Source organism: Urocitellus parryii, chromosome 1 (assembly GCF_045843805.1).
Source record: "Urocitellus parryii isolate mUroPar1 chromosome 1, mUroPar1.hap1, whole genome shotgun sequence".
NCBI classification, from domain to species: Eukaryota; Metazoa; Chordata; class Mammalia; order Rodentia; family Sciuridae; genus Urocitellus; species Urocitellus parryii.
This window is the reverse complement of record NC_135531.1, coordinates 121,259,869-121,404,047: the sequence shown is the minus strand read 5'-3', so window position 1 is coordinate 121,404,047 and position 144,179 is coordinate 121,259,869. Positions and strand designations below refer to the sequence as shown.

General features: G+C 37.2%; 1 protein-coding gene and 1 pseudogene across 1 annotated transcript; both read left to right on the top strand.

Moving 5' to 3' along the window:
- Positions 1–29,390: 29,390 nt before the first annotated feature.
- On the top strand, positions 29,391–122,015 carry Lvrn (laeverin). Its single transcript, XM_077796884.1, has 20 exons — positions 29,391–30,088; positions 64,503–64,645; positions 65,834–65,973; positions 69,055–69,181; positions 75,986–76,140; positions 77,745–77,858; positions 83,856–83,999; positions 84,517–84,582; positions 84,675–84,740; positions 85,466–85,638; positions 87,257–87,333; positions 87,653–87,792; positions 90,074–90,129; positions 92,142–92,295; positions 94,068–94,162; positions 96,480–96,587; positions 97,499–97,666; positions 97,872–98,009; positions 116,209–116,284; positions 121,245–122,015. The coding sequence occupies exons 1-20, from the start codon at positions 29,391–29,393 to the stop codon at positions 121,383–121,385; spliced, it is 2,979 nt and encodes a 992-aa protein (XP_077653010.1). The 3' UTR covers positions 121,386–122,015.
- On the top strand, positions 35,250–37,029 carry LOC144255724 (transforming growth factor-beta receptor-associated protein 1 pseudogene; annotated as a pseudogene).
- Positions 122,016–144,179: the final 22,164 nt, after the last annotated feature.

Here is a 144,179-nt window from a genome sequence, read left to right as displayed (position 1 = left end):
CTGACTTCTCCTATTTCAATAGTCCATACCTTAACATGCCCTGCAATTTGAGCCCATTTAAAAGTAAACCTTTGGCAGTGCTTGAAAGAATCCCATGCACTGCATGTCCCAGAAGATTAGTTGCATGATTTCTAGTGTCAAAATGCCTGGTTTCTAAACCAACCTTGGTCCCTTATTTAACCTAGTAATCCCCTGAAGCCTTAGTTTTCTCATCTGTAAATTGGAACACCAATGGTACTTACTTTCTAGAATGACTGTGACAGTTGTATGAATTAATCCATGTAAAGTGCTTAGTACAGTACCAAACAGGTCAGCAGCATTTAGTAAATGATGGGGGTTTTGTTCTTCATTTGTTTTGTTTTTAACTTATGTGCCTTTGCTCTATACAAGTATAGAGGAATTCCATACACATATAGAAGGAGCCTGACTGGTTAATAAAAAATGTTTTTCACTTTCACGGGTTTGTTCTGCTTGGAACTTTACCTTCTGGAACCTTTCCAGACACATTCCTAAACTGTTCAAGTTCCTGCATTTTGGTTGGTTAAGACCTCACCTCACCAGTACTCCAGCCTCCCCCAGGGCTGGGGAGGGGCTGCATATTAAAACACAGAAATTTAGATCACAGCATTTTCCACAGTAAAGCTATTTTAGTTTCAGGAGGCAAGAATTCTAATTATTATGTTTAAAACTCTTTGTAGTCTATCTCCCACTTCCTGGAGTTTATTTTTATTGGTGCTTTCATGTTCCTGTGAAAGGAGAAGAGACTAGGACTCAAACCTCAAAGTCATTGACTGTAGAACTATTAATGATACATGTAAGATTTTCCCCCAAGGACCCCCAAATTTGGAAGCTAAAATAGATTATTTTCATATTCTGTCTTTTGACACTCACCACCACCACTCTGTGCCCAATGTGTACCACACCAACCCCCAACCCCAGAGGGCTGGCTCTGTAATAAGAACCCTGGGCCTGTCTTAGTTGTCCCATATTGGCTTTAATTAGATGTCATTTCCTAAACATATGGTGTATTTCATCCCAGTTATTTGTAGAAGCCAGTTACTGATTATTCCTTTTACCCTTAAGCTGCTTTCTAGCACCCAAAAATGGAACATATAGAATTAGAGACACTGGTAAAATTGTTTTTAGAGTGAAAAGAGTTTTTAAATGGCTTTATGATGTAGATGTTATTATCTTTACAGTTTTCAATGGGCCTGTTCAAAGTCTATTCCAATGTACTTTTCATACAATTGCAGTAAAATCAAACCTCAAATAGCAGATTTTTAGATGGTAGAGATTAGCAGTTTTGCAGTTTTTGGAAGCTTGAAACAATTTGCAGATGTGCTTGTTTAGTTCTCTAACAGTGACAGTCTAAAACAGGCCATGGTATACCAAGATCTCATGCACACATCCCCATTCACTGCTTTCAGATTCATTAGTTAACGCCTTTAAATGCAGCTAATTACAAGCCCAACTCACAGGAGCTCGTGATGATTTCTATTAGGTAGGAGAGGTACTGGAGGACAGGAGACACAGAGACGGGTTTCACAAGATACTGAACTGTCACTGGGCACAGCTGACTCAGGAGAAAATGTATCTGGAGCAGGATTTCTCATCCTTGGTGCTGTTGACATTTTGGACTGGATAATTTGTTCCTGTGGGGGACTGTGCTATGCTTTATAGCATACCTGCTTCTACCTTCTAGATATGTGTAGCAGCCTCCTTCCCACCTGTGACAGCAAAAATGTCTCCAAACACTGTGTACCCTTCTTAGAATCTACTCTCTTCCCTGAATGCCAACATTGTTCAAGATGCTGCTTAGGGGAATATGAAGTCAATTTAATGACTACAAATCTGCATTTTTTGAAGAAATAACAAGAATATAATAAAATAATAAAGAAAATATCAGTGTGTTTCCATGGAATAAATACTGATTTGCCAACTTTTGTTCTCTGTTTTGGGTGTACAGCTGTATGCTTGCTCATATTAGCTATTGATATAAAATGTATTTCTTACCAAGAGTTTCAGTCAACAACGTTTTAGAATCTATGTTCTATTTTAACATATCCCGAACATACACATTTCTCCTAATGCCTGATGTATTCATTTCCTATTGCTGTAACAAATTACTACAATCTCAGTTACTTGGAACAACACAAGTTTATTTTCTTGCAGGAGGTGAGAAACCCAACATTAGCTTCAGTACACTAAACCCAAAGCGTCCAAAGGGCTGGTTCTTTCTGGGAGCTTAAGGGGAAACTCTTATCTGGCTTTTAGAGCTCCTTCCTCCATCTCAAAACCAGCAGTGAAGCATCTTTAGATCTTTCCCTGCTTCTTTTCATCTTGCTACTTTCTCTCTTATCTTTGCCTCACTCTTCTAGGGACACTTGTGATGACATAGATAATATCTGGATAACAGGGTAACCATCTACCTGAGGATCATTAATCACATCTGCAGAGACCTTTTTGGCATATAAAATAATGTACAGTTCCAAGAATTAAGACATAGGTGTCTTGGGAGACACTCTTCATCCCTACCACACTTGAACTTTGGTCTGCTGCTTCCTCCATCATAAGATGCCCATTCTCCTCTGTAGCTACTCATATCTACCCCTACATGAAGGCTTTCACCTCACATCCCAGTGTTGGAGATATAGAGTGAGAAAGGATCTCATGTTTCTTGTTTGTAAGATGAAAACTTTAGGCTAAATCTATGGTGTTCAAGCCTATTTTCTGACATTCTTGAAAACTTTGTTCACACACAATTTTACCTGGTGTTACAATATGTGATTAAGATGAAAGCTGCACTGTCCTCCCCACTTCAGTAACTTGCTCAATTTGGTGTCACCAAACTGAGTTTTGGAGTCCCTCCCCCGACTTGTATCAACATCTAATAGATACAGGGATGCCTGAGAAGCTTCCACATAGCTCCTACTTTAACAAGGAATGTAAGGTCTGAAGATATAACTGCTACGGGCTCTCGGGCTCTCCCAGTGATCACTGAAGTCATTGTCATCGAAAGGGTAGACTGGAAGCTAACAGATAGGCTTTAAATGTCAGCCCCTTGATGGCATATAATAAATCCTCCTTAGTAATTCATAGTTGGTACCATTACATATATTCTCTGGGCCTCAATTTTGTTAGCAAAAGAAGCATTGGAGGAAGCCTTCACAAATGCTTCCTGAGAAGCTTTTAAATTGTAGAAAGGAATAGGGCATTATGGTAGACAGAACATTTAAGATAACCCCTAAAGACCCCTGCTTCCTGTTATATAAATCCTGAATACTCCCTTTTCTTGATGTGTCAGGACATGGGAAGATGATGAGATTTCACTTCTGTGAAAAGGTGGCAAACATGAAAGGATTTTGTAGATATGATTAAGTCAGTGGACTTTGAATTAATCCAGAGGGATATTATCCTAGATGAATCTAACTTAATCAGGCAATTTCTTTAAAAGATGGTCCAGGCATTTGCTGAAGGGAGGGATTCAAAGCAAGACAGGCACACTTCTGCTCACCCTGAAGTAGACTACATTATAGAAAACCACAACCCTGAGGGAGCTGAAGAGATGAGAGAGACCCTTAGCTGACAGCCAGTATGAGGACCTAAATCCTAAGGCTGCAAGAAAATGAATTCTGTCAAGAAGCAGGGAGCTTAGAAGAGGATTGTGAGCCTCAGAAGAGACTAACCCTGTCCCACATGTTGACTGCAACTGTGCCTGAACAGAAAATGGACTCCAGACCCATGGAAACCATGAGGTTATAAGTGAATATTATTCTAAGCCCTTACATTTGTTGTGATTTGTTATGTGACAGAACAAAACTTATTTCAGGCATTGAAGGGAATCACCAAAGCAGAATCTGAACTATGCTGATGTAAGACATGAATATTAATATAAACTTAACATTAAACATAAGTGATTTTATGCAACATTCCAGAAAAAAAGTTGAATGCATTATTGTTAAATAAGCAAGACATAAAAGGCTAAATATTGTATGTTTTCATTTATATGACATTCTGGAGGAGAGAAAGTTATAAGGATGAAGAACAAAACAGTGATACCCTGGGGTGGGGGAAGGGAAGGGATTTACTTCAAAGGGCAAAAAGAGAAAATCTGGGTGAGTGAACTGTTCTGTTATGATTATAGTGGCAGGCACACATTTCTAGACATTTTTCAAAATCCATAGAACTGTACATCACAGAGAAAATTTTACCCTATACAAATTTAAACTTAAATGATGTTAAAAGACAAATTACTCAGTTGGATTTTTGGAGGTCTAGAGAGAGTGGTTTTATAATCTTGTCCTCTAAACTCTTCTGTCACTTTTATGAAGTCAGAATACACTCAGGGAAACAGTACCCACAGTAGGTATTTTAACAGTGCTATAATCGGATCTCCTCAAAGGCCCATGTACTAAAGACTTAGTCCCCAGCTTGTGGTGCTTTTGGGAAGTGGTCAAACCTTTAGGAGATGGGGCCTAGAGAAAGGAAGTGAGGTCACTGAAGGTGTGTCCTTGAGGGAGATTATTGTGACCCCAACCCCTCTTCTGTCCCTGCCCCCTTTGTTCTTCTTGGCCATCATGAAGTGAGCAGTTTTGCTCCACCACACACTCCCTATCATGATGTTCTAGCTCACAACAAGCCCAAAAGTAATGGAGCTAATAATCATCCATGGACTGAAAAGTCTCTGAAACTGTGTGCCAAAATAAACCTTTCCTCCTTTAAGTTGATTTATTTCAGGTGTCTTGTCACAGCAACAAATCTGACTAACAGAGAAGATGAGATTTTGATTCAGACAATGGATTGATTATACAGGTAGAAAACTAACGCAGCAAAAAGCAATGCTAGAGTAATTCAGAAATAATTGTAGAAATGAGACCTAAGAGGCTAGAGGGAGAGCCCTGAGGAGCAGATGCTGACTGGCTTCTGGCAGCATCCCTGTGGGGACTGGCCCTTTCTGAAAGAACCAAAAGAAGTTGGTAGACATCAGCAGTTGAAACCAACTGTCACACAACTACTTGGGTGACTGTCAAAAAAACAAAAAACACAAAAACAGAAAAAAGCAATAAGTTCTTTTTCTCACCTTCTGGTCTCCGTATTGACAGAACTTAATTGGGAACCAGCTGCCAAAGGCTCATTCAAAATATAGTTTGCAGAGTCCTAGCTCCAGTATTAAAAAAAACTGTGTGTAGAACAGAGAATTTGGAACCCAGACTCCATTCATAATTTTATCCAGATTAGAAACCTGATGTGCTGGCCAGTGAATGAGCAGCATCCAAGCTGCAGATGGAGATTGGGAACATGAACATGGTGTGCAAGTTCAGCTGTTCTGCTGATGGCCAAGGAGTCACTGGCATCACACCAGTTATCCAGTGTTATCCTTAAAGTTAAGCAAAGTAAAATGATCTAAGAGAACATATAAACAGGGGAAATTGCTTTAGTCATTCCTAAGTATTCAGTCACTGTGATCATGACTGGTGATTCTTTAGAAATATGATGAGAAAAATGTGGCAGAAATCCGTGAGCCAAGAAGATTCAGTTTATTCAGTGCTGAGACATGGCCTATAAATCAACAGTCCTTATTTATCAACAGTAAATACCGTGTCTTTTGACCTAGGACTTATATGCCTGCTCTTACCCACACCTAAAAACAAAAATCCCAAAGAATTTCATCTTCTGTTAAAATTAAATTATTCTGCAACCCTTAAAATGTTTTCCTGAAGCTTGCCTGTTAATAGATCCCATCATTACTTTTCATTAGCACTAAATAAAGCAGAATGAAGTTCTTCATATGAAACTTCAGAGTTTATTCCATGATAATTCAAGTGCCCACTATTAATACATTTCTTTTTTATTCAATAAACTTATGACTTACATAAAAAGGATTCATTGCTCAATCAAAATTGGCATTACCAAATAAAAGTGAGTTGAATTATCATATTCTGTGGGCTGCTTCTATGAAGATGAAAGTATCCATAATAGAAGATTTCTAATTTATAAAGAATGTCACCTATCCATGAAGGTGTCCTATAGACTAACAGCCTGGAAATTTTTTTAAAAATTCAAGAATTCAATTTCCATGTTCAAAGTAAGGAGTATGCTGGCCTACTGATCAATGGTAATCATCAGAGTTTCCAACCCAGGAATTGAAATTTGCAGTGAAACAATTTGTTGATAAATTGTTTTACAATAGCTCCCCCCCCCTTTGTTTAACCCACTTCTGGGAAGTGAAATTTATAAAATAATTAAGAAGCAAAATCATCTATTTTATGGCTGCTCATATATTAGATCATCTGGCAGATGAGCAAGAGAACAGGTGCAGAAATGAACTGTTCTATTAAAGAGAGGAAAGATTTGGCCTTCAGGAGTGTGAAGTTGCAAGAGAGGTGTAATATTTGAATGGTGGTGTAATATTTGAAAACTAAACCAGAACTTGAAAACTAGGCTAAGAAGGTCTGATGTTATTCCCGGAAGCTTTTAAGTGCATTGACAATGTCTTGTGTTGAGTATTTGATAAATGCACATTTATCAGAGTTTGAATTATCTGGTTCTGCCAATTTGGTAAATGGTTAGGGAAAGAAACACTTAAGAAATCTTCAAGTGTTCCAGTTAAACATAACTGAATAAAGCATTTTTTTACTCCAATATTCTCAAAACTCATTGAAAAATCTAACAATAATGGAACAGTAAGAAAAAGACCCCACCCAAAATATAACCAAATGACTATTCCATCTTCAATAAAATAAAGAAATGTTTGCAAGTTCAATAAAATAAAGAAATGTTTGCCACAAACTCTGAAACATACTTGAAAGTATTGTGAAATCGAAGTGAAGGAGAAAAGTGAAAGTTGAACCTATGTTCTAAGATCTTTAATTGGAAACATTTCCCTGAAAGGAAATTTTACATTGTGGAAAAGTCTGTCTAAGGAAAAAAAATCTTAGTGTGGTCAACCGAAGAATGTAGATGACCCAGGAGAGAAGTAGGGGATGTCTCTAGAGACAGTCCTTAACCACAGAACAGCAGGGAAATGGGGCTGAAGAAGGACTCTGTCCATGTGTCACTCCCATGCATTTCAGACCTCCTACTCTAGGAACACCACATGTGTTCAGAGCCCCTCTACTTTATATACCAGTACAGAAAGCCTTTGACTGAAAGCCTTGGCTGCCATATTGCCTCTTGAATGCCAGCAAACTAGATAAACTTCCAGAACAAAGGAAATAAAAGAGATGTGATCACTGACATCATTAATCTGAAACACAGCCAAGGGCTTTGTTCACTCCACCCCTCTTCTCCCATTTTTTTGACCCCATTTGACAGTAAGTAATGACTATTAAGAAATAACATGTTACATAAGTCCATAGATATTACTACAAAAGTGGGTGGGAGAGGAAGAAAGGAAAATGCACTGAAAGACCAGCAGAAATTAATCAAAGAACTCAGAGTTATGTATGGTTTCAAAGAAATGTCACATGGGATAATTTCTTTAAAAAGAGAAGATAAAAAGTATAGACAGTAGCATGTGAGTATACTTCACAAGAAAAAGAAAGGAAGGGAGGAAGGGAAGGAAGGAGGAAAGAAGAAGAGAGAAAGATGAATGAAAATCTCCATAAGGCACTGGGGGCGACTCAATATATGACCTGATGAAGTCACTCAATTTCCAAAATAAGCAACATGGTTGGAAAAGTCACTTGTGTAGTAGAGGGAAAATCTAGTTGGCTGTATTCTTATCCACAGTTGCAATTTCTACAAAATATGTGATAATGGATTCAAATTGGAGACTTTGTGATTCCATGTTTATCTTAATAGAGTACAGCTGGATAAATGTAGAAATATTTATAAATATGTGCATATATACCAATACACACACATATATTTCTTTACTCCATTGGCTAAAATGGTCCAAAGGAAGGAAAAGGAAAGAAGTACCATACCCAAAGGCAATGAGGACACCTACTCAAATCTTGGATTCTAAATATCAATAACCAATAAAGCGGAACAGGGCTTCTTGGAGAAATGGTCTGGGGCAGGGATATGCAAGATGCGCCTGGAGCAACTTGTAGTGACAGGAAGTACTGCTTAAGAGCCAACTGAAGGATCTCCCAGTGGCAGAAACTAAAATAATTTTAGTAACAAAATAAATAACATAGGATTGCATCATAAACCAAAGTACAAAATAATATCCTGGAGTCCATACTGATGCAAATAAATGATTGAGTAAATAAATTCATAAATAAGAACAGGCGAATCTGTACAAAAGAATTCCAAATGTATGTAGATGTCCCCACTCCGAGTAGATAAAACATAATTCCCTACCTTTCAAGTACAGGCTGCACACAGTGACTTTCATCCAAAGAGTATATATGGAAATGGACCCAAAAGAGTGGAGAAACCTGAAAAACTGAATTAACTGTGTGGTTGTTTGAGTCAGCTTTTGTCTCACTGTGACCAAAAGATCTGACAAGAACAACTAAAAGAGGAAAAGTTTATTTTGGCTAATGATTTCAGAGGCCTCAGTTCTTAGATAGGCAACGTCATTGCTCTGGGATAGGGGTGAGGAGGAACATCACGGCAGAAGGGTGTGGCAAAGGAAAGTGCTCAGGACATGGAAGTAGAAAGAGAAAGCTCTGCTCATCAGGGACAAAATACAAATTCCAAAGCCACCCCACCCCCAGCCCAGTGATCTACCTCCTCCAGCCACACCTTACCTGCCTACAGATACTGCCCAGTTAATCCATATCAATAGATCATACCTCTCATCATCATTTCACTTCTGAACATTCTTGCATTGTCTCACATATGAGCTTTTGGAGGATACCTCATATCTAAAACATAATAGTGATCAAGATAACAGCATCACTGATAAGTCATGTTGGTAGTATGTGCCCTTGATACAATGTGATAAGAATGATACCTTTTCTCTGTGCTCTGTTGTCCAAGAACCCCAAACCCTAATTTCATCGTGAGAAATACATCAGGCAAATTAAATTGAGGCCCATCTACAAAGCACCCTGAGCTATATTCCTCAAAATTGCCAAGGCCGTTCAAAACTTCTGGTACAGCCAAAGGAGCCTAAAGAGACATGATGGTTTAATGTGATATGATGTCCTGGATGGGATTCTGGATCAGAAGAAAAAAATCAGATTAAAAACTAAAGGAATTCAAGTAAAGTATAAACTTTGGTTAATAATAACTCATCAATAGTGGTTCATTAGTTTAGACCAATATATTGACAATAAGGGAAACTGGGTATTGGGCATCTTTTTAACTTTTCTGTAAGTCTAAAACTATCTTAAAATTTAAAAATCATAAAAAGCATTTTCATAATACATTTATTTCACAAAATAATTTAAGGCAGTGTTCCTTGAAATATGCTCCCCATATGTTTTAAAATTATGATTCAACTTATAAAACTTGAATGCATACCAACTTTTTGGAATTCATTTAAATTTAGCAAATACACATTCCTGAAACAACTTCTGTATATGAGGCTCTGTGCTAGGCACCTCTGGAATTGCAGAAATGAACCACAGCTCTTCTGGAAAGTAATGTATGACCTTGCAGAAAACAATTCATCCTGTAAATTGACACTTTCTGCAAACATGCACAGCAGTTCTCAGAAATCATCAGAGTTCAGCAATAAGCAACAAAAGCTCTCACTCCCACTCTTCCTGGTGCCTTCATCTTCCTCCAATCTCTGCTTTACTCATGTACCAGTAGGCAAGCCCACAAATATCCAGGTAAAGCAAGTCAAGGGTTTATATAAACAAATTTTCAAGAAAATAAAACACCCAAATGAATAAACCAGATGGAAGAAAATATTCATATTTTTCTAAGTCCTTTACCTATTCAATTGGCTTCATTTTTAAACTTTTTATTATGCAGTAGCCTTGATATTTTAATTAGCCAGATAATTGTCTTATAGCTTTAATCACACATTTGGGGATTGAATAAAACCCTACTGTTTGTCTTTTTGAAAGGAATATATTGAGATTTTACCAGCAAGGGGAAAGAATATGAAAAAGTCATCTAAGAATCATTCAGCACAGTTTTGAAGGCTCCACCCTGCTAAAAGGTGTTTGCCTGTAGACAATCACAGACTGCCTAATTTCTTGGATAATTTGTAAAGTCAAATAGGCCAACTCCAGAACAAGGAATAAAATGAAAAGGAAACACAATTTAATCCTTAATTTATAGAAGCAAAGAAGCAGTGTGGAAGTGAGGGCAATTATTTGTAAAGGTCTGATAGTTGGAGTAGAGTGATCAAAGTGTTACTTAAAGCACATCAGTGGTAGCCCTGACACATTTATGGTAGTGAAAGGATCCACGCAGATCCAATAGGAGTTTCATAGAAATGAAGTTCAAGTGTATATAAAACACAAAAATCTGTTTTTTAATGGTACAGTGTTCAAAATTTATTCCTGATTCTCTTCCCTGCATCCCCAAACTGCGGCTTCCAATCATAGAACCTGCAGTGGCAGCATTCTTCACTTGGCGTGTGTGTCCAAGTTCAAAATTTGGAGTAGTTGGAAAGATAATCTGACTAGAAGAAAAACAAAACTCACTAACAAAAATGACTTATGAAAGGAGGAGAAAAGTCAAGGTGAATTTAGATTTCTAAAGATGCTATGATCTGGCCAGGGGAAGCAACACATTTTGCCAGTTGGCCTCATGCTATCTCAGATTAGGCCCAGACACACATGGAACAGATGTTGGAGCTTCTTCCTGGAATTGTATGGCCATGCTTCTGTGTTCCTTAGGATTCCCCAGCTTAATCATCTAAAAGTTCGGAACTTGTCCCTGGCCTCTCAGTTCATGCATGTTTCATCAGAATCCACAGTGCTGAGACGCTGCTCTCCTCCTAACAGGGCTGAAAAGTGCATCATGTTCCTGGCAGTCCTTGTGTCCTGATCTGTCCCTTGGCAAATTCTGCCACTTCTGGGAAGACCTATTGCTGCTTATGTTTCAGGCTTGCCCTTTCCCTCCCTCTTCCTTTCAGTCAGACATTCTTTCCTCAGCATGCAGAGAATTCCCCTTGGATTTTGCTAGAAAGGGTCAGTACCCAGCTAACATTTATGGGCTGGTCCATATCCACATGCCCTAGACAAACTAGAAATCTCAATAGGCTTGCAGGGAGTTAATGCAACATGCTGATCATCCTGACATTTCACAACCATGAAGGACTTTTCTGTAGAAAGTAAATGGAAAAGAATTCAAGTGTCAAAAGATTAGAACTTAAAAAATAAAAAGTCAGAGCAACATTGGCAGCATATGAATAAAAGCACAGGGGAGTTTCCTGATTCTTTTAGGAAGAGTCAGCTTATGCCTAAGAGAGATGCTCACATCCCAAAGTTTTCAGCAACTTACACACTGGGCAGGGTGGAAGTGGAGGAGCAAAAGGAGATGCAAACTGTCAGCCACAGTATTTCATGGCCATTCATCTGACAGCAGAACTGCTGAAATGATAGGCATCTTTCATTTAAGTTCAGTTGTCTGGGCTGGTACTTAAAGAATAATGATAATAATAATGATAATTTATATGAAATATATTGTAGCTAAGTTTCCACTGCTTTATGTAAGGTTGTTATGGTTTAGGTATGAGATCCCCTAAAAGCTTATGTGTGAGACAATGCAAGAACTTTCAGAGATGAAATGATTGGATTATGAGAGCCTAAACTTAATCAGTGCATTAATCTATTGATAGAGATTAACAGTAGGCAAGTAGGGTGTGGCTGGAGAAGATCAGTCACTGGGGGTGTGACTTTGGGGTATATATTTTGTCTCTAGTGAGCAGAAATGCTCTCTGCTTCCTAAGTGTCACATCCTGCGCTGCTTTCCTCTACCACATACTTCCACCATGATGTTCTACCACACCTTGGACTGAGACCTCTGAAACTGTGAGCCCCAAATAATCTTTCCCTCCTCTATATTGTTCTTCTCAGGTTTTTTGGTCCTAATGATGAAAAAACTGACTAAAACAGGGGCTGGGGTCATAGCTCAGTTGTGGAGTGCTTACCTGACACACGTGAGGCACTGGGTTCTATCCTTAGCACCATATTTAAAAAATAAATAAATGAAACAAAGGTATTGTGTTCCTCTACAACTAAAATTTTTTTTTAAAAAAGACTAAAACAAAGCTTTTCTTTCTAGTGACTCAATATTGTCTCAAAACTAAATTATAAATTGGGGTGATCAGACATAGTCTTAGACTTCCATTTCTAGGCCAGCTAAAAAATTGCATGATATAAAATGGTGTTAGAGTTTCTTAGAAAACTACAAGAATCCCAAATAGAAATCTTCACATCCAATGCCTTATTAAAATAAGCAGTCGGTCCTTTAATTCTCTGGAAGATATGTATTCTCTTTCTCTTTGTTTGTACTTCTCTGAAAGTGAGAGGCTATGAAAGTCTTTCATCTTCCAGACTTGCCAGCCACCTTGTATGTAGTGGTACAGCTAAAACAACTGGTAAACTACTGAAAATGCATTTTTTTTTTTTTTTTTGGTACATAGGCACTGCTCTAAGTTTCTAATTGTCCTCTTCTGCCACCTTGGCTCCATTCTTGAGATTCCCAGTCTGCCTCATCTGCGTTAGGTGCTGAGGTTGCTATACAAAGTACAATAAAATGAGTTGCTTAAATGACAGACAAATATAGAGTACACACAGCTGTGTGCAGTGGGAACATGAGGTTAACGGAACAATTCTATAAACTGGGCCCACTGTACTAACCCCCATATACTATTTTTGGTAATGAGGAGTGAATTCAGGGACACTTAACCACTGAGCCACATCCCCAGTCCTTTTTTGTGTTTTATTTAGAGACAGGGTCTCATGATTTGCTTAGAACCTTGCTGTTGCTGAGGCTGGCTTTGAACTCACTATCCTCCTGCCTGCCTCAGCCTCCTAAGCTTCTGGGATTACAGGTGTGCACCACTGTACCTGGCCCTAGCCCTTTTTATATTTTATTTGGAGACAGGGTCTCTCTGAGTTGCTTAGGGCCTCACTAAGTTGCTAAGGCTAGCTTTGAACTCACAATCCTCCTGCCTCAGCCTCTAGAGCCATTTTAAAAATAAAAAAAAGAGCAGCTTACCTTTAGTTCTGCTTGGCTTAAATTAATAGGATATGTTATATTCCTAGTAAATAATCTGTTATCTGCAGGAAAAAAGAAGGTCCCAAATGTCCATAAGAAGAATAAGTTACCCTAAAGGGGCATAAAAGTTTTATGACCCTTACACAGACCAGATCCCAGAACCTAGGAGACAAGAATAATTTCCCCAATCATAAAATCTCTAAGAACAGGTTCCAATTAGAGCTGGTCAGCATGGGCCAAAGTGACCTAGCATTGTTATGTGTAGTAGGGAAAGTCTGATGTCATCTGCTGTCATTGATAAAAGTCAAAAGGTGGGTCTGGGCGGGATTTTCAGGAAACTTCCCTGGGACCCAGCCCAATAAAACCAGAGGACAGGAAGGGCATGTCATCCTTTTCCTCTTTAAGCAGACCCATTCTCTCCCTTAAGAGTGTTCCCTTTTCCTGTCTCTTCTAATAAACTCATGCCTGCTACTGTGATCTGAAATCTTTCCAGCATGATTGAAAGAACCAGTAAAGAGGGGCCCTCCTTGGCTGCCTCAGCTTCTCAACAATTGGGAGTCCTGTAACAGGGCCCATTGCAGATGTGGTATTAGTGACCCAGGCTAAGTATGCAGACAAAGACCATCCCTTGGAGGGATGACACCATGGAAGAGAGCTGCCTTCCCATGTGGATCCTCCACTTACCTTTGGTCTGTTAAATAAAATCCTGTCTTACATGAACCACTGAGGGGGTCTTTTTATTATAGCAGCCTAGCTTAAACCTTAGTTACTACATCAAAACTCATTTGGCAATCTGTTTCATGCAGATATGTATGAGACATTCTTCTGCAATCCTTAATAACCTGTCTAAATAAACAGGTGACCAAACAAAATATTTTATTGAAAATCAAGTTTTTTAAATTTGGTTTTATCTAATTAAATAGATGGCTAAAAAATAAATGAGCACATATTTTAATATATGTATTTAGTATTATTACCTAGGATGGCTTGCTTCTTCATGTGTTTTTCTTGCTCTCTGTTTTCTATGAGTGTTTTTCATATTTGTGGTTCAAATACCAGATTGTACACAAGATACTACAGAGAACACAACACAATTTTAGTCATCTCTTCTGTATGGTTTGATCTTAATTGCCAAAGTCAGGTTGTATGTTTCCTATTTTAGGAAAGTTTGTCAATTTACTCAGAGTTGATCTTCCTTTTGAACACATTAATTTGGTAATAGTGACTAAAATATTATATGCAATGTGACAGAGTAGGAGAAAAAAATTCTTGGGAACTAATCATTTGAATTCTATTATTCATTCCATAAACAATTATTGGATTTGTTACGCTGTGAGGGTGCTGTGCTCAATGCTCCACTGACACTCAGGCCATGGTTTCTGTGCCCATTGCCTTTAATGCATAGAAGAGAGGAAAATCTTATATAAAAGTATAAGTACTGGGGTAGAGGCATCAGTAAGACAGCATTTCTTAAGAGTTTCCACTGTAAGCTCTCCTCCCAATTTATCACTATAATATCTAATCAGCTTAGAAAAGAATAAAAATGTCACCACCAAAAATTAGGAGTAAGAACCAACTGTTAATAAAATTTGAAGGTGAATCCATACAGTCAGAATTATGGAAAACTCTGCCCATCTAGAAATAAGTATGAATTGTCCCACTTTTGTCCCAACTCATCACTCCCTAGATCAGTTATAGAATTGTTCTGAGGAGAGACTGATAGGTGTACCAAGTGTCTCCTTCTCACAATATAACTATATAAAGGAGGAAATCTGTTCAGTGCTGGCACTTGGGCAAAGACATCATCCGGTCTTTGAACTGAGAAAGACGTTTGAGAAAGTAGGTAGAAAGTGGAACCAGGACGGTAAGACTGTGTCTAATACAACTCTTCCGTTATCTACTGCAGCCCTGACGCTGAAATCTTCTCCCCTGTCCTCGATGCTGCCAGCACGGTTGTCATGTTCTCTGACACTGAACAGATGGAATATAAGGAAGACTATAATGCATAAAGGTTTTTCTGATTCCTGTCTCTGCCCCCCTCCCGGACAAATGCTTTATATGTTTAGATGCAGCATGTCACTCCCTGGATACCTTTCCTCTATTTCCTAGAATTACAACCATTTATAGGGTAAGAAAAGAAAGCAGAGAGAATAGAGAAAAAAAGGATTGGGAAGCAGTAGCACTATGGCTGTACCCAAAAGCTGTGCTGGGAAAGCAGGTGACACTCTCCATGAACAAAACAGAAAGAACTTCAGATAAAAATAAAGAGAGAGTACAATATGTAAAGAAGACTAATGATAGGAATCCAACCTAAGAATTGAGGATGTTTCTGATGAAGAAACAAGAACAATTGAAAGATAAGCAATAATTAGTAACATAAGCCTAAAAAGCTTTTAAAAAATGAAAAAATAACCACAATTACAAATGTTGGAAGAACTCTAATTTTAAAAAAATAATTGAAAAAGGCTTACTCTCTTAAACATGTCCTTGCAACAAATTCTGAATTTTATAATTTATTTATATAAAGAAAAAAATATTTATGTATCCAGACAAAAGTATAATCAAATTTTAAATGTGACAGTTTCTATATATAGCATGGAGTCAAAAAAGCTGACTCCAAAAGGGATTCAACATGCAAAAGATTTTTTTGGGGAAACAACTGTGAGGGTGAAAGGGCAGGGAAGCCAATAAAGCTTTTACACCATGATGAAATTCAGACTGTTATAGAGACAGAAGGAAGAGAGAAGACTCTGGCCCAGTGTTAAGAAGGTCCCTGGCAAGACAATGGGAAGTTTTTCAGCCAGTGTTGCCTGTCATTTAAGTCCTACAAGTCCTTCAAATCCATTGCAGGATCTTCATTAACATTCCTGCCACACTCACATTCATTGTCTCCCAGCACCAGATGGGAAACCCTCAGTGTGGACAAGGTGGGAAGCGTGTTCTCAGTGTGAACATGGTGGTCACTCAGAGCAGCACCAAGGGTCAGTCAACTCCTTTCCCGGTAGCAGGAGGTCAGAATGACAAATTTTCACTATTGCATGAGGTCAGCCAAAACCTTGAACCTGGGGAAGCTAAGTATCAACACACTGTAAAAGTTTATAAGCACTTGGAAGCAAGACTTAGTAATGGACAACAAAAGCTACCCCAACCAAGCTTTGGAAGAGAACATCAGCATTTAGAATTTCAAAAGAGAATATTCAAAACGAAATTCTCCTCTTCCTGAAAAATGTTATTCTCTCTTTAGTTGTCCCTATCCTGCTTTAATATCAGAAAAGGTATTTGCAACATATATAATCAACAAAGACTCATAGGTGCAATTTATACTAGTCAAAAAGAAAGACATAAAGCTAGTAGAAAGATATGTAAAACACTTCAATACTCAATTCACAAATGAAGAAATCCCAAAAATCTTATGATCACATAAAAAAGTGATTGACTTCATTGTAAATCAAGGAAACAGAAATGAAAATCAGAATGAAATACCACCAGACATGTACCAAAATAGCTAAACTTTAAAAGACTGGCAATATCAAGTACTGGCAAAGTTAGAGAACAGTGGGAAATTTACGTGCCTCCCGTGGGAATATAAATTGATACAGCCAATAGCGTTGCATCATCTACTTAAGGAGAAGGTATATACGTATCCTATAATTGAATATATATCCTATGTATATATTCATCAGAAATGTATACCAGAAGACATGTACAACAGTGTTTATAGCAGCAATTTTCGTAAGAGTCACCCATTAAAAATGACTCAGATATTTAAGAACAGTAGAACAGATAAATGCATTGTGAAATATGAATTCAGCAGAATATATACATTGGTAAGAATAAATCTAAAGTTAAATGCAACATTGTGCATGAATCTTACAGCTGTAACATTGAGCTAAGGAAGCCAGACATCATAGAATATACATTAAGTTGCTTTCTCTTATAAAGTTCAAAAGTAGAAAAACTTAACTTATAAGGATTATAGATGCACATGTAAGCAAGTGAATGTCATCAAACTAAAGGATAGGAATTTTATGGGAGAGGATTTATAATTGGCAAGGGGATCATACAGGGTTTCTTGGAGAGCTGGTAATGGTTTTTTATATATTTTAATTTCTTCTAGTCTTTTATTCCAACATAATATTCACTTTTCAAAATAATTCATATTTTTCCCTTAGTAGTTTAATTATTAAATTTCCAAAGCCACAAATACAACAGATATTCTTGGGACAAAACATAGCATGACATAACTTTTAAGATAATGTGTCTACATATTTCCAGGTTTTAATAAGTAATAGTTTTGATCGCTATGAATACCCAAATATTACTATAATTCTTGTGTTTATTTTTGGTTGTGGGAAGGTATGTATCACAATCTTTATAATTTTAATTATTTGTAAATATATAATTCAATGACATTAAATACATTCACAATGTTTTTCATTACAATCTATACCTAAAACTGTATCATTATTTCCAACAAAAACCTTGTATCTATGAAACAATAGCTCTTCCCGGGGAACCTCTATTCTCCCTTGATTAATTTGCTGCTTCTAGGTATCTCACATACACTCACACCATCATACAACATTGTTTTTTCTGTATCTGGCCTATTTCACTAGGTCTATTTTCAAAGTTCATTGAAACTGTAACATATGTCAAAATTTTATTCCTATTTATGGCTGTATATTGTGTGCACATACCACATTTTGTTTATACACTTTCATCTGTTAATGGACATTAGATTGTTTCCACATTTTAACTGTTGTGAATAATTTGCTATGAATATTGGTATGTAAACATTTTTGATTTACTGTTTTCAAATCTCTTGGTAATATACTTATGAGTGAAATTGTTGGGGCCATATGGGCAGTTCTGTATTTAACACTTTGAGAAACCACCAAACTTTTCCACAGTGGCTATATCATTTTACATTCTCACCAGCAATGCATGAGGATTTTGATTTCTCTACATCCTTACCATCATAGTTATTTTCTATTTTAAAAAAAATATAACCATCCTAGTAAGTGTGAAATGGCATATGTGTGGTTTTCTTTTGCATTTCATTGATGACTAATAATGTTGAACATCTTTTCATGTGCTTATTGGCCATTTATATATCTTTGGAAAAATATCTACTCAAGTCCTTTGGTCAATTTTGAATTAAGTTGTTTACCTATTTGTTGTGGGGTTGTAGAAATTCCTCATATATTCTGCATATTAATACCTTATCAGATATATGATATGCAAATATTTTCTCCCATTTTGCAGACTGCTTTTTTTATTTTCTTGGTATTTCTTACATAAATATTCTAAATTTTGATAAGGTCTAATTTATTTTTTCATTGTTGCCTGTACTTTTGGTGTGCTATCAACAATATTGTCACCAAATACAATGTCATAAATATTTTCTTCTAAGAATCCTATAGTTTTAGATTTCATATCTAGGCCTTTGATTCACATTGAATCATATTGTGATGACCTTTGATTCACATTTTGAATGTAGTATAAGGTCCCAATTTCATTATTTTGCACATGAATATCCAGTTTTCCCAGCATCATTTGTTGAAAAGACAATAATTTTTATTGAGTGGTTTTGGCACTCTTGTCAAAAATTAATTGACCATATGGAAGGGTTAATTTCTGAGCTCTCTATTCTATTGATCATGAAGCAGGCCAGAGACCCCCACCCAGATGACCCCTGCCATAACTAATCTTCTCCAGAGACCCTAAAAAATTCTGTTTAGCATAATTGTTCTCAGACTATCAACAAGAATTTCTACAACAGAGTGTTCAGATGCACAGAGTGTGACAAGGGACTCAAGGACTCCAGCCTGGGTCTGGAGCCTACACAGAGGCAGTTGCATCTCAAAGGACTATAGTCAGGTCCCATCAAGCCAGCTGGTGGGAAAAGGGGAGGGGAACTCTCCTTTTTCCAGACACTGATTTTCACAGAGTTTCCTGGGCTTGAATTGGGTGCCCAGAACAGTGAAAAGGCTGCTTTTACATGAACTTCTACAGATTGTGAGCCTCTGAGCCCCTCCAATTACACACTAGGTATAAAGTTATAAGACTTTCTGAACTTGATTCAGAGGGGTGATTTGATAGAGGCAAAAGGCCTCCTTTTGAGCCTGGCTGTAGCCAATAAACCTGCTTCCTGCTATTCCTTGGTGTCCAGACTCATCTGCCCTACTTCTGTCCAACATATGTCTTTATGATAGTACCTCACTATCTTAATTACTATTGCATTGTATAAATCAAGTGTACCTTGACCAAAAGTACTTTATATTTTAGGTTTTTTGGATTTTGAAATACATATATCCATATTATGAGCTATCTTGGGTACAGGATCCAAGTCTAAATACAAAATTCACTTATGTTTCTTACAACTTATACATATGAAGAGGATTTTATAAAATGTTTTTAATAATTTCGCGCATGAAGCAAAGGTTGTGTATCATAGCAGAAGGAACTAGCAGGGTCTTTTTTTCCCTTGAGGACAGCATAACAGTGCTCACAATGTTTTGGACTTTGGAGCATTTCAGATTTCAGATTTTCTTATAAGGAAGGATCAAGACCTACAGTGTTTCAGAGTTGGGAAGTATGAAACTATCATCTTTTTTATTTATTTTTCAAAATTGTTTTGGCTTTTGGGGGCTGCTTGCAATTCCATATGAATTTGAGGACTGGCTTTTCCACGTCAAAAGGCTTGGAATTTCTAGAGATTACATTGAATCTACAGAATGGTTTGGGGTTGTATCAATGTTGTAATGTTGTCTGCCTATTCTTGAACATGGGATTTCTTTCTATTTATTAAGGCCTTCTTTAATTTCTTTCATGTCGCGACCCCTCGCCGGCAAGGGAAAAAACGACACAGGATTCTTCCTTCAGCAGTTTACTCATAATGAAAAGACAGGAACAAGAGAAGAAAGCGCGCGCGCCCCGAGCGGTCGGTCTGCCCTAGCTTAAGTACCCAGCCTTGCCAATGAACCAGCACCACGTGGAAGAGTCTAATAGGTGCAGCGCAGCGGAAGCAGGCCAGAGCCCAGCCCACAGCCCAACAAGGAGTTGTTTAACAACTCTAACCGCTGAGTCATCAGAAGCAGGAAGCCAGCGCCATTTTCAGGGTGCGGTCGCCGGCTCCCAACACTTTCAGCTATATTTTGTAGTGTAAAACATCAAAGCCTTTCACTGTCTTGATTAGATTTATCATATAGTATTTAACTCTTTCAAGTGCTATTGTAAATGGAATTACTTTCTTAATTTCTTTGTCAGATTGTTCATTGCAGCTGTATAGAAACATAACTGATTTTCTTGAGTCAATCTTGTATCCAGCAAGTTTGCTCAATGTGTTAGCTCTAGTAGCTTTCTTATGCACTCTTTGGGATTTTTCTATATATAGGATCATGCCATCTGCAAATAAAGATAGCTTTACCTCTTCCTTTCCAATTTGGATGATTTTTGCTTCTTTTCTCTAACATTCCAATATAATACTGAATAGTAGCCGTGTAAGTAGGCATCCTTGCTTTATTCCATCTTTCACCATTGATGATAATGTTAGCTGTGGGTTTTTCAGCAGTATCCTTATGATGTTGATGAATATCCCCTCTACTCCTAGTTTTCTGCAAGTTTTTAATCATATAAAGGTTAGCATCTGTTAAGAATCCTCTCTGCATTGGCTCAAATGATCTCATTTTTTTTTACTTTTTTCTTTAATGTTATGTGTTACATTGATTGCTTTTTATATGTTGAATCATCTCTGCCTTCTTGAGATCAATCTCACTGGGATTATGATAAAAAATCCTTTTAATATGCTATTGTATTTGATTTACTAATATTTTATGGAGGATTTTTACATCTATATTCATGAGTTATATTGACCTATAATTTTCTTTTCTTGTGATATCTCTATCTGGCATTGTTATCATAGTAAACCTGGCCTCATAAAATGAATTACCAAATGTTCTCTCTTTAATTTTTTTGGAATAGTTTTTAAAAGATTTTTTTAAAATTTTTTTAAGCAAGAGCAACTTTTTAAAAAATATTTTTTTTAGTTATACATGGTCACAATACCTTTATTTTGTTTATTTATTTTTATGTGGTGCTGAGGATCAAAACCAGTGCCTCACATATATGAGGCAAGCACTCTGTCACTGAGTCACAACCCCAGGCCTGTTGTTTTTAATTCTTTAAAGGCTTGGTAGAATTCACAGCTAAAGCAAACTGATCCAGGGCTTTTTTTAAATAAAGGTTTTTGTTTACTTATTTAATCTCTTTACTTATTATAGGTCTAGTGAGATTTCCTTTTTCTATTTCTTCTTAAGTCAGTTCATAATTTGTGTATTGCAAGGAATCTGTCCATTTTAACTAATTTGTTGGCATATAATAATTCATTGTGTTCATATTGTTATAGTCATTTTTTTCCTGCTGTGGTCAAAAGACATAACTAGAACAATTAGAGAAAGAAAAGTTTATTCAAGGGCTTATGGTTTCATAGGGCTCAGTTCATAGATGGCCAGCTCCATTCCTTAGAGTTTGAGGTGAAGCAGAACATCATGGTAGAAGGGTGTGGCAGAGGAAAAAGGCTCAGAGCACCACATTGGGAAGCAGAGAAAGAGAGAATCCACTCACCAAGGATAAAATATATACCCTAAAGGCATGCCCCTAAAAACTGACCTCTTCCAGCCATACCCTACATGCCTATAGTCACCACTCATTTAATCCCTATCAGGGAATTAATTCACTGATGAGGTTAAGGATTTCATAATCCATTTGTTTCACCTCTAAACCTTCTTGCATTGTGTCACACATGAGCATTTGGGGGCTACCTTACATTAGATATATCTAAACCATAACACCAATAGAATAATTTTATCTCTGTAAGGTCAGTAGTAATGTCCCTGCTTTGATCTATGACTTTATTTATTTGTACCTTCTCTCTTTATTTTCTTTGTCAGTCTAGCTAAAGAGTTGTCAAACTTGTTTATTGTTTCCAAGAACTGACTTTTGGTTTCTTTGCTTTTCTCTATTGTTTTTCTCTTCTCTTTTTTGTTTATCTCCACTCAACTTTATTATTTCCCTCTTTCTCTTAGCTTTGAGTTTAGTTTATTCTTCTTTTCCTAATATCTGAAGATGTAAAATTGTTATGGACTTGAGATTTTTCTTTCTTTTCGATGTAGGCATTTACAGCTATAAATTTCCCCAAGCCCTGCTTTTCACTGTTTTGGCAGGTATGTTATGTTTTGGCAGTCATTTTGTGTTTTTTGTTTTCATTCAACTCTAAGAATTTTCTAATTTCCTTTCTGCTTAAGAGTGTGTTGTTTAATTTTTAGATATTTATGATTATTTTAGTTTTCCTTCATTATTGGTTTCTAACTATATCCCATTGTTATTGGAGAAGATTCTTCATATGATGTTTATTTTTTAAAAAAAAAATCTATTGAATCTTCTTCTTTGGGTCTAATATGTGGTTTACCCATGGAGATATCTCACATGTATGTGAAAAATGCATATTCTGCTATGTTTGGGTGTGTTGTGCACATGTCCAGTAGGTCTCATAGGCTTGTTGTGTTGTTGAACTCCTCTTTTTCCTTACTTCTCATATGTCATTGACCTAGCCATTATCAAAAGTAGGGTATTGAAGCCTTTAAATATTATTCTAGAACTGTCTATTTCTCCCTTCAATTCTGTGCATTTTGCTAATATATTGTGAGAATATAATATATAGGTATATATATTCATAATTATTATGTCTTATTGCTATATTGAACCTTTTATTAATATATGATATTCTTGTCTCATATAACATTTTTGGATTAATTGTCAATTTTGTTTGATATTAGTTAACCCATTCAAGATCTTTTTTGGTTACTATTTGTGTGGAATATCTTTTCCCCGTCTTTTACTTTACCTCTGTGTTTGAATCTAAAATAAGTCTCTTGTAGATAGGACTAGAACATTTTTTAAAAAACGCTATTCATCCAGTATTTTTCTTTCAAATGGAAAATTAAATACATTTACATTTAAAGTAATTCATTATAAGTAGGGACTTATTTCAGCCATTTTGTTATTTGTTTTCTATATATGTTATGAGTATTTTGTTCTTCCTCAAAAGAACATTATTACCTTGTTTTGTCTTTAACTGATTTTTTTATTTTGGTTTCCTTCTCATTTCTTCATGTGCATATTCTGTAGATATATTCTTTGTGGTTTTCATTGTGCTTACATTTAAAATTTTAAAAGTCATAATAATCTAATTTAAATTTATGCCAATTTAACTTCAAAGCAACTGCCCTTCCCTTTCATTATTAATATCATAGATTACATCTTTATACTTTGGGTATTAAATAACATAATAATTTTTTTTATTAATTTGTCTTTTAAATCACAGAAACTCAAAGTTGAACTTATAAACCACGTTTTTTTCAAGAGGAGAGACATTTAATACAAATTATATGAATACTAGCTTTTATAATTATGCCCACTTATCTTTCCTGGAGAGCTTTTTATCTTCATCTAACTTTGAATTACTATCTAGTGTCCTTTTGTTTTAACCTGAAAGATTCTCTTTAACATTTCTTTTTTTTTCTCTCTTTTTTTTTATTATCTACACATGACATTACAATGATCTTGGCAATTCATACATTTGTATCATTGGAGTATAATTTCTCATTTTTCTAATTGTACAGATTGCAGAATCACACTGGTCATAGAGTCACCTATATACATACATCAATCATAATCTTTAACATTTCTTATAGGGTAGTTCTAAATAAAGGGTTGTTAAATTTAAAGGACAGTTTTGGTAGATTTTTTTTTTTTTTTTTTTTTTTTGGTATCCGGGATTGGACTCATGGGCACTTTACCACTGAGCCACATCCCCAGCACTATTTTGTATTTTTTTGTTTTGTTTTGTTTAGATACAGGGTCTCACTGAGTTGCTCAGTGCCTCGTCATTGCTGAGGCTGGCTTTGAATTTGTGATCCTCCTGTCTCAGCCTCCTAAGCCACTAGGCTTACAGGCATGCACCACCATGCCTGCAAGTTTTGGGGGATTTTTATTTTAGCACTTTGAATATATTTGAATATATTTAGACCCCAAGGTTTCTGATAAGAAATCAGCTGATAGTTTTATTGGGTGGGGTCACTTGTATGTGATGGATCACTATTTTCTTGCTACTTTGAAGATTCTTTGTCTTTGTCTCCAGAGTTTGAGTTTATTTCTCTTAAGAGTTTGTTGAGCTTCTTAGATTTGTAGATTTATATCTTGCACCAAATATGGGGAATTTTGGGCTATTGTTTAGTTGAATAAGCTTTCTGTTCTCTTTTCACTTTCTTATCCTGGAAATTTCTACAATGCATATTTCATTCTCCTTGATGATATCTCACCAAGTTTCTTTGACTCTGTTTATTTTTCCGCATTCTTTTTTTTCTTTCTGTTCCATATACTGAAAATCTCAATCAAACTATCTTCAAATTCATGGATGATTTTTTTTTGTGATAAAAACTGTTATTGAGGATACAACCAGAGAACTGAAAATTTCTGCTCCATTTGTGTACAATGAATCAAAAAGCATTCTGCTGTCATGTATAACTGATTAGAATAAATAAATAAATAAGAAAAAACTGTTATTGAGCTGGTTAGCGGTTTTTTTTTCAATTCTAGAGTTTCTATTGGTTCTTTTCTTTTCTTTTTTTTTTTTTTTTTGGTGGAGGTCCTGGCAATTGAACACAGGGGGCCTTGTACATGCTAGGCAAGCCCTCTACCAACTGAGCTATATCTATATCCCCAGCTTCTCTATTAGTTCTTTGAAAATGCAATTTCTATTTGCTTGTTGATATTTTTAATTAGATGTTATTCTCATTTTTTCTTTCAGTTTTTTAGATATAGCATTTTAATTGGTTTTTTAAATTGTTAATTTAAACTTTGCCTCCTTTTGGTCTAATGCCTGAATTTCTCAGGGACATTTTCTATTGACTGCTTTCTTTTCTTAGGGGTGGATATACTTTCTTGTTTCTTTGCATATGACCTAATTTTGTTATTGGAAACATCATTGAAAAATGTACAACTCTGAAAATCAGATTTTCTTCCCTTTCCAGGGTTTATTGCTATCATCTTTTTCTTTCCCCTCTGAAGTAATTCAGTAAATTCTGATCCTTGCTCAGTTAGCTTAGTGGTCAACTAATGACCAGACAGAGATTTCCTCAAATGCTTAGTACGTATAAGCCTACCAGTTTTTAAGAAAGGTGTGTGTGTGTGTGTGTGTGTGTGTGTGTGTTGAGGAATCCTCCCAAAGCTCAGCCAGGCAGTTGACAACTCTGCCTTAGCCATCACATTTAGCTTAAGTATTGCCTCAAGACTGGCTAAAAGTGAGAGCTTAGATCCTTCTCAGGTCTTCTTTGAGCATGTTTTATAGTTTTTTGTGTGTGTCTTTTTAGATTTTTAGAAATGAATTGGAGCTTTTCAAAGCTCCTTATGGATATTTTTCCTGAGCTTTTCCTTTTAAGTCTTTTGATGAGCTTATTATTTGCCTCAATTGTTTGCCCACCTCCAGCAGCAATATTAAAAAATTGCCTCTGGTTGTTTTCAACCAAAGACCCTGGGGAAATACCGTTCACTGGGTGAACTCTAATCAGGTCAAATAAAGTCAGTCTAGCAAGTGTATCTTCCATTTGTTATGACAATTCTCTGAGAATGAGGCTTTAAAGGGGCTGCAGCACCTTTCTGTTCTTTCCAGGGGCTGCCAGCTGCTGTTTGTCACCATGCTTGTAAGTTATTAAATTTCAGTTTCTAAGGGCCTGGAAAGAGAGAGAAAATAGCTCACTTCTTTTTTACTGAAATTTGACAGTTTTCTTGAATAAACATTTCTAGAATTGTTGCAAGCCTTCAGTTAAGTTCCAGAGTTCTGCAATAATGAATTTTGACACTTTTCCAATGTTCACATGAATTCTAGTGCGGGGGAGAATTTTCAGTTGTCCTTACTATGTTTTCATTCTGGAATATGGCTTTTGACTCTTGGCCAATTTATGATATAGTGATTAAATTTCTCTGAATTTCTGAATTTCTCCCTGGAGACTCCTAGGGTTGGTTTCTTTACTAATGTTTTGCAACTGAACTTACATGTTTTACAAATGAGGCTTGATTATTTAAAGGGCCTAAGAGTTTCTTCTTTGAGATCCCTGTAGACAAGATTTCTCTTACAGAATTTGGTGGTTCATGCTGGTAATATGGAATGGTTTATTTGTGCAAATAAGGGCCCTAGGGAGTTTGCACAATGGATATTTTCCTGAACACCGGTGTTTGCCTGTACTCTTCTTTTTCTTGCTGCACCCCTTTAAATAAAAGCCTGCCTGACTCTACTCTGATAAAACCTTTCAAATAACCCAAGTTGGGTTATTTGCATATATCCATTCAATATAATGCTATGCAGCTGTAGAAAACTATGGGAAATATATCTGTGAAATGATATGCAAAAATGGCCAATGTATTTTTTAATAAAAATATAGGTACAGAACTATAATATAGTATACTAGGAGATAAATACATGGGTTTGTAATTGTATTTATTTGCTTTGCATGAAAAAAATACTGAAATGATACACACACTAAAAAATTACTAATAAGTAGTGGAAGCAAGATACTTCAACTTGATTTTCATAAGTTTTTACTTTCAAACTTATGAATATAATACCAATTAAAATGGAATTTTAATGTAAGATTAGAAAAAGAAAAATTAAGTCAAGGGACCCAAGAGGTATAATAATGTATTAAAGTGGCTCATAATAAGTACTAAGAAATAAAGATAGAAAAATAATAGACATGCCAAAATATAAACATGAACAACAAAAGTAAATAGCACAAAATGAATAGATGAAGTTTTACCTGGATATCATATAAAAGGCTTTGATAATTGCTTCTTCTCAGAATTTCCAAAAAGCAGTGCACATGGCATTTTGTGCAGGCTGCTTCATTTTCTTGGGGGCTGTTCTGTGTATTTTGCAAAGTTTAGCGGTATTCCTGAACCCTACTCACTAGATACCAGTAGCACTTCCTTCCACCAGTTGTGACAACCAAAACTGTCTCTAGAAATTGCCAAATGGGGAGGAAGCACCAAAGTCACATCCAGTTGAGAATCACTGTTTTGACTAATCTCAGTAATAATTAGATTTTCTGAGAGGCTCATTAAAAACATTTAAAATTTTTCTAGTGAATATTTTCATTGAGATTTCAAATACTTTCCCAGTTTCTTAAATTGTTATCATAATCCTGATTTAGTCGGGATGCTACTGTATAAATTCTTTCCAGTAACTTTAATGATTTATCAGAAACATTTTCTTTTTTTAATGAGATATTTAAAATGTTGAATCATTGGGTCTGATTTTGAAACTTCTTGTGTAGGATCCTATCTCTATTTTTTTGATGTTAGAGAAATAGAATCAAAACTCGCATTCACATACACATTTTTCAGTACAGTTTCTTGTAATTGAGGGGTGAAACATGTCTAATGCGTTTGAAGTAATCCTGTTACTGACTTTTTTCCTTTACTTGTCTGGAATTCTTGAAATCTTTCAAGAAATTGTCCAGAGGTTGGTAAGGCCAGCAATTAGTTAAATAATTCCACATCTGTCTCAATTCCCATCTGATGACCTAAACCCAGAGACCCTGCCACTGCAGCAAATCACAATTCTGACAGCTCAACTTCTGGTAGGTATGTAGAAATACAGGAGGCTTCTCCCTCAGCTCTACCCAGCATCTTCTGAGAGTGATGCATATGGTCATAAGTACTTTAAAATGGTTGTTCCATTTTTGAAGAAAGTAACCCAAGAATCTAGAACCAGGAGACTGGCTCACAGATTACAGCACATCCCTCCACCCGAGTTTAGAGTCAAATCTCCTTCCACCTTCCTGTCTTCTTCCAGAGGGTTTATTGTTAATGTGATTAATTGCAGTTACGGGAGGGAGCGAGGAAGCACACATTTCCCCCAAGAATCACAGTGGTCTACCCTGTTTCCAAATTCAAGTGAAAGGGATTTCATTATTGAAAGAGAGATACAGGCAAAGCACGAAAGTGAGGCCAGTTGTATAACTGCGACAGAATAATTATTTTCATTCTGGGGGGAAAAAAGGACCATAAAGACAGGATGCTCCGAAATGAATCTTCAACTTACAATGGGATCTTAACCACAGTCCCTTCCCTCTTCCCCGACGCCTTCAGATACTTGGAATCAATTCTCCCGGGTGCGTGCGTGCAAGACCAAGCGCACCGCCAGGAACTCGCCCAGGATCACCGGCTAAATAGCAAACAGATGCCTGGCAAGCCAGAGACCTCACTGACGAGGGCACAGCTTGGGAAGCCTGTTCCAGCCCAGTGGTTTCCGGGTGGAAAGGCTTGTTTTATCCTCTTTGCTTCAAATGGGCGGGTTTCGAAAGCAGGAATAGAGTCCCCCTCGCCCCCAGCAAAGCTGCGGAGAGTTAGATCCAGCTCCGGGCAGGGAAAATCCCGCCGCAGAAAATTGGGGAAGAATGGAGGCTTCCTTGCTTCCCCTTCCCGAGGTAAAGCAGCCCTCCCTTCCTCTTCTCCCTTGAACTGCAGACTACGTGCTCACATAGTTTTTTGTAGACCTCTCCTGCAGCCCAGCTTCCTAAATTCCAGAAAGACTCCAGGACCCCAAACCTTGTTTCCAAGTTCTCATTCTCTGTTCCAGCCTCATGCATCCTGTCTTAATTCAGGAGGCGAATTTGGGGGCCATAGTTTTGGCTTCAGATATTATGAAAGCGCAGTTGCCTCTCTCAGGGTCATTTCAAAGCGTTTCCCCAAATGTTTGGGCACACGAGGCCCAAGCTGGTGGCCAAAAAATGTTATTGCCGGGAGCTCGTCGTGGTCAAGCTTGGTATCTGACCCTTCTGCGACAACAAACAGGGCACACCCCAGCAATTCTGAACTCCTCGAAAAGGTCCAGATTAGAGTTTGGTTCTACAGCTCCCGCCTGCACTTATCCCGAATGCTTCTTCTGCGGGGTCATTCACTTTGGACCCCCAGGGGCGCGCATCTTGGTGCGCCCGTCCGCCTCTTCCTAGCGATCTGGTGGGGCGGGTTGGGTAGGCTGGGACCTGGATCTGATTAACTGGGAGGGGGAAGCCCTGGTCCCAATCACTTTCTTCTGTCGCAGTTCTCCTAGGCTTCTAGAGGAGGAGGGTAGTACAAGAGAGAAAGGGCGGAGAGTGTGGGGGGTCCCACCAACCAATACCCTCGCTGGGGATTGTGTCTCTTCTGCTATCTCGAGTATCCTATCTCGCCAGCGCCACACTCGCGTTATGGAACCCCCCTCCAGCTCTGGCTTCTATGTGAGCCGTGCGGTGGCCTTGCTGCTGGCTGGGCTGGCTGCCGCACTCCTGATGGCGCTGGCAGTGTTAGCTTCTCTGTATGCCCACTGCGCGCGTGTCCCGCCGTCGGATCAGCGTAGCCTAGAGGTCCCAAACGCCGCGTCCTTCTCTCCCCTCGGGCAGGAGGGGCCATCGTCAACGCAGGAACCCCGCACTACTAGTGAGCCGCAGGTGACAGCCACCTCGCAAGACTGGCGACCTCCGGGCCCCTGGGACCAGCTGCGCCTGCCACCCTGGCTGGTGCCGCTTCACTATGATCTGGAACTGTGGCCCCGGCTGCAGCCCGATAAGCTCTCCGTGCCGTTGTTGCGATTCAGTGGTCGAGTGAACATCACGGTGCGCTGCGCGGTGTCCACTAAGAGACTGCTGCTACACAGCCTCTTCTTGGACTACGACCGCGCTGAAGTGAGGGGTCCCCTGTCCCCAGGCACTAGGAACGACACCGTGGGCGGCGTGCCGGTGCATGATGTGTGGTTTGCTATGGACACTCAATATGTTGTGCTGGAACTCGGTGAAGCTCTACAGCCTGGTAGCCGCTATGAACTGCACCTCAGCTTCTCTGGCCCAATATTCCAGGAAGTCAGGGAGGGGCTCTTCCTCAACACGTACACCGACCAGGGCGAGCGCAGGTAAGGGCTGCTTAGCCCAAATCCCCTGTGTCCCTCCTCTGCGTCCTGGAGCAGGCTGCAGATCCAGCTGCCCATAGTGTCCAGGTGTTCACTTCCTGCCCTTCTTATAGGCATTTGCCTCTTGGACTTTTTCTTCCAGAGCCAGAGAACCAACTCCTCCTTTCTTTCATTTCCTCCTGAAACTGCTAGAAGTTAAAGTTTCCAGACCTAAGTTCCTCCTCTGATTAGTTTTCTTCCCTATCCTGCCCATCCAATTTGAGGTCTCTGCCACCCCAAAGGTTCATCGTTTTCTTCAGAAAGCCCCTTTCCCTCCAGCCCAGAATTTCTTCAGCCTCCTACTCCCGAAAAAATCCCTTGCTATTCAAAGATTGGTGCTCTGACCAACAGCCGCTGTAATACCTGGAAGTTTGTTGGAAATGCAGATTCTTAGGCTCTACTCCTAACCAAGGGGCTCAGAATCTTGGGATTTTAATGAAAAATTTAACGAGATTCTTGGGTGTTTGCGGGTGTTAAAGTTGGAGTAGCGTCGGGTTAAAGCACCCTTCTCTTTCTGAGGTTCTTCCCTACCCAGAGCGCTCTAGGTGCTCACTTCCCTGCTCTGCCTCTTTTTTGGGTCACTTTTAAAGAGCTGCTCTTGCAACAAATATACCCACATCAGGAGTGTTTGTTTCCATGTCCTTTGGTTTTCTGCTAAGGCTTGCTCTCCACAACTCTGGGATTCATCCCCTTCCACTACTGTCTGGGGCACTCATCCCTGGCAAGTAGCATCTTCCCCTACCCTTTCTATATTTTGTCAAGCTCTGCAGAACGTCAGAGATGGGTACTTCTGAGATTCCTCTTCTGGGAAAAACTAAATAAATAAAAGCTATGACAAGACACGTCCTCTCTGAGTTTCAAGCCCACACAAAGAACTTGTGTTCCTTTTCCACTCCTTTGAGAGTGGAAAAGGAATACTCCCAAATGGGGTATTTCCAGCCCTGTTTAAAAAAAAAAAAATCATCCCTTCCTTACTCTGCCATCAGAGTGGCATATATAGAACAAAGGAAACAGTTTCTCTATTTTTTTTTAACCTGCCATCTTATCCTTCATTCATTCAGTGGAGGAGCATTTGTGGTTTATAGGACTGCATGTACTTTACCCATTGTTATTAGAGAAAATGTTCTCAGAGGTTCTGGGAAGGGGGGGACAGTGAACCTATTAAATCACCTTCTAAACAATCTCTTGCACTTTCTTTCCCAAAGTTTCAAAGGTTTTAAGTAAGTTTAATGATCTGCCTTAGTGGATATGTAATCTGTAAGTTTTGTTTTTAAGGAGAGTATGCTTGTTTTTATTTTTTCAAAAATGCATTAATACTTGAAAAATAGTCTCAAAATTTTCTCATTAGGATGATGTCTTATCCAACTCATACACATGTAGACCTTTTGAAATAACTGTATTTCAGGGTGCAAGATCTTTCAGAGAAAAAAAATGGAAATTCTGCATAGATATCTGACAATGTTTTGTTTTGCCACCCAGTAAATCTTAATTTGTTCATCCATATCCCCTCCCTCCCTCCCTTTCTCCCTCCTTCTCTCCCTCCCTACCTCCCTCCCTCCCTTCCTTCCTTCTTTCCTTCCCTCTGTCTTAGTGGGTGTATGACTCAGACAAAGTAGCAAACATGGTAAAGGAATACATTTCTCTCTTGTGCCAATCAACTCTAACAACAAGTAGAAACCGTGCTTTCAGAACAATAAAATTGAGGTAGAGGGGCTGGGGTTGTGGCTTAGTGGTAGAGTGTTCTTCTAACACATCTAACATGTGCAAGGCCCTGGGTTTGATCCTCAACACCACATTTAAATAAATAGATAAGATGTATTGTGTCCAACTACAACTAAAAAATAAAATAAATATAAAAAATTGAGGTAGAGTTTCAAACTTGTGGTGTTTTGGAAGAGATATAGCCAAGAAGTTTTCCCTTTGGTCTTTGCATTTGAAATCACCATCATTTGAAATCATTTGAAAAGACAGCTGTTGTTAAGCATGAAGCCAAGGTCATGAAGAACCTGGTATGACAAATTTGGGGATCCCAACAGATCTGTATTTGAAACTGAGCTGTGTGAATTAAGCCAGTTCTTAGCCTCTGTGAGTCAGTTTTCTCATTCATTCATTTCATGGAATAGATATAATAACTGTCAACTTTTAGAATATGGTAAGAATTAAGTGAGAAAGGAGGTACACAGCTTGGGCAGTGGTACCAGCTATTATAGGTCAGGTCATCATTGTTGGCAGCAAACAGCCCCCTCATTATCTAAACATTAAAACTGTCAAGTTCCTAGATTTGAGTCTGAAAGGTCCCAGACAGGAACAAACCAGGGGCCAGGGAACTGAGGAGTTATTATCACATTCATATAGAGTTTTTTTTAAAATTAGTTGTTCAAGACAATACAATGATCTTGACATATCGTACATTTGAATCCAATAGGGTATGAATTCTCATTTTTCCACGTGTACAGATTGCAGGATCACATTGGTTATACAGCCACGTTTATACATACAGCAATCCTAGTGTCAGTTATATTCTGCTGCCCTCCCTATCCCCCCTCCCCTCCTCTCCCATCACCTCTCTCTACCCATTCTACTGTGACACTTATCTCTCTCTTTTTTTTCTTTCCTCCCCCCTCACACCATCGTATATGTATTTTGTGAAACCATGAGGGTCTCTTTCTATCTTCAGTGTAATTCCCCTTCTCCCTCCCATCCCCTCTCACCTCTTTTCCTTGTTTCATGGTAATCTTCTTCTCATGCTCTTCCTCCCTACTCTGTTTTGAGTCACCTCCCTTATATCAGAGAAGACATTCAGCATTTGTTTATTAGGGATTGGCTAACTTCACTTAGCATAATCTGCTCTAGTGCCATCCATTTCCCTGCAAATGCCATGATTTTGTTATTTTTTAGTGCTGAGTAATATTCCATTGTGTATAAATGCCACATTTTTTAATCCATTCATCTGTTGAAGGGCACCTAGGTTGGTTCCACAGTCTAGTTATTGAGAATTGTGCTGCTATGAACATTGATGTAGCTGTGTCCATGTAGTATGCTCTTTTTAGGTCTTTTGGGTATAGTCTGAGAAGGGGAATAGCTGGGTCAAATGGTGGTTCCATTCCCGGCTTTCCAAAGAATCTCCATACTGCCCTCCAAATTGGCTGCACCAATTTGCAGTCCCACCAGCAATGTACAAGTGTATCTTTTTTCCCACATCCTTGCCAGCACTTATTATTGTTTGACTTCATAATGGCTGCCATTCTTACTGGAGTGAGATGGTATCTTAGAGAGGTTTTAATTTGCATTTCTCTGATTGCTAGAAATGGTGAGCATTTTTTTTTGTGTACTTGTTGATTGATATCACTCTTACGAATTATAAAGGAGTAGAGATAACACCATGCATCTTATATGATTATAATGGAATGAAACTGGAAATCAACGTTAAAAGAAGGAGGGAAAAATCCTACTTTACTTGGAGAATGAACAATATGTTACTGAATGATCAATGGGTTACAGAAGACATCAAGGAGGAAATTAAAAAATTCATAGAAATAAATGAAAACACAGACACAACATATGGGAATCTATGGGACACAATGAAAGCAGTTCTAAGAGGAAAATTAATTGCTTGGAGTTCATTCCTCAAAAAAAGGAAAAACCAACAAATAAATGATCTCACATTTCATCTCAAAGCTCTTGAAAAAGAAGAGCAAAACAACAGCAAATGTAGTAGAAGGCAAGAAATAATTAAAATCAGAGCTGAAATCAATGAAATTGAAATAAAAGAAACAATTGAAAAAATTGACAAAACTAAAAGTGGTTCTTTGAAAAAATAAATAAGATCAACAGACCCTTAGCCATGCTAACAAAGAGAAGAAGAGAGGGAACTCAAATTACTAGCATACAGGATGAAAAAAGCAATATCACAACAGACACTACAGAAATACAGATGATAATTAGAAATTATTTTGAAACCTTATACACCAATAAAATAGAAGATCGTGAAGGCATTGATAAATTTCTTAAGTCGTATGATCTGCCCAGATTGAGTCAAGAGGATATACACAGCTTAAACAGACCAATATCAATTGAAATAGAAGAAGCCATCAAAAGACTACCAACCAAGAAAAGCCCAGGACCAGATGGGTACATAGCAGAGTTTTACAAAACCTTTAAAGAAGAACTAATACCAATACTTTTCAAGCTATTTCACAAAATAGAAAAAGCGGGAGTACTTCCAAATTCATTCTATGAGGCCAACATCACCCTGATTCCTAAACCAGATAAAGACAATTCAAAGAAAGAAAACTACAGACCAATATCTCTAATGAACATAGATGCAAAAATCCTCAATAAAATTCTGGCAAATTGGATACAAAAACATATTAAAAAGATCGTGCACCATGATCAAGTAGGATTCATCCCTGGGATGCAAGGCTGGTTCAATATAAGGAAATCAATAAATGTAATCCACCACATCAATAGACTTAAAGATAAAAAACATATGATCATCTCGATAGACGCAGAAAAAGCATTCGACAAAGTACAGCATCCCTTTATGTTCAAAACATTAGAAAAACTAGGGATAACAGGAACTTACCTCAACATTGTAAAAGCTATTTATGCTAAGCCTCAGGCTAGCATCATTCTAAATGGAGAAAAATTGAAGGCATTCCCTCTAAAATCTGGAACAAAACAGGGATGCCCTCTCTCACCACTCCTATTCAACATAGTTCTCGAAACACTGGCCAGAGCAATAAGACAGACAAAAGAAATTAAAGGCATAAAAATAGGAAAAGAAGAACTGAAATTAGCACTATTTGTGGATGACATGATCCTATACCTAACGGACCCAAAAGGTTCTACCAAAAAACTTCTAGAACTAGTAAATGAATTCAGCAAAGTGGTGGGATATAAAATCAACACTCATAAGTCTAAGGCATTCCTGTATATCAGCGACAAATCCTCTTAAAGGGAAATCAGGACAACCACCCCATTCACAATATCCTCAAAAAAAAAAAAAAAAAACTTGGGAATCAACCTAACAAAAGAGGTGAAAGAGGCCGGGCCACGTGACGGGAAGCGGCGGCGGCGGCGGCGGCGGGGCCGAGCAGCCCTGGAGCCGCGGGCCGGAGCGGGCGGCGGGCCCCAGGCCGGGGGCGGCGCGGACGGCGGGCGCGGGCCTCGCCCAACCAGGAGACATGATGAACATCAAGGCCTTCACCTTGGTCTCTGCGGTGGAGCGGGAGCTGCTGATGGGTGACAAAGAGCGCATCAACATAGAATGCGTGGAGTGCTGTGGCCGGAACCTCTACGTGGGCACCAACGACTGCCTCATCTATCACTTCCTGCTGGAGGAGAAGGCTTTGCCCGCAGGGACAGCCGCCTTCACTGCCACCAAGCAGCTGCACAGACACCTGGGCTTCAAGAAGCCCGTGAGCGAGCTGCGGGCGGCCTCGGCCCTCAACAGGCTGCTGGTGCTGTGTGACAACTCCATCACCCTGGTCAACATGCTGAACCTGGAGCCCGTGCCCTCGGGGGCCCGCATCAAAGGGGCCACTGCGTTCGCTTTGAACGAGAACCCCGTGAGCGGGGACCCGTTCTGCGTGGAGGTGTGCATCATCTCCGTCAAGCGCAGGACCATCCAGGTGTTCCTGGTGTACGAGGACCGCGTGCAGATCGTCAAGGAGGTGTCCACCCCCGAGCAGCCGCTGGCCGTGGCTGTGGACGGCCACTTCTTGTGCCTGGCGCTGACCACGCAGTACATCATCCTGAACTACAGCACTGGCCTCTCCCAGGACCTGTTTCCCTACTGCAGCGAGGAGAAGCGGCCCATCGTGAAGAGGATAGGCAGGCAGGAGTTCCTGCTGGCTGGCCCCGGCGGCCTGGGCATGTTTGCCACCGTCGCAGGGATATCCCAGCGTGCTCCTGTGCACTGGGCGGAGAATGTCATTGGGGCAGCTGTTTGCTTCCCATATGTCATAGCGCTCGATGACGAGTTCATCACAGTCCACAGCATGTTGGATCAACAGCAGAAACAGACCCTGCCCTTTAAGGAAGGCCACATCCTACAGGACTTTGAAGGAAGAGTGATTGTTGCCACAAGTAAAGGAGTTTACATCTTGGTTCCATTACCTCTGGAAAAACAAATACAGGATCTACTAGCGAACCGAAGAGTGGAGGAGGCTTTGGTTTTAGCAAAAGGAGCCCGGAGGAACATTCCGAAAGAAAAATTTCAGGTCATGTACCGAAGGATTCTGCAGCAGGCGGGCTTCATCCAGTTTGCACAACTTCAGTTCCTGGAAGCTAAAGAGCTGTTCAGAAGCGGCCAGCTTGACGTCCGGGAGCTGATCTCTCTCTACCCCTTCCTGTTGCCTACCTCCTCTTCATTCACTCGGTCCCACCCTCCTCTTCACGAGTACGCAGACCTGAACCAGCTGACCCAGGGGGACCAGGAGAAGATGGCCAAGTGCAAACGCTTCCTCATGAGCTACCTGAACGAAGTCCGCAGCACAGAGGTCGCTAATGGCTACAAAGAGGACATTGACACAGCTTTGCTCAAGCTGTATGCAGAGGCTGACCACGACAGCCTGCTGGACCTCCTGGTCACTGAGAACTTCTGTCTTCTGACGGACAGTGCTGCCTGGCTAGAGAAGCACAAAAAGTATTTTGCACTTGGACTGCTCTATCATTACAATAACCAAGATGCCGCCGCACTGCAGTTGTGGGTGAACATCGTGAACGGGGACATCGAGGACTCCACGCGCGCAGACCTGTATGAGTACATTGTTGATTTTCTCACCTACTGCTTAGACCAGGAGCTGGTGTGGACCTACGCCGACTGGGTCTTGCAGAGAAGTGAGGAGGTTGGCGTCAAAACCCAGACGAATCGCCTTCAGCGTTTCTCGAACGGCTCCTAGAGGCATACCGTCTATATACTCCTATAGATCCTGAGGACCCGACAAATCTGAAGGCGATTAACCTGGCTTTTGTAGCTCAGTCAGCCCCAGACATCCGTAAAAAGATTCAAAAGATAGATGGCTTTGCAGGGAAGAATAGGTCAGAATTATTGGAGATAGCCCAAAAGGTGTTCGAAAACAGAGAGAGCCAGGATGATCTACTGATAAGGAAAGTAAATCGGGCCACAGTAGCTGCACTAAGGTCTCCCGAAGTTTTTAATTCCAGACAGATGCAGGCGGCACATGGCAGGGGCAAAAGAAGGACTCCCCTCCAAATAGATCAGTGTGCTTATTGCCGGGAACATGGACACTGGAAAAATCAGTGCCCCCAACGAAATCGAAAAGACTTTCCCCCGCTGCAGACCAGAGCCCCTCAGCCACAACCGGCTCTAACTTTAGAAGAATAGGGGGACCATGGCTCTTTCAAACTAGGCTCCCGAGAGCCAATGGTAACCTTCACAATTGGGAGCCAACCTGTAAATTTCTTGGTGGATACAGGAGCTTCATATTCGGTGTTACAGAAGCCCCTAGGACCCCTCTCTAATGAAACTATGGAAGTACAAGGGGCAACAGGAGAAATTAAAAATTATAGATGGACCACAGATCGGACTGTTGATGTAGGACAAGGAACAGTGACTCACTCTTTCATTGTTATCCCTGAATGCCCTTTCCCATTGCTGGGGCGGGTCCTTCTAAGCAAACTTCAGGCAACTATATCATTTTCAGGGGAGATGCCTACACTACAATTGGGGAGTCCTACAAGAGTCTTAACTATAACATGCCCATTAAGTGAGGAATATCTGCTTTCTCAAAATCCTATCCAAGCTTCAGAGGGAAAGTGGAAAAAACTATTAATCCAAGAAATTCCTGCAGTTTGGGCTGAAGATAATCCTCCGGGGTTAGCTAAACATGTGCCACAAGTCGTAGTCCAACTAACCTCTGGGGCTATGCCCATTCGGGTTAGACAATATTCCATTAGCTCTGAAGCCAGAGAAGGTGTCAAAATTCACATCAGACGTCTCCTAAAAGAGGGAATACTAATTAGATGCCAGTCAACCTGGAACACCCCTTTGCTGCCGGTCCAAAAGCCTGGGACTCATGATTACAGACCAGTACAGGACTTAAGAGAAGTAAACAAACGGGTGGAAACTGTACACCCAACCGTCCCAAACCCTTATACCTTGCTCAGTATGTTGCCACCAGAACATACAGTCTACACTGTATTAGATCTGAAAGATGCATTTTTCTCCATTCCTTTGTCAAAACTGAGTCAGCCCATCTTTGCATTTGAATGGACTGACCTGGAACAGGGGATATCAGGACAACTAACCTGGACTCGACTACCTCAAGGATTTAAGAACTCCCCCACCATCTTTGATGAAGCACTCAACAAAGATCTGAGCCTCTTCCGCAGTGAGTACCCCGAGATAACCTTGCTCCAATATGTGGATGATCTTTTACTAGCAGCAAGGGATGAAAGGGACTGTTTAAGGGCCACCCAGGGTTTACTGAGAACCTTGGCTCAACTGGGGTACCGAGTCTCCAAAAAGAAAGCACAAATCTGTTCTCCTCGAGTTACTTATCTAGGATATGAACTGAGGGAAGGGAAAAGGCTGCTATCCCAAGCCCGCATAGAGGCCATAATGAAGATCCCAATCCCAACTACTAAAAGGCAAGTTAGGGAGTTCCTGGGGGCAGTTGGGTACTGCCGTCTTTGGATACCTGGATTTGCTGAGATTGCCAAGCCTTTATATACTGCAACTGCAGGGGGCAACTCACCCTTAGTTTGGACTGAAGAAAATGACTTAGCTTTTAAAAATCTAAAAAAGGCCCTGGCACAGGCTCCAGCCCTAACCCTCCCTGATATCTCTAAGCCCTTCCATCTGTATGTTCATGAGAGAAAGGGCATTGCAAAAGGGGTTCTTACCCAAAATCTAGGGCCATGGAAAAGGCCTATTGCCTACATTTCAAAAAGGCTGGATCCAGTAGTGTCAGGATGGCCCCCTTGTTTACGAGCCATAGCGGCTACTGCACTTCTGGTGAAGGAAACAGACAAGCTTACCCTAGGGCAGACTCTAACTGTGACTGCCCCTCATGCAGTGGAAGCTCTATTGAGGGATGCCACAAATCATTGGATGTCAAATGCGCGCCTCACTCAATATCAAGCTCTACTCCTAGATAAAGACAGATTAACCTTCAGTAAATCCCTGGCCATCAATCCAGCAACTCTGCTGCCGGACAGCAATCCAGAGGAGCCAAGTCATGACTGTTCAGAGATGCTGGATGTCATCCAAGGTACTCGACTAGACCTGACTGACATTCCTCTCACCATCAGAGACGCAGACCTTTACACCGATGGCAGCAGCTATGTCCGGGATGGAATAAGGTATGCAGGGGCAGCTGTAGTCACAGGTCAAAAAGAAGTTATTTGGGCCCAGGCTCTGCCCAGGGGCTCATCAGCCCAGAAAGCAGAAATCATTGCTGTGACACAGGCATTGAGATGGGCAAAAGGAAAACGGGTGAATATCTACACAGACAGCCGTTATGCCTTTGCTACGGCACATGTGCATGGACAAATATATAAACAAAGGGGACTTCTAACCTCAGATGGCAAGACCATCAAAAATAAACAAGAAATTCTTGAACTACTGGAGGCAATTTGGTTACCAGACAAATTGGCTATTATCCACTGGCCTGGACACCGCAAAGACGATAGTCCTCAGACCCAGGGTAACAACCTGGCAGATCAAACAGCCAGGGAAATAGCCCTTGGAGAGCCAAAATACCAAGCTGTCCTAGAACTCTCCAATTATCCAAAATTTCCAGTTAAATTTTGGGAAGAGGCCCCGTCATATACTACAGAAGAAATAAACTCATACTCCTCAATGGGGGCCCAGCAAAACTGTCATGGCTGGTGGACCCTCCCAGATAAAAAAATCTGCATACCTAAGCTACTAGGGAGAAAATGGTTAACTAATCTTCATCAAGCCATGCATTTATCCCCCAAGAAGATGTCAGAATTGATCTCACCCTATGTCTGGCTACCAGGACATCGAGAGATGCTTCAAGATATCTCAAATCGATGCATGACATGTGCACAGGTAAACGCTAAAAGGAACCAACTTCCACAAGGAAACAGAAGTCAAGGTACTGTACCTGGTGAATTTTGGGAACTAGACTTCACTGAAATTAAACCTGGACTATATGGATATAAATACTTGTTAGTCTTTGTTGATACTGTCTCAGGCTGGGTAGAGGCTTTTCCAACCCGGACGGAAACAGCACAAATAGTAGTTAAAAAGCTAATAACTGAGATTGTTCCTAGATTTGGCCTCCCTCTAATTTTGGGGTCTGACAATGGCCCGGCCTTCACAGCCAAATTATCTCGATTGATTTCAAAGGCCCTTAATATAAACTGGAAATTACGCTGTATGTATCATCCTCAAAGCTCAGGGAAAGTAGAAAGGATGAATAGAACATTGAAGGAAACACTGACTAAATTAATTCTTGAGACTGGTGGTAACTGGGTTGATCTCCTGCCTTTTGCCCTGCTGAGGGCCCGTTGTACTCCTTATTGGGAAAAATTTACCCCTTATGAAATAATTTATGGGCGGCCACCGCCTGTGGTTCCCAGAATACATCTAGATCTGCTGGGAGACATTCCAGTCTCAGAGGCACTTAAAGGGTTACAACTAATCATGGATAAGATCTTTCCTCAGGTCCAGGCTGCTCAACCCATTGGACACAGATCGCCTGATCATTCATTCCAGCCTGGAGACGCTGTGCTGATAAGACGGTTAAAAACCAACAGTCTTGAACCCAGGTGGAAAGGCCCTTACATCGTGATTCTCCGCACTCCCACTGCCGTCAAAGTTGCTGGCATTCCTGCATGGATTCACCATTCACAGCTTAAGAAGGCACCTGCAGAACCCACTGGAGGAAAATCAAGCAACCAAAGGTGGAAAGTGACTAAACGTGGACCCTTTAAAATTAAAATTTCTAAGGGTTAATGTTTTGTCATTAACTTCTCATTTTTTCCTTGTCATTGTAAACATTATGCTAATGATTTTCCACTTGTTGTAGTATATATGTATTCTTGGGTTTTAGCTATGCCAGTTTCAACGAGCCTTGCACCCCTTCTATAACCCAGGTAGGACCTGCCATTGCAGGATCCCCACTAATATTAAATTGCACTTACTCCTGTCAGGATCCAATAATTGGCCCTATCAGATGGTATAAAGATAACCAAGAAGTTTTTAGTCAGGTGTTCAGGGAGGGACCATGGAGAAACCTCACAGATCAGTCCCAAAGAGGTAATATAAACTTTGGAATCTATAAATACTCAGCTCACCCACGAGATTCAGGGCAATATTCCTGTGTTAAGCTTAAAAAGGGAGCCCTGGTGGATACTGTCTATTCAAGTGCCACTTTAAATGTGGATGTTTCTGTGAGCCCCCTAGAGTCTGTAAATAACCAGAACTTCTGGCTACAATTGGCTGTTGATACTATGAACAAAAGTTCCTTCTGCATACAAGAAGGAAGCTCAGTCCATCAATTGTTAGCTAATAATCTTATGGGCCTGTCTATAAAATATGATGACTATGTTAAGGTGACTGGGGATAGAGTTACACAGCAAAACTGGCCTGTGTCTCATACAGAGTCAGCCTTGCTGGCTTCACTAATCGTCCAGAAACATTGTTTATGCATAGACTGCACCCTTCCTCGATCCCCACCAAATTGTTCTATTGAACAATATATCTCCCTACCCAATGGCAAACGACTTCCTACAGGATGGGTTTTTCTCTGTAATAAGACAACCTTCCAAGCGTTGCCTACCAATTTCTCTGGAATCTGCTCTGTTGGGAGGATTTTTCCTTTACTGCCATCCCTGGCAGCTCCCCACCGAGTTATCCGAAGTCTGCCCCCCAATTGCAATGACAATGTAATCCTCCTGGATCCACTAGACGTTGCAATTGCAGCAGCTTTCATTCTACCAGTCCCGGGACTAATGGTAGGAATTCAAAGAGAAATCACTAAATTAGCCTGTAGTTTTAGCAAAACAGCTAACCTTACAGCACAAGTTTTAGCAGAAATTAATCAAGAGATGAAAGAACTCCGAACCTCAGTACTACAAAATAGAGCAGCTACTGACTTTCTGCTACTGAAACATCATTTGGGCTGCCAACAATTCCCAGGCATGTGCTGTTTTAATATTACTGACTATTCTAATGTTATTCAACAACAGATAGATGAAATGAAAAAGGAAATAAACAAGATTCAAATGGACAACTTTTGGCCAGACCTAAAAAACTGGTTTCCATGGTTAACTTCTCTTGCAGGTCCTATAATTTGTATTCTTCTCCTATTAGTTATTGTCCCATGCATTATTAACTATGTGCTCAGGTTTATGGGGCTACAACTCAATTCTGTTATGTACCACCGACAGTATTAACATATGTTGCTGACATTACTGGTTGCTCCCTATCAAAGATTTGAAAGGGACACATCAGAAAAGGGGGGAATGATATACCTAGCCTAATTATCTCATTAGATTAGAAGCCAGCTTGTCACAAGTTATGAAGGATTCATTTCTGTTTTCTGTAAAAATATCAGGATGTCTGTATGGCCTGGCCATTAGTTGATGTTGTAAAGCTGATTGGAATGCCTGCCCATGCCCTGAACTCACCCAAGTCCGGTTTTCCCTGACCATATAACAACCCTTTCCTAAACTTTAGTGACGCCTCATAAATTCTGGCCCTCCCTGGCCAGACAACGACCCTCTCTGAGTCTCTAAGATCTCCATAAATTCTGATGCCGGGGCCAGCAAAAATGTAAACTTGTGTTATGCTCTTCAGAATGTTGTTATCTGTAACCCCCCCCCCATTTTGTGTAACTTTTTGGGCTATAAAACTGGGCCACAAAGAAGCCTCGGGGCTGTCCTTGGCTCCCACGATTTTGAGGGGCAAGGCAGCCCGGCCGGTCGAAATAATAAGCTTGCTTTAATTTGAAAAAAAAAAAAAAAAAAAAAAAAAAAGAGGTGAAAGACCTTTACAACAAAAACTACAGAACCCCAAAGAGAGAAATGGATAGGCAGAATTAATATTATTAAAATGGCCATATTACCAAAAGTACTCTATAGGTTTAATGCAATGCCAATCAAAATCCCAACGGCATTCCTCACAGAAATATAAAAAGCAATCATGAAATTCATCTGGAGAAATAAAAGACCTAGAATAGCTAAAGCAATTCTAAGCAGGAAGAGTGAAACAGATGGTATAGCGATACCAGATTTTAAACTATACTACAGAGCAATAGTAACAAAAACAACATGGTACTGGTACCAAAACAGGCAGGTAGACCAATGGTACCGAATAGAGGACATAGAGACCAATCCACAAAATTACAACTACCTTATATTAGACAAAGGTGCTAAGAGCATGCAATGGAGAAAGGATAGCATCTTCAACAAATGGTGCTGGGAGAACTGGAAATCCATATGCAACAAAATGAAATTGTATCCCTTTCTCTCACCATGCACAAAAGTTAACTCAGAATGAATCAAGGAACTAGGAATCAAACCAGAGACTCTGTATCTAATAGAAGAAAAAGTTGGCTCTAATCTCCATCTCATGGGGTTGGGCTCCAAATTCCTTAATAGGACACCTATAGCACAAGAGTTAAAATCAAGAATCAACAAATGGGACAAATTCAAACTAAAAAGTTTTTTCTCAGCAAGAGAAATAATAAGTGAGATAAATAGGGAGCCTACATCCTGGGAACAAATTTTTACCCCTCACACTTCAGATAGAGCACTAATCTCTAGAGTATACAAAGAACTCAAAAAGTTAAACAACAAAAAACCAAATAACCCAATCAATAAATGGGCCAAAGATCTAAACAGACACTTCACAGAGGAGGATATACAATCACATAGAGTTTTAATTTTGCAAGAATTTTGGACATTGGTGTAAAACACCATGAATGAACTTAACATTACCAAACTATGCTCTTTAAAATGATAAAGATGGTAACTTTTATGCTATGTGTATTTCCCCAGAATTACAATTTTAAAAGAGAAAAACATTGTAGATCAGTGAGTTTAGAATGGGAATTCATAAAACTTATGTATTTGAACAATTGCCTCAGGTAATTCTGATGCTCACAATCAGTGCCTCACATTTTTATTTTTATTTGAAGTAATTATATTTACCAAAAGTTGCAAAAATATTACAGAGAGGTCTTATGTTCTCTTTATTCAGTTTCCTTAAATGGCTATATCTTACACAATTATAGTATAATATCAAGAGTAGGAATTATAGTACATATTAAAAACAATATATATAGTTTTATGTCATTTATCACATGGGTAGATTTTTGTAACCACTACCACAATCAAGATATAGCACTGCTCCATTACCTTGGAGTTGGTCTTCATACTCACTCCCACCCGTCCCCCACCATCCTAAAACCCTGCAACCTTTAAAATCTATTCTCTATCTCTGAAATTTTTGTCATTTTTATAATGCTATATAAGTGGAACCCGACAGCAAGAGAACTCTAGAGATTGGCTTTTCCTCACTGAGTATAGAACATTCAGAATCCATCCAAGTTATATCAATAATTTGAACTTTTTAAATGGATTAGTGCTATTCCATGATATGTGTATATACCCGTTTCAGTCATTCACCTATGGAGGGATATTGTTGTTGTTACTAGTTTTTGACTATTACAAAATAGCTTCCATGAATAATTATGTTCAGGTTTTTATTTGAACATTAGTCTTTTGTTTTTTAAAATTTGTTCTAATTAGTTATACATGACAGTAAAATGCACTTTTATACATTGTACACATATGGAGCACAGCTCTCTTTCCTCTGGTTGAGGAGTCACACCAGTAGTGTAATCATACATGTACATAGGGTAATAACATCCATCTCATCCCATCATCTTTCCCATCCCCACACCCTCCCCTTCTCTTACTCCCCTCTGCACAATCCAAATTTCCTTCATTCTTCCCTACCCACTCCTCCATTATGGATTGGCATCCACTTATCAGAGAAAACATTCAGCCTTTGGTTTTTTTGAGGTTTGGCTAACTTCACTTAGCATGATATTCTCCAACTCCATCCATTTACCTGAAAATGCCATGATTTCATTATTTTTTTTAATATTTATCTTTCAATTGTAGTTGGACACAATGCCTTTATTTTATTTGTTTATGTGGTGTTGAGGATCAAACCCAGGGCCTTGTACATGCTAGGTGAGCACTCTACCCCTGAGCCACAACCCAAGCCCAATTTCATTCTTTTTTAAAAAAATTTACTTTTTAGTTGTAGTTGGACACAATATGTTTATTTATTTATTTTTATGTGGTGCTGAGGATTAAACCCAGGATCTCGCATGTGCTAGGCAAGCACAAATTCAGCCCAATTTCATTCTTTTTAAAGACTGAGTAATATTCCATTGTATATGTACCACATTTTCTTCATCCATTCATCTGTTGAAGGGTACCTAGGTTGGTTCATAGTTCAGCTATGGTGAATTATATAGCTGCTATAAACATTGATGTGGCTGCATCACTGTAGTATGCTGATTTTATGTCCTTTGTGTATAAACCAAGGATAACCGGGTCAGATGGTGGTTCTATTCCAAGTTTTCTGCACAAGTTTGCAGTCCCACCAGCAATGTATGAGTGTACCTTTTCCCCCACATTCTCACCAACACTTATTATTGCTTGTATTCTTGATAATTCCTATTTTGACTGGAGTGAGATGAAATCTTAGAGTAGTCTTAATTTGCACTTCTCTAATCACTAGAGATGATGACTATTTTTAATATGAACATAAGTTTTTATTTCTCTGAGTAAATGCTTACAAGTGTAATTCTTGGTTATGTGGTTGTGGCATATTTAGTCTTTAAGAAATTGCCAAACTATTTCCCAAAGTGGCTATGCCATTTTATATCCCCACCAGCAATGTCCAAGTGATAGTTTCTCTGCATGTTGGGCACTTTTTGATATTGTCACTATTTTTATTTTAGTTTTGCTGATAGGCATATAGTGATATCTCATTGTGGTTTTAATTTGCATTTTGATAATGGTTTGTGAGGTTACACATCTTTTCATATGCTTATTTACTGTCTGTATATTATGTTCAATAAAATGTCTCTTCTTGTCTTTTGTCCATTTTCTAATTGAATTGTTTCTTCGTTTACTGTTGAATTCTGGGAGTTCTTTATATATTCTAAATCTGAATCCTTTGTTAGATAGATATGATTTGCAGATATATTACCTCAGTCTGTAGATTGTCTTTTAATTCTCTTAATTAGTCACAGAACAAAAATGTATAATTTTTGATGAATTGAGTCTATTTCTTATAGATCATGTTTTTGGTATAATATCTTAAGAATTCTTTACAAGCCTTTCTTTCTGCAGTTTTTTCAATATTACCTTTGATAGTTTTAAAAAAAATTTGGTTTCCATTTAAATATATGGTTCATTTTGAGTTCATTTTTATATCAGAGGGGATGTTTAGGTTAAAGTATTTTTTCCCACTATGGATACCCAATTGTTTCAGCACCATTTCTTGAAAAGACTATTCTTCCCACCCCCTATTTAATTGCTTTTGTAACTTTATAAAAAATGAGTTGCCTCTATTGTGTGAGGCTTTTGCTGGATCCTGTATTCTGCTCCATTGGTCCATGTGTCTGTTCAGCTAATGCTATCTAGTCTTAACTCTTATGGCTCCATAAGGCTTAAATTTGCTTTCTTCTTCAGAATTACTTTTTAATTATTTTAGTTCTTTTGAATTTCCATAATATTTGATGATATTCTTGTCTGTGTTTACTAAAATAATGTTGTTTGGGATTTTGAAATACATTATGTTAAACCTCTATATCGATCTAGGGAGAACTGACATTTTAATATGCTGAGTTTTCCAGTTCATCAACATAGAATGTCCATTTATTTAGATCTTCAATTTATTATCATTTTAAATACTTAAGTCCTATATACATTTTGTTAGACTTAGATTCAAGTATTTAACTTTATTTAATGATTGAATATTTGATGTTCTCACTCCTTTTGATGAGAGCAGTTGTTGTAAGTAAGGAAGAAAGGCTTAGAGGAGAGAGAAAAGGACAAATAGGGAGAATAGGTGTCTTTAATTTTCACCATCCTATTTCTGACAGGAGATAACCCTCAGACAAATTTTCCTATGAGAATAGTTACTTAGGTAATGTTCCTAGGAAAAACCACCTGAAAAATGGGGAAACATGCTTGGAAGGGAAGAAGGCCAATTCAGGGTGTGAGATCAAAGAAAGTCCCATGGAGTAAACTTTTGGAGAGTATGAACCATCTCTCAAACCTGTCCCTATTAAAAGCAAGGAAGCAGTAGTATTTGTTCCCTCCACATTGGTTGTAGATTGGCCCTGAGACTTAGTTAATTCCCAGATACTCTGTTCTTTAGAAATGTATGCAAAGAAGTTCCGCAAGGAGTTTGTTCTTCCTTTTATGATTGATATGACTGTGAAGGCAATGTTCTAATGTTCTAATTCATAGAATAGAAGTAGCTTAGGCCAATAGGCCTAGATAGTATAGGTGGTCCCTGTGATCTTTTTGAGGCCAGAGGGTATCTAAACTTACTCATATGGCTGAGGATATTGACTGGAGAGTTACAGAGGGGCCACTATACTACAGATCAAAATAACTGTTACAATGAATGCTGTAGAAATGGTTGCCCAAAATATAGTTCCAAAGAGAGTTAGAGCCAGGTTCAAATGATTGGTCGTGCAAGTAAGAGCCCACACGAGGGACATATCATCACTGGGATCCACTGCATCTTGACTATTATGAAGAAATGGTTCACAAGTCACACTAGTACAGAAAATGTGGTCACATCTGTCTGGTGAATTCAAGAAGTCCTCTCTTTTCAAGAGGCCTCCTCTTTCTATCCCCTTTTCCAATATGGCATTTAAGTATATAAGGAAATAAGTTTTCATGTCCTAAAGAAAGAGTCAAGAAAGAGAGTTTAGACTATCCTTTTGAATAAGATTGATTTAAACTGATAAAGAAAATAATTGGTATGCTTGCATTTTTTTTCTGTACTATCAGTGAAAACATGGGTCCCAGAGAATGAAGAGATTAGTTATAAGACAGTTTGTTTTGCACGTCTGAGTTCTTGTAAGTAAATTTTGATGATACTCTATAATCTTCTCCAAGAAAAATAAATATCTGATCCAGAAAAATGACCAGAGTAATAACATTTTGATTCATCCAAAGCTTCTAAGCAATTATTATCAAGGACTCCATAAAACATTGCATTATGAAACTATTCTTTGTACCCACTGCTTCTGACCTTTGGAACACATTGCAGAGAATGTTCCTATATTGAAAGCCAGTTAGCTTATTGAAGATTTCTTATTCATCTGATAATAGTTGAATTGGGAAAGTAAAAAAAACCATTCTTTTCTGGTAAGTACTATATGAATCACTCAAATATTTCAGAACTATAGAATGGTTATAGGTTGACTTCCACCATATTAAAGAAATAAAGAGGCCTTTTCTGAAATTATCACCCTGAGGGTAAAACTAGATATACCACTACTGAGAATATTTGGGGACTATGTTCTGTTTCTACCCCTTGAAGATGAGCTTGTTCCTCCTGGAGACCCTTTTTCATAGTACTTATCCCAGTGATTAACTGAAACACTTGAAATTCCTTCAATAGGATGATATTGTATCATTGCTAGTTATGCAAAAAATTTTACATCCATATATTCATTTAATATGTGCAAAATTGACGTAAGGAAAGTTTGAACATAAGAGGCACAGTATCTAACACTATGAAAAATAATTTATAGCCAGCTGTAGGGGCACACACGCCTGTAAGCCTATTGGCTTGAGAGGCTCTGAGACAGGAGGATTTCAAGTTCAAAGCCAGCCTCAGCAATAGGGAGGAGGTGCTAAGCAACTCAGTGAGACTCTGTCTCTAAATAAAATACAAAATAGAGCTGGGGATGTGACTCAGTGGGTGAGCGCCCCTGAGTTCAATTCCAGTACCAAATAATAATAATAATAATAACAACAACAACAATAATAATTTATGAACAATAACAAGGGTCACCTCCCTTTGTTGTTGGCATGAGAAGGCATGTTCAATCTTGAGAGGGTTTGGAATGAGATCTTTAAATTTAACATGCAGGAAATGCCTTCCTTTTGTTTAAGAAATCTGAAGTTCAGATTTTCACTTAGAAATTTCAGTCCTTTCTGAACTTCCCACAGCATTTTTTGAGAGAAGAATAAGAACTAAGAAGGCTGTATTCTATGCCCCTCATCCTCTCTCTTTCTTCCTGGAAAGTTGTTTAATAACTAATGTTTATACTATGTTTCTTTTCCTATCCTTTTACTTTTAACCTATATGTGTCTGGATATTAAAAATGAATTTCTTATTGAAAACATAGAGTTGACTCTTGCTTTTTATACAGTCTAACAATCTGTCTTTTAATTGGTGGTAGACTGTTTATGTTTGATTTAATTATTGATTTGGCTGGGCTTAAATCTACACCTTGCTCTTAGTTTTCTATTATCCCATCTGCTTTTGCACTCACACCTGTGCTCGGTCTCTTCCTCTCTTTCTTGCTTCTTTTGGATTGAATATTTTTAAAATTCCTTTGAATTTTAACTCTTGGCTAATATGTTCTATTTGGGGAGGGGGGGATATGTGCATGGGAGGATTCCTCTAGTGTTTATAATATGCATCCCCAACTTACTATAGACTAGAGTCAAATGTTATCTACCACTTCATAAATAATATATGAATCTCAGAACCATTTCCTTCCAGATTCTATTATCCTTTGTGCTATAGTTGCTAAACATTTTACACTACATAGATTATATATCGACATATATATGTATATATACAATCCCTAAACTACCTCTTCCTTCTTTTCCTCCTCCCTCCCTTTCTTCCTTTTCTTTTTTCTTTTTTTGAGACAGGGTCTCCTTAAGGTTGCTGAGATCAGCCTTGAACCTGTGATCATCCTACTTCAGCTTCCTGAACACTGGGACACATTAGCTGAGTTGTTTGCCCTGCAATGGGCACTATTGATGACTTTTGAATAAAAATTTAACAAATGAAAAATTTTCTTTGTTTACTTTCATCTCTAGTGCTCTTCAATTCTTTGTGCACATCTAAGTTTCCATACTGTTTTGCTCTCACATGAAGATCTTTAATATTTCTTCATATTCAGGTCTAATAGTGATAAATTCTCTCAGCTTTTGTTAATCTAGGAAGTCATTTTTCCTTCATTTTTGAAAGAACTTTCTGCTCGATATAGAATTATAGGTTGTCAGATTTGTTTTTACTGTTGTTTTTAATTTCAGCAATTCAAAGATGTTATTTCATCATCTGGCTTGTATCATTTCTGCAGAGATGTCTGTGACTTTAATTTTTATTCTTTTATATATGATTTGCCTTTTTCTGTATCTGTTTTTAAGCCTTTTTTTTATCACTTGTTTCAAGAAATTGATTTGCCTCAATGTGGTTATCATTGGTTTATCCTGTTCAGGGTTCATTCAGTGTCTTATATTTGTGAATGTAGAGTGCTTATAAAACTTTCAGACATTATTTTAACATTTTCTTCTGTCTCCTATTTTTTACCTATTATCCTGGGATTCCAATTACCCATTCGTCTGCTTCATCATTACCTAGCATATTACTGAGGTCTTTTTCACTTTTTAAAATACTTTTCCTCTGTGTATTTGATTTTGGGTAGTTTCAATTGCTCTGCATTCAATTTTTTTCAATCTGCTTTTAGTCCCATCAAGTGAAATTATCATGCAAGACATTGCATTTTTTTGTCATTAAATCTCTACATTTTTATGTAATTCATTTTGTTCCTTAATACATTAGTATTTTGCTTTATATCCTTGGGCATATTGGATTTATTTGTAATTATTATTTAAATGTTTTTGTCTGCTAATTTTAGTATCTCTGTTGTTTTTTATTTCATTTATGTTGACTTCATTTTCTCCAGATAATCATGGACATTTTTTAAAAATATTTATTTCTTGGTGTAGATGTACACAACACAATGCCTTTATTTTTATGTGGTGCTGAGGATGGAACCCCTGTCCCACCCGTGCTAGGCAACCGCTCTACTGCTGAGCCACAATCCCAGCCCTCATGGACATTTTCTTACTGCTTTCTTTTTCTAATGATTTTTGAACATTTGTATTGAAGTATAATTGACATACTGTACACTGTATGTATTGAAACAATTCAACTAGAGAAGTTTTAGCATATATCTGCAAATGTGGTAGTAAAAACTATACCACAATCAACATAATGGGAATGTCTATCTCCTCCAAAGTTTCTTGTATTCTTTATAATCTCTCCTTTCTCCACTTTAGGCAACCATGCACCTGCTTCCTTTAGCTGTAGATTAATTCACACTTCCTGGTGTTTTAAATGAATGGAATCATATAGTTTTTCTCATCTGACTTCTTTTACTCAGTAGAATTACTGGTCATATGGTAATTGAATGTTTAAGTTTTTCAAAACTATGAAACTGTTTTCTAAAGCATTTATTTGACCATTTAAAATTTCCATGAACAGTGTGGGAAAATTCTAGTTACTCCACATCTTTGCCAACACTTAATATTGACAGACTATTCCATTTTAGTCATTTGATGTATCAGGCTTTTAGTGTTACATCTGAGAAAACATTTGAATATGAATTGAAGTTTTCTGAGTTTTATTACATCTAAGAAAACATCTCAACATCGTAAAGATTTCCTTCTATACCTTCTTCTGTAAGTTTTACAGTTTTAGGTTTCATAGCTATAACTATGATTCATTTAAAGTTTTTTTATATATATGATAGAAGGTATGAATTGAAGTTCTCTCTCTCTCTCTCTCTCTCTCTCTCTCTCTCTCTCTCTCTCTCTCTCTTTGGCATTTGAAAGTTGAACTGTCACATCAAACTGTTAAAAGTTTGCTCTTTCTCCATTGATTGTTTTTTTGTCTATGTAAAAAAAGGTCAGTTGTCCATATGTATATGGGTGTATTTTTCAATTCTTATTCCATTTCATTGACTTATTTGCATATATTTACTCCTGTTCTATGCTGTCTCAATTATTAGCTTTAAAAATATTCTTGAAATCAGATAATATTCATTTCCCAATTTTGTTCTTTTTAAAAGTTATTTTGGGTAATCTAGGTCCTTTGGTTTCCATATAAATTTCAGAATTATCTTATTAATTTCTAAAAAAGAAAAGAAATGAGAAGACTGCTGAAATTTCAAGTGAGATTGCATTGAATATGTATAAACATTTGGAGAGAATTAAAAAATTAAGGAGTGGGACAACTGGGTCAAAGGTGGTTCCATTCCAAGTTTTCTGAAAAATCTCCATACTGCTTTCCATCGCAGTTGCACCAGTTTGCAGTCTCACCAGCAATGTATAAGTGTGCCTTTTCCCCCACATCCTTACCAACACTTATTATTGCTTGTATTCTTGATAATTGCTATGCTGACTGGAGTGAGATGAAATCTTAGAGTAGTATTGATTTGCATTTCCCTAATTACCAGAGATTTTGAACATTTCTTCATATTTGTTGATCAATTGTATTTTTCTTCTATGAGGTGTCTGTTCAGTTCCTTAGCCCATTTATTTATTTATTTATTTATTTATTTATTTATTTATTTATTTAGTGTGTGTGTGTGTGTGTGTGTGTGTGTGTGTATGTGTTAAGGTTTTTGAGTTCTTTATATATCCTGGAGATTAGTGCTCTATCTGAGGTGCATGTGGTGAAGATTTTCTCCCATTCTGTAGGCTCTCTTTTCACATCATTGTTTCGTTTGCTGAGAAGAAGCTTTTAGTTTGACTCCATCTCATCTTGCACTTTAGGAGTCTTATTAAGGAAGTCAGTTCCTAAGTTGATGTGGTGAATATTTGGGCCTACTTTTTCTTCTATTAGGTCCACTGCACAGCAATGTTGATTAAAACAATAATTACTCATGACCCCGAACACTCTATTTGTGCTTTCTTTTAAGGAATTAACAGGAAATAAAGGAACTTCTTGTTTCTCTGCAAATAAAAAACAATTTTGAATTTCTAATTGTTTATTGCTAGTTTTTTTTTTGTGGTTCAATCTTGTATGATATAAACTTATCAAACTTCCTTGCTAGTTTTTGCAGCATTTTTTTGTGTGAAAAGAATGTAATTTTCTATTATATTTTCTACATCAGTTATCACACTATTTCCAAGTAAAGATGATTTGCTTCTTTTCTAGTTTATGTGGCTTTTGTCTTATTTTAATGGATAGTGCCTTTGGTACAATATTTAATAGAAAAAAATAAGTGAAGATATCCAAGATATCCCTTATTTTATTGCAAAAGCATTTAGTCTTGCATCATTAATTCTCTATGTGGGTTTTATTTTATTTTTTGTAGATATATTTGAATAGATTGAGGAAGTGCTTTCTGAATTTTTAATTTTCTGAGTTTTATTGGGAATGGATGTCAGATTCTGTCAATTTTTTTCTGCATATTAAGATGATCTTATGATTTTTCTTTAGTTTGTTAAGTTACCATTACATTGATTTTTTTTAAAGTTGCATTTTTGTAATAAATCCACTTGGTCTTCATACATTAGCCTTTTTATATATTATTAGATTTGTATGCTAAAATTTTGTTTAGAATTTTTGCATCTGTGATCATGAGAGATCAGGACATTTTGTTTCCTTGCAATGTCTTTGGGTTTGATAACAAAGTAACATTGACTTCAAAGAATGAATTCAGAAGTATTCCCTCTTCTTCAATTTTCAGAAAGAATTTATGTAATTTTTATTACCTTTTTCTTAAACGCCTGGATGAATTTCACCTGTGAAGCCATGTGGGCCTGTGAATTTCTTTGTGAAATGTTTCTTAACTGCAACTTAAATTTACTATAGATATAGGGCTGTTTAGACGATTTCTTCATGAGTGAGGTTTAATAGTTTGTACCTTTCAAAGGACTTATTCATTTAAACAAAGTTGTCAAAATGTTTTCTTTTATTATTTTAAATTCAGAACCATATTACTTCTTTCATTCCTGATACTGGTAATTTATATCTTCTGTCTCTGGGAGCTGGAGCCCTTGTCTGGTACTAATAGGGAACAGAAAAATGTGAGTGACGGGAAAATGAGGTTAAGGGAATAATTCTGTAAATGGGGTCTACTGCACTGACCCCAAATGCTTTTTCTTTTTCTTTTTTTTTTTTTTTTAATGTAACTTACTAGCAGTCATGCCTGGCTTAGATCAACAGAATATGTTTGTTACACTCCTCAGCAAACAATCTGTTCACTGCAAATGAAATGCAGAACCAAAATGCTGATGAAAAAGAGCACAAATTAGGGGCTGAGATTGTGGTTCAATGGTACAGCATGTGTGAGGTACTGGGTTTGACATTCAGCACCACATAAAAAGAAATAAAATAAAGGTATTGTGTCCATAAAAATCAAAACAAACCAAATCCTACAAGTTACCCTTAGTAAGATAAGGGCACTTTTGTGACCCTTACAAGGACCAGATCCCAGAATGCAGGCAGATAAGGATAATTCACCCTAACCATAAACTTGATAAGGACAAATTTCAATTAAAACTGATCATCATGGGCCAAAGTGAATTAAAGTTGGGATGGGGACTTAAAAGTCTGTTGTCCATCACATTCCACCATCATTTCTAACCCCATGACCCCTTCCTTCCCCTCCCACCCCTCTGGCCTAACTAGAGTTCATCTATTCCTCCCATGCTCCCTCTCCTTATCCCACCATGAGTCAGCCTCCTTATATCAGAGAAAACATTCAGCATTTGGGTTTTTGGGATCAGCTAACTTCACTTAACATTATCTTCTCTAATTCCATCCATTTACCTGCAAATACCATGATTTTGTTCTCTTTTATTTCTGAATACTATTCCATTGTGTATATATGCCACTTTTTTTTTATCCATTCATCTATTGAAAGGCATCTAGGTTGGCTCCACAGTTTAGCTATTGTGAATTGTGCTGCTACAAACATTGATGTGGCTATATCCCTGTAGTATGCTGCTTTTAAGTCCTTTGGGTATAGACTGAGGAGGGGGATAGCTGGGTCAAATGGTGGTTCCATTCCCATTTTTCCAAGAAATCTCCATACTGCTTTCCATATTGGCTGCATCAATTTATAGTCCCATCGGGAGTGTACGAGTGTACCTTTTTCCCCACATCCTCACCAACATTTATTGTTGTTTGTCTTCATAAGAGCTGCCATTTTGACAGGAGTAAGATGAAATCTTAGAGTATTTTGATTTGCATTTCTCTAATTGCTAGTGATGATGCATTCCACTGTCATATATAAATAAAAATTAATTAAGAAAAAAGAATTTTTAAAAAAGGAGATAAGTTGGATTACTCAAATAAACTCCTTTCTTCTTGATTCTAAAAAAAAAAAAAAGTCTGTTGTCACCTTGCTGTCAGTAAATAGTCAAGACATGAACCTGGGTAGGATTATCTGCAAAGCTCTGGGACTCCCCAGTAAAACTGAGGGCAGGAGGGGTGTGTTGTCTTTCTCTCTGAGAGGACCCATTATTTCCTTGATAGTGTCCCTATTTTTCCTTTTCCTGTCCCTTCTGTTTCTTTGAGAGACATGTCTGAAATCTTTCTAGCATGATTATAAGAATCTGGGTGAAGAGGAAAGCCTGGGAAAGCCTGCTTCAGTTCTGTGACAGGCCAGTGCCCTGTAACATTTGGTGTTAGGCCTGGTTTAACATACCTTATCTAAACTACCTCTATTATATGCCTCAGGTTCTTGGTGACTGAGGGAAAGTCTTGAGACAATTCATGGTTCTTTGGCTAGAGCACGCTCTAGTAAGGACCAAAAGGTCTCTTGATTTGAATTTAGATGCTACAGCCCTTAAGGATAAGAATTGAGGCTTTCACCGTTGGCATTTTTGGGGAAAAAATCTTGCCCACTGGCAATTGAAAGATTGTTGGTGAAGGCCTCATACTTATAGAATCTGAAAGCCAATGATCATGAGACTTTTTTACCCCAAGTTAAAGAGTCCTTTTTTTCTTCCTTTTACTCTCTAGTATTTATCTCCAGACCTAAAGAACACAGTTAAAAGGATCCCTCTACTAATGAAGAGGTAATGCTAATAAAAATCTATTTTACAGAAATTAGGTGGTGTTAGATATCTTAAATATAGCTCAAGGGGACACCTGTGCCATTATAAAAACTGAACATTGTGTATTTATAGCAACTTTGCTTATTTTTCTAAAGACTTAAGTGGTCTCCACTCACTAAACAGTAGCATGTTGGACTCCACCTTAAACTTTAATGAATTGCTGTCTAAAGAGACTGACTGATAATACTAATTGCTTCTGTGCTATTTACAGAAAATGATGTTTTGCTGTCCTGTTTATTGTTGTCCTAGCATAATTCCTGTCCTGTATTTGCTTTGTTCAGTCACCCACCAACTGCCACCATGGATCTCTGGATTGCCTTGTTGCTAAATTCCCTTAACTGTCTATGCCTGTACCTGATAGAGAACAAGGATTTCATTTCACCTAACTTCACTCTCTCTCATACGGAAGCATCCAGGTCAAATCAATGCCCAAATATCCTAAGAGAATTTAGGGACCCAAAGTCATTGACAGGGGAATGATAGGGAACAAACAGATATAAGTAGTGGGAAAATGAAGTTAGGAAATAATTCCATAAGCTGAGCCCACTTTGCTGACCCCACATGCTTTCTTTTTCTAAAAAGAAATTTATCTACAGCCCTGCCTGGCTTAAGTCCACAGGATATGTTTCATTCCTTAGCAAACAAATTGTTATCTGAAGGAAAACTGGAGACCCAAAATGCCAATAAGATGAATATAAGTTACTCTGAATGGGGTGGGGGACTTCTGTGACTCTTACACAAAGCAGATCCCAGAACTCAGGGAGATAAGGATAATTCCCCCTAACCAAAAAATCTGTAAGAACAGGTTTCAATTAGAACTGGTCAGCATGAGTCAAAGTTACGTAGAGTTGTCATAGAAGTGGGGACTTGAAAGTCTCATGCAATTCTCCTGCTCAGTCAAAAGTCCAGAGGCAAACCTGGATGGGACTCTCTGGAAACCTCCCTGGGATCCCCAATAAAACTGGAAGGCAGGAGAAGATTGGTTCCTTCTCTCAGAGAGGACCCCACTTTTCCCTTGACAGTGTTCCCTATTCCCTTTTCATATCCCTTCTAATAAATTCATGTCTGCTACTCTGAGAGACATGTCTGAAATCATTCTGGTATGATCACAAGAATTGAAGTGAAGAGGGAGGGGTCTTGGCCCTCAGCTTTAAATTAAGAGGGTAGGACATTTCAAGTTTCCTTCTATTTTTAATATTCAATAAGTATAAGTCTTCTTAGAGATTTATCTATTTTATTAGCCTTTTGTAACCAGGTTTTTGTTTTATTGATTTTCTCTATCATTTCTTTAATTTCAATTATCTATACTTTGATCTTTATTATTTCCTTTCTTCCCGGTACTATGGACTTCATTTCCTTTACTCTTTTTATATTCTTCAGATTGACACAAGGACATTAATTTAATATCCTCCTTTTCTAATATAGACCATTAGTGTTATAAATTTCCTGGTATTTCTTTAGCAACTTGTCACAACTTCATTCAGTGCAAAATATTTTCTAAGTTCCATTTTGATTTCTTCATGGCTTTATGCGTTATTTAGAACATTGTTATTTTACTTCCAAATATTTGAGCATTTTCTCATTGTTTGTACTGAGCTCCCAACATTTAAATTTTTATGTTATTGAGCACTGGATTTTTGTTATATCACTTTAAAGAATATTGATCTGTAAGATAAGTATGTAAGTTACTTGGTGATCCTCTTGAGCCTTTTTTTAAGCTGGGAGCATCTCTGCCATGACTTCTACTTTAGTGCCTCTTTAGCTCAGTACTAGGCATTACCTTTCTTACTTCTTCTGCACAAACCACCTATTCTAGGGATTTCTATGCTCTAGCTTGTTGGAATTCAAACAACTCCTAGTACTATGTGAGCTCTAGGAATTGTTCAGTTTACCTTCCCTGGTACTTATTCCTTCACCAATGTTCTTCCTTTGTCTGACCTTATAAAATGCAGATTAAGGCATACATCCTAATGTAGTAAAAATACAATTTCTTTTTTCCCACTGTCCTTTCACAGTTTAGTCTATGGGATTATCTTTCCTATTCCTACACGAAGACTCCAGCAACCCATAATTTTCTGCTCATTCTTGGGTGATGATCTACAGTCACAAAGTCAGAGGCAAAAACAAGGAAATCCAGGGGAATTCTATGAAGATTTCCAGAGGTCTTTCTCAACACAGCTGCTTCTCTCTTCTCCTCTACCCTGAAAATTTTAGCTGTGTAGGTCTTCCTGAGCATTAATCTCTGTCTTCTCAACTTGGTGAAATCATTAGATTCTCTTTCATTTCTCCTCCCTGTGCGGCAGTTTAGAAATTGCTTCCCAGAAGACAGACAGGGTGATTGTGGAGTTCACCTTGTCTTTTCCCGGGGATCAAGGTTCTGTGCTTCCTGTTTCCTAATGTTTAAATTCAATTGTTTATTATATTTTGTCAGTGATTTTAGTTGTTTTCAGCATAAGGCTGATTTCAGTCAGATTTTCCCTCCTGGTGGAAAATAGAAGTTTTATCCTGTCTAGATTTGGAAATTCTATTAATTATAAGATTAATGTTAAATCATCTTCATGATATCTTTGTTAGATTTTTAGTATTTGTTAAATTATATACTTGAAGTTAGGCAGGGAACTAAAAAGGACCCCAGGCTTGGGAGCCTGGACCCTGATTCTAGTACCATCCCTGCCACTTACTAGTAGTCTAAGTTGTATAAATTTCCAGTGTGTCAGTGTTCAAATCTGTGAATTAAGATGGTGGGACTCTGCAGATTCTCTTCTACTTTCTAAATTTAATTAGAGAGGATCTATATCCCTACTCTTATATCCTTAGGAATACTTCTTTCATATTTGATCATGTCATTCCCTTGATAAAAGATCAGTAGTTGTTGGGAGATATTTAGAGAAAGGAAAATAGAAAGATCCAGAGAAAGAAGTATGAAATAGTTGCAGAAAATTGGGATTAGGTTTGAGGAAAAAATAAAAGCAATGTGGCATGATCAAAATCAATCTCTTTCTGTACATGTAGACAGAGTGAAGAAAGAATTGAAAAGACTTTCTTGTAGTTTCTTTTTATGCTAGGAAACTTGGTACAGTGCTTAGGGTATGATACACAAAATAGATAATTGAGCAATATTAGGAAAAAATGTGGATGTCTCAAAACAAGGCCAGTGAAGTTAAGTGCCAGGCACATCAAGTTGATGATGTCATAGAGGGAAGAGGTCATTTCATTACCCATGCAGGCATTGAACCCATGGATTTCATGTGACTAAGCAGTTTTCTCTGGTAAATGATTTTGCTAACCAAATATTTAAATCCTGCATCTTTTGCAAACATACTGAAATGGCATACCTCATAATGCAGTAAAAATACAAGTTTGTTTTTCCCACTGTCCTTTTACAGTTTAGTCTATGGTATCATCTTTCCTACTCCTATGACTCCAGTAACCTATAATTTCCTGCTCATTCTTAGGTGACAAATGATCTATTGTCACTAAATCACAAATACATTCAGAGGCCAAAAGGAGAAAATCAAGTCTTGTGTAATACTCAAAACTTTGAATTTCATTTACTGTTATCTCTCCTTCCCACCCCACTGCATCCTCACTCCCTACTTCACAGTTGGCTCTGAATGGAAGCCACAAATGTAGTCAGTGGCAAAAACAAGAAAATTCAGTGACCAATGATTCAAATCTTTTATGAAGATTTATGAAGGTGAGGAGTAGTTGATCTCCATTTCTCCACCTCCTGTTTCTAGTCCTCCCTGCTGTTTTGATAGCTGCCACTTCAATCTCACAAGGGTGCAGAGGTCAGGGGCCAAGAGAACTAGGTGAAACACAGGGCAAGTACTTCTTCTTCTGGCCTTACAGATGTCTTTATCATTTAAGATATCACTTTCTTAGACTCTATGGTTTGGATGGTTCTATTTTATTTTTCCTGCTGTTTCACTTTCTCCTGTCATTCCCCTAATCCAGCAGGATACTTATTTCTGTGTTCTGATGGTCACTGTGACTCTCGGTCCTTGAGCATCAAGTAATGAATCTCCACTGTCCTTCAGCTTCTTGAAGGTGGCTCTACTGGACAGGACAAGACAATCCTCATCCTGGCTTACTTTGTCTCAGACCCCACAGCTCTTAAGGAACACTCATACAACCCTTGCCTGGGACTGTCAATGTCCCAGATTTTTGCTTCCGAAGCAGTCAGTTCTTTTGCCTTTAGCATTTTGCCTGGTAGGAGTTGTTAGATTCTGGCCACAGTGTCAATTTCAGCTTTCCCAATAGTGAGTTGGACACCAGTCTTTAAGTCTTTTATCCTTAAGAAACACTTTTACTGTTCTCTGAGGGTCTTCTCCCACTAGACTAGGGTTAGAGGATTGACCTTTTCCTATCTCCCTGACTTCATGGAAAACCTGGCAAAATACTCACTGCCATCCAAAAAATCTCTTCCCTGGTCTCTTTTGTCATCATTTCTTACCCTTCTGTGTTTTTTATAACTAGCTGAGAATCCCAAAAGGACCCCCAGTAAAGATTGTTTACTTTGAAGATCTTCAAAGCATGGTTTGGAACTTTTCTTTGGAATTTCGAATCTATTATATTTTGTTGCCTGGTGGAAACTTCAGTTTTCAGATCCTATTACACAAGTAATAAACAAACATGATTTATGGGCCAATCCTTGAACCACAGTCCAGTGGTGTAACATCTGGCTCTACTAAACATTTTGATTTCTAAGTGTGTATTGTGTAAAAAAAAAAATTAAGCAGGGGTGGGTGAAATGACTCTTAAAGAGTTTTACTTAATCTTTGACCAGCTCTGCTGTTTAGCACTTATTAACTAGAGCTGCAGGCATACAGAGTTCAATAATTTGGAATGAAATTCCTTACTGTGTGTATATAGTAGGTATTTTTTAATAAAGTAGTAGATTTATTCCCCAAGGGCATCATGTGGGTCTTGACCACTGAGATCTCTTCCAGCACCAGAGAGTGGCAAGTCCATGTTTCTTTGGCAAGACAAGAGGGCAGGAAAGTGGCTCTGCAAATATTTCCACATTAATTCCCTCACCAGTTGACTACTCTAAACATAGACTTAATGTGCACCATAATAACATGTTTCAGTAAAATTTGAAGGGAGAAGACAGTGGTGGATGGTTCTATTTTTTGAGGTCTGAATAGCCTTACAGGGTTACTTGACTCCATAGCAGAGGGGTGAGGGAAGACACAGCACCCTTAGGACACCAGATGTGACTTAGTGAGATCCTATATGCTGCTGATTGTTCCTGACCTTTGTAGTTAAGATTGAAAACCAAAAAGACAGTTTGTATAAATCGAAGAGGGAACTAGTTGAATAAGAGTCAAGTGAGTTTCTTCTATTTCACCTCTCTGGAGACCTGAATCATGGAATTGGAAGGCATTTGCTTGATGTTTGATTTGTTCAAATGGTTACTCTCCAAGCTGGTGTCCTATTTGAGCCCGTAGCATAAAAGTTTGCCATTTCCTTGAAGAGTCTTGTTTTCTCCCTACTCTTTACCTTGCAACTTCTCTAAGATTCCCAAGTTTTGTGATGTCACAGCAGTGGAGAGGTTATCATCATGCTTTAATTTTTGGTTTCTTTTATAAAAACAATAGTCATCTGTTGGTTTTCCATATGTATAAGCATGTTTTATATAATTGGGTATGCTTTTTCACTCTGCACCACAATTTTTATGTTAATACGTCACCATCTGTACAAGTGCTCTGTAATTTCATAGTGCTATTGACTTCCTCAAAGTCATGCATGAACCCCCAAGCGGAGGTTTCCCCAACTTCAGATGACTCAGTCATGGTCACCTCGTGGGCTCTTTATCCATCTTGAATCACAGTTTTATCATTCTAATTGACCTTCAAGATCATCTAGTCCCATACCTGCCTTTTAAAGAAATGGATTTCTAGAGATTTTAAGCAATTTCTCAAAGTTACACATTTGTCTATACTGCAGATACCAAGCAAAAACTCATAAGGCTGAATTCCCTTTTGATATTTTTTTCCCACTAAGCTATCAGTTGAATGAATATTCTCTACATTATCTCATGTCTCCTAAAAACAGTAGCCAAAACTACAAACAAATGCCAGTATAAAAAACACTACAGCGCTGGGATTGTGGCTGAGTAGTAAAAGTGCTTGCCTGGCATGTGTGGGGCACTGAGTTCAATTCTCAGCACCAAATATAAATAAGTGAATAAAATAAACGTCATCAACAACTAAAAATATATTTAAAAAACTCTACTAAAGTACTTCAATATTATATGTGCTAATATTAAGCTGTTGGTATTTTATAATATCTCTAAGACTGAGCAAATTCTTATTTAATTGCTATGAAACAGCTTTTGTAAAGTATTGTAAATAATACAAAAAATACATAATCCCTAACTTCTAGTAATTTTTTTCAGAGATAAAAACAATTATTATTCAGCTTGTGGTCAGCTCTAACCCTACAACCTCTTTAAACCATTTTGTCCCATCATTCCAGATGTGGAACACCTATTAAAACTTAAATATAGTATATAATATATAATATGCATATAGTTACATTATAGTATTAGTAATAATATAATTATAATTACATATAATAATGTTAACTATATTAATGTCAGTTAATGTAATAATATATACAAGCTCTAATTTAGAATTTCCAATATATTTTAATACACCTGTGCAATTTCTTTGAAGTAGTCACAGACATTAAAACTTGGGATTTAGGGGCTAATGCATTTGTAATTAGTGATTCCCAACCCTCCATCCCTACCCTGTAAATACTGCTCTTTGATTTCTTCTCTGATTCATCTGAATCAAGAATGATTTCTTAGATTTAAAGAACTATAGGATAATTCAAATGTGATATTTTGGTAAATTTAGTCCTTAACATTATGAAAGCTCAAACAGCAATAAAATAGTATCATTATTTTTTTACATGGACAAACTGAGACTCAGCAACCTTATGTGACTTGTTCAGGATTTCCCAGTTAGTAGGAGAGGGATCAGGGTCTTATAGTTATATTGGGTGGTGTTAGAGCTCACAGGCTTCCTGCCAGTCCATGCAATAGAGTATAATAAAATAGGAAAAAGCAAATAGCAAAAAATGCTAGTTACAAATTATAGTTTTGTCCCAGTGAAGTTATAGACACACCAAATCATCTGATTATAAGAGGTTTCCAAATGTGTTCCGGTGCCCCATGTGTCCCTCCTAAAGCTGTGTGATTTTTTTTTGTTAGAAGAGAAGCCTTATTGTGGGGAAAAGAAGGGTTCCCCAGGGTAAGGAATGGAGGGACACACCCTTTCAAGATATGTTTGTTGAATTCACCTTTTCCAAGAATTGGGCCTGAAGCAAGAATAAAGGGATCAGAGATAGAAAGTCTTAGGATTCTAATTGACAAAAGAATTTAACATTCACAGCAGTCATCTAAAGACAGGGTCCCAGGTCACCAAGTGGCAAGTGGGATAATAGGATTTCAGGTTTATTTTGAGGAGGAAGTTATTTGCTAAGAACCCTGTTCTTGGCTAACTCAGGCAGTGTTGTGATCCTGACATCATCTTGTTTGTTTAGGGATCCTTGTTCCCAAGATTTTCCTTATAAATTATCAGTGCTCTGTGAGATAATGTGAGTTTTGTGTTTTTCCATGGAAGAAGAATAAGCAGCAGTAGAGATTTGACGAATATATGTGGGTAGGCACATATAACTAAAAGTTGTTTTGTTCAGTTGGCATGAACCCATATTGTTTACCCCCAAGGGTGTCCAAAACAAAACCTTTCATAAGTTTTCAACCAGGAAGAAAAGGGAACGTTTGGTAAAAAGAAAAGAAATGTAGACATTTTTCAAACTGACTTAATGAAGGCCGAAAGCAATATACCATCCTCAAAGAAGTAATCCTCGTTGTAAGAAGGCCAGTTCCTCAAAATACAGGCATTGTGTATTTGCTATGTTTGTTTCTATTTTGTTTATAAAATGTTTTAAAGGTTTATGATGCAATGAGGAAAATATTATTTTGTGGTTGAAAATTAGAGAGTTCTTTTTTTTTAATTTTAGGTCTTACAGGAATTCTAAGGTGCAGTGAGAACTGGAGAGAGTGTTATGGGAGGGCAGTGAGGAAGATGCAGAAAAAGTACCCGGCTCCTTCCCACACACCAGACTTAATTATAAGCCACAATCTCTTGCTCTCCCCCCCCCTTCCATCAATTTAGACAAAAATAAATGAATTTTTCTCCAAAATGTATTTCAGGGCCCTCTTAGCATCTCAGATGGAACCAACATTTGCCAGGAGTGTTTTTCCTTGTTTTGATGAGCCAGCTTTGAAGGCAACTTTTAATATTACAATTATTCATCATCCAAGCTATGTGGCCCTTTCCAACATGCCACAGCGAGGTAAGTAATACTTCTTGTCATTACAGAAACATAAACCTTGCAATAGCTTTTATGATGATCGTTTTTCTATGCAGTGTGCTAGTAGTTGTGGCCTGTTTGAACTGGGGAGAGCCATCACGTAGGTATGTGTCAGCCCCCACATTTTGGGGATGATAAATCCTGATTCTTTTTGCTTTAGAATCCAGGGATGTTAACTGTTCTTATACATTGGCAGCCTACCCACCCGATAGTTTGAGTTTCAGCTATTGATCTTGAGTGATAACCAGCTAGTGGACTTAGTCTGAATCTGATACACAGGTGTATTTTATTTGTCTCATGTGATTTTTCTTTTAATTAAATTAGTTCCAACTTTTAAAGGTCCAAACATTTCATGTAAAAATATAGATTTTTATTGCTTCAAGAATTCAGCACCTCTAACAACACTGGACCTGCAACTTTTACTGATAGCCATCAGTTGCAGCTAAGAAATGTCTCCCTTCTGCAGGTTAGCCTCCATTCCTTAACCTGTCATTGTCTCCAGCACTCATGGTTGGCATACACCAGCCCCTGTCACATCAAATGCCTAGCTCTCATGAACATTTGGGTTTGCAATTTCAGCCATAAGCTCTAGACTGCCTCTGCTGGTTACCTTGCTGAAACCTGAGAATGGTAGAATTGTATCCAGGCAGCTCTAGATTAAGCACTGGGGGAAGTGGGCCAGAGTAGGAAAGAGAAGTGGGTAGAAGAGAAAAAAGGCAGATTGGGGATCAGATTTACAAGCCTCATAAACTTGACCTTTAGACAACCCCATGTAACTCAAATTGCTGACTTAGGCCCAAGACTTTGTCCTTAGGTCTCCTCTTAATATACTTTTAATTAATTTATTTGAAAAATTAATTATTGTTAATTAATTGTACATATTTGTGGGTACAGTGTGATGATTTAATATAGGTATGCAATGTGTACTGATTACATCAGGGTAATTAGCTTCTCTATCTCCTTGTCATTACCTTGTGTTTGGAGTCTGGGGTGATTGTAGTTTACAATAATCTAATGCAGTTTTGATGGTATAGGGATAGTAGAGAAATCCAAATGCTAGAACATGGGGAGTTGTTGGTAAGTGGTTGGAAACTGACTTGATAAATTATTTTAGAGTTAAATTTTATTGCCTATGTTTACAGTGATTTGGACTAAAACACATTTCTCTAGGTCAGTCTGAAAAAGAAGATGTGAATGGAAGCAAATGGACTGTTACCACTTTTTACACCACACCCCACATGCCAACCTACTTGGTCGCACTTGCCATATGTGATTATGACCATGTCAGCAGAACAGAAAGGGGCAAAGAGGTAAGGAAGATTCATTAGGAAGGAACAAGACATTGACTGCAATTATTCACTTACTCTGCCTATATCTGGGTGTTATGCCTGTATGTCCAATTGTCTCTTCCAAGTCCTGTTAATGCTTTTGGTGTGGTTTTGCAAAATGAGAGATAATATTTCCTGCTACTATTCTGAGGAGGGGTTTCCATGGAAGCCACTCCTCAAGGCAAGTTCTGAGCACTCTCTTCTTGTTTCTGCCTTTGCAGAGGATGGGAAAGAACAGGGAGAGCAGCCACGCTGTTACCTCAGAGCTCAGATTTATAATATATTGTACTTAGCCTCAAGTGCTAATGTAGTCTTGAAACTGGTGATACTCAAAGTGTTGAATACCAAGTGGGGCCCAGGCACCAACCAATCAAAATAGACACCAGCCAGGAGCAACTGCTGTGGCTGAGATGGTACATGTAGGTAAAATGTCATCCTTGCCTAGAAGCTGGGCTGCTGTGTTCCTCAAAGTATGTGTGGGGTGCTCTGTTCTGAAATACCTGGTCTCCATCCAATAATACCCTCAGTACTTCATAAACTATTAGGAAAATATTAAGATTATTTGGATAACTTTATACACTGTTCTCCTCCTATCAGAGTGCGGAGGTAAGTAAGGCCAGAGCCTTCAGCCCATTTCTTTCTACTTGCATTGGTTTCATGGGGTTGAGAGAAATCAGGCCCTACAGTTGACTGAGCCACACTGGAGCCTGAGATCTTCCAGGCTCATACCATTGACAGGTGGAGATGAGGAACCTGTAGGTGAGCCAAGCCATCATGGGGGGAGAACCTGTCAAAGCTGTTCCTCTTATATTCCTTCTAACCTAATGAATTAGTAATACTGTCTTGGATGCAAACATCAGCTTGTTATCTTCCTATGCTATTTACCCCAGTCTGATTTCCCTTACTGAATAATTACTAGGAGATCCTTGACATTCATAGATATAATGTTGGCCAAGAAAAATTTTCATGACATACCTCGACAAATCTGCTCAGGCATGACTTGCAAACTAGTGAGAGACCCACAGTGGTCCCTCGGAATCCACACCTTAGGTTGCTTGTTATGGTCTGTGCTGCTCAGCCAACAATTCTTAGAAAGGGATAAAATCTATTTCTTCATGAAAGATCACCCTATAAAGAATACAGCTGTTATAGAAACAAGGAGGAAATGGATTTGCATGCCTCATAAAGTAATGTTCTTAGCCAGAAAACTGAAGTTTGGGTTGAGTTTATCAGTGGAATGTTGCATTTGGCTATGGCTCAGCTCTACAATGTTGATGAGTCCACCATATACTCTACAGGGATACCAGAATGTATGCTTGGAATAGTGTCCAGCCTATCTAAACGTTGCTCATTAAATAAGAGAAAAAGATTTAGTGGAATGGGGAATGTAGTTAATGTGAATGTGAAGCATGAGGATAAACATAGGAGACTTATACGTAGGGATGGAAATAACTCTGAGTGGAATTTGGCATGCACAGGCATTTTTCAAAGATATTATTCTTTTAGATGTCAAGACCTGCTGTGTCCAGTAAGGACCACCAGAATACAGTGGTAAGCCAGGTATTATTTGGAAGGAACTTTACAGCTGCATCTCTAAAATAATCCTTACCAGTTTGTGTTCCTTGCTGCATTTCCAGGGGGTACACACTCCATAGTTCACCTTAACTTTGGGCTGGAAGAATGGTCACTTTTATGGGAGGAGTCTTGTAAACTGAAAATTAATATGTAAACATGAATTGTCAATGCTATTATTTTCCAGAAGGCTACAGTTAAAACACACACATTTTCTCTACTGTGGCGAAAGATGAATATTATTTCCACCTTTGGTCGAGCAGGCTTCCTGTCACCTCAGAAGTTAGAACTTGAGAAGGGGGAGAGTAGGTGTAGTGCAAGGGCAGGGCCCAGTCCTGGGGTCATCTTTCCCACTGTAATGAGGCCTCTGCAGCTCAGAAGAGGCAGAAAGCAATGAAGGGAACCAGGCTGGAGGCTCAAGAACAGGTGGTTGTATTTTGTGCAAGAGGAGCATTCCTGAACCTTCATGTAATTCAAAATTCACATAATTCAAGACAAATTTTCCAGCGGAAATAAAAGCATAGTTAGGTGAATGTGTTCTTGGAGTACCTAAGCCTGTAACTATTGTGCAGCTTTTTGACATTTTCTCCAGTGTTTTTAGAGAGCTCTTTCTTAAGTTAATTGCATTCACATCAGGACATATATTTTAATATCCTCACCTCTAACTTTTGTTCCAAGCTTTCTTAATTTTATGTATTTTCTTTAGCATTAATGAGGCTATCCTATTAAAATTATTTAGATGCTATAGTTGTAGAGTATAAAATACTTCCATATTACAGTAGTAATGAATGTTAAAATAGTGGCATATTACTCAGAAAAATCACAGATAGAAGTTCCCAAGGGCTCAAAAAACAGTGTGGTTACATAAAACTGACAAAAGACAGCAGAGCTTCCTTTTTACCATCTAAAGTAGAAGTGTCCTTTTGCAAGAGAATAAGCAGAGAATATAATTCATTTGCTTTAATAGGTCTAAAATTATTAAAATTTTAATGAACTTTTTAAAATTAGGGGAATTAATTATTTTTTAAATTTTGAAAATAAGGTGGGACAATTAATATTTTAATTGCTGAACCATTTTAAATTTATATAATTTATACCATATGGTATAACCACCACTAACAGCCCAATTATGTTTTGGGTCATTAGAAATATATCCTGAAAAGGGAATAATGGATTCAAAATGTCCTTTTATGTAGAATCTGCATTTTCTATGGGATGGTGGTATGGACCATTCCAAGGGTTGTTTTTCAATTACAGAGTAATGCATATTACTGTCAAAAGTCAACATTACACACTTTTTTTGGTTCTTAACTCAGTCAACTGTCTTCTGGGGTTTTCTCAGCACAAGTATTCATTGAAGTGTTTTAAACATGGAGCCTCTGAAAAGGTAAGAATTTGGCTGTAGAGCTATAAGAAGATGGAGCAAGCAGGCTGCCACTTTTCCAAATCTCTATTGGTTTTCCTAATCACTGCTGAATTGTTTTGATTTAGATACACATCTGGGCCCGGAAAGATGCCATTGCAAATGGAAACGCAGACTTTGCTTTGAACATTACAGGTCCCATCTTCTCATTTCTGGAGGATTTATTTAATATCAGTTATCCTCTTCCCAAAACAGGTGAGGCATCTTTTCTTCCAATGCAATTGGTTTCTTGTTATGGGGTCCTTGAGTTGAGGCCACAAGGTGCTCATGGGAACTTACCTTCCATTGTTATGTTTTGCATCATCTGAAACCATAGAGGCCTATCTGTTCTTTCTCTGTGTGGTGCCATGTCCCCAGCAGGGACTCAAAAACTTTGGGGTTTAAATTTCTCCTGGGCACTCACTGGCAGCTCGCTTCCTCCAGATCCTTCTTTCCTTTGTGTTCTGGGTTTTTCTCACATAATGCAAGTGTGCTGTGTGGGGTTCTGGATCCTTTTAGCTAATGGGCTTGCATGACGTACTCCACTTCCCTTCAGTTTTTTTTTTTTAAATATTCTTTAGCTGTGAGTCATTGGATTAGGATTTGGTGGTCACATCTGTGAATTTTTATTGTATAAAATTGGAATCATGTGTAAATAAAATATGATCCTGAAGGAAATATGTAAATATTTTATTGCTCATAGATTTGTGGTATGTATGTAAAATTGTATGAACCACTCAGTTCAGAAAGTTGCTCAAAGTTTTTTTTTTTCCTCTCTAAATGGAGAGTACCATGTAAATATGTTTTATTCCTTGGACATGTTAGTGGAAGTCTTAGAAACAGGACACTCTGCCTATAGTGGCAAATGATGAAAGAAGGTGGGGAGTAAACATTTGAGGCCTGAGGCTCTGGAACACCAGAAAGCCAGAGGCTTTGCAGCTCTAAGATTCTGCTAAGAGGGGATGGTGAGTGAAGGAAGGGAACCAACCTCAGCCCAGTGAGAGATCCTGAAGGTGACATCTGTCATTTATGGGATTGAAGGCATCAGAGTGGGCTTGCAGATGAAGCTTCTAGCATTTCTTTGCTGGAGGCTCTCAAGGTGAACTTTGTCTAGACAAGAAAAATTCCATTTATGTTTATTTAGATGAGAGTCCAGAGTTATCTTGTTCCCCGTTAAGGCACCCCCCATCCAGCTAGTCACCTTATTATCTGCTACACCCACCCCCTCACTTCTTCCTTACCCCTAGTTCTCTCTAGTTTACATCACCAATATCTCTATACAGAAGTCCTCGTGTGATTTTACTCCCCTTCCATTTTGCCCCATATTCTGTCCTTCCATACAAAGCCAGAAGAATCTTTTCAGAGAAAAATCTGATCATGTTTTTCAGTCCTCTTTAAATCTGCCTTGTGGTTTCCCACTTCCCCAAGGATAAAGTCCCAGCTCAGTACCATGTCTTTAGAATGGTGCACCGACCTCTTCAGGGATTTCTCCAATTCCTCAGAGTAGTAAGATGTTTGAACACAGTCTTTGTGTGAACACAGTCTTTGTTTGAACACAGTCTTCCTTTGCTTCCATCTCCCTCTTGTTTCCTCCAGTTTCTTGCACATGCAATTTGTTCATCCTGGACTGTCTTCTACTCAACTGGCTAATTCTCATCAACCTCAGTGTCTCCTCCTCCTAGAAGCCATCCTTGACTTCTTCCCTCAGGCTTCCACAGGATCCTGTGCACCCCTTCACTTGAGCCCTTCACAGGCTGTCTTCTAATTGTCTGCCCCATTTGATTGAGAGTAACCAGGGTCAGGATCTGGATTGTCATTTACTTTGTCATTTACCTCCAGAGCCTTGGCAGTGATTCTCTCTGATGGTAACCAGTAAGCAAATTCAGGGTGGGGCATGTAGGATGATAGAGGAATAAATACATATAATCAGTTCAGCAATGCCACTAGTTCTGACTAAGTTATCACCTCCTGAATAGTGGGATTGTATGTGCACTTTAAATATATAAAAGCATAGCGCCCTTCATAGCATCTTAGCCAATGTTGCCCTATAAGTACTCATAGGTGCTTAATTAAAATTTCATTTCTATTGATAGATGATTAAAATAAGATGTTTCTCTATTGCTGGATCTTTAGAAGAAAGATAAACTAATGTATCTTAATTATTTCAACTCATGGTGGAGTCACTAAACAAAACAAAACAAAACAAACAAACAAACAAAAAACACAATGCCTTCCCCACCAGCAATTCCCACATATGTCATTCTTGGTGAGTCAAAAGTGAGCTATTGGTTAATCCATTCTCTCAATTAATTCTGAGCTCAGAATCTAAGATAATATAAATTGTATTTGTATATCTATAGTAAGTAGTAGCATTTTTTTTTCTGGTGTGGCTATCCTTTTAACTCACTTTGTTTAAAGTCAAAATTTACTGAGCAAATACTGGAAAATAACAATTACTTCCCTAGGTGCCAAGTCAACGTAAAAACAGAAGGTGGGTAGGGCTCTGCTCAAGAAACAGAGTTGGGGAAGCAGCTTCCACATGTCAGAAACACAAGTAACAAATTATATCAGCAAGAGATAGAGTATTAGGCAAATAAGAGTCTTAAGAGAAAGAGGATGAAGAAATGGTAATTGAAGTATCCCAAATATATAAACATCTACAAATAAGTAAGAAAATACAACCCAATAGAAAAACAAGTTAGATGAAAAGAAAAGAGAGTATATGTGGCTAACAAATTTATGAAGAGATGTTTTACTCCATTAGTAATCAGAGAAATGAATATCCAAGGCCACAGTGAAGCACCATTTTATATTCAGTTGTCAGAAAGTAAACATTTTAATAAGTGGCAACTGTTGGAGAAGATGCAGTATCCTTAATGAGAGTATCAATTATTACAACCATTTAAAGCATATTTATTCTCTTTCAGTATTGACATTAGAATAACATTCCTAAGTATATCCTTAAGAGAAATCTAAATACACATGTACTAGCAGATGTCAACTGGATTATTCTTAGCTAGCTGACCACAGTGGCCCAGCCTCCCAGTAGCTCATAAAGCTGAGCAGAAGGATCAACAACCTCAGAAATTTAGGGAGGCCCTAGGCAACTTAGCAAGATCCTGCTTCAAATTAATACATAAATAGATAAATAAATAAAGCTGGGGATGTGGCTCAGTGGTTAAGTGCCCCTAGGTTTAATCCCTGGTACCGAAAAAAGAAAAAAGTCATAGCTGTACTTTTAATAATAGCCCCAAAATGAAAACAACAAAATGGTCATTGATAGGAGAAATGATGAATAAATGATGATGCAATTTTCCATTATGTAAAATTGGTATAGCAATGAAAAGAAAGCACTTATTCAATTACTCTGAATTTTGTTACAAAACTAAACTATATATTTATGTATAAATATATATATATATATATATAAATATAAATATATATATATACATACATACATAATAATATTTCTTTAAAGTAAAGGAATGGCAAATATAAAATGTGATGGAAAAGATATAGCTTGACACCCTCTATTTAAAGGGTTGAGTGGTAAATGCATGCATGTTTATATTATTAAAATAATGAGTTAATCATTTGAGTCAAGTAAAACAGGGTCCTGTGTGAACGAATGATAGTTTATCAGGAAAAAAAGATTTCTCTTAAGTCTAACTGTATGCAGCTGGAGTATGAAATGGCTTCTTAGAGCTGGTGAGATTGGGCAATTGGACCACAGATTTCAATAACATTCACAGATTGGGCAGAGGATTTCCTGGGATAGCAGACAACATGAGCAGAGAAAGACTGACTGTGGGGAGCAAGAGGGATTGGGTTGGCTGGCTGGAGCAGAGCAGTTTTTTGTGAGAGAAATGGGTGGGTTGGTAGGTGGGATGGGTGTGGGTGCAGGTAGTAGGAAGAATAACTGAGGTGGAGGTAGCTAAAGACCAACTGTGCCCATGGCCCGCTGAGCAACGGAGGTGCTAAGCAATGGACCATGGGGCTCTTGGCTGCACACTCCTCCTCATGGGTGTAAACTCAACTTAAATATTCAGCATAGCACAATTTAGCATGTTCATTAACAAAGGTAGCATGGACTAGAGGATTGACATTTCTTCCATTAGAAAAAGAAAACAAAACCATCTATTTTTCTAGTTATAAATATAAGTAATAAATAATCACAATGTAGAAAATTTGGAAGAAAATAGAAAAGCACAAAAAAGAAAAGTAATGTCTCTTGTAATGCTGTCAGGCAGATATAAAACCATGACTGATGTTTTGGTTTAAATTTTATCAGTCAGTCTTGATCTCTTTCTATTTGCATTTTAAATGAAAATGGCACCATAGAGTTGACACTGTTTTTGAATTCCTTTTTTTTTTAATTAACGGTACACAGGAACAAGATCCAAATAACTAAACATTCTTTTATATTATTGTTTTCAAACATACAGTTCCTACACATTAATTTAACAAAGTAATTTATTTAACCCTCTGTGATTGAACATTTGGATTGATTTAACCTTGGCTACCTTGAAAACACTAAATAAAATCCTTATAAGGAAATATTAGCATATATCTGTATTATCTGCCTTGGTACAAATTCCAAAAGTAGAATGGTTTAGTCAAAAGTTATAAACATTTTTAAAGATTATGAGGCATTTTGCCAGATTATTCCAGAAAGATTGTGCTTTTTGACACTTTTACCCATCAGCTTAGGTGCCAGTTTTCTTATTATATGCATCAACACTAATTATTAATCTTGTACATTTGAAAGTATTATAGTATATCTTTTTAACTTTTGGGTTTTTTAAAAATATGCATTTTTTAGTTGTTGATGGACCTTTATTTAATTCATTTATTCACATGCAGTGCTGATAATTGAATCCAGTGCCTCACACATGCCAGGCAAGTGCTCTAACACTGAGCCACAACCCCAGCCCCTTAACTTTTGATTTTTTAATAATTAATCAGGTGGGCATTTTAAATAAGATCTTGGCTGTTTAAGTGACTTCTTTGGTGAATTGTTCTTTTTATTTTATTTTTATTCATGTATTTATTTGTGGGACTGGTGATTGAACCTAGTGGGGTTGTACCTCTGATCTACAGTCCCAATCATTTTTATTTTATTTTGAGACAGGTTCTTGCCAAATTGCCAAGGTTGGCCTTGAACTTACAGTCCTTCTGCCTCAGTCTCCTCAGTCACTGGGATTACAGATGTGCGCCATCAAATCAGGCTTATTCTTTTAATTTAATTTATTTACTTTGGTACTGGGGATTGAACCCAAGGGCACTTTACCACTGAGCCATATCCCCAACCTGCCCTTTCTTCCTTCCTCTCTCCCTTCCTCCCCTCCTCCTTTATTTTGAGACAGGGTCTTGCTAAGTTACTTAGGGCCTTGCTAAATTGCTGAGGCTGGTCTCATATTTGTGATCTCCTGCCTCAGCCTCCCCAGTTGCTGAAATTAAAGGTGTGCTCCACCATTCCTGGCTTTTTTTTTTAATGGGGTCTCACTCTGTTGCCTAGATTGGTTTTGAACTCCTGGACCTCATCCTCCTAAGTATGTTTTTTTTCTGATAGATTCCCTTCCCTCATACACATACACACCCATGCACACACACTTTCTAGTTTGTGTGTGTGTGTGTGTGTGTGTGTGTGTGGTATATATTATAAATATTTTTTTCTAGTTTGTGGTTTGTCATTCAAATTTGTTTCAATAATTTTTGATGAACTAAGGCATTCAATATTAAATTTAAATTTCTTTTAAAGCAGTTTTAGGTTACAGAAAAATTGTGCAGAAAGTGTGGAGAGTTCCCACATACCTCCCCTCTCCTTCGCTTTCTCACTGTGGGCTTCTATTGTTAGCATCTTGAATTAGTGTGGTACACTTGTGACAATTGATGAGCCAATGCTAGTACAGTATTATTAGCTAAAGTGTGTTGTATAGTTCCTTGGGTTTTGACAAGTGTATATGATGTGTATCTACTGTTATAATATCACACAGAATAGTTTCACTGCTGTAAAATTCTCCCATGCTCTACCTATTCATCTGAATAGGTAGAGCATGGGAGAATTTTGGATCTCCTGGATCCCTGACAACCACTGACATTTTTACTGTCTTTATTATCTTACCTTTTCCAAAATATATATTTAGACTCACACAGTATTTAGCTTTTGCAGACTGGCTTCTTGTACTTAGCAATGTGCACTTAAGGTTCCTGCATATCTTTTCATAGCTCTGTAGCTCATTTCTTTTTGTGTTGAATAATACTGAATGTACCACAGTTTATCCATTCACCTACTGAAGGGCATTCTAGTTGCTTCCAATTTTTACAATTATGAGTAAAGCTTCTAAAAACATTTATGTGCATGTTTTTGTGTGAATGTAAGTTTTTAGCTCATTTGGGTAAATACCTATGAATGTAATCCTTAAATCTTACTGTAAGCCTATATTTTGCTTCTTAAAGAAACTACCAGACTGTCTTCCAAAGTGACTGTATAATTTTTTGCATTTCTACCAGCAAAGAGGAGAGAGTTCCTGATGCTCTGCATCCTTGCCAGAATTTGCTTTGCCAGTGTTTTGGATTTAAGCCATTTTAGTAGCCATTTCATTACCCAATTCTGGTCAAACCCCAGTCTGCATAGTGGTATCTCATTTTCATTTTCATGTACACATATTTAACAACAAATGATGCTGAGCATCTTTACATTTTTGTTTACCATTTGTGTATCATCTTAAGTGAGGTGTCTATCCAGATCTTTTCCCCATTTTGTTTTATTATTTTGGGGTTTTAAGAGTTCTTTGTATATTTGAATCCATCCTTCATCAAAATCATTATATAATCAAAACAATTTATTTTCTGTCTTTGATGCTACTCTCTAAAAAGCCTTCTCTCCCCTCAGGTTATAAATATTCTCTTGTAAGTTTCAGTAATTTTGTAATTTCATGTTAAGATAATTTATAGCTAAAATCTTAACCTTTTTTGGAGGGGATGATTTCATTTTTTCCTCCACTTAAATCCACTTAGATTTAATTGCCTTGCCTGTTTTTGACAACCGTGCAATGGAAAATTGGGGACTACTGATGTTTGATGAATCATTATTGTTGCTGCTACCAAGTGATCAACTGACCGAGAAAAAGACTCTGATCTCCTACATTCTCTCCCATGAGATTGGACACCAGGCATGTGGTAAAATGTTCTTTTTTTTTTTTTTATTTCGCATAGAGGTATTCTCCAGCTGCTCTACCAAAAATAGCATAAAACAAAAACACTGCCACACAACATTTTTTTTTAAACCTTAAAAAAATGTGACAGTGAGTAAAATCAAGGAAGGATCTGCTTAGTGGGATTCCAGCTGGACTTAGGCTGTTGGTGATGGATCATGGTGATGAGGCCTCAAGTCCAGGCAAGGGATAAGGATTTACATCCAAAGATAACTGATCCACAAAGTCTTCTTCAAGGAAAATAAGCATTTGGGTACAATGGTTCACACCTGCAATCCCAGTGATTTGGGAGGCTGAGGCAGGAAGATTGCAAGTTGGAGGCCAGTCTCAGCAACTTAGTGAAACCTTGTCTCAAAATAAAAAATAAAAAGGACTGGGGAAGTAGCTCAGTGGCAAAGCATCCGTGGGTTCAATCCCTACTACAAACAAACAAACAAACAAAAAAAGAAGCCATACAGAGCTCTGAGTATTTGTTTTTCATTCTATCTTAAAATACAGGATACCCAAAAGGGTCACTAAAAATACACACATTTTATCAAAGAATTGTTTCAAACTTTTACTTAATTTTACTTTGAAAAGAGATTAAATGGGTACAGGCAACACATTAGTGAGGAGAGCAAAAATTAATCCTCTAGCTGCATCAGCAAAGGCAGTGTAAACATTTCTTTTATTAGATCAGTGTTCTTTCACATTGTGATTTTAGAAGGTTAGCCCTTGGATTTGGTGGAAATTCTCACATCTGCATTTCAGTCTATTTCATTTACATGCATTTGTCAAGAAAGAAATCATCTCAAGCATGGAAGTGTTACTTCTTAGTGATGTGGCTCCATAAGAAGTTTGGAAAAGAGCAATTTACTAGGATTGAATAACACCCCAGTGCATAATCAACACACACACACACTTTCACCGGCTTTGATCAGTCATCACAAGTGTCATTTTTTATTATACCTTAAGTTGCATTCTGTTTTTGAATACAGGCTGAAAAACAGTTATTACAGAACTCTGGTTAAATCCCAGTGCATTGTTGGTTTTGGAAATTATTGTTTTTCTTTCTTAGTTCCGTTCAAAATGCACACTTATTTTTTCTGTTCAGTTCAAATAGAAAATAATTACAGCAGACCACATTGCACAACATATGATTACTTGAATGATTTGTATGTGGCACAGATCAAGTCATCTTTTAAAACAAGACAAATACAGCAAACTCCTGTTTAGAGTATAATGTGCAAGGATTACTAGGTGGTAACTCAGCAGTCAGAACTTCTGCTTCATTTAACTAAACCTAATAATTTTGGGCAATGTGAACAGTTTAAGAAATGTTACAGTTTGAAAACAAAAATTGCTTTCAGTCATTGGATGTGAAAATAATTACAAAAGAGAAATGCATGACTTGTATCTCATGCTAAAACAATGCCTGCTATTGGAATCCTGTTTTCAAGTTTTGTTATTTATAGCAAATAAAGTTCAATTATGTCTTTTCGAACTTACATTTATTTAACATGCAATTACAATAAATATAACTTAAATTTAAGAAAGCTCTTTTTCTCTCCCATCTCCAAAAGTGGTTTGGAAACTTGGTTACCATGAATTGGTGGAACAATATCTGGCTCAATGAGGGTTTTGCATCTTATTTTGAGTTTGGAATAATTAACTACTTCAATCCTAAACTTCCAAGAGTAAGTATGTTTGTTAAATTTATTTTAAAAATTTTCTCCTAATTTATAATTAAAGCATATTCATTGTTGAAAATATATAAAATATAAAAATTAAATTACTAATATTGATATCAGAGGTGATCCATATTATCTTTTTCATATATTTTTGTTCTGGAATTACCTGTTGTAAATATTTTTTGAAGTTGGAATTACCTACAAATTCATAATGCTTTTCTACTCCATTTTATATCATGAGCATTTCTACACATCACTGAATTCTTTTATAAGAAAAAAATTTTAATGGCTGCCTAATATTTTATTATTTCATCTTATAACATGTTTGCAAATAATCTTTGCCTTTTATTAGACTTTGGTTATTTTCACTTATTTTTACTGTTATATACCGAGACTGTCAAATAACTCTCAGACTACACATTGCCATTCCAATTAAGCCTTTATTGCTGGCCATCGGCGGACACTCTATTCTCTAAAAAGCGAGATGATCAGAGTGACGCACCTGCCTTCAGTTGGCCTCATATTTAAGCCAAAAAACCACAAGAGGGACGTTTGGGGGTTTAGCCAATGTAAGCAAGCAATATAGGAGCTGAATTGGGCAATTAATGAGACAATGCAATGGGTACATTGGTATTTCCCACAGGACTTTCCAGGTTGGCATAGCAGCAAGCAAGCAGAAAGGAAGTGGGTCAAAATGACCATAGTTGAGTACAAGTTAGAAAATGGTTACTAACGCCTAGACAATTAATCTCTGAAAAGGTAAATTGCCCAAGAAATATGGAAAGCAAAGAGAACAAATTTTACATTGTATAAGAATTGCTAGGTAACTATTAATGGGTACAGAGTTGGAGCTTTACCATGGGAGAAGCATTTCTTACATGATATGGAGTCTCAGGGTAAAATGGAGTCTGTTTGGTCATTGCCTAGCCTGGCCTATAATAACACTACCTAGACTAAATTTTAAAGCAGTTTTAATCTGTAGTCTATGGCCTTAAAGATAAGTGATATGCTAATTATAGTGACTCGTGTAGAATACTATTTTTGATATTGCTTTGTGGATTGGAATAAAGAATATTATATATTTTAAAGAATTTATAGTTATGAAAGCCTAATGGTTTCAACTATAGCTTTTATTTCTGATGTTTAGTTGTAGTAATTAGGTAGTGCTTTTAGAATGGCATGAAAAAGCCAAATTGACTTGATTTGATTTAGATACTTAAATATTTAGACATAATGTTATCTGTTGATATAGACCTCTCTTCTCAAGCAAAGCAGAGGTTCTTTTCTTGGCTTGCATTCCTGATACCCACATCCCTACTTGGTTTCTGCTCCTGTCACTTCTCTGGTCTTTGGGGTTGCTCCTTCCTGCTACTCTTGCATAGCTACTCTGTCCTCTCAACTCCTCATTGTTCCAAATCTTGACCTCTTCTCTCTTCTTCCTACCCTCACTCATTCAAACTGCTTATTAATACTTGAGATGCTGATTTCCACTCACCAGATCCTTTTTACAAGTGAAGTCTATTCATTTTAAAGAAGATTCTAAGATTATGCTCTTTCTACAGTTGTCCCTCAGCTTTCATTGGGAGAGTGATTCCAGGATACCCCTCACATTGCAAAGTCTGTAGATTTCTCTTATATGAAACGGTGTATTATTTGCATATAGCTTAAGCACATGTTCCCCAAACCTGAAATCATCTCTAGGTTTCTGGTTGATACCTGGTACAATACAAATGTTATGTGAGTAGTTGTCATGCCATATTGTTTAGGAAATAATGAGAAGAAAAAAAGTCTGTTTGTATCCAGTTCATACACAATTTCCCCCCTATGTTTTTGACCCAAAGTTAGTTGAATCCATTGGTAAGGAATCCATGGGTATGGAGGGCCAACTGCATTATTTTTGTAGTAAAATTTCCTTCTTTTATGAAAGATGGTGATAGTAGATATTTATTTGTTTCTGTTGATTGTTTGGCAGAATAAAAAATTGAAAAACCTATTTTGACTCATAAAAACTTTTAAAAATTCCTTTTCCCTGTTTGTGAAATCATAGTGTTTGGGAAGTTCTGAGGTGGAGAGACCTCTTAATGTTCCATTTCCATGCCACACATCCTGCATTCTGAAAGCTGCCCCTAGTCCCAGCCCTGTCACTCTGCAGTGCCTCCTCTTTCCTCCCCTGCATTGTGCACAGGCCCTGTTGTCCTGAAAAAGGAGTTTAGATGTATTATATAGAACAGGAGACTGAAATGTTCAATGACTTTCCTAAGCTTGTTTTCCTAACTGAACAGAACTGTATTTACAACACAGTTGTCTGAGCCTAGGCTGATAATTATAACTAGAATAATAAATAGATAATAATAACTAGAATAATGTGGTAATAACAATAATAAAACTGAATTTGGCATTCACCTAGATACCCAGAATATCAGTGTAAAGCACTGAGAGTTCTATACATACATCATCTTATTTAATTCTCAGAACACATATATGAGTGTAGTTGTTATTTCTATTTTACAGATGAAGGAACTGATGCATCAAGCATCAAGTTACAAGGTCTGAGGTTCAGTGCCAGGACTGTTAACTCCCAGGCTTTCAACCACACTGCTTTTCAGGGAGAGCACATGAAAGTGTTTCTAATCTCAGGGAGCCAGTGTGTGTGTGTGTGTGTGTGTGTGTGTGTGTGTGTGTGTGTGTGTTCATTTTGACTTTTTACTCTACATATAAACTTTGCATACATGGAGTAAATCTTTTCTTCAAAAATCCTTTCAATATACTCAAGTGTACCTACAAAATTGTGTGTGTAATTCTTTTATGAAATAGAATCACACATGGTTAATGTTATTTATAACTTTTCAAAAGCATTTGGTTATATCCCAGATTAACTGTACTTAAATCAATAATGCAGTTTCATTCCCATCAGATAATGAAATTCACCCTTTCTTATTTTTTAACTTTCTTAGAGTTGTAAATGGACATAATACCTTTATTTTGTTTATTTATTTTTTTATGTGGTGATGAGAATGGAATCCAGTGACTCACACATGCTAGGCGAGCACTCTACCACTGAGCCACAACCCCAGCCCCCACCCTTTCTTTTCTTAAGTGAATGGATCATTAACATCAATTCAGTTACTTCTTACTGCAACCGAACTGGCTAGATATTACCAGATTCTGGCAAACTTGATGAAGACTTATTATTGGTAATTTTAAAGTTAAAATTGCACCATTTAGTTGATTTTTTTAAATCATTGGTTTCTTAATGACTCTTTTTCTGGGTCTATATTTCTCAATAACTTGTGGAATGGCGTGAGTATAACTCTTGCCCAAAGAACATCAGATCTTGGCACTTGAGGAAATTGCCATGAGCTTTGTGATTAAAAAGCTTAAGGTTTTGCTTCAATGATCTCTGGAGACTGTGAACTTTGGCTTCCATTTAATTTAGTAATTTGATTGAAATTGACTAATGGAATCACAGAACCATATTCAGAAACATTTTCATTTTTTTCTACATCTTGGTCTAATTTCAGCTGCAAGTCATTAAAGCATGATGTGACTGGGTCGTGGTCAAGGGTTCAGAACATTAAGTACCAAGGGTTTCCTGGCCCCCAAAGCTCCAGCTCTGACATTGTCACTCAGTGACTTTTCTTCTTCTTCCTGGTCTAAGGAAATAGCCGATCTGTGGAGGACTCTGCAACATAGCAAATCTTGTTTGTCTTTACTATTGTAAGCTGAGGCACACTGTTGAATGCCTCTGAGTTTAAATGGGTTTCATGCTGCCATTCAACAGATTATTGAGCATTTATTATGTCCTTTTATTGATAGCTACCATCAACTAAGCTCTCTATTATATGCTTACAGATTATTATATACATTATCTCATCCAATCTTCAGAACAGCCCTGAAGAAATGATGCTGATGATGACAATGATGATAAATAATTACAGCAGTGGAACACTTATTGAGCATGTTCTATTAGTTACATACAGTGCATCACAGTTATCTTGGGTGGTCACAGTGATACCTTAAAGATTATGTAAAACCTTATACAAGGCAGTCAAAAGAGACAGAGACAATTCATTCTGAGGGGAGGAAGCCCCACAAAATAGGGAAAAGGTTACATGTAGTATAGAAACATTCATTAAAATGGTTATAACAGCAAAAGCTAGAAACAATGCAAATCTCTAATAACAGGGGAATGATTAAGTCAATTATGGTCCATTGCACAAATAGCTATGTTTACTTATTTTCTTATTTAGCTTTTGCAAAAGTTCTGTTTGATAAACTTTGAAAAAAAAAAGGAGTTCACCTCTGACTTGATCACCTGTGAGATTCACTTCTTATATTTGGCTTATTTCTTTCAAATTTACATTTCTTTTTCACTTACAATGTAGTGGTCCTTATAAGAGTTAATTATGAAGATGAGGTAGTGAAATTTTAAAATGATATGATAAGTAAAGTAGAATATAAAAGTTTTTACAACTATGGGAATCAATATATAGGAAAAAAGATAGGAAAGAATTATACTAACATTGTAGTGATGCTTATATTGGGTGTGAGTTTATGGGTATTTTTTATTTTCACTATTTTCTATATTGTGCTAATATGACACTTGGGTCAACAGAAGCTCTCAAGAACTCTTGAGTTTAAACCAATACAACCTATTTAACTATGATTTTGGTTTCCTTCCTAGATTTACATCAGGGAGAGGTTGTTCTTGTTATGTGTGATTGAGATCTAGGAGATTTCTGTGATTCTCATTATCCTTAATAAATAGGAGCAGACCTGTGTAGATGTTTCTTCTAAGTTCTTGATACTGAGTGTGATTCTTGAACTAGCAATATCAGTAGTATCAGGTAGTTTATAAGAAATGGATGTGTCAACCCAGACCAATTGAGTTAGAACATAATTTGGATGAAATTCCTAGGTGATTCTTATTTACATTAAAAGTTGATACCTAGCTGGGCCTAGTGGTACATACCTATAATTCAGGCTACTCAGAAGACTAAATTATAAGGCTTGCAAGTTCCTGGCCAGCCTGAGCAACAGAGTGAGACTCCATTTGGGAAGGAAAAAAAAAGTTTGAGACACATTACTCTATGTGATTGGCTTTCTCATTTTGGGAAGAGAGAGTCTGATAATGGCCTAATCATTGGTATTACTAATTTAAAATTAACTGCTATTTAATAGGAAAGGGTTGATCAGAACATTGGACATAGAACACAATTTGAAAGAGTATCTGATAACATCAAGGAGTGAGACAGTAAACTTGGAGAGCCCAAAGACAGTAGGGATTTGAGGCATTACCAGGGGCTTGATCTGCTCTACAGGTTATGAACAAACTGTCTGTTTAATTTCTCCATTATCTTTTCTCTGTTTCTGTCATGCCATATCTCCCTTTGCCTATGATTTTGGTTTCCTTCCTAGATTTACATCAGGGAGAGGTTGTCCTTGTTATGTGTGATACAGATCTAGTCTCTAAGAGATTTCTGCGATTCTCATTAAAATATAATAAACTGCCTTCTCAAAATGCCTATGGATTTGTTTCAAATTGTAAGTTATTATGTCTACATCCTTGCAGATTTACAAATTTAGTATACTTTTGGCTTTGTAAATGTCCATGTAAGAGAGACTGATCAATTTTAAGGAATCACTAATACAATTACCAATCAAATTCCAGAGGATTGAAACTACATAGAAATGCTGTTCTCTGGAAGGCCCTGGCAAGTAGCCATGGGCTTCTTTAGGGGAAATGTACACGACTCTTAGATACCACATTAACTTTATAATGATTCTTTAAAAATTTAAATACTACAAGGTATAAAATGGGAAGGGAAGTCTCCTATAGTTTTGTTATTCAAGGAATTATGACTCTAGGCCTACTACGATTCACAGATGCTTCTCTTTTTTTCCCCCCTTCAATAGAAGTTTTTGGAAGTGTTTTAGGACCATTTAATTTTGTCTTTCTGTGACACCCCAGAAGTTAATGTGGCTTAATCTTTTCCTTTATAGAATGAGGTCTTTTTTTCTAACTTTTTACATGGTGTCCTCAAAGAAGATCATGCCCTGGTGTCTAGAGCTGTATCCATGAAGGTGGAAAATTTCACAGAAACAAGTGACATAAATGAGCTCTTTGACTTATTTACGTACAACAAGGTAAAAGCAGTTAGATATTTTCCTCTGTTCTTGTAGAAAGTTATATAAAATGGATTCTAAGGTTTGTAAATTAATGTGAAACTTAAAACTTTTGATATGAATATCCTTAATTTTATTGAATAAATGGGTTTCAGAAAATGTAGTCAAATTAGTTCTAACTTAGAAAATATTAACAGGGACCATTTTATCTTGGAAAGGTCAAAAAACATCATAAATAGATGTATTATAAAGACAGATAATTCTGTCTGATAGAAATATATTATTACATATAAATACTTGAATCAAAAAAAATTAGTGTACCTTCAATTTTTTATATGTAGTACACCAGCTCACTGTTTACTTCTTCATTAGTGACAGACTACTGTTTTTTCAGTATATTTAGGGATAATTCAAGCCTTCAGTTAAAGTACAAAATGCGATCAGGAACACAGCCCAGAATATCGCTTTTTAAAATGCAATGTGTCAGTATGTAGATATTGAATTTTGTGCAAATAATGAACAGCTTCTTACATCCTAGGGAGCATCTATGGCCCGGATGCTTTCCAGTTTCCTGAATGAGCATTTATTTATCAGTGCACTTAAGGTGAGTTTGCAGACCAGTTGCTACCTGGATGACAGCAAACACATATAGCTAAGGCATACTATTTTTCAACCTTAACTTCCCTATTTTTACAGTCATATTTGAAGATGTTTTCTTACTCAAATGCTGAGCAAGATGATCTATGGAGGCATTTTCAAATGGTAATCATCCTACTTTTGGATACTTTCTTACTGGGTTGTTTTGTCTGTTATAGTACAAGATTGGGAGGCCAGGGGTCAATGGCAGCTTCACAGAAAAGCAATTTTGCCTTGATTGTGAAACTCCCTTAGGTCAGGAATTGGAATTGTGTCTTTAGTCTTCTCTGTATTCTCATGCCCAAAACAGAGCCTGGGCACAAACTAGATTCATAAATATGTACTCTGTAAATGAATGAATAAATGAAGTATGTAACCACTCATATATAGTCACTTCTCTGTATTCAACCAACCCCAGATGCAAAATATTAGAAAAAAATTGGACTTGTACTGAACATGTACAGAACTTTATTTCTTGTTATTGTTCCCTAAATCATACAGTATAACAGTCACTGTATTTATATAGTTTTTACATCCCAATAGGTAGTATAGAAATAATTTACAGTATACAGGAAGGTGTGCATAAGTTGCATGCAAACATTACTCTGTTTTATTTAAGGGACAGGAGAATCCGTGAATTTGGATATCTCTGGGAGTCTAGGAACAAATCCCCCTCATGCCAAAGGATAACTGTAAAGAAATAAACAGAGTTCTGGTTTTGGCCCAGATCACTGGGGATTACAATGTAGATGATGACTAGCATAGCTACTGCATTTCTTTTAGGAGATTGCTACTTCAAAAGATTTTGCTGATAACTGTATCTGCATTTGTGATGATCTTTTTTAAACCAGGCCATAGATAACCAGAGTGAGATCCTTTTGCCAGCAACAGTAAAAACTATAATGGACAGTTGGACACACCAGGGTGGTTTTCCAGTCATCACTTTGAATGTGTCTACTGGTTTCATGAAACAGGAACCATTTTATCTTGGAAAGGCTGAAAATCAGACTCTTCAAGCCCACAAGTAGGTAACTTTGCTTCTCTTTGTCTTCACCTGCCTTGGGCTGAGCTCTGATGGAATGGAAACCAGCCAGTGGGGAGGAAGCATATCCCTTGATGGGCACATGGCCTACTGCAAAGGGACTCTACATAGAATGCCACTGTGTACCAGGGTGAGACAGAGCCCCAGAGTCCTGAGCAAGGCTGGAGATCTGCAGTTAGGGGCCCAAAGCATGTCCCTCTCCTGGGATTTAGAGCCATGCCAGTGACCAAGGCTTTGGGGTGTTATATGTTGCTCATAGTCTTTTAGATAGAGGTAATGAATGCTTGAGATTCTGAGTGAAAGACAATAAGATAGTGCCACAGGAATTATGGCCTTTAGATGCAGTTAGACCTGCGTGGAACACTGATCTCACCAAAATTCAAATATTAGGTTCATCTTGTTTAGATGTTCTGACTGGCACAGTGGCACACACCTATAAACCTAGCAACTCAGGAAGCTGAGGCAGGAGGATTGCAAGTTCAAGACCAGTCTTAGCAACTTAGAGAGACCTTATCTCAAAATAAAATTTAAAAAGGCTGGGGATATAGCTTTGTGACAGAGCACCCTGTAAAAACAAAATAAAAACCATAAAACTGAGTTTCAGTTCCCTTATCTATAAAATAAATTTATTGACACATCTTAGGGGAGTGTTGTAAAAAATGAAATGTCAAGTAGTTGTACAGAACTCATCACTTCCTCCTTCCCCTCTTTTACATTTCTTAATTTGTTAATTTTCAACTGTTTTTGATAGTTTTGGTTTTCACATTTTATTACAGTAGGTATCAGCACAAATGAATTATCAATTTTCAAATACCATCACCAAAATTTTCAGGTTGTCTTACTCCTTCGTTAAAACCCCAGGGGAAAGAAAACAGGAATACTGAGGGCTGTTTCTCACTGTAATATTCTGTGCCTTTGAAAGAGAAAGAAGTCTTAACTCTGCAAAAAAACACATACCTACACTTGCAAGTCTGAGAAACCAGGCATGTGAAAATTTGAGCAAGACTGGAAATGCTGCCCAATGTCCAAGTCATATGTCTTTTCAGATGACTAATGAGCTCCCTGTGGTGTCAGCAGGTTCATCTGGGTCACACCCACCAATGTGGAAAAAAATGTAGGAATCCAACAAATATAAATGTCCTGGATGAGTTCTGTTGAGCATATTTCAGATGGGGAGAGAGATAGAGACTAAAAAGTATTTTTAAACATTTATTAAGCATTTTCTTAAACTATCCTTCACCTCTGGGCATGGACTGATTTGGGTCTGTATACAGCCTTTGAATGCCCTTGAGAGAGGCCATGTGGTCATAATTTCACATAAATTGGCCTTGAAGGGAGCAGATATAAAACAGTCTTAGGAGCTACCTACACTTAAGAATAAATCTGTAAGACACAATAAGAGAGGGGAGTGAGCAAATAGCCAAAGCAAAACTGGCTATTTGTAAAAACATTAGCAAATAATCCTATGAGCAAAAAGTCCAGAGGGAATGAGCGAAGAATTCCAGTTCTCTCCGCTATTTTATCCTGTCTTTAATATTGGCTCAGAGTGTGCATTCTTATGTGTTAAAATCAACTAATTTTTTGCTTTTCTTCCCCAAAGTGACACATGGATTGTCCCTATTCTTTGGATAAAAAATGGAGCTCCACAATCTTTAGTCTGGCTAGACAAAAGCAGCAGTAAGTAGCAAATTTTAAAAAACAGCTTCATATATACACATATATAAAGGCAGTGAATAAGATGTTCAAATGTCTAGCTTTTGAGACCTCATTTAGAACTAAAATGTATCCTTCTTGTAGAACATAGAACTTTAAAGAAAAGTTTTAATTAAAAGCCATTACATGTAAAAAATATGATTATATGGTAAGACCAATATATAATTAGAATTTTAAAAATTTTGTTAGGTTTATTGTTAGAACTGAGAATGTATTATATAAAAATGTATTGAAAAAAATTTGTAAATGTACCATTTCAAACTATTCCTATATTTTTTTGTAGAAGTATTCCCTGAAATGCAAGTTTCAGATTCTGACCAAGACTGGGTGATTTTAAATTTGAATATGACTGGCTATTATAGAGTTAATTATGATAAATTAGGTTGGAAAAAATTAAGCCAACAGCTTATGAAGGACCCTAAGGTAAGGTTCTGTTGGGTAGTTTGAATTAAGTACTGTTCATGGTGTCCTCTCTCATCTTTTAGAAGGTGAGCTTTCTTATGGGAAGAGTCTCCATCCCTATTCCCACCCTCACCTCCAGCCATGCTGAAGAGGTTGTTTTTCTTATTCTTAGAAAAAGGGTGGTTTTGGTTGAATGCATTATGTTTTTGAATATTCCTCTTGCTTTTCCAAAATCATTTTACCTTCAGGTGAAAATCAGAATACATTTTCCTACTAATTATTTTGCAAACTGTGGCAAGTGACTTAAATGTTCTGCTTCCATTTCTTCACTTTAAAATGGAAATATCACTATGTCTTATTTATCATGAGGATTAAAGATGATGTAGGTTTAAAAATACTTAAAATTTCTAAGCCTATATAGTTACTTAATATATGTTAGAAAATATTAACTTTATTCCTGAAAACATATTCATGTGCTTCCTCAGAGGACAGAATTTAATTCATAAAACAGCAATAATGATCCAATATCACTTTACATTATGAAATCACTACAAGTCATTATGAAATCCATAAACACTAAGGTTGAACAGCTCAAATTAAATAGATTTTAATTGGTTGAATTAAACCGAATCTCCACTAGTAGCAATGCATGTTGGCTTAGGGATCTATGCCGCTGGCTCTGCTGTGATGTGTTGTGAACCGTGGGCAGGTCACTTAGATCCCATTTATAAAACTGCAATGTTGAATTAAAATATGTCTTAAATGTCTGCTTTTCAAAAATGCTGTGAGGACACAATAAGCCTCTCTCCCTGAGGAAGCCATATGGCATGATGACCCATAGGTTCTGGGTCAGGGAGACTCATGTTCATATTTTTTGTTCATCATTTACCATAAGTGTGAACTTGGATCTCTTCTTTGACCAGCACCTCAATTTCTTTATTTGTATAGTGGGTATAATATTCCAACCTTAAAGTGCTGCTGTGGAGATTAAATAAATGATACCTGTATTATGTTTAACAAAGATCAAACCACAGGTCAGGTTTTCAGAACATTTCAGTAATTTTTAAAATATATATATTGGGGATTCAACCCAGAGTCAGTCTATCATTGAGCTACATTCCCCAGTCATTTTTTAAGAATATTTTTACTTTGAGACAGGATCTCACTAAGTTGCTGAGGGTCTTGCTAAGTTGCTGAGGCTGGCCTCTAACTTGAGATCCTCCTGCCTCAGCTTCCTGAGTCTCTGGTATTACAAGCATGTGCCTGCACACCCTGCAGTACTTTGTTTTTTTAAATAAGATTTTAAATAAACTAACAAAAGCCACTTAAAATAATATCTTCTTTAAAAATCTTTATCAAAGTGGCTAAATTCTTATTAGTTTCTAAGGGCACTTTACAACACAAAATACTAGGTTATGTAATTTAGCAATAATTTCTTGAAACCATAATAGATTTACTTATGGAAAAATGAAGGTAAATTCTTTCTACAAAATAATTGGTGAGCAAATAAAACCTACTTTGTAGTATTAGTATTCATCTAGAAAAATATAAGTATTAATGCTGCTAGAAAAGTGATGAGACTATTACTGAGGGAAGAATTTAACTTGGCTTGCTCTGATGCTCAGAGGAATGTTGTGAAGATAAATTTTCTAGGACCAAATATACCAAAGAGTTGGGAGATGTTTAAGGAATGATGTAGGAGGCTTTGGGCACCTGGAGGGTATTGAAGCTGAGTTCAGAGTCCTGTGACCTGGCAATGCCAAGGAATTTAGACAAAAGCTAACCAGTTAGTGTCAAAGGTACCAACCTTTTCATGTATATAAGGGACTCTGTTGGTGCTATGTGACACATCAGTAAAATCTTAAAAAGACAGAATACCTTGGTATTACCAAAGTGGCATGAAATAATATTTATTTAAGTCCTCCCATGCCAAAAACTCACCTGAACATAATTTGGACTCTGTATTACAATTTATTGTATGCTTTCTGTTTTTAGAGAGGCCTTTAAAATTTGACTACCTTTTTATTATTTTTTAATGTAGTATGTTTAGGGAGTACTTTGGAAAAATTCTCTGCCATATTTAAACATTATGATTGATGTCCAGAGGGATCATTTATCAAAAATAGATGTATAATGAATAAATGATGGGGATTTTCCTTAGCAATTACTTTGTGGATGAAATAATTCATGTGAAAGTACTTTGGAGGCAGCAATGATATTTAAAATGTTATTTTTTTTAAAAAAATATTTTATTAAAAGTGTTCTCATCTTTCCCTTCACCTATTTGGGTCATATTCTGCAGGCCATTCCTGTTATTCACAGACTGCAGTTGATTGATGATGCTTTTTCCTTGTCTAAGTGAGTATGTTTACTTCTCTCATAGTTGTTTTAGAGTATACCTAAAATTCATAAAAAATAATAGCCTCATTGCTAAGAATTTATTCTTTAGTATACACATGCCTTAACTGATTAGAATTAGTTTCAACTTCTGTGGTCATATTGGAATTTTACAGCAGAAAGAGTTGCTGAAAATAAATAGGCTATCATTTGATATTTCAAAGTCATTTCTTTACCCAAAGGTATAATTTTAATGAGATCTGGCTTGTATATTAATGCATTGCTGAACTATTGACTTTAAATATATTTATTCAGAGTAATTAAGATGCACTGCTAAGTATTTAACCAGGTAAATTAATATATGTTACAGATTTAAAATTTTCATGCAATAAAATTAAGGGCTATAATGTTGTAAGTTATCTAGCATGCTCTGTGTCTTTGTCCTGTCATATTTCTTGAGGATGTCATGTCTTTGCTGCTTTTTCCCTCTGTGACTTGTAGCTAATTTCCTTATGCAAAACCTTTCTGAAAAACTTCTTTGAGGGCACCCTGACTTTGATACTGTTGACTACATCCTCCTAAAAACTTTTCAGCTTCCTGAGACTCCACTTGCAAACCCAGTTCTCCTCCTGTATTTGACTTTGCTTTTTCCTATTGCTGTGAGCACCCTGAAGCTGAATCACGATTATGTCATCTTCTTCCTTTTCCTTTGGATAGCTCATTCATTCTTATGATTTCAGTGACCATTTTATATATGTACAGTACCCAGATGGTATATGATGATTAATAAATGCTCTAAATTGACACATCAACTTTGCTTTCCTCCTATCTTATGTTTATCCTTTAGTCATTTAAACACTGAACTTTATTTCTATCTCCAAAATGCTCTTGCTATCAATTTCTATGCCTGTGTCAAGAATACCACTATTCTCATTACTCAAACTAGAAACCTGACAGATATTCTCCTTTTAGCTCTGCAGCTCTCATGTTTCACAGGTCTGTATGTATTATTTATTCATTCTTGTTGTGTCCTTTGGATTATTATCTTACAACTTTAGTTGCTTCATGCTAAGTCAAATTTTTGGCATCTTTTGCCTGGCCTATTGCATTAGGACCTATTTAATTAGGCTCTAGGCCTTTAGTTCTTTTGAATTTTTCATTCTGTCTTTGTCAGCACTGCAGCAATGAAATTTTTAGGCATCAATTCCATCATGTTACCCCAGTTACTTAAATATTGACAGTGCTTTCCCACCAAACCTAAGCTCTTCATTCTGACATTCAAGGGTCTTCGAGGGTTTGAACCACCTCATCTATTAGTTTCCACCTCTCACCACACATAGAGGAAATTCCCTCCCTCTGTTAGGTTGGTCTGCCCATCACACTAATTCCCATATTACTTTTGTCCTGGGCTGTCTTCTTCCTTCTCTCTGTCCATTTTAATTCTACCCATCCTTCAGTGGTTTTCTCAAGTTCTTCCAAAAAGCCATGAGGCCTTCTCTGACTGTCCCCTCTTTTCCATGTTTCCCCCTTTCCATGCGAATGCTTCTTTCTTTGCCACTTTATGGTATTCATCACCTGTCCAGGGACCTAACAGCAAGTTTCTGCTCCTCACCAATGCTCTTAACAGTGGGTAAGTGTAAGGTCTTATGGATATGTGCCCACTGGCAGCTGACAGAGCATTAGATAATGATTTTATATATGTTGAATAGAAAATACACTCTCACAAAAACACATAATAGATATCTAATATTCTCTTGCCCAATAATTGAGCCAACATTTGGCCTGGACTTTCTACAGCTTCCAGTTTGGATGCATGAATGTACTAAATTGAAATGGAAAGTCTAGCAACACTTCTTGTGTTTCATTTTACTAGTAACATGGGACCTTAAGTAACCTTCTTGCCTTTTGACTTATTCACACACCTTATTGAAGTCAGGCATTGAAGCATGGAACAAATATGGAAACAGTACAAATCATTTAGCAGGTGAAGGTTTTTTGAGAGTGTGTGTATGTGTTTTTTTTAAACCAAACAGAAGCAATTATATTGAGATTGAAACAGCACTTGATTTAACCAAGTACCTTGCTGAAGAAGATGAAATCATAGTATGGTATGAAGTCTTGGTAAACTTGATAACCAGGGATCTTGTTTCTGATGTGAACGACTATGATACATACCCATTATTAAAGGTAATTTCATGCTTTGTTATGTAGTTTTATTTTCTGGTACTAGGGATCAAGCCCAGGGCTTTGCACATGCTAGGCAAGCACTCTACTTAGCCACATCCTAGCCCATGTTATGTAGTTTTAAAATAAATTTTCTCTTCCTTTTTCCATATTCTAGCCAGCATCTGAAAGACCGCTCTTTCCCAAAGTAACTGTCAATTCATTTCATGTAGCTATAGTCTTCTTAGCAATAGCTGATTATTCTTAGCTGGTCTAGGAGACATGTATGAGAGAAATTTGCAAGGGTACTTCATTCTTGGTAAGGTGACAGTGTATTTTAAGAAACCAGAACTGAAGGAAATAATACATCTTCTTTCATATAGAAAAGGACAGTATCTATTAGAAAGTATTTCTCTAAGAGTTTGTTAGGCAAACACAAGGTCTTTTTAACAGCCCTGTTTTTATAATTGCAATACTTTGATCTACCGGATCAACACTTAAAATCAGAGGAATATATTCCAGAAAGAATAAAAGTTTTGTAGTTGTTTTTAATATTAGGAAGAAAAAGTGGGAAATTAAATTAATGAATGAAGAAATGATATGCCACCATCAATGACAGAATATAAAGAGGAGAATTTTCACTGCTACATCCTAAATAACAGTCACTTTTGGGATGGCACCTGTATAATCAAAGCAAGAGCCAGGGAGCCACCCTTTTGATATTTAGGGGCCACAGGGAGTCAGAAAGTATGTTCATTTCTGGGTCATTCTGTGGGTGGCATTACAAATATCTCAGGTCCTAGGTGTTGATTTTTTTTTAGTATCAAAAGTACTGGTGGGAACTTAGTGGAGCATAGGGGTGGTGGCCAGTGGCAGAAGGCACTGTTTTGGGGACTGAGTTGGCTTATTGATAACATCTAATGCTTGGTTATGAGTAAAGAAGTAAAAAATTAATACTTATCTTCAGAGAATTTCAATGATTAACATTTAGTTTGTTCTTAGGAATATGTTAGTAATTGTCTAACTTTCATAATCTTGAATTTATGAGCTGGAAGCTCAGAGAACTTTATTTCAACTCGGGGCTTTAGATTGTCCAGGGCATAAATCAGTTCTCATTACTTTGAAGATATGATATAGTTCCTAGGCAAAACCAAATAAGCATATTTTATTTATACACACACACACACACACACACACACACACACACACATATATTAAGGCTATGATATATATATGTAATATTTTTATTACATATAAAGATAACTTTATTGTATATAAGGATATGATATCCTTAAGATAGACCTGTGGCATATGTATCACATCCATTTACATATTATAAAACTTTAAAAACTCTATTATATATAAAGACATGATATATATACACACACATGTATATGTGTATACACTTGGCATGGAAATGTTAAGGTAGAAAGGTTGTTTTACATTTTTATATATTTTCTCCATATGGAAATGTTTTGGTTGATATTAAATGTTTGTTATAGCTAATATTTACTGAGTTCTGACCATGTGCCAGGTAGTGTGCTCATAGACATTATATTACTCAACCCTCACAATAAATCTACAACATTAGCATTATTATAAACCACTTTTATGTAAGAGGGAACTGAACCCAAAAAGTTAAAAAGAAAACAATTATACATTTAATAATAAATAAGGATAATTTCTGAAGAAATATGTAACTTCTATATTAATATCTTTTTAAATAAAAAGAAATACAATAAAAATGTAGTATTCTGAGTCAGAACTAACTGTATATTTTTCTTTGTGGCTTATAGAAGTATTTATTAAAAAGGCTTAACTCAATATGGAATATTTATTCAACAATAATTCTTGAAAATGTAGCAGCTTTGCAAGATGACTATTTGGCTCTGTAAGTATCTTTTTAAGCAGTGATAATTGAATACAATTATTCATATTAATATATGGTTTTCCAGATTCATAAAATAACATCTTAATAACTATTATTCATTGGGAGAGCTTGTACATTATTTGATTGGTGGGCTATATGTGTCTTTATAGGGAATAATAGCTTGGAATAATAACTTTAAAAAATTTTTTTTCTTTTTTTATGACACAGTTTTCATTCTTACAATAGCTCTGTGACAAATGTATTATATCCAATTACATATTATAAAACCTATCCAGGAAAGTTAAGAAACTTTTTCAGAGACATTCAGCTATTGGGTGACATTCCTAGGTAAAACTAAATAAACAACTATTTCTTATCAGTGATATGTAGATTGCAACCTCATTCTTTTCATTCCATTTTTTTTAAAAAGCCAAGAACAAAGAATATCCACTGAGGTTTTGAACAGATTAAAGCATCAGACTTTGAACACTTAGCTATTGTATTTTTTGTGTGATAAAATTAATTTAATTTTTTTAATTTATTTATGACAGTAGAGTCAATTTTAACATATGTATACAAACATGGAATATGTCTTATTCTAATGAGGATACCTTGGGTCTTAATTTGTCTGCAAAGTATATGTGTGCACACACAGGAGTATATAACTCTATATTCTCAAAGTTAGGCTACTGGTTGAAACCAGAGAAGAGTCATGCTAAGCAAACTACCCTATGCCAGCAAGTCTGAGAACATAGGAAGGCCACAGGGGGAAAAGTCCCCTCTGTATTATTGTTAACAGGAATTCTATCATGTAATGAGGTCAGTTGACAGTGATACATAATGGTCACTAGTATATGAGCATGTTTGAGTATTGCAAATGATTTTTCCCAAGGGGAGTAAACACATCATGATGGTCTGGGAAGGAGGCAAAAGGCAACCTGGGGCTGTGGTACCTTGATACACCCCATGACCTAAGTTTGTGTGTGTGTGGACAGGCTTTTCTGGATTTAGGGAGGGAATTCCGAGCCACCAAAGAACAGGCATTATAGCTACAACTTCTAGTCAGCATCAGGCTCAACTCAATTAAAGACCAAAAAAGAAATACAAAATATACAACATTGATTATTCCCTCAATTTTTACCCTCTGAGAGGCTAGAAATCTTAGCTCTAGGGTATGTAACTGGAAGGACACAGAACTGAATACATGAGAAGGTGGAAGAAGGTGAGAACTGCCTAAGATAGAATGGGCAGTCAAATTGTGTGAACAAACAGAACGGCCAAATGTGCTCCATCAGGCAGCACATATGTTAACCAGACGTATTCTTGGCTCTCCTAAATTAGACTGAAGTGGCTTACTTTTTGTAGCATCCTGGGCCGGTTCTTTTCTTCAAGCAACCTTGGGGAGTGACTGCATTTCCTCAGAACTCCATCTTTTTGCAGCCAGCTTGGGGTTGGGATGGGTAGGGAGAGGGAGTAAGTTACGTAAATTAATGCCCAGAATTCTCTCTCAGAGGATCTCCACCCTTGGACATTCCACTTTTGCTTATCAGAAGGTCTGGCTAGGCTGGGTTGAAACTATAGGGTGGAGCAACAGCGTTTGGCTTTTGCATTTTCTGGAAATTTACAGCCAGTTTTTTTTTTTTTTTTTTACCCAGACCCCAAACTTGGAGAGGGTAGGAAGACACACTGCAAGGGATTGCTTACCTGGATTTATTATTGTTTTTCACTCTATTATTTTGGAAATTATTTTGCTTTGAATCACAATGTGAATCCCTGCTCAGCTATAAAAATAAACCAAATCAACACCTCTGTTCTTTTCCTGTATATGCACACAATAGCCAGGAGGAGTAAGGGAAGAAACAGATACTTAAGCAAGGGAAAGCAAACTGCAGAAGGAGCAAAATAAACTATTTTCTTTCTTTTTCTTGCAGAGAGATCCTTATTTTTAAGTGTATTAGATCAGATACACTAAAGACTTTTTTTTATCCATAAGGCAATTACTGTCAAAGGGAGGAAAAGTAAATTGACAACAGATGTGGAGTGTGTGTACACCCATGTGTGTTTGAAGGAGATGAAAGATGGCAGTAATTTATTTCTAACTTTCAAAAAATACTAGTCTTAGGAGCTTTTTTGGTGCCTGAGAGCCTCTCAGCAAAAGTTTCTCTGAATCTTAAATCCATTTGTCATCCACAAAAGCTATTTTTTAAAAACAGACCTGATATTATTGAAAGGAAGCTTTAAAGTGCTCATCCTTTCATGAAGCACACACTCTTGGAAGCCAAAAAAATGAAGGTGATAATGTGAAATGAAATGCTTTTCTTTGACTTTTTCCTTCAAGAATATCACTGGAAAAAGTTTTTGGAGCTGCATGTTGGTTGGGTCTTGAAGACTGTCTCCAGCTGTCAAGAGAACTCTTCAGAAAATGGATGAACCATCCAGAGAACGAGTATGAGTGACACTGTAATTTCCCTTGTTTGTGTCATATTTTAGAACTGATGTCTCTATCTTTTGGATGTTCTCACAGTGGCAGTGATCATTTTGTTTTCACTTGGTTAATATCTCTGTCTAATTTCTTTTCAAATATCCTTTTAAAAAACAATCGTCTATATAGAATGAAATAGTGATTATCAGGGGTAGAGATTTGGAGGAAATGAGATGTAGATCCAAGTATACCAAGGTGCACATCCATAGAATGAACATGTATAGAAATATAATGTAAACCACGACTAATGAGTGATATTGTATTAATTTTGGTATTTTTGCTAAAAGAGTAAATTGTAGGTTCTTGCCACAAAAAACTTGTCTTTGCATAACAATAGAAGATTCAAATTCTTAGGTAAATTGTCACCCACGACCTCTCATTGCTGGTGCATTCTTTCCATAAACATTTAACATAGAATTCTCTCCGCTGCTTGTTTTGAGTCTTATTAGGTTGTTCTTTGTGACTGTTTATTCACGTTAGGTCTATGAACTTATCAGAGCATCTCCCCAGCCAACCCCCGCCACCCTCTAAATTTGAAGTCTCACTGAAAGCTGAGACTACATTTTTGTCTTCATTACCTCTACCACAGGAGGAATATGACAATGAGTTAGAAGACCAAATTGCTTTTATCCACCTACATCATACTATTCATTTACTTCTCTCTGAAAACTCACCTTTTAAGCTAATTAGATGATCTTTTCTTATGGCATGAATGCAAATGACAGTTCCTGCATTACTTTTCTCTATCTCTACTTTTGATTTTTATGTCTGGGGTTTCAAATTTTTTTTCAAATATTTTTTTCTACTTCTAAATATGTGACAACCTGAATAACTTAACTACTGTGAGAAATTTCATTGCATGTTATACCTTACAGAATACCTTATCCAATTAAAAATGTGATTTTATGTTATGGCGTTGCCTTGGGAAGTGATAAAGAATGGGACTTTTTGTTAAATGTCTACATTAATACAACAAAGGAGGAGGAAAGGATCCAACTTGCTTATGCAATGAGCTGCAGTAAAGACCCATGGATACTTAACAGGTGATTGTGGTCAACTTATTTTGGAAGTTCCTGGTGGAGGGATTCAATTTATATACCAAAAGGAGGAAAACAGAAATGTGCTAAAGATTTAAAAAGAAACGTGTTTATGAATTGCTAACTTAAAACCACGGGATTTTAATTCAATTTATTTGACTCTGTATTTAATTTTTTAATTTTTTTTTTTTTTGCAAATGCACTCTTGAAGATATATGGAGTATGCCATCACTACATTTCCATTCACTTTTAATGAAACAAATGTAATGGAAGCTGTGGCAGCATCTGAAATTGGCCGGTACATAGCAAAGGATTTCTTAATCAACAATTGGCAAGCTGTGATTGAAAGGTAAGAAGGAAGCTGAGATCTCTCTTCTATTTAGGTCACTGACCTGTGCCAGCTTTTGACTGGCATTGACACAGGAGTCTTTTGCACTGCCTTTGCAATGCTTTAGAGAAGCAATAATCTTTCCTGCATTTTGTCTCACCACAAATGGGAAGCCATTACTTACCTTCAATTTTGAATTTCTGTATGAAAATGGATTTGCACAGGATATTTATCTACCTTGGTTTCCCTATCACACCCATGAAGAAGTTTGTCTTAAAGAGATGCAGATTTGAGCAGATCATGTTTTGGTATGTGCATACATGATCCATTCATTTATTTCATGACTATTTCATCACACTATCTTTAAGAAATAATGCTCAGCTGGGTGCAATGGAACATGCCTGAAATCCCAGCGGCTCGGGAGGCTGAAGCAAGAGGATAGTGAGTTCAAAGCCACAGCCTCAGCAACTTAGTGAGGCCCTAAACAACTTAGTGAGACGCTGTCTCTAAATGAAATGTTAAAAAGGGCTTGGGATGTGGCCCGGTGGGTAAGTAGCCTTGGGTTCAATCCCCAGTACCAAAAAGAAAAGAAAGAATGTTCATTACTATGTTGACCTGGATGTTGCTAATGTCTTTAATTTTTTTGTCAGATTTCTTTTACATAGCAAAATTCTGTATTCTTGAGCTCTTTAAATTTCTTACTTAAGATTCAATTTGCTTGATTCCTAGCATCTCTGTTGGGTAAAACATATATAAACATGTAAGACTCAAGACAGTACACCCTCCACAACTGGTTTTTCTAAAACATTACTTAACCATTCATTCTGAAAAATCCAGAATTAATCTGTCCTACCTGCTATTTAGATTAAGCAGCTACAAAGCAGCCAAAAGTTAAGATCCAAGCACATGAAAAGTTGTAAGATACCTTTTCTAAATAAGTTTATCTCTTTAAAACAAAATATTTATAATATAAATATTTAAGAATATGAGTATGATTCTTTTATGCAGCAAAATAATAGAATGTTTTCCTTTTGTAAACATTCATTGAACACCTTTACAACACCAAAAAGGTGGTTTTGATTCAGAAATTTTAAATGTTCAGATGAGAATTTATCTATACTGTACCACTTCTCTGGTTCATAATGGAACATACATATTATACCCATATAATAAGAATATTGTCCTTTTCTCCTATTTTAGGTTATCTGTTATTGTTGGTTATTTGCTTGAGATGGTCATTTAGAGGTGAATTTTGCCTTCAAGTTCTGCTTGGGTCATTAAAGACTATCCCCTCCTTCCTTAGCCTTAACTCCCATGAGGAATTTGAAAGTCGAGTTTGAATTCAGAATTATGTTCAAAGGTACCCTGATTGCATGAAGTTTCAGAGATTTGAGCCTCATGGGCTGTTTGTTAGTCTCTGTTCTCTCTCCTTGGAGCTTTTGACAAAACCCTCTGTCCCCATGCTCACCTACGTCTAATGGGCCTGGCTTTTCTGTTCTATGAAGCCACCTATCCTTTTGTTGTGTTGGTCTGCCACAGTCTGGCTAAGCACAATCAGGAGCCACTTGTCAAAAGAAACAAACTTTATTTTTAGAACCACACACCCCAAACAAAACTGCTCCTCAGGAAAAACCTTCAGAGCCCAACTGCCACCACCAGACTCCCCACAAGCCTCTCAACCTCCCCCTACTCCTCCTTCTCTTGAGGCCGATTGGCTGGGTCACGTGGGTGGAGCCAAAAAAGTCCCCCAATGAGCAGCTCCGTGGTCTGAAAGGGCAGGGAAACAGCCCAATGAGCATCACCGCAGAGGAGCCAATCAGCTAGAAGTTGCTGGGGCCGCTGTGAGCCAATCACCAGCTGGTAGCTGGAAGTTTGCTGGGGCCCTTCCGCTGTGGCTCTCAACATCTCCCCCTCTCTGTTTAAACAACAAGCATGTGGCTTAGGGACCGTGCCTGCCTTAGGTTGTCCAATAGTACATATGGTCCTTACCCGTTATCGGATGAGCTGACCTCAAGGCGTCAGCCTTCTGTCTTAGGTTGGTACCATTGTAATTGTATCTTACCCGTCACTGACTACTGGTCCAGTATACAGCCACACCTGTGGATAGGTCATTGTACCAGCGGGGGGTGAGGTTATTTGCCTCATCTCTGTTGGCCCCCAAATTTTAGCTGAACAATCATGACAAGCAGAAGGGAGGAAGATACACCAAGCCAATTAACGGCTCCTTTTGGAAAAATTGTACCACTGATGACATCATCAGCAAAAATACCCCAACACTACCACAAGTCGCTGCACCCACAGATAGTTCACAATGCATACAGGTGAGTTCACAATGCATACAAGTGATACATAGTCCAGGCAAGTTCTGCAAGCAGTTCAGTGATGGCTATTGCAGAAGCTGTAGATTGGTTTTATCTTTGTCTTCACCGGCACTGGGATGAAGATAGGAATTCTGGCAATAATGGCTAAAGAAAAAATTATGTAACATTCCAGAAGGCACTAAAAGAAAACAATTTTCTTAACAATTTACATTATCTTGAAGAGAATTATTAAATATAATGAAAAGGAAAGGTGAAAGTAAACAAACAGATCTGTTAACCTCCTTTTTTGTTTACATATTAAAACAATTCTTTTTTAAAAAATATTTATTTATTTAAGTTTTCAGCAGATACAACATCTTTGTTTGTATGTGGTGCTGAGGATCGAACCCGGGCCGCACGCATGCCAGGCAAGCGCGCTACCGCTTGAGCCACATCCCCAGCCCCTAAAACAATTCTTAACAGTTATTTACCCAATTTAAATTAAGCCATTTAAGTCACATGAATAAAAAAAAATATTTGGATCCATTTTTTCATGAGCGCTCATCATATATGATATATGGACATACGTACATTCAAACCTATAACACAAAACACAAGTGTGCACACATAATATAATATATACAACACATAACATAATAGTAAAGGCCTTATAACCTTTTACAGGTGAAATCTCCATTGCAATGTTTAAAAACTCTATAGTCAAAAAATAGAATTGATCAGCAAAACATTAACCTAGGTCTGTATGAGCTCAAAAAACAAAATAGAACTTCATGATGTGGGAAAGGGCAATAATAAAATAGATATTGAAAAAAGCATCCTGGTTCTGTCACAGATGTAAGGGTAGCCAAACTGGAGTTCTGGATATCAGCTGTTATGGATTTGAGCCAAATCATCTTCTTTTTGGTCTGTAGAAATCGCTTTAGTTAATCTTTCTGGAATCCAAATCGGCTGCTGTTCTCCCTGTGGAAACACACAAACAGACCCCCGATTACAGACAATTACTGGGTCAGGACCTTTCCATTGTCCTGTTAGAATATCCTTCCAAAGTACCTTGGGCTTATGTACATTTTTTGGACACATATGCCTTTCTGCAGCACTAAGCCCTGATGAATCCAAATTTTAAAAGTTTAGAGTAAAAAGGGTTATTTTAAGTTTATCTTTGGGGAATATATACCCCTTCCCAATTCCTTCTTTTTGCTTTAATAAGTACATTTTAATAGTTTGATGAGCTCTTTCAACTATGCCTTGTCTCTGTGGATTGTATGGGATTCCTGTTATATGAGTAATGCCAAATGTTGAGCAAAATTGTTTAAAAGAGATAGAAGTATAACCAGGGGCATTATCTGTTTTTTAACTGTTTTGGAACGCCCACAGTGGCAAAATTTTGTAAGCAACGAGCTATAACATCTTTAGTTTTTTTCTCCAGCATGAAGGGAGCCCATCAAAAATCCAGAAGAAGTATCAACTGTAACATGCAAATATTTTAATTTTTCAAATTCTGGCAAGTGTGTGACATCCATCTGCCAAATATGGTTAGGTATCAATCCTCTAGGATTGACTCCAAGATTAACTTGTGGTAAAAAGGTCACACAATTTTGACATTGTTTTATTATTTGTCTAGCTTGTTCCTCAGTTATTTTAAAACGCTTTTGTAAAGTATTAGCATTGACATGGAACTTTTTATGAAAATTTGTAGCTTCTTCTAGTGTAGAGAAAATATGTATGTCATGTGTAGTTTTATCTGCTAAATCATTGCCCAAACTAAGGGCTCCGGGCAATCCTGTATGTGGCCTGATATGTCCTATAAAGAACGGATCTTTTCTGTCCCAGATTAGACTTTGTATAGTGGAAAGCAAAGAGAAAACAGTACAGGAAGGGGATATCCTACCAGCATCTTCAGGGGATACTATAGCATTAACTGTATACTGACTATTGGAAAATAAATTAAATACAGAATCTTTAAACATCACAAAGGCTTGTAATACTGCATTAAGCTCTACCTTTTGAGCCAATTGTTTGGGTACTAAAAATGTAAAAGTTTGATCAGGTGTAACTATTGCTGCTGTACCATTATTTGACCCATCAGTGAATATATTTGGAGCATTCATGATAGGTGTTTTTCTTGTCATTTTTGGAAAAATTACAGGATTCGATGACCAAAAAGACAATAAAGGATTAGATGGTAAGTGGTTATCAAATGAAACATTAGATTTGCACATGATTATTGCCCAAGTTTTTATCTCATTAGCTAACTCATCAATTTGATTCATAGTATATGGAGTAATAATTTTATTGGGAGAAATTCCAAACACTCCCTTTGCTGCTTTTATTCCTTTGAGTATTAATTGTCCTACAGCCTCAGGATACCTAGTAAGAATAGTGTTAGGAGAATAAGATAAATGTATCCATAATAATGGACCTTCTTGCCAAAATACTCCTGTAGGAATATTTTTTGTTGGTAGTACAATAAATAATAAAGGCAAACTTATATCAATTCTATCCAAATGCATATTTTCCATATATGTTTAAATGATTTTTAATGCCTTTCTTGCTTCAGGTGTTAACATTCAGGGTGAATTTGGATCTGATGGACTTTTTAGGATATCAAATAAAGGTCCCAACTCTCCTGCTGGTATACCTAGATAAGGCCTTATCCAATTTATGTCTCCTAATAACTTTTGAAAGTTGTTAAGTGATTTGAGTTGATCTACTTGTATTTGAATTTTTGGTGGACGGACCATGGTTGAGGATAATAGAACTCCTAAATAATTAATTGGAAATTTTAATTGTACTTTATTGCTATCTCTAGATTATAATTTTTAATAAGTTTGTAAGTGTGGCATAACATTCTAGCAATGTGTTTTTAGCTTTGTGTGCTAATAATACATCATCCATATAGTGAAATATTTGTAGTTCAGGATTTTGATTTCTAAGTGGCTGGATTACTTTGTTAACATAAACTTGACACATAGTTGGGCTGTTAGCCATCCCTTGAGGGAGTACTTTCCATTCATATCTCTGATCAGGACCTTCATGATTCAGTGCAGGGATAGTAAATGCAAAACGTGGACTATCCTCAGGATGAATTGGAATTGAAAAAAAAACAATCTTTAATATCTATAACTAAAACGTACCAAGTTTTTGGCAAAGCAGACAATTGAGGAATCCCCGATTGAGCAGGTCCCATAATAACCATCTCATTATTAATGGCTCTTAAATTTTGCAATAATCTCCATTTACCAGATTTCTTTTTGATGACAAAAATGGGAGAATTTTGGGAAGATACAGAAGGTTGTATATGTCCTTCTGCTAATTGTTGTTTGACCAGGTCATGGGCTGTTTGTATCTTTTCTTTAGTCAGGGGCCACTGAGGAACCCACACTGGTCTTTCTGATTTTCAAGTAATTTTTATTGTCTCAGTGGCCCTTTCTGAAAATCCAACCCATGTCTGTCTGTTCCTTGATGTATTTGTATTGGTGCTGCTATACCTTGTTTTTGTTTTTCTAATCTTTTTCCTTTCCTAAAACCTGTCTAGTCATAATAGTGGGTGCATTTTGGTTGATGTTATTTGTTAATGTCAAACCTAATTGATCTAGGACATCTCGTCCCCATAAATTTACGGGAAGATGATCCAATACATATGGCTGTATAGTTTCTTCACATCCTTCAGGATCCTTCTAATCTAATACCATTGCACTTCTATGGGGATTAGTCACCACTCCTAGGCCTCGAAGCGTTTGAGTGGCTTGTTGTAATGGCCAATGTTTTGGCCATTCTTGATGAGAGATGATGCTAAGATCTGCACCTGTATCCAGTAGCCCATTAAATTCATGTCCTTGAATATTTAGTTTTAGCATGGGGCGAGAATCTAAATTTAAAGAAAGCATAGCCCAATCTACACCTGTGGAGCCTAATCCCTTGATACCTCTTTCTACAGTATGACTGGAAAATTTATCATGTAGGCTGGGTATTATTAGTAACTGTGTTATTCTATCTCCTGGTGAAATTACTGATATACCCTTTGGAGAAATGGCTATAATTTTTATTTCACCTTCATAATCCTGATTATCAATTACCCCAGGACTTATCATAAGTCCTTTTAGAGTAGAAGAGCTGTGTCCCAATAATAAGCCTACTGTTCCTTTGGGAAGAGGTCCTTTTATCCCTGTGGAAATGATTTGAACTCCCATCTCTGGAGTTAGTACTGCTCTGGTGGAGGCGCAGATGTCCAACCCTGCACTCCCTCTGGTTTGTCTGATGAGGGATCTGATGGACAATGTGTCCTGGGCATTACCCTGATGGGGTTGCTGGGTTCCTCCAGTGCTCCGTATATTTGTGGTTTTGGGCCCCAGAGCATTGGGCCCCCCTGTCCATTTTTTGGCAATGGAGCCCGATGCTTTTCTCCACGATATTGTGGATAAACACCTGGTCCTTGTTCATTTTTTGATAATGGAGTACCCTCTATGGTGGTTTGAGAATGGCATTCATTAGCCCAATGTCTCCCTCTATGGCATCATGGGCAAATACCCGGTATTCTATTCCTTTGATACCTAGTTTTGTTAAACCCTCCTCCTATGGGGCAATTCCTTTTAAAATGTCCTGTTTGTTCACAAGTATAGCATGTTCTTGGCCTGGCATCTAAAGCCTGTTTTACTGCAGCTGCCATGACTTGCTCTTGTTCATTAATGTCTCTACATAATTTAATATATGTGTTTAAATCTTCATGTTTCCATGGTCTAATGATTTCTCTGCACCAACAATTCACTTGGTCATAAGCCAGTTGTTTTATTAATGGCATTGCTTGTTCTGTATTCCCAAAAACTCTGGTAGCTGTTTGAATAAGCCTGTCTACAAATTCAGCATAAGGTTCATTAGCTCCTTGTATTACCTTAGATAATTGACCTTGTAAACATCCATGTCCTTGTAAAGTCTTCCATGCCTTAACTGCATCTACAGCAATTTGTGCGTATATGCCAGAATCATATGCAATTTTTTGCTGCTGATCCTCATAAGGTCCCTTTCCTAACAACATATCTAGATTTCTCTGAGGATAACCAGGTGCTGCATTTCGCCTAGCCATCTCCTTGCAAAATTCCTCATTGGCAACCTTCCATAACAGGTATTGTCCTCTATTTAGCACAGCTTTACACATATTAGCCCAATCTGCTGGTGTCATGTTCAAGTTGTTAATGGATTTGACCAAGCTTACAGTGAAGGGTGCTTGAGGACCATAGGTTGTTACAGCCTCTTTTAGCTGCTTCACTGTTTTGAAATTTAAAGTATGGTGAATTCGCTGCCCTCCTGCCTCAAATACAGGGCATGTTAATATTTGAGATCCTGTCTCAGGATCCCAACTATCAACTGTGGGGGTTGGGAGCCTCCCAGCATATGGAGGTGGTGCTGTTGGTTGGACACTTATGCCCTCTGGTGATAGAAAGGTGTTAGTAGTAGTTTCCTGTAGAGGAGGTGCTGTTGGTTGGACACTTATGCCCTCTGGTGATAGAAAGGTGTTAGTAGCAGTCTCCTGTTGTAACTTTTCCCCTGATGGCTTTTTCTACTCTAAACTTCCTTCCTCTGTCTGACTAGCTCGAAAGACCTTCTCTTTTACTTGAATCTTTTCCTCTTTCAGACTAACTTGAGAGACCTTCTCTTTTACTTGAATCAATATGTCTTCTCCTTCCTCTACCTTTGTCTGAATTGAAGGCTTTGGACTAAGCAAACAAGATATGAACATCCACAATGGCAATGTGCCAACTGGCAGAGTCCCTGGGCTGTTCTTTTCTATTCTTTTTAAATCTTCACCATGATGGTTCCATTGTGATATATTCAACAACTCCTCCTTAAAAAGCCATGGGCTACGTTTTTGTATTGTATCAACGTATGCCCTGACTGCTCTTGATTTTACTGGGATGCCTCCTTCCTCTAACAATTTACTTAACACTCTTTCGGTTTGTTTTTTTACTAATTTCTGATCCCATATTTCTACTATAATACAACCCAACAAGATGACACCAAACAAAACCGAGACAGAATGAAATAAAAATGGAACAACAAAAAATCATTATAGCCTTTCTATCCTCCTGAAATGTGCATCTGTCCTTTCTCCCTATCTGTTCCTCAGACGTAAATTGTTTTTCCTCAGATGTGAGCGGTTTTTCTTCCGTCTCACTCATCTCCAGGGATAGGCAACTTAAAACAAAAGTGAAGCAAAACAAAAGAGGAATCTTAAAATGGCTACCCATCCTCTCGCCCTGCCCTCAGGGGCAAGCAGTTTACCTTATCACTTACCCTCAGTCGCTCCCCGGATGGGCCACCAAATGCCACAGTCTGGCTGGGCACAATCAGGAGCCACTTGTCAAAAGAAACAAACTTTATTTTTAGAACCACACACCCCAAACAAAACTGCTCCTCAGGAAAAACCTTCAGAGCCCAACTGCCACCACCAGGCTTCCCACAAGCCTCTCAACCTCCCCCTACTCCTCCTTCTCTTGACGCCAATTGGCTGGGTCATGTGGGCAGAGCCAAAAAAGTCCCCCAATGAGCAGCTCCGTGGTCTGAAAGGGCAGGGAAACAGCCCAATGAGCATCACCGCAGAGGAGCCAATCAGCTAGAAGTTGCTGGGGCTGCTGTGAGCCAATCACCAGCTGGCAGTCTGAAAGTTTGCTGGGGCCCCTTCAGCTGTGGCTGTCAACATTGGTCAGCTTGCTCTCAGTCATTGTCTTTAACTACCATCCTTGACTCTTCTTCCAGAATCCCCTGCTGACCTCTTTGGTAGCAATTTTGCAATTAAAATATTAGGCAAACAGCTCATTTAAGAAGTGTGTCATGGTTTGCTTGAGGACCTGAGTTGTAATCACTCAAACTGTCACACTCTCCATTCCTTCTGAAGCACTGTTGGGGCCCTGAGGAAGACACAGGGTACAGTTACTTCCCAGGCTTACTCTTTAGTAGTGCCTGGCACTCAGCATCCTCATAGGATGTACTGGAGTGGCTCAAAGTGAAGTGGTGCTGGTCAATCCCAGGAGTTGTCCACACACAGAGAAGGAAGCCTGAGTCCCAACCAGAACTTCCAAATTTAGCAATGTTTCAGAATCACCTGGAGTGGCTAATAAGCATGAAGATGCCCAAGTCTATCTAAACTTTTCAAATCAGAATCTTCTATAACAGTATAGAAAATCTGTATCTCTCACTGGCTTCCCAGGTGATTCTAGTTTTGTTTAACATGAGACCATTAGATGTTGTATTTAAAATTACATGAGGCTGCATTGCCCCAATATGAGACCATTAGCAAATATATGGAAATTTACATTAACTGAAAGTAAATAAAATTTAAAAGTCAATTCCTCAATCACACTATCCATGTTTTAAGAGTTTAGTGTGCTTAGAGGACAGCACAGATACAAAGGACATTTCCATTATTGTGGAGAGGTTAATTGGACAGCATTGATCTCAGGGGGAAACAGCCACTCCATTCATTATTCTTTCTTCTTATACCATACACAGCACATGTGCAAATTGAAACTTCAAAACAGTTTTATAGAATCCTGACATAAATAAATGTATGGTGCCACCTGAAACACATATCTGGACTTTGCTGCTCTCTCCCTCATCTATGACAATGCATTCCTCATATTGGCCTCTTTAGCCCATAGAAGTCACTAGACGAGAAAATAAATGATAAGGGCATGCTTCTAATTTTAAAAAATTCTTACTTATTTTCTTTAATAAAAATTAGAGGACAATCAGCCCATTCATTAGACAAACATATTGTACAAATGTTAACCATAAGAGAGAAACTGAGTGCCAGGCACATGAAAGGTTTTTTTGCAACTTTTTCTATAAATTTAAAACTATTCTGAAATGAAATTTAAAAAAAAATAGAAGATGCACTGTACATGTGCTCTATTGAAAAGGTGTTAAAGACGGCAAAAATTGCTTTTAATTTAAGTGACTTTAGGTATGTTTTAATTTTCATTCCTCAAAAGAATTTAGAGAACAGAAAAATGTTGGGAATATTCTAGTGAGGCTTAAATTCTACTCTCTGAAAAGTTTATTATCTGTCAATTTATTTAAATGACCCATGTAACTATTAAATAAGAGCATATTAGTAATTCTTTCTTAAACTCCAAATGAGTCTTATCATTATCTCCAAGAAGTTCCTAGATTATAAATGCATGGACTTTTAACTATGGCTTGAATATTTCTATTGTTTACTCAAGAAAACAAACTTTTGCGACCACCGGGAGGTTAGACCCAGCAACCTGCAGAGTGACAGAGGTGCCCCTCGCGCCTGCTGGGTAGGCGGACCTTCGACCGATCAGCAGAGCAGACCTAGGGCCCGCCAGCGTGGTAGACGGATCACACCAATTGGAGGAGGATCACAGCCACTACCTGCCCTGCAAGGGAGATTTTTCAACTATACAAGAGCAATATAAATAAATAGAGGGAAAATTTCAAAAACACAACAGTTTCACCAAGCACAAAGAAATGCCAGCAGTATGAAAAGACAAGGAAAGAAAGGACCACAGGCAATGCAGGTCAACTCAACTTTAGAAGAGGTAATAGCTGCAACAGATGGAATGTCAGATAGAGAGGTCAGGATATACATGCTTCAGATGATCTGGAGTCTCAAGGAAGACATGAGACAGCAAAATCAGACAATGAAAGATCACATTGACAAGGAACTACATAAACAAATCCAGGAAGTAAAAGATCAATTTCACAGGGAGATAGAGGTAATAAAAAACAAACAAATTGAAATCCTAGAAATGCAGGAAGCAATAAACCAACTTAAAAACTCAATTGAGAATACTATCAGCAGAGTGGATCACTTAGAAGAGAGAACATCAGACAATGAAGACAGAGTATTTCAACTGGAAAAGAACATAGACAGCTCAGCAAGTCTGCTAAGAAACCATGAGCAGAACATCCAAGAACTATGGGATAATATCAAAAGACCAAACTTAAGAGTCATTGGGATACAGGAAGGCACAGAGCTCCAAACCAAAGGAATAAACAATCTATTCGGTGAAATAATATGAGAAAACTTCCCAGACTTGAAGAATGAGACAGAATCCCAAATCCTAGAAGCCTACAGGACGCCAAATGTGCAAAATCATAAGAGATCCACACCTAGACACATTATAATGAAGATGTCCAACATACAGAATAAGGAGAGAATTTTAAAAGCTACAAGAGAAAGGAAGCAGATTACATTTAGGGGTAAACCAATCAGGATAACAGCTGATCTCTCAACACAGACTCTAAAAGCTAGAAGATCCTGGAATAACATATTTCAAACGCTAAAAGAAAATGGGTTCCAACCAAGAATCGTGTATCCGGCGAAATTAAGCTTCAGTATGGAAGATGAAATTAAAACATTCCATGATAAACAAAAGTTAAAAGAATTTGCAGCTAGAAAACCATCTCTTCAAAAAATCCTTGGCAAAACACTACAGGGAGAGGAAATGGAAAACAACAATGAAAACCAACAGTGGGAGGTAGGACAGTAAAGGGGGGAAAATAATCAAAGAGGAAAACAAATCAGGTTTAGTAGCATTAATAAACAAATATGGCTGGAAGAACAAACCATATCTCAATAATAACCCTAAATGTTAATGGCTTAAACTCACCAATTAAGAGACACAAGCTAGTTGAATGGATCACAAAACAAGACCCACCAATATGCTGCCTACAGGAGACGCATTTGATAGGAAAAGATATACATAGACTGAAGGTGAAAGGTTGGGAAAAATCATATCACTCATATGGACTGTGGAAACAAGCAGGAGTGTCCATACTCATATCAAATAAAATAGATTTCAAGCCAAAGTTAATCAAAAGGGATAAAGAGGGACACTACATACTGCTCAAGGGAACCATACACCAACAAGACATAACAATCATAAATATATATGCCCCAAACAACGGTGCTCTATATTCATCAAGCAAACTCTTCTCAAGTTCAAGAGTCTAATAGACCACCATACAATAATCATGGGAGACTTCAACACACCTCTCTCACCACTGGATAGATCTTCCAAACAAAAGTTGAATAAGGAAACTATAGAACTCAATAACACAATTAACAACCTAGACTTAATTGACATATATAGAATATACCACCCAACATCAAGTAGCTACACTTTTTTCTCAGCAGCACATGGATCCTTCTCAAAAATAGATCATATATTATGTCACAGGGCAATTCTTAGACAATATAAAGGAGTAGAGATAATACCACGCATCTTATCTGATCATAATGGAATGAAACTGAAAATCAACGATAAAAGAAGGAAGGAAAAATCATGCATCACTTGGAGAATGAACAATAGGTTACTGAATGATCAATGGGTTTTAGAAGACATCAAGGAGGAAATTTAAAAATTCTTAGAGTTAAATGAAAACACAGACACAACATATCGGAATCTATGGGACACTTTGAAAGCAGTTCTAAGAGGAAAATTCATTGCTTGGAGTTCATTCCTTAAAAAAAGAAAAAACCAACAAATAAATGATCTCATAGTACATCTCAAAATCCTAGAAAAAGAAGAGCAAAACAACAGCAAAAGAAGTAGAAGGCAAGAAATAATTAAAATCAGAGCTGGAATTAATGAAATCGAAACAAAAGAAACAATTGAAAAAATTGACAAAACTAAAAGTTGGTTCTTTGAAAAAATAAATAAAATTGACAGACCCTTAGCCATGCTAGCAAAGAGAAGAAGAGAGAGAACTCAAATTACTAGCATACGGGATGAAAAAGGCAATATCACAACAGACACTTCAGAAATACAGAAGATAATCAGAAATTACTTTGAATCCTTATACTCCAGTAAAATAGAAGATAGTGAAGGCATCGATAAATTTCTTAAGTCATATAATCTGCCCAGATTGAGTCAGGAGGATATAGACAACCTAAACAGACCAATATCAATTGAGGAAATAGAAGAAACCATCAAAAGATTACCATCTAAGAAAAGCCCAGGACCGGATGGGTATACAGCAGAGTTTTACAAAACCTTTAAAGAGGAACTAATACCAAAACTTTTCAAGCTATTTCAGGAAATAGAAAAAGAGGGAGAACTTCCAAATACATTCTACGAGGCCAACATCAGCCTGATGCCTAAACCAGACAAAGACACTTCAAAGAAAGAAAACTACAGACCAATATCTCTAATGAACCTAGACGCAAAAATCCTCAATAAAATTCTGGCAAATTGGATTCAAATACATATCAAAAAAATTATACATCATGATCAAGTAGGATTCATCCCTGGTATGCAAGGCTGGTTCAATATACAGAAATCAATAAATGTTATTCACCACATCAATAGACTTAAAAATAAGAACCATATGATCATCTCGATAGATGCAGAAAAAGCATTCGACAAAGTACAGCATCCCTTTATGTTCAAAACTCTAGAAAAATTAGGGATAACTGGATCATACCTCAACATTGTAAAAGCAATCTATGATAAGCCACAGGCCAGCATCATTCTGAATGGAGAAAAATTGAAAGCATTCCCTCTAAGATCTGGTACAAGACAGGGATGCCCTCTCTCACCACTTCTGTTCAACATAGTTCTTGAAACACTGGCCAGAGCAATTAGACAGACGAAAGAAATTAAAGGCATAAAAATAGGAAAAGAAGAACTTAAATTATCACTATTTGCAGATGACATGATTCTATACCTAGCAGACCCAAAAGGGTCTACAAAGAAACTGTTAGAGCTAATAAGTGAATTCAGCAAAGTGGCAGGTTATAAAATCAACACCCATAAATCAAAGGCATTCCTGTATATCAGCGACAAATCCTCAGAAATGGAAACGAGGACAACCACTCCGTTCACAATATCCTCAAAAAGAATAAAATACTTGGGAATCAACCTAACAAAAGAGGTGAAAGACTTATACAATGAAAACTACAGAACCCTAAAGAGAGAAATTGAAGAAGACCTTAGAAGATGGAAAAATATACCCTGTTCATGGATAGGCAGAACTAACATCATCAAAATGGCGATATTACCAAAAGTTCTCTATAGGTTTAATGCAATGCCAATCAAAATCCCAACGGCATTTCTTGTAGAAATAGAGAAAGCAATCATGAAATTCATATGGAAGAATAAAAGACCCAGAATAGCAAAAACAATACTAAGCAGGAAGTGTGAATCAGATGGCATAGAGATTCCAGATTTCAAACTATACTACAGAGCAATAGTAACAAAAACAGCATGGTATTGGTACCAAAACAGGCGGGTGGACCAATGGTACAGAATAGAGGACACAGAAACCAACCCACAAAACTACAACTTTCTTATATTTGATAAAGGGGCTAAAAGCATGCAATGGAGGAAGGATAGCATCTTCAACAAATGGTGCTGGGAAAACTGGAAATCCATATGCAACAAAATGAAACTGAATCCCTTTCTCTCACCATGCACAAAAGTTAACTCAAAATGGATCAAGGAGCTTGATATTAAATCAGAGACACGGCATCTGATAGAAGAAAAAGTTGGCTACGACCTACATGCTGTGGGGTCAGGCTCCAAATTCCTCAATAGGACACCCATAGCACAAGAGTTAACATCTAGAATCAACAAATGGGACTTACTCAAACTAAAAAGTTTTTTCTCAGCAAAAGAAACAATAAGAGAGGTAAATAGGGAGCCTGCATCATGGGAACAAATCTTTACTCCTCACACTTCAGATAGAGCCCTAATATCCAGAGTATATAAAGAACTCAGAAAATTAAACAATAAGATAACAAATAACCCAAACAACAAATGGGCCAAGGACTTGTACAGACACTTCTCAGTGGAGGACATACCATCAATCAACAAGTACATGAAAAAATGCTCACCATCTCTAGCAGTCAGAGAAATGCAAATCAAAACCACCCTAAGATACCATCTCACTCCAGTAAGATTGGCAGCCATTATGAAGTCAAACAACAATAAGTGCTGGCGAGGATGTGGGGAAAAGGTTACACTTGTACATTGTTGGTGGGACTGCAAATTGGTGCAGCCAATTTGGAAAGCAGTATGGAGATTTCTTGGAAAGCTGGGAATGGAACCACCATTTGACCCAGCTATTCCCCTTCTCGGTCTATTCCCTAAAGACCTAAAAAGAGCATGCTACAGGGACACTGCTACATCGATGTTCATAGCAGCACAATTCACAATAGCAAGACTGTGGAACCAACCTAGATGCCCTTCAATAGATGAATGGATAAAAAAAAATGTGGCATTTATACACGATTGAGTATTACTCTGCATTAAAAAATGACAAAATCATAGAATTTGGTGGGAAATGGATGGCATTAGAGCAGATTATGCTAAGCGAAGCTAGCCAATCCCTAAAAAACAAATGTCAAATGTCTTCTTTGATATAAGGAGAGTAACTAAGAACAGACTAGGGAAGAAGAGCACGAGAAGAAGACCAACATTAAACAGGGATGAGAGGTGGGAGGGAAAGGGAGAGAGAAGGGAAATTGCTTGGAAATGGAAGGAGACCCTCAGGGTTATACAAAATTTCATACAAGAGGAAGTGAGGGGAAAGGGAAAAATAATACAAGGGGGAGGAATGAATTACAGTAGTGGGGGTAGAGAGAGAAGAGGGGAGGGGAGGGAAGGGGAGGGGGGATAGTAGAGGATAGGAAAGGCAGCAGAATACAACAGACATGAGTATATCAATATGTAAATCAATGGAAGTGTAACTGATGTGATTCTGCAAGCTGTATACGGGGTAAAATGGGAGTTCATAACCCACTTGAATCAAAATGTGAAATATGATATATCAAGAACTATGTAATGTTTTGAACAACCAACATTAAAAAAAAGAAAGTCAATAGGTAACAGCTAAGGATGGATCCTATGAAAGAACTTGAGGAAGAGTAAAACAATAATATTTTTGTGACTCTTTTATTGTATGTGATAAAAGTGGTATTCATGCCCTTGCCATTCTTGTTAAGGGGGCTTCACGTCTGATAGGAAAACCCTAGTTTTATTTGAATACAGAATTCAATCAATTTCACACCTAACTGGTCCAAAATGCACCCTTTCTTCTTCTTCCCTAAACACACGATTTCTCCTACTGCTGTTATATTGCTTAAGTCCTAAGCTTGAAATCGTGGATTCATTTTCTCTTCTGCTCTGTTGTATTTCATGATGGAAACAGGGTTAAAAAGGTTGCAGAGGAGCAAAAACAAACTGAGATGTCATCAGAGTACAGTGGCCAGGCTCTGGATTAGACCTCAATGCTTCCCTGATGACCTGGTGGCCATGCTCTCTGCAAGCAATCAGACCTGGCTAGGGACAGTGGGGAGAACTATGAGAAATGGGAGAAGCTGAAAGTCAACCATACTAGAGTGCCACATCACTGTACCCACACTAAAATTGAATATCAGTTACCATTTTCTTTTTACGAAGGATAAAAGGTTAACTATTGACATACATTGGCTCTTCATGTTAATTATAATAAATCGGAATTCTGAAGTATAAACTATTGGTAATGCATATATTTTTGATTAGTAACAATGAAAGAGAATGCATTTTCAAGAGGGGTAAATCATGTCTTTCTCAAAAACAACTCCTGAGATTGAGGAGATCAGGAAGGAGTGGAGTTGTTTGGGACCCTGGTAGGCCTTGCACACACACTATCTCATTCAATCTGCTAAAGCCTACATCTAACTCTATGTTCCATTTTTTACACTCTGAAATTTGATAAAGATGATTTCAAACCCAGCTCCATCACTTGGGGTCACCTTTCTCCTGTATTTGGCAGAAAATCACACATTTAACATAGTAGACAGTTTTCTTCTGTTTTATGTTTGTCTTTAAGATTGAAGCTTGATTTTTTTGAAACTCAAATTTCTTATGCTTTGGGTTCTTTTTTTCTACTTGTCTCTTTAAAATGGAGCACAAAGAGATATTTGCCCTTTCCCCATAGACACAGGTTTGTTTGCTTTGTCCTCTCTTTGCTCCAGTAGCCATAGCTTGACACACTTGGGACCCTAAAAACCGAAAGCTCAATTTTCTCTTTTATTTGAACATATGCAAATTAACTCTTACAATTTTTAATTTCAAGTAGGCATTTTGAACTAAATCAATTGCATGTATTAATTATCAAGGCAATGAAACCATTTATTTTTTCAGTCCATTATAATAATCCTATTTTAATTTAATTTTTCTCTCTTTCTTTTAATGCATCCAAAAGTCCTTAATTTACATTTTTAGCTACAGCAACACTTTGGACAGGTATGTATCTGCTCTTTTTCCATAGCAACAGCTTTTTTTTTTCAGATTATTTTTGTTAGATATTCAAGGACACTGACTGAAGGGCATTTTTTAATTACCATGCCTATTGGAGGTTGCCATGCGACTGAGTTTTCAGTGATCATCAACATTCTGAGAGTATCTGAAGACAGGAATCCTCTCTCCAAAAACATAACTAATACAACATTTTTAATATAGTGCAGGGTACTTTAGTCAGTGGTTCTGAAACTGACCCTATGCCAACTATTGCTTTTTAAGGGGCATAATTTACATGTTTATTTACTGCCTTATAAATTTTCTTAATTTGAGACATGGAACATGTATTCTAACTACCTCATTAAAAAATAAGCACAGTTGTTGCTTTTAAAAGAGCTTTTAGTATTTAAATAAAACTTCAAAAACTGTTACACAACTCAGTATTTATAAATGTCTTTAGTGCTAATAGAACTTTCTATACAACAGATTTTCTATTCAAAGATGAAATTGAACTTCATTCCTGTTTTTGCCTGGATTCGGGAGATAGCAATTAATAAGGGTTGTACATTTAGTATTTATCTGCTGCACAAAACACAGCTTTATTTTGCAAAATAATTTTGACCCCTGAATCACATTTTTACTGTTTTGTAGGTATGGAACACAATCACTGGTTACTCTAATGTATGTAATTGGAAGAACCATAAGTACAGATCTACAGATCATGGAGGTAAGCACCTTAAACATTGAAAAACATATGATAATTTGGAAAGCACTTATGATACTATTTGGATTTGCTAAAATTAAAAATAACATACTTACCTAAATTATTATACTCTATATTTCCATTGGTGGTATTATCACTGTAAAGGAAGTGGTTTTAGTTATCCTTCTGAAATAGACATGTCTGTCCATGGAGGGTTGGACTTCATTCTTGCTCACCTGAACTGCTACAGTGGACTGGCCTGGGCTCCCTCTCCCAGGCTGCTCTTCCCCCTCATGCCTTCCTTTACATTGCTGCCAGTCATTTATCCATTCTTTGTGGTTCTTCATAGCTTTTAGAATAAACATTAAAAATATTTTAATTAGTACATGATGCCCTTCATCATCTGGCCTCTGATTTACTCTCTGGCTTCACTTTTGCTTATATTACCACTTAGTATGAGAAAGCAAGAGAGACTAACAAATACCCCACATACTTTCCCTCAAGTATACATAGTGCGTACAGATTTTATTAGGTTATCATTTTTTTTATGTTTTCTAGACTTCAGAAACATTGTACCTTCTGTTTCTGGTATCTTCCCCATCTCTGCTTTGCTTGGATAATTCCTAATTGCCCTTTAAGATCCTGCTCCAACCACATATTCTAGGAATTTTGTAATGAATAGATTTATACCCTGTTTTCCTCCATGCCCCCAAATCATCCTATGAGTGTATTTATCATAGTGCTTACCACATTATCCTGAAATTAGTGTGTGAATATGATGACCATATGAGGTTATCATAAGATCCTCAAGGACTGAGATAATATCAACCGTATTTGTATTCTTGAAGCCTAACACAGGGCTTTCCATATCTTGTATTTGCTTTCCTCTGGGCTGCAGTTCTTCTTACACAGGCTTTCTTCATGTGGAAGCTCCAACTTACATGAATTTTTGCACTCTCAGTTGCAGAAAAAGTGATCCTTTCTTACCCACCTTAAGGTTTCTGTCCTGAAAAAAGGACTTTGATTTGTCTTAGCACTAATCATTGTGTGTAGCTGTGGAGGGATAAAGCCTAGGATACTATGATTGGTCCAGTCTCATGTATCCAAACTTGGAGCTAGCCCAGTTCAAACTCCAGGCACTGGAAATGGGAGAGGTATAGTTCTGGAAGGAAAAAAAAAAAGAATACTATAATCAGAAAGTAAAATGAGAGGGGAAAGCAAATGTCTACAAAAGGACAAAAGGACACTACACACACACACACACACACACACACAGAGAGAGAGAGAGAGAGAGAGAGAGAGAGATACAAATATAACCTTCACACATCCAGTTGCATAGGCAAAATTAGATTTCTCATACTGAAAGTTGGGAAAGACTTGGAACAATTGGAACTCCTTTGACTGGCCAGGGGGTGGCAATGTAACATGGTATAATCACTTAGGAAAACAGGCAGTTTTTAAATGTTAATCAGACACATATGACATAACAATTCCAATTCTAGATTTCTGCTTGAGAAAATGAAAACCTTTGTCTATAGAAAGATTTGTACATGAATGTTCATAGCAGCTTTATTCACATTAGCCCCAAACTGGAAGTCATCTAAATGTCTACAATGGGTGAATTGTAATATAACCACACAGTGGAACAGTACAAATACAAAAGGAATGAATTTGTGTAGAAATACAGATGAATCTTAAGTTGATTATGTTGAATACAAGAATCCAGTTGCATTCTAGGAATATTTAAAGTGACAAAAAAGGCAGATCAATGGCTTCCTGGGACAGAAGGAGGGATGAACTGTAAAACACAACAGGGAATTCTTTTTTATTTTTCATGGTGCTAGAGATTGAACCCAGGGCCTTGTACATGAGAGGCAAGCACTCTCAATGGAGCTATTTCCCTAGCCCAAGAGGGATCCAATGAGACAATTTAGCCAAAAGATGAGTTAACTGTCAAAATATTGTTTTGAGTGATGAAAATGAGTACTGTTTCTTGATTGAAGCCATGGTTTCAAAGGTCATGGCTCAAACGCATTGAACTATACAGATTACTGGTCAGCTTATTGTTCACAAATTATATTCCAATAAAACTGATTAAATTAAACATCATGACCTGAAACTATATTAATATGTACATGAAGATGCTGTGTAAACAAGAAAGGAAACTCAACTTTCCCCAAGCAAATAAACAAACAACAACAACAAAAAATGTGTAGGACTTCAAGGCCTAATATTTGATCCTAAGTAAAAAGGGAGAGAGAGAGATGAGAGAGAGAGAGAGAGAGAGAGAGAGAGAGAGAGAGAGAAACAGTCTGTTATGTAGTAATCATGAGGGAATTCCTGAAGGAATTATCTTTGTTTGGAGTTTGGCTGGCTTGAGGCTGAACTGTCAGAACTTGATGTATCAGGGAGTCCCCACATAGGAGGGAGGAAGGCACACCCAGAACATGCTGGGAATGAAGGTTCCAGGATCAAGACTGAGATTTTGTTTGTATATTCCAATGCATATTAGTTCATCTTTGGCTTTACAGAAACCAGTAAATTTGTGGTGCTGTTTAATAAATGAATGAATAAAGTTGGTATAAATTTAGCAATCCTCGAACTTCCAAAACTATAGTTACTATAGTTTTGGGAATATACACAAAAATTTATTTAGCAGTAGTTATTATTGCAATTCTGAAAATTAGAATTTTCTAATGATGGATATCCTTGTCAAAGTATTAGTGTTCAGCAGTCCTACCAGAACATATTAGTCAGTTCACACCATAATAACTAAATAATTACTAAAAAGGAAAGTGAAAAAGAAGTCATCTGAGTCCCTTGTCCCTACTCACCCACACAGCTTCCATACACTCTCACACTTCTGGCCTGGTCTTAATGCTCTACTCTGCAAGAAGCCTGGCCTTACACATGCTCTTAAGCACATGTGGAATCCATCTATGGTCCTGCAGGTCCTCAACCCTCCCAACTCTGCAATAGCCTAATCATCAGCATGCCACCTGTGGTGTGGAGCTGTGGACATGTGGCTCCCACTTCCTGGCAGGTGTGGGCAGGGAAGGAAAGAGTGAAAAGCTAGTTCCTAGGTCCTTAATCTGTTTTCCACTAGAACTTTTTCATACACAGTAATTAAACTTGATAGCCTGATTACTACTCAATCTCAAGTGCATCAAGGTTTAAGTGGGTTTTATGAGCAGGTATGGGTACACTATCATCTTATGGTGATATGTGTTCTGAGTTCTAACTCACTGACACAGAAATAGACTTTCAGAATATCACATTCTGTTGTGGTCTGACTTACATATAATATTGTGGCAAATATTATACTATCCAGTAACTAAGTTCTAGGCCTGATCCAATGAGACAATTTAGCCAAAAGATGAGTTAACTGTCAAAATATTGTTCTTAAATTTTTTAAAAACTAATAAATAAAATTACACATATTTATAGAGTAACTCTTTAATGTTTTAATGCATGTATGTTATGTAATGTTCAAATCAGAGCATACCTATCTTCCTCCTCCTTATCTACTCCATCATTATTTCTTTTTAAAAAAATATATACATATTTTTAGTTGTAGGTGAACACAATACCTTTATTTTATTTTTATGTAGTGCTGAGGATTGAACCTAGCACCTCATGTGTGCCAGGTGAGTGGCTCTATTATTGAGTCCCAGCCCCAGCCCCCATTATTATTTCTTTGTGATTAAAACATCATGTAGCTTCATTCTTCTGTGTGTGCTTCTCCATTTTCCCAGTATTATTTACTGATATGACTGACCTTTCTTCAATGCATGTTCTTAGCACTATTGTCAAAGTTCAGTTGGCTATAAATGTGTGTGGGTTTACTTCTAGCCTCTCTATTCTGTTCCACTGGTTGATATGTCTGTTTTCCTTTTTCAATCGTTTTTTAGTTGTAAATAAATCAAACTCTGTGCCTCACACATGCTAGGCAAGCACTCTACCACTGAATCACAACCTTAGCCCCGATATATCTGTTTTTATGTCAATATCATACTGTTTCAGTTACTATAACTTTGCTAATATATTTTGAAATTAGGTAGTGCAATCAATGCCTCTTGCTTTCTTTAAAAAAACTCAAGATTGTTTTGGCTATTCAGGTGTGTTTGTGTGTGTATGTATGGTCCTATACAAATTTTAGAATTGTTTTTCTGGTACTATGAAGAATCTCATTGGTATTTTCATAAGGATTACATTGAATCTGTAGATTGCTTTCAGGAGTATGGACAGTTTATCCAAATTGATTCTTCCAGGCTATGAACATTGGAAGTCTTTCCATTTCCTTTGTGCCCTCTTCATTTTCTTTCATCAGTGTTTTCTAGTTTTTATTGTAAGCTTCTTTCACCTCTTTGACTAAATTTATTTTAGTTATTTGGTAACTACCAGAAATAAGGTTGTTTTTCTGCTTTTCTTTTTCCCCAGATAATTTACTATTCACGTTTAGAAATGCTATTGAATTTTGTTTTGAGGGTTTATATCTTGCAACTTCACTGAATGTTTTATTAGTTCTAATATTTTTTGTTGGTTATTCGGTATTTTATAAATATATAATCATGCCATCTGCAAACTGTTAATTTGACTAAAATACTAAAAAATAAAATTTGTGGTATACACCCGTTTTGAACTTTGGAAATTGTAAAATTTCCTTTGAGATACAAAAGAGTCTCACTGTATCTCTGTCCACAAAACTTATATAACATTCAGTAAATATTTATGGAGGCTTAGGATGTGTTTCGTGAACCTTCTAATCTGCATTTGACTTTTCTGGGTAAGCATGGTCTTCATCACATTTGTTTCAGTCACCAGTCTCCCCAGGGACACATTATCTAGGTATACACATTCCTGCTTATTCCTACTCTTATTACCCTTTTGCAGAATCATGTTGCCATTTGGTATGAGCTTTGTTTTATATTGTGTAAGTGAAAAGTTAGACTGCACTGATTGGCTTGTCTCTCTGTCCTTCCAGCTGCAGCAGTTTTTCAGTAACATGTTGGAGGAGCACCAGAGGATCACAGTTCATGCCAAATTACAGACAATAAAGAATGAAAATCTGAAAAACAAAAAGCGAAGTGCCAGGATAGCTCAGTGGCTTCGGAAAAACACATAGTTCGTGGCGACTCTTAAGCATGCCTCTCACATATAATCTTATTTGATCACAGTTTTGATTTCCAATACTTTGTGAGTTTGGAAAATCAAATGTTATTTGTATTTTGGTCACACCCACTACTCAAGAGTCCTGTTCCTCCTATGTTGTCATGTTTGACCCCAAGGCTCAGTGAATGCGGAGGATTCTGTGAACCCTGCTGTATTTCTGGGGAAAGTTTTACTTCATGTTGGGCAATAAACCCACAGAATTTACTTTAAATGCCTTGTAAAAACAAATTTACCTAAGAAAGTCTTGCTTATTGTGTTGTGAAAGCCAATGGAATATTAAATCATTGGCATTAATGAAGAGCACATTCTTTTCTGAGGGAAATACAGATTTGCAATACCCTAGGGTTTATTTAGTCCAACATTGAAAGAATAATGAGAACATAATATGACAGTGTAAAAAAACAGAAACCAGAAAAATCATATTAACTGGAGGACAGAGAAGCCAGAGAAAAGCAAGTTTGAAAAAGGAAGAGCAGACATTTTTTACAAGCCATAGTAAGTGCCCTGAGGGCAAGAAATGGGCCTGCTCCTGCCCATTTCTCCCTCCCCCAGTACTAAGTACCTTAACCCACACTTTGCTAGTACTGAACTTTATGATGTCACAAAAAGACAAGTGATTGTAAGATCCACGAAGTGCTCTTAGGATTCCCCTTGTGGTGGCCACAGGAGAAGAAGGCCCTGCCCTGCAGCTCTTGCATGTCACTTACCTGTGGAACCAATACTCCATCAGCCAAAGCTTGTGAGTGAAAATAATGATATCAGAAGACAGTGGCAGTCTTCAAATCTGAAGGGAAATCTTCAAATGAAGACAAATAGGACTAAAAGTGAAACCAGAGCATAGTTCTTAGTTTTGCACTCAGGGGAATAAGTCTGAAATGTGGTTTTATTTGGCCACATTGAATGTGGACCAACTGAAACATTTTTATCATTCTCGTGTGGAATTAGCTTAGTTTTGTTGCACCTGATTAAAGACATGACAACTAAGCCAAAACATTCCCATTCTAGACTTTGTTTGTATACAATTTAATCCCTGTTTTTTTTTTCTTTACACTTTACGTTTTTGTAAAATGGGGGCTAAAAACCTACAGATCTCCTATCTACCTCAGAGAAGTCTTTAACAATGTTATATAAACTCAAGGCAATGTGATCTAAGGCTTTTCCCCCTATTTCTTATGTAAGTTAAGATAGCCACAAACTACGATGCAGTCCCAAAGTTCACTTTTGATTTGCTTCACCAGAGGATGTTCCCTTAGCATTGATGGGAGGCTGTGGACTTAAGCATGTGGACAAACCAAAGCATAGTCTCCTCAGACCTGACCATGGGTCAGAGATCAGAGAGGTTTTCTTTAAAGCCAGCCTTGTAAATTTTAAGCAATAAAATATCTCCATGCCTTCAAATTGTTATACGTAAGAGGTTTTTGTTTCTTCTGAAACATTCATTGTCTATTTCCATATTTCTTCTGATAATTAATCTCACTTTTCAGTAACCTTATCTTCACATTTCCTCTCAACTGCTTTTATTTCCCCCCCTCTTTCTCTCCATTTCTACTCCTTCATTTCCTTTCTCATGCTCCCCTGTGGATGGACCTTTCTCACCCTTCCAGTGATCTCTGCCTTCTGTCTGCATGGTTATCTTCTCTCTCCTTGTTTTCCATGTTACCCTGCTCTGGATCTGCCCAGTGAACTTGGGAGCTGACACCTGAGGCCATGAGGGCTCTGATGCCTGCAGTCAGTTGATGTCAAGCACTATTGACCTAGTTGAAAGAGCATGTGGGCAGATCCCTCCAGTCTGGGTATTGAAAATAAGAGTCTCATTCTACCTTAGTTTCCATAGTAATTAAGCAGTGCTGAAAGTGTTTCTCCAAAATCAATTGCACACAGAGAGAGCAGCACATGCACAGCCTCAGAAGCAAGAGAACGGGTCAAGAAGTTCCACACAACCAGAATGCACAGGGTAAAGGGGAGATGGGTGACATGAGATGGAACAAGGAGGTGGGGTCCAGACCTTCAAGGGCTTTGTAAGAGGAGTTAAAGAGCTTGGGCTATACTTTAAGGGTGATGTAAAATCTGAGGGGAGCAACGTAGAGAGAGAGTTTTAGAGAAAGGAAAGATGAGAATCAGGAAGGAACATGAAGGTATATTTGGAAGGTAAAATGGTAGGTCTTTATGGCTACATGTTGAATTTGTAGAGAATCAAGTATACCACCCCAAGATATGCTGCTTTGGCACATTGATTATTTTTTTACTTAAAGACACTTGTAAAAAAGCAACTGCAAGAATACCTGGGGCATGCCAGGCAAATTCTCTACCACTGAGCTATACCCCCAGCCCCCCTGACCTTTCTTTTTATTCTTGAAAGTAGGAGATATAACTTCCACATGAAAGGTTCCCTTCTTATGCCAGGAGAAAGACACTCACCAGAGATGGTTAAGAGAAATCCTACAAACCTTAGAGTAACCTTGATCTTCCTGTTACTTTTCCACAATCAACTGTCCCTTTTCCACACACCCTTTGTCTTGCCATATTTTCATGATTTACTATTCTTTGTCCAACCTAGTACACATAAGGGATGGGCTCTGCTTCATTTTGAATGTGAAGGGTCTCCTATACACGTAAAACTTACTAAATAGAATCTTCATGACTTTCTCCTGTTAAAAACATCAAATGCCCAAATATTTAATAGTCTTTCCTTTAAATGTGAAAAAGAATTTTGAAAAGCATACATTTTTCTTACTTAGATGAAGTCAGTTATTCTAGATATGCACTACATTTTATGATACCTTACTTGTTATAAATATAAGCAATGTAAACATTGATTTCTGTGGTCAATGGCAAGACAGTAACAAGTCAGGGAATAATATCAAGGCAGATTTATCCAAATAACATAAATATACTACTCACCATTAAACCAGCTTAGCAACATTCCAACTATAAAACAGTTTTTGTGACTAAATTTGTTAACTTTCTACTCTCCATCCTAAAAAAAATGGTTAATGTACAACCTATTCATGATGTTTTTCAATTTGGTCATTAGAAACTAAAGTTTTCTTCACAATACTATGATTTTTTTCCCTGTTCAAACTCATTAAAATATTGTCTCCATTTTATTTACTTCAAATAAAGAGCAAATGCCTTAGTCTGATGTTCAAGGTCATCTATAATTTAGATCTCTGGGGCCAAGCTGCACAGCAATTTATTCTGAGAAAAAAGCAAAATGAGATTAGATGTAAAAGTGTCCTTTTCTTTTCTTGTCAAGTCACTCTTTGCACCAATAAGTGTTTTTTTTCCCACCCAGATTCTAGTAGGATTAATGTGTCCAAAGCAAAGCCTTCAGGTGGACTTACATGTAAATATGATTGCCTCTTGCACACAAAGAAGTATTGTCAGAGCCCAAGGAAGGTGAGGAGGGTAACCATAGGTGGAGTGATGGAGTTATGATATGATGAGTCAGAGCCAAACAGAGCAAGGAGGAATTCTATGCAGGGGGAAGCCTTGCATAGACAGAGTCCAAAGAGAGAGGGAAGGTATCTAATGTGGGTGGTGGTGGTAGTGAAGTACCTAGAACAGGGAGGTCAAGTTCTAGTGCGATAAGAAAGGATGTCCAGAGCTTGAGGGGAGGGGTGCCTAGCATGAGGTATCAAGAGCTTGAGAAGGATATCCACACGGGGAGGAGACAGGCAGAGATGAATGCCTCATTACCCCAGGGATACAGATCAAACAAGAAAATAATACCTGTGACAATAGGATCTGGGTTTCTCACTGTTGGAGAAAGGAGTTATAAATATTCAAAAAGAAGAAACGAGGATGAACTGTAGTTTGGGATTGGAATTGGAAGTATTGGTATGGACTCCTGGTTTTCAGCATATATAGATAGATTAAAAATATCTGTAAAGTGTGCAATAAATATCTATAAATGTGTATAGACATATTTTGTTCTTTATCTTTTTTTATATAGATATATATCCTCACTCTTGCATTGCTACAGACTAAATGTGCCCCCTCCCCACTTTGTATGTTGGCCAGCCCTGAGGTGATGGTATTTGGAGGTAGAGTATTTGGGAGGTAATTAGGTTCAGATGAGGTTGTGAGGTAACAGCCCCCATTATAGTGCTCTTATAAGAAGAGACACCAGAGAATATCCACCCTCTCTCCATGTACACCTACAATGGGAAGGTAACTGGCTATCTAAAAACTAGGAAGAGAATTCTCACCAGGAACAGAATCATGCAGTCCAATATCAGACTTCCTAGCCTCCAGAACTGTATGAAGTTAAGAGTCTGTGGCTTAAACACCCAGTCTGTGGCATTTTGTTATAACAGCTTAAGCTAACACAACCCTAATAACCATGGGTACAGCTGGTACCCAGATATTAGCACTGAGAGAACCAGAGCTCCTTGGGAAATGGCTGCCTTCAGGGCTCAGGCAGAAAAGCAACAGAGAAATGTAACATCTTTTAATGCCAAAAGTCAAGGAAGTGCTCAAAGAATGAGAACATACCAAAAGGACACAAAACCCAGCTTGAATGGGTGCCCTCTGTTCAACTCTTGGAAAATTAGGTCTTCATAATAATAAAGCCAGTAAGGAAATAAAATAGAAAATCACAAGTCTATACTTATGTATCTAAATGTTGAACAAATTGAAATTTTAATGAGGAAAAGAATATTTACATAATTTCCAAGTACTTTCCCACAAAATACTAATTAATTAGGAAAGGAAAGTGAGTAATTTATAATAGAATAGCCTTACAGACATCACATTAATCAACTGATTAATTTGAACATCATCACAATGGCATAAATAAGATTTTTGTTCCATTTAACAAGATGAAATGACAAAAGGACAGCATCCTTTTTATTTTCTTGACAAAAAGCTGCATTACATGAATCTAATAATGAGAAAACATCAAGTTGAGGGACATGTCACAAAATAATCTTCAAAACTGTCAAGGTCATAGAAGTCAAGGAAAGATGGAAGGCCTGCCCTAGAGTGAAGGAGAATAAAGATAGGTCACAAGAAATGTAATGCAGTTCTGAACGGAGGAGTCTATCTATGAGTCCTATATAGGATGCTATAGGGACAACTGGAAAAACTTGAAAGAATCTGGAATGTCCCCTAATGGTCAATGTGTTAGGGGTTTGGTCCTCAGTTTGGTGTTAGTGGGAGGTGGTAGAAAGTTTAAAAGCTGGGTCCTACTGAATGGTCTTAGGTCACTGGAGGCATGCCCTCAAAGATGACAGTGGAACACAGGTCTCTAGTCTCTCGCTTTTTTCCTGTGTCTCCCAGCCACTATGACGTGAGCAACTACCTCTGCCTCATGATCCCCACCATGATATGCTTTCTTGCCACAGCCCAACGAACCATGAACTAAAACCTCTTTAGACTGTGAACCACAATGAAGCTTTTCTTCTTTCAAGTTGATTAGCTCAGGTTTTAGTTATGGAAATGGAAAGCTGTCTGACCCACTGAGGGTTAGATGTTAAAAAGGCATTAATATTAGTTTCTTTACTTTGATGCTTGTGCTTCATTTACATAAAATATATCCTTGGTTGTATGGAATACACAGGAAGGTTTTAATGAGATATCAGGTGGGCAAGTAACTCTCAATGGTTCCAGGAAAAACATCTTATAGTAAGCCCAACTTTTCAGTAAGTTTATGAGTAAATAAATTTAAAAACAAGAGTTATGTGTTGTTAGCACTTCAATTCATTATTCTTTTAAACAACCATTTTATTTCTTTCAAACTTGATAATGGCCATACCCACAGTTCTGAAATTACCTATTAAACATTTTAATAAGGCCAGAATGGAAATATAAATTGTTCCAACAGAATTAATTTTTTGTTTCAGTCAAATATTTTCCATATTAATGTAAAATAAATAGAAATTATTACACTTTCTCTTTTTATTAAAAGAGATTTACAGTTTATACACAGCAGTTGGGTTCACCCCAACAAGCTTACATATGCACAGAAATCAGCTGCAGTTTATGATTCCCCTTTTCCTCTCCTTTTTCCATTTCATCCTTTCTCCCCTCTCTTGTTCTCTTTTCTCCATACTACTGGACTTCCTTTAGCTTTCCTATTAATTTATATTTGATTAATTCTTTATATTATCCTGTCCTTCTTACCCCTTTTCTTTTTTAAAAATGTATTTACTCTAATTTGTTATACATAACAACAGAATGCATTTCAATTAATATTAACACATATAGACCCCAAATTTTCATGTCTCTGGTTGTACACAAAGTAGAGTCACACCGTTCATGTCTTCATGCATGTATTTAGGGTAATGATGTCCATCTCATTCCCCTACCCCCATGTCCTCTCCCTTCTACTTCATCCCCTTTGCCCTGTCTAATGTTCCTCCATTCCTCCCATGCTCCACCTACCATCCCCATTATGAACCAGCATCCACATATCAGAGAAAACATTCAGCCATTGGTTTTGGGATTGGCTTACTTCACTCAGCATAATATTCTCCAACTCCATCCATTTACCTGTAAATGCTATGATTTTATTCTCTTTTAATGCTGAATAATATTCCATTGTGTGTGTGTATATAAATATATTATATATACACACACATACATACACATACATTTTATTTATTCATTCATCTACTGGAGGGCATCTAGGTTGGTTCCACAATTTAGCTATTGTGAATTATGCTGCTATAAAGATTGATGTGGCTGTGTCACTGTAGTGTGCTGTTTTTAAGTCCTTTGGGTATAAACCGAGGAGTGGAATAGCTGGTTCAAATGGTGGTTCCATTCCCACTTTTCCAAGGAATCTCAATACTGTTTTCCAGATTGGTTGCACCAATTCACAGTCCCACCAGCAGTGTAAAGTGTGCCTTTTCCCCCACATCCTCACCAACTCATGTTGTTGTTTGTATTCTTAATAGCTGCCATTCTGACTGGAGTGAGATAAAATTGTAGAGTAGTTTTGATTTGAATTTCTCTAATTGCTAGAGATGTTGAACATTTTTTCATAGATTTGTTGATTGATTGTATATCACCTTCTGAAAAGTGTCTGTTCAGTTCCTTGGCCCATTTATTGATTGGGTCTTTTGGTGTTAATATTTTTGAGTTCTTTATATATCCTAGAGATTAGTGCTCTATCTGATGTGTGTGTGGTAAAAATTTGCTCCCAAAATGTAAGCTCTCTGTTCACCTCATTGATTGTTTCTTTTGCTGAGAAGAAGCTTTTTAGTTTGACTTCATCCCATTTATTGATTCTTGATTTTAATTCTTGACTATAGGAATCTTAATAAGGAAGTTGGGGGCCTAAGCCAACATGATTGAGATTTGGGCCTACTTCTATTAAGCACAGGGTGTCTGTAGTATAGTTTAAGGTCTGGTATTATGATGCCACCTGCTTCACTCTTCTTGCTTAGGATTGCTTTGGCTATTCTGGGTCTCTTATTTTTCCAGATGAGTTTCATAACTGCTTTTTCTGTTTCTATGAGGAATGTCTTTGGGATTTTGATTGAAATTGCATTATATCTGTAGAGTCCTTTTGATGGTATGGTCATTTTGACAATATTAATTCTGCCTATCCAAGAATAAGGGATAGCTTTCCATATTCTAAGGCTCTCTTTAATTTCTTTCTTTCTTTCTTTCTTTCTTTCTTTCTTTCTTTCTTTCTTTCTTTCTTTCTTTTTTGCATTCTGTAGTTTTCATTTTAGAGGTCTTTCACCTTTTTCATTAAGTTGATTCCCAAGTATTTTATTTATTTATTTTTTTAGTCATTGTAAATTGGGGTAGTTTTCCTAGTTTCTTAGTTTCTCATTCAGAGGATTTGTCACTGATGTACAGAAATACCTTTGATTTATGAGTGTTGATTTTATATCCTGCTACTTTGCTGAATTCATTTGCTAGTTTCAGAAGTTTTCTGATAGAATTTTTGGATCTTCTAGGTATAGAATCATGTTGTTGGCAAATAGTGATAGTTTGAGTTCTTTTTCCTATCCATATCCCTTTAATTTCTTTTGTCTGTCTAATTACTCTGGCCAGAGTTTCAAGAACTATGTTGAATAGAAGTGATAAAAGAGGGCATCCCTGTCTTGTTCCAGTTTTTAGAGGAAATGCTTTTAATTTTTCTCCATTTAGAATGATGTTGGCCTGGGGCTTAGCATAGATATCTTTTACAATGTTGAGAAATGTTCCTGTTTTTCCTAGTTTTTCTAATGTTTTGAACATGAAAGGTTGTTGTGTTGAATGCTTTTTCTGCATCTATTGTGGTGATCATATGATGCTTCTTTTTCTTTATTTTACTCTAATTTCTGCATATGAGAAAAAACATTCCACCTTAGAGTTTCTGAGTTTGGCTAATTTCACTTAGCATGAGATTATCTATTTTCATCAATTTACTGACAAATGTCATAGTTTATACACATATATATGCATATATATATTTAAATACCTTTATTGTATTTATTTATTTATTGTAGTTGTAGATGAACAGAATGCCTTTATAATATTTGTTTATTTTTATGTGGTTCTGAGAATCGAATCTAGTGCCTCATGCATGCCAGGCAAGCGCTCTGCCACTGAGCTATAGCCCAGTCCCATGTATTTATTTATTTATTTATTTATAATTTATTTTTTTTATTGTTGGTCGTTCAAAACATTACATAGTTCTTAATACATCATATTTCACTAAATTCTGATGCACCTCAATTTCACTGGAAATTCCCAACAAGATAGCCTTCAGCCGTTTCACCTCGTCTTTCTCGCGCTCAGTGATGCTGCGCACTGGGGTGATGCACTCCCTTCGCTGCCATCTTTTTCTCTCCTTTATTTATTTTTATGTGGTGCTGGTGATTGAACTCAGTGCTTCACATGTGGTGGGCAAGCACTCTACTCGGAGCTACAACCCCAGTCCTATATCACAGTTTCTTTATCCATTCATCTCCTAATATGCATTTGGATTGATTCCATAATTTGTCTTTTGTGAATTTTACTGCTATAAATATTAAGGTGGGTATATAGCTATAAAATGCCAATTTTATATCTTTTGGGAAAATACTAAGAAGTGGGATAACTGGGTCATATAGTGTTTCCATTCCTAGTTTTTTGAGGAATTTACATACTGCTTTCTATAGTGGTTAAAGTAGTAGTCTGCAGTCCCACCAACAATGTACAAGTATACCTTTTTCCCCACAACCTCACCACCGTTTATTTTTGTTTGTATTCTTGATGACTGCCATTCAAACTGGAGTGAGATGACTTCTTAGTGTCATTTTGATCTGCATTTCCATGATTGCTAGGGTTTTTAAATTTTTTTTTTCATGTATTTGTTGGCCATTTGTGTTTCTTCTTCTGAGAAGTTTCTGTTTAGTTCTTTTGCCTATTTATTGGTTGGGTTATTTGGGGTTTCTTTTCTTTTTTGTGTGTGTGTTGAATTTTTTGAGTTCTCTGTATATTCTGAATATTAATTCCCGATCAGATGAGTAGATTTTCTCCCATTCTGTAGGCTCTCTCTTCATGCTCTTAATCATTTCCTTTGTTGTACAGAAGCTTTTTGGTTTGATGGCATCCCACTTATTGGTTCTTGGTCTTATTTCTTGCATTTTGAGGGTCTTGTTAAGGAAGTCAGTGCCACCACCCTTGTGATGGAGGGATGTTCCCTATGTTTTCTTCTAGCAGTTATAATTTTCTGTTCTAATGCTAAAATATTAATCCATTTTGATTTAAGTTTTGTTCACAGTGAGAGAGAGAGAGGGGTTTGAATTAATTTTTCTACATATAGGTATCCATTTTTTCAACACCATTTATAAAAAGAGCTGTCTTTTGTTCAATATATATATTTGGAACCCTTGTCAAAAATACATATGTGGATTTGTCTCTGTGTCATCTATTCTGCTCCATTGGTCTTCGTTTCTATTTTGATGCCAATACTATGTTGTTTTTGTTACTACAGCTCTGCAGTATAATTTCAGATCAAGTATTGTGATACCTCCTTCTTCATTTTTTTTTTGCTTAATATTGCTTAGGCAATTCTGGGTCTCTTATTCTTCTAAATGAATTTAAGAATTGTTTTTTTTTTCTAATTCTGTGAAGAATGTCTTTGGAATTTTGATGAGTATTGCATTGAATCTGCATATTGTTTTTGGTAATATGTCCATTTGACAATATTAAATCTGCCTATCCAACAACATGGGATGTCTTTCCATCTTCTAAGGTCTTCTTCAATTTTTTTCTTCAGTGTTCTATAACTTTCATTATAAAGTTCTCTTACCTCCTTGGTTATATTAATTCCCAAGCTTTTTAAAGGTTATTGTGAATAGGATAGTTTTCCTGGTTTCTTACTGTCAGAGTTAGGAAAGCTATTAATTTAAGGGTGTTGCTCTTTCATCCTGCTACTTTAAACTCACTTATAAGCTCAAGAAGTCTGGTACAGTTTTTTGGGTCTTCTAGATATAGGATCATATCATTGGCAAACAGAGATTGTTTGACTTTTTCTTTTCCCGTTTGTATCCTTTTGATTTCTTTTTCTTGTCAGATTCCTTTGGCTAATATTTTGCAGTCCATACTGAATGGAAGTGGTGAGAGTGGATAGCCTTGTCTTGTTCCTGATTTTAAAAAAATGCTCTTAGTTTTTTTCCATTTAATATGATGTTGGCTTTGGGTTTTCATAAACATCCTTTAATAATATTGAGTTATCTAGTTTCGATCTCTAGTTTCTCCACATTTTTAACATGAATGGGTGTTGAATGTGATCAGAGACATTTTCTGCATCTATTGAGGTAATGAGTGATTTTTGCCCTTAATTCGGTTGAAGTGGTGAATTAAATTTATTGATTTGTGTAGTTTGAACCAGTCTTGCATCCCTGGAATGAAACACCCTTGATCATGGTGTGTTATCTTTTGGTGTGTTTTTGAACGTAGTTTGCTGATGTTTTATTAAAGATTTTTGCGTCTATGTTCATCAGAGATATTGGTCTATAGTTTTCTTTCCTTGATGTATCTTTGTTTAGTTTTGGTATCCGGGTTATACTGGCTTCATACAATGTATTTGGGAGTGTTTTCACTCTTTCAATTTCATGACATCATTTGAGAAAGACTGGTGTTAATTCTTCTGTAAAAGTCTGATAGAACTCAGCTGAGAATCCATCAGGTCCTGGACTTTTCTTATTTGGAAGTCTTTTAATTGCTGTTTCAATTTCATTACTTAATATCAGTCTGGTTAGGTTTTCTATATCTTCCTGGTTCAATTTTGGCAGATCATATGTACCTAGAAATTTGTCAATGTCTTCCAGATATTCTAGTTTATTGGAATATGAATATTCAAAGTAGGTCCTCAAAATCCTCTGGATTTCAGAGGATCTGTGGTGATATCTCCTTTTTTTCATCTCTGGGCTTGTTGATTTGGGTCTTCTTACACTTTCTTTTGATTGGTTTGCATAAGGGTTTTTGATAGTATTTATCTTTTCAAAGAACCATTGCATTGATTCTAAGTATTGTTTTCTTTTTCTAAATTTCATTGTTTCAGCTCTGGTCTTCATTATTTCCTGTCTGCTCCTGGCTTGGGGGTTAGTTTGTTCTTTTTCTAAGGCCTTGAGGTGGAGCACAAGCTTAATTTATTTGGGATCTCTCTAATTTTTTAATGTAGGCCCTAGGTGCTATAAATTTTCCTCTTAGATGGGCTCTCAAATGGTTGCAGAAATTTTGATATGTTGTATCTCTGTTCTTGTTCATTTTTAAGAACTTATTGATTTCTATTTTCATTTGTCCTTTGATTCATTATTTATTTAAGAGCATATTATTCATTCTTTATGTGTTTATGTGGCTTCTATTATTTTTCTTGCTGTTTATTTCTAAGCTTTATTCCATTATGATCTGATAGGATACATGGGATTATATTGTTTTTTTTGTATTTGTAAAGATTTGCTTTGTGACCTACAGTATGATCTATTTTGGAAAAACTTCCATGTACAGCTGAGAAGAAGGTAAATACAGCTATTCTGGGATGGAATGTTCTATAGATGTCTATAAGGTCCATTTCCTTTTTAGTGTTGTCTCTTCTGATTAGATTGGAGATATCTTTATTGATTTTGTGTTTTGATGACATGTATATTAGTGATAAGAGTATTGCAATCACCCAGTATTATAATGTTGGGGTCTATGTGAAATTTAGTGTCATAGAGGGTATTTTTTCCATGTAATTTGGTGCATTGACATTTGGGTCACAAATGTTTACTGCTGTTATATCTTTTAATTAGATTGTCCCCTTTAGTAGGAAACCATGTCCTTCTTTGTCTCTTCTGATAAATTTTTGCTTGAAATCTACTTTGCCACAAGATAGCTCCTGTCTCAGCTCTCTGCAGCCAATTGAAATACAAAGTGAACTTTTCAAGCAACAGTGCCTTGTGCAGCCTCTGGGTCAGCTAGGCTTCAGCAATTTATTTTTTATTTTTCATTTTTTTTTTTTTTGCTATTTGGGAGTTGAAATCTTATTTGTTTATTTATTCATTTACTTATTTGTTCTTATTAGTTATACATTATACTAGAATGAATTTTGACACAGTATACATATATGGGGTATAATTTCTTATTTTTCTGGTTGTACATGATGTAGAATTACATTGGTCATATAATCATATATGCACATAGGTAATAATGTTGGGTTAATTCTATCTTTCCTATTTTCATTCCCCCTCTGTTACCTTCCTTTCTCTTTGTCTAATCCAAAGAGCTTGTATTCTTCTCTATCCACCCCCCATTATGAATTAACATCCTCATATTAGAGACAATAGTCAGCCTTAGGTTTTGGGGGATTGGCTTATTTCACTTAGCACGATAGTCTGCAGTTCCTTCTGTTTACCATCAAATTACTTAATTTCATTTTTGTTTATGGCTGAGTAATATTCCATTGTGTATGTATACCACAGTTTCTTTATCCATTCATCTGTTGAAGGGCATCTAGGTTGGTTCCACAGTTTAGCTATTGTGAATTGAGCTTCTATGAACATTGATGTGGTATGTCACTATAGTATGCTGATTTTAAGTCCTTTGGATATAAACCAAGGAGTGGGAAAATTATGTCAAATGGTGGTTCCATTTTACTTTTTCTGAGGAATCTTCATACTTCTTTCCAGAGTGGTTGCACCAATTTGCAATCTCACCAGAAATGTGTGAGTGTACCTTTTCCCCCATGTCCTCATTGACATTTATTGTTGTTTTTATTCTTGATAATTGCCATTCTGACTGGAGTGAGATGAGTAGTTTTAATTTGCATTTCTCTAATTGCTAGAGATGTTGAACATTTTTTCATATATTTGTTGACTGATCATATTTCTTCTTCTGTGAAGTGTCTGTTTAGTCCCTTAACCAACACATTGATTAGATAATTTGTTTTTTGAGTTAAGTTTTTTGAGTTCTTTATATATCCTGGAGATTAATGCTCTATCTGTGGTGCAGATGGCAAAAATTTTCTCCCATTCTATAGGCTTTCTATTCATGTTCTTGATTGTTTCCTTTGCTGTGAAAAAGCTTTTTAGTTTGATTCAATTCCATTTATTGCTTTTTTATTTTGCTTCTTGTACTTTAGGGGTCTTGTTAAGGAAGTCAGTTCCTAAGCCAACATAGTGGACATTTGGGCCCATCTTTTCTACTAGTAGGTGCAAATCCTCTGTTCTAATGCCTAAGTCTTTGATGCACTTCAAGTTGAATTTTGTGCGGGGTGAGAGATAGGAGTTTAATTTCATTTTATTACATATGGATTTGCAGTTTTCCCAGCACCATTTGTTGAAGAGGCTATCTTTTCTCCAATGTATGTTTTTGGCACTTTGGTCTAGTATGAGATTTCTGTATTTATGTGGGTTTGTCTTTGTGTCTTTTGTTCTGTATCATTGGTCTACAAGTCTGTTTTGGTCCAATACCATGCCATTTTCATTACCATATCTCTATAGCATAGTCTAGGTTTGGTATTGTGATGCCTCCTTGTTGAGGGCTACAGCTGAGTCAGGATGAAATGGCATATTGCCAGAAGGGAGTGGTTGAAAGGTGACACCAGCTAGCCATTGAGATGGTGATGGTTAGTTAAGCTGTGTATTCAGTTGTATATTAGACCTTTGCTGTCCGGAAATAGGGCGGCTCTTGCTGCCTAGGGCACCTGCTACTTTGGTGTTCCTGTTGAGTTCTCCCAGGGTTCCAAGAGAGTTGGGGCGGAGCCCGGTGGAGAGCTGGGAGAGTTCCTGTGGGTGTGTGGTGTGCCTAGGAGGGTCATGTGGGTGGCGTTCTGGGGAGTTCAGAAAATAAAGTTTGTTCCTGCTCCAGTGGCTCGTGATTTGTGCCCAGCCAGACTGCGGCACCTCCTGCTCCACTTTTCTTGGTAAGGATTGCTTTGGCTATTCTGGGAATAAGATATGGTCTATTTTATAGTAGGATTTATGTGCTGCTGAGAAGAAAGAATACAATCATTGATATATGAAATATATATATATATATATATATATATATAGTCTAAAATATTGATTGTGTTATTGAGTTCTATAGTTTTTTGTTCTTAGTTTTGTTTGAAGGATCTATCCAGTTGTGAGAGAGGTATGTTAAAGTCATCCAGCATTATTGTATTTATTGGTCTATTTATTCTTGAAATTGAGAAGGGTTTGTTTGATGCATGTAGATGCTCCATTGTTTGGGGCATATGTATTTATGATTGTTATGTCTTGTTGATATATAATTCCCTTAAGCAGTATGAAATGTCCTTCTTTGTCTCTTCTAATTAACTTTGGCTTGATGTCCACTTTATCTGATATGAGGATAGCAATTCTTGCTTGTTTACATGATCTGAGAGAGTGATATGTTTTTCCAATCCTTTCACCTTCACTCTGCAGATGTCTTTTTCTATGATGTTTGTCTCCTGGAGAAAGCATATTGTTGTTGTTTTTTAATCCAATCTGTCAGTCTATGTCTTTTGATTGATGAGGTTAAGCTATTTATATTCAAGGTTATTATTGACATATGATTTGTATTACCAGTCATTTTGGTTTATATATGGTTTTAATTTGAATAAGTTTCTCCTTTGACTATTTATTTAGCATAGTTCTTCTCTTTGCTAGCTTTCACTTTTTGTTTGTTTGTTTCATCTTCATGGAATATTTTGCTGAGAATGTTAGGTACTGTTGAAGAATGTTTGGTACTGCAGAAGATTAACTGTCCTGTCACGGAAATTCTCAGGGAGTTAGAAATAAAACACAGATACACAATTTAACTTTAAACCAACTCCGGGATGGCTCCTCTTGCTCTCTGTCTCAAGCTCCCCAGGGGGGAAGCGAGGATCTACAGGAGAGGCTAGGGAGAGAGAGCGAGCATGCTTGGGAGTGGGCTTTTATTGGGGAACTCTAAATTCTGGGAAAAATCCTGTCCAATGAAGGTCAAGGGGAGCAGGGTTGCAAGGACAGGTGAGGTGATTGGGTCCCTGGGGTTGTGGAGAGATATGTCTCTACGCTAAAACACCGTCCCTCCAACCCAAGAAGGGCAGGGCCTCATCACCCATTGGGGAGTGACTCAGTCACATGCAAGGTGGTCTCCCACACTGTTGGCTTTCTAGCTGTGAATTCTTTTAACTTTTGTTTATCATGGAAGGTTTTATTTTATCTTCAAACATGAAGCTTAATTTGGCTAGGTATAGTATTACTGGTTGGCATCCATTTTCTTTTGGAGCTCAGTGTGTATTATTCCATGATTCTAGCTTTGAGAGTCTAGGTTGAGGAATCAGCTGAGATCCAAATTGGTTTCCCTCTAAATGTAATCTGACATTTTCCACTGGCAGCCTTTAAAATTCTATCCTTATTCTGAATGTTGGACATTTTTATAATAATGTGACTTGGTGTGGGTCTGTTGTGATTTTTGTATATTTGCGGTTCTGTTAGCCTCTTGTATTTGATTTTCCATTTCATTCTTTAGGTTTGGAAATTTTCCTGATATTATTTCATTGAAAAAATAGTGTGTTCCTTTGTTTTATATCTCTACATTGGGCAGCACTTTTTATCTTGGGTTTCTCTGTACCAAAACTATTCTACCTCCCCCTGTCTGTGCTGAATCTGCACTGGTGGTGCCTGTGGGCCTCTGGGTCAACTCCAATGTATTATTTCTTCTTTGTTTATTGTACCCAAATTTCTAAGTCCCTAAGGCACTTTAAATGTCCAATATTAAATTTTAGTAAAATCCTACTTTTATATCCACCTTGCTGAGAAGCTGTACACCCAATACTTTTGGTCCCAGGCCACAGTATATCTTGGAATGCAGCTTTCCTCTACTCTGCCATCTTCCATCTCTCAATTAGTACATTTTTACTTAAAAGTTTTTGAAAATTTTATTTAAGTTTAAAGTATTTAAACTCCAACATTACTAAAATTTGAAATGTCACTGAGATATTTGGGGGAAAGCTTTAAATGTACCTGGATGAATGTAACCTTGAAGTTGCTATGACAAAAGATTGACTTTTTCCATGTTACAGTAGTGACTAAATTATATATCACAAAACTAGTGATAATAATAACATCACACTAACTAGTGATAAATTCATATATTATTCATATCAGATATATATCTATATATTCTTAAGTGTTTCCATTTTGACTTAATGGATGCAAACATAAAAATTTTCTTCTAAAAATAGACTAACAGCTCTTTAAACTACTTTCTTCTTTGGAGAAAAATCTAACTAGATGAGTAAATGTCTTTGTCTTGATTGCTATGACATGACTTCAAAGTTCTAAATCAAAGTTAGAGACACAGAATTAAACATACAGAAATATCTCTTATACTTTATTAGAAAATTGATGTCCTTAGGTTAGGATTTTCAAGATAATAAATTGAAAGCTTTTTAATAGACTTTCTTACATATGCTATGTACTTAAAGTATAGTATACATTTTTCTTTTCTTTTTCTTTTATTTTGTGAAAAAGTTTACTTTGTGAAACTGGGCATGGTACTGCATGTTTGTAATCTAGCAACTTCAGAGGTTGAGGCAGGAGGCTCTCAAGTTTGAGGCCAGCTTCAGCAACTTAGTCAGACCTTATTTGAAAATAAAAAAATAAAAAATAACTGGTAATATAGCTCAGAGACAAAGTGTCCATGAATTCCATCTTCAGTATTGCCCCCACCCCAAAAAATTTTATTTTGTGAAAAAGGTACTTCGCCTGTGTACATAATAGAGAACATGTGTGTACAAATATGTGTGTGAACACCTTCCTGTCCTGGATTGAACTTACAAAGCTTGTTCTTTACTTTCTGTAACATACAATACCAAGCAGAATGAGAATGTCACCTTATCTGCCTCCAGCCTGCTGAAAGTGTCCTATTTAGATAACTTACAAGTCCTGGACCCTGGAAGCTCATAAATACATAAAAAGGGGCTCTAAGCATGGGGTCTGGAGGACTTCTGGGTATTCTACCCCGGTGCAGTGATCACCCTATCACTTAGAAATGGCCACCAATTTTACCATATCTTATGAGAGATCAGAACAGGTGGTCCATGCCATCAGTTCCCACAGCAGGAGCCGTACTGGATGATGCCAGGCATCTCAGGCCTCATTTAGGACAGTGTCCTAAGAGTGCCCCATAATGAAATGTATGTATCATGCCTTCCAGCAACTGTTTCTTTGACTCATCAATAGTGAGCAGGAGACGTTCTTACTGGTGGTTTCAGGATGTTTGAACGCCTGTGAATGGCAGACGGGTGAGGATACTAGCCCAAGAATTAAATTTTTCATCAGGTTAGTGTTCTTCTTCATCACTCCCCCCTAAAACATACTCCAATTTTAGGGAAGATATCATCTTATAAAGAAATTCAGAGAGAAGTCATGACCTACCTGATTAGAAGAAGGGTAATTCAGTAGGAGAGGCACTCCCTGTGTGAGCCCCTGTGGGACATCCTGGGCTGTGGGCCATGTCCCCTTTGCCTCAGCTTCAGAAAGTCCCATCAGGTGAGGTGTCCATTAGGGTCAGTCAGGAAAACAAATCAGGTTAGTTTTATTGTTGTTCTTGTTTATTTATTTTAACAAAGGGATTTTAACGTTAGGGATCTGTTAAACAAGGAAATGAAAAAGCAAAAGAAGAATCCTAAATTATAGTTCAGAAAGTAGTTCTCACCCCTATGACTGCAGAATAATGGGCAATGATTAGAGTAATTAGAATATGGACATCTGAGTAAGGGAGTATAAGATTTTCTGATTTGTTTGATTTTACCCAGATATCTTTATTCCAAACGTCTCTCCCTCCCAACCAATGCCCCAGTTCTCACATTAGGAATTTGGCAAAGCTGTGAATTCATCATGCATTGTAATGGTACTTCCTGAAGAGCAGCTACAAGAATGTAGGGATTCTTTTAGACTAATTAATTGTCTTAGAAGTCCTCTAGTTCTCTAATCTTGTCTTAGGTCATTTTGTGTTGCTATAACATATGTCTGAGATTGGGTATTCTTTTAAAGAGAAGAGGTTTATTTAGCTTACAGTTTTAGAGGTACAGAGTCCAAGATTAGGGACCCCAACCATCAGCCTCTGATGAGTGCCTTTGACTATTTCAAAACATGGTAGATTACAGGGCTGGGGATATAGCTCAGTCAGTAGAGTGCTTGCCTCTCATGCACAAGGCCCTGGGTTCAATCCCCAGCACCTCATACACACACAAAAAAGTAGATTACAGGTGATATGATATGGGGGGAGGAGAGAGAAATGAAGAAGGAAGGAAAAAGAGAGAGATCACACGGTGGCAAGAGAATGAACCAAGAAAGCTGAACTAATAACCCACTCTTGTGATAATGATCCTGTTCTGTGAGATCTAACTCTCCCACTAGATGAGATGGGCATTAATCCCCAGTGACCTAATTACCTTTCACTAGGCTCCACTTTTCAACATCCCCACTCTGGGGACCAAATTTGCAGCACATAAAACTTTTGTGGACAAACCATATCCAAAGCAAAGCATACCATGTTCTGAGCTGGTCATTTTTGTCCTGTGAGCACTTCAGTTTACTCATAAATATCATCACATCCCACAGTTCTTCCAGGGAGAGTGGTTAAATGTAGCACCGCTTGTTCCTGAAGGCATATTGCTTCAGTAGGTACAGTTGGCCCATTTAATCAAGAGTTCAACTGTGCCTTTAAACAACTGAGGATCAAAAACATTTTGAAAAATTGTATCTGTATTTGACAAGTCAGACTTTTTCCCTTATCATTTCCTAAGCCTTACAACTATTGTGTTTACCCAGAATTTATAACATACTAGTATTATAAGTAATCTAGAGACAATTTAAAGTATGTGGGTGTGCCTAGGTCATATGCAAATACTGTGCCATTTTACATAATAAATTTGAGCATCTGAAGAATTTGGTATCCAGGGGTTCCTGGAAGCCATCCCCTACAGATACTGTGGATGACTATATCTCATATAATCAATCACAGGCAGTCACTGACCAATCATGATAGAACTAGGAGGCAGGATATGTTCAAAACTAAAGGAATGACCAAGCCTAAACTCAAGACCCATTCTTGAGATACTATTTCCTGGGATATCTATTATCATTTAGGATCCAATAAGGAAATCAGAAACCTGATTGGCTTTATTTATTTGTTTATTTATTTTGACTGAGAGGATTTAATATAAGGATTAAATCCTCATATTACTGCTAAGTGGAAAACTGACAAGACAAAGAGTAACACTGAGAAAACACTGAGATAGGACCAGGGAGAGGCAGCTAGAAGTTGCAGGGCAGGGGCAACAGGGAGGAGGTGGGTTTCAACCTGGAAGTTAGCATAGTCGTCTCATTAATATGAATATAATCTAGGAATATGTTTAGATTATTCATAAAACTATTCATAAAGCAGCCCTGAGGCTCAGTAGGGCTGGGATCTAGACCCTGAGGGAGGGCTGGTGCTGGGACTTTGGAAACTCCAAGGAGGACGCCTTGCAGTGAACTCAGACCTCTGGGGAGGGGGCTCTGGCTATCAGGCTGGCGTCTCTGTGTGAGACACACTCCACGGGGTCAGGGAGGTCGAGGGGAAAATCTTGGGAACTGGAATCCAACCGCGCAGGCAAGAAGGAAAATTCATTGCCCTGGTGATACTGATAGAAGCCAGATGCAAACAGAAAGAAGCAGGCCAGCCCCTTCTGCCTCCTCCAGCCCTTAGAGCCCCTCAGTGTCCCCTGTTGGCCAAGCAGGCAAAACCAGACTGGTTTGCAGAGTCTCAGTCCTAAGATCATAAAGTGGAGAATAAAAAGGTGGATTTAGAACAGAGAGAGAATAGCTTAATATGCAACTCAGGTCAATATAATTGTTCTGATTGTAACACACTGGCGAACAGAGGCTTAAGGTCACAGTGCTAGCAGAGGCAGGAGCAGAATTGAAGTCTACTGTGAAACCCCATTTACTTTTTTTTTCTTTATCTGTTAAGACACGGTTAAGGTGGTATTGCATGTCAAGAAGGCTTCTCTGAAAGTTTTTAACCCACACACATGAGAAATATAGGGTGTCAAGGAGGAAGCTCCAGGATGCAACAGGCATTTCCCCTGAGAAAACATTCCAAGAATAATTTTTATAAGACTAAATTTGGACTTGTATTAAAAAGAAACTTTAAGTAAAGAAATTTAAATAGTTGTTTCATTTACACTCAAACATTGCCAAACATATTTTTATGAGATTTCAAAGTTCTAAAATGACCAGCTTTAGACTACCAAATGACTATCTGTTGTGTTTCCTACTTGCATTCAAAAATTAGAGTCTATAAAGGAAGTATTGTCTAAGGATATTTAGTTGATCTAAGTAAACTTTGTTAATATGAATATAATCTACGAATATGTTTAGATTATTCACAAAGCTATCTGTAAATGAAATGCTGAGTCTCATGTGGTTTCTATAAACAATATATGACCATAAAATGGATTTAAGTGAGTCCAAGGTTACAAAATTAGAAACTTAATACTCTATAAACTCTAATTTCAAATGTCAGATTTGGGAAAAAACATTAGCATTAAATTTATGGATACATTTCAAATGTCCTTGTTGGTGGTTTTCTTTAAAAGCAATTAATGTTTTTTTGTTGTTGTTGTTTTGCTGATTATGTGTTTTCTATTTTTAATATGCAATCTCTCTCCTTTGAACTTCCCTTTTTTTAACATTAAAACGACAGTTTTGCTCTGCATTAGTGGTTTTCTCCAGGGACCTCTTGGAAGTATTTTTGGAGTCTGTAAATGTATAGTCAATTCTTAATTATGTCTGCCACTGAAAGGGCAGGTCTGGGCTGGAACAGACAAGTCCTCATTGGCTTGTACTCCATGCCTCAGTTCAGTTAAGATAGCTGCATTTTTTTCTGGGTTTCAGGTGCTGATGTTTTTTTAGAGAAATGTCTTTGTTTAACAGTGTTTGAGAACTCAGTGGACTACGTGGTCATATGATTCAGTGTCATATGAACATGCAACTTATTCCTGCCTCAGCAATTTCCTATGCAGACCATCCTGCTCTGCATCCTCTGTAGGTCTCACAGAGCCCCTTACTTGCCTCTGAAATGACTCCTCTTTGACTGAAGAAGAGGTGGATGAATCATACTTATTGGAGATGATAATCTCCATTTTGGTTAATCCCTGGTCACACAGAAACGTGCTCTTCCTATTAGAAGTTCATTGGACTAGACATGGGGGATGGAAGAGAAGAGAAATAAGGGAAATAATAGGAAAGACAGTCAAATGAGTTGGACATATCTTTTCTATCCTCATATATAAATATATGACCTATGTAACTCTACATAATGTACAACCACAATAATGGGATCCTAATTGGAAAAAGTGATACTTATCCTATGCATGTATAATATTTCAAAATATACTCTACTCTCATATAAAAAAAAGAAGGCTTGAAATAAGGTTCTTTATTTTTTTTTCCATTGGGGTTTTTGCACCATCTGCTGGACATATTTATTCTGCACATGCAAGACAGCTGCACTGTGCATTAGTCACAGAAGCATGTTTTAAGATATTTAAAAATTGTGAAATATATGCTTATTATAGGAAATGGGTAAACATAGAAAACAGAAAGTATAAAACAAAAACTCAGAGATATCTACTACTAAGATCTAACAGTATTTCCTAACACACAGGAATAGGTTTTCATTTGTGTTTAAATACAAATTTGAGATCAGCACTACATTCAGGTTATGGCAACAGGAGGAACATGGGACATGTTTCAGGTGAAGTTCGTGGAGTGGTGCTGCTCTCTGTCCCTGTTGTGTTGTTCCTTCGGGCTTCCTTTGCCTTTCCTGCATAGCAGAAGCTTTACATTCCAATTTAAGAGGCGAAGGTGAAGGAGAGGTAGGGGTGGCAGAGTGGGTTAGGTTGTGGAAAACCAACGTACATGCTCAGACTCACAGAAAACTGATCACTAAGTTACTATATTCCCAGTGAAAAAAATGTGTCACTGATCCTTTTTATTGGTGGATATACACAAGCACGAGCTTGCTAGGTGCTGTGGTGCTCACCTTAAATGACATTAGTATCCTGCCTGGAAGTGATATATTTCTGGTGGGGAAAGCAAAAAATGTAAAGAAGTACAATTGTCCCTTTTTATCAGAGGAGAATATGTTCCATGACCCCTGGTGGATGCCTGAAATCTCCAAAAGTACCAAACCCTATAGGTTACTTGAACACAAGCACTGTGATACCATGACAGTTGACCCAATAACTGAGATGGCTATGCAGCGTGGATATGCTGGACAGAAGGGTGATTCCTGTCCTGAGCAAGAGGGA

What these genes read in the sequence shown, in the direction of transcription:
- Lvrn (XM_077796884.1), top strand. Translation starts at nt 29,391, where the DNA reads ATGGAACCCCCCTCCAGCTCTGGCTTCTATGTGAGCCGTGCGGTGGCC. An exon ending in TCAATCCTAAACTTCCAAGA is followed by an intron (nt 77,859 to 83,855) that starts GTAAGTATGTTT and finishes TTTCCTTTATAG; the next exon opens with AATGAGGTCTTTTTTTCTAA. An exon ending in CAGACTCTTCAAGCCCACAA is followed by an intron (nt 85,639 to 87,256) that starts GTAGGTAACTTT and finishes TCTTCCCCAAAG; the next exon opens with TGACACATGGATTGTCCCTA.